Below are 113,619 nucleotides of genomic sequence, written 5' to 3' on the forward strand. Positions count from 1 at the left end.
GGGTTGGGGTCGGTCCGGATTGGCTCACTCACCCGGTGTCTGACCGCCACTCGAATACAGGCGGGTCCCAGTAAGCAACGATGGTGCAATTGCACTGAGGGGACCTGGGGAGTGACATTGTCCAACCTGCGGTATTTTTTTTTTTAAATATATTTTATTGATTTTTTTACAGAGAGGGATAGAGAGCTAGAAACATCGACCAGCTGCCTCTTACACACCCCCTACCGGGGATGTGCCGGTAACCAATGTACATGCCCTTGACCGGAATCAAACCCGGGACCTTTCAGTCCGCAGACCGATGCTCTATCCACTGAGCCAAACCAATTTTGGCCAACCTGCGGTATTTTGTTACTGCCTACACTCCCCCCCCCCCAACCCCCCACCCCCAGGTTTTGGTACCAATTCCTCCTCCTAGGGGGCGCTTGCCTTGGTTTCCCAAGACGTCTTTTGCTCCCCTAGTCCCCTGGGCGTATTTCTACCACCACAACCTTTCTTTGCCCATCTTTGCCAGCCTGTGAGTGCTTTGAGGGCAAGGATCAGGAATGATTCCGGTCTTTGGGTCCTTGCTGGTCCGTCTATGGTGGGGCACACAAAATAGTTGCTCATGAAATCTAGTTCTGACTGCTATCTGACCAGCATAAGCCAAATTCACAGATCTCACAAGATGGATCCTGAAACTTTGCCTCAGGGCAATGGGCCCTTGTGGTCAGTTGGAAAGATTTTATATCGGACTACGACTAAGATGACTACTACCTCTACCACTACACTAGCTTTTTTTTTTTTAATTTTTAAAAATATATTTTATTGATTTTTTACAGAGAGGAAGGGAGAGGGAGAGAGAGTCAGAAACGTTGATGAGAGAGAAACATCCATCAGCTGCCTCCTGCACACCCCCACTGGGGATGTGCCCGCAACCAAGATATATGCCCTTGACTGGAATTGAACCCAGGTGAGTCTGCAGGCTGACTCTCTATCCACTGAGCCAAACCGGTTATAGTTATACTAGCTTTACTGTGTGTGTGTGTGTGTGTGTGTGTGTGTGTTCTTACATAAATATAGTGTTTTTATTGAACTGGCATCATGATTAGGCTTTACACATGCAATATTTCTAATCCTCAGAACAATCTGTAAGCTTGAGGTAATGATCCTGTTTATGAAGAGAAAGCTGAGGCTTAAGTAGTTGCAGGGTACTTTGGTAGAATATATACCAGGAATGAATTTCAATGTACAAATTCAGGAGTGCAAGTGCATTAGACCCTCTTATGGCCCATTTCAGATTCCCGTGGCTTCACCGGCTGCTTATTTCACCACCACTAATCTTATTCTGGCGTCAGCAGGTATAACCTAAGTGAGTTTCACCACCAGCCCATACTTCATCTTCTCACCTCTGCATCAGGGCTTGTGTATTGATACTATGGGGTCGTAGGACTGCTGGAACCACTCAGGACCCAGACAGTTACAACCCAGAGGTGCAGGTGTGGGGAGTGGTTGACGCCTCAGAGGGCAAATCTTTGACCGATGGTGTCAACAAATGAATACATGCTTTATCCCTTTTCCTCTTGGACACATGCTCCTCAGACAGCTCCTAGAGCTTTCAAAATATTTCCCAGGGGCGAGCAACCAAATGCCTTTGGAAGTGGCCGGTTTAGTAATGGGTCCTTCTTCCCCAGCTTTACAACCATCTTTCACTCCTGATCCACACTTGCCAATACAGTATGAGGAGCTCACACTAAGGCATGTTGGTACCAAGAGTGGCCCCAGAAAGTAGCCCTCAGGGTGGAATTTTGGAGCTAGAGTGCTCACCAGTCAGATGCAACAACAACCCCATTGCTAGTGTACGTGTGTTGGGAGGAAATGATAACACCGAGACTATATATTTCTTCTCTTAGAAACACAGGTAAAAGTTATATTGACATATAGTTATAAGCACATGTAATATTTGGCTCAAAATGAGACAAGTATCAAAGTTAATTGCACTGGCTTTACTAAAACAATGCCTGTCAACTGGGAACTATTTTTCTTCCAGGGGATATTTATTTGGCAATGTCTAAAGACATTTTTGGTTGCCACCGGCTTGTTGGGTGCTAGGGCCATGGTGCTTTTAGACATCTTATAATGCACAGGATAGCTCCCTCCTAACAAAGAAGTATCTAGATCAAAATATTAATGGTGTCAAGGTTAAAAAACTCAGAGCTCAAATGTCCAGATTTCCTTGTCTGCCCAAGTATGGGAAAGCAGGTGAACCCAGCTGATGGTGCTAATCAGACCTCTACTGCCCCGAGGCAGGAAAGAACCACTGGGTGAATCTCCCCATCACCCTCACTTAGAATGGGGGAAGGGAAGATGGTGAGCCTGCTCTGATGGACAGGGATAGTGGTAGAGGAGACATTCTGAAAAGCAGGAGCCGTGGTTAGATGCTGCATGTGACCCTGCCTCAGTCCCCTGGCTTTGTGTGAAGAGGAAAGCTGGAGGCCACACAGCTGAGCCATACTCCAGAAGGTGTCTTCAACACCCCATGGGCAATACCCATTCCCATCAGGCTCCTGGTACTGTGGGAGCACCTCAGCCTGGCTCCAGGGGTTGCAAGTCAGGGATGGACAGTTGGCTCCACTTGAATCTTTTTCTTTTGAGGTCTCCACACACAGACCTCTTTTCCTTTTGTTGATGTGCCTGGTGTTAAGAGCTAAGACTGTTTGAAGCCATGTGTGGGTGAGGGAGAACCGAAATAGGTTGCACTTGACATCCCCGTGACTATTTTGTAACTGCTGATTTGTATTTCTTTTAAAAAAAAAAAAAACATTTTATTGATTTTTACAGAGAGGAAGGGAGAGGGATAGAGAACTAGAAACATCGATGAGAGAGAAACATCGATCAGCTGCCTCCTGCACACCCCCCACTGGGGATGTGCTCACAACTAAGGTACATGCCCTTGACCGGAACCCAGAACCCAGAACCCTTCAGTCTGCAGGCGGATACTCTATCCACTGAGCCAAACCAGTTTCAACCAATTACATAGATCTTTAAAAACAAAACGGTAGACTACAAAGACTTTGAAAACGGAGTGGTAATTTTCCGTTTGTTTCTTCCCCACTCTAAACCACCACACCACTGAGATGGAGAGTGCTGTGTTTATACTCTGCCCCAGCACTAAGGGAAGTCCAAGGCCCAGGGCTCCTTCCAGACCTCCAGGGATGCCCCTGCCTCCAGAAACACTCAGCCACCGCTAGAAGCTATGAGTGGGAAAAAAACACCTTTCATTAGTAAAAGAAGCTCTTACTTTATTAAAAGAATAATTAACATTAGAACATACTTGCTTGCAACAGAATCTTTCTAAAAGACCACAGAGTCCCTTTAAGTGTGATGTTTTAAAGTGTTCCTGAACATTTATCAGAGGGAGAATTTAAGATCTGAAGTCTTCCAGGCCCAAGAATCCCTCAAAGGTTAAGGCAAAGAATCAGGAATGATAATAATTAGATCTATGAAGCACCTGGTAGGGAATTTTCCATTCCATCGAACAGGAAGGCAAACACCTTGTCCCGGTCGCTTCCTCCTGGCGGGGGGGGGGGTGGGTGGGTGGGGGGGTGGGGGTGGTGGTGGTGGTGGTGGTGGTGGTGGTGTGGGGGGGGGGGGTGGCTACTTCCACCCTGCACCTTTGTTGGGCTCCGCCCACTGTGGCCCAGCTGCTGCGTCTCTGTCCATCAGCCTCAGAGCCAGCTCTGGCTGTGCCGAGATGGGGCTGCTTCAGCCAGGGCTGTGGCTGAAGAGGCTCTGGATACTCGTGCAGGTGGCCCTGCATGTGACCTTGGGCAAAATACAGCTGAAACTGTTTCCCGGGAGAGTCAAGCAGCACATCTTGGCCATGAACCGGAAGAACCCGCACTTCTCCTATGATAACTGGGCTCCAACCCTCTTCAGCACCCAGTATTTCTGGTTCGTCCTGAAGGTCCGTTGGCAACGATTGGAGGACAAGGCTGAGGAAGGGGGTCTAGCGCCAAACTGCCCTGTGGTCCGCTTGTCCGGACAGAGGTGTAACATTTGGGACTTCATGCAAGGTCAGGAGGCTGATATAGCTTGCTTGGAATGGGGCTGCGCAAGGCGGGTGGGAGGTCGGTTGGAAAGTCCTGGATTCTTCTACTACTCCAGCTGCTCATGCTTTTGCTTCGTGGCCACTTCCTATTTCCTGGATTCTGTTTTTCGGAGGGGCATCAGCACCTTTCCTTGTAGGAACTCAAACCACAAACCAACCACACTGGCCCTCAGCTCCCCCCGCACTGCTCTTATCATACCGTCATTCTGCCTGAGATGCACTTCACCTCCTCTATGCCCTGTCAGCTCCTCTGCATCCTTCCCACTTCTGCTCAGTGACACTTCCTGCGTTAGGTCAACCTCAACTTCCCCAGACAAGGTTACCCCTTCTTGTGTACTTAACATGCTAAGTTTTTTTCATAATTACAAACTAGGACAGGTGTAATAAAAGTGTAGGTATTTGATTAATGTCTGTCTCCCTCACTAGCCCAAAAGCTCTGTCCGGGTGGAGTTCATGGCTAAGGTGACCAGACGTCCCGCTTTTGGCAGGACAGTACCAATTTTTAACAATTTGTCCTGCGACGTTTTAAAAAAGTCCCGATTTTTTTAAAGATTCTTTCCAAGCAGGACCTTTTAAAAACGCCACGGGATGCGAGACAAATTGTTAAAAATCGGGACTGTCCCGCCAAAAGCGGGATGTCTGGTCACCTTAGCCATGGCTCTAAACCCACTATTGTGCCCCCAGGGCTGCTGCTGACTCATGGTTTTTGCTGAGTAAATATTTGTGCTCTCTGTCTCTTCCAGGAAAACCAGCTCAGCCTATTTGGGTTCTTAAAGCCCTCTCCAATCAGTTTTCTCCTTTTGTCCTCAGAGCTGCTCTCCCTGCCAGGACTTCTCCTCCCCCTCTTTCCAGATACCCTTCCACAGGCACATTCCTGACCCATGGACATCCCAGCTCACCAACCTTCAGCACCCTCCCCCAAGGCCCACGCATTCAGGATGCATGCTCAAGGTCCTCCCTAGGTTGTGCTTTGGGCCCAAGGTCCTCCCTGGACCGACTCCAGCTTTTCTTCCCAACTTTACCTGCAACCTCCCTTCATGCTCACCGCCTGCAGACAGCTGTTGGACCTTGTACGTTGTGGTGCTCTCCTCCTCTCTCTTTGCTGAAGTTGTTGGATCTCCCACTCCATCAGCAGCAGCTCAAATCCCCCTCATCCTCAGGGCCCTCCTCTCTTGCCACCCCATCTGCGAAGCCATCTCAGATGCTTTCTCCCTTCTGGATGCATGGCTCTCCGTCTGCACCCTCTCCTCTGTCACTGACTGTTCCAACCCAGACCTGGGTTGCCGAAGCATACGTGCTTTCTTCTTGCCCAATGGGAAGCCTTGCAACAAGGCTGTGCCTGATTCGTCTTTGAATTCCCAGGGCCTAGACACAGCAGATAGAGTAGAGAAAGTCCCGAGGCAGTTGGCTCATCTAGTGCCTTTAAAAGCGTTCTTTAGAACCCAAGTCCCACAAATATGTTGTATTACAGAGTCCCCTGGTGGAAGTAGCTTGGGAACCCTGCACACTACACCCTTCTCTTGGAAATTCATAGTGGGCGTGAACATATAACAGGCCCTGAGAAGATCCAAAGCCTAAGAGCAAACAAACAAAACTTGGAAAAACTTTGACAGCATTGACAAATTTTCCTAACACACACACACACACACACACCCTTCCCACACTCCACCAGAGGAAATGCCTCTCATCATCATGGTTCCAAAGGGAAATGTTGACTTCATCCATTCCTCTCCTTTTAGAAAGGAAATGGAGAAAACTGAGAGGCAAAGGCAGCAGAGCCAGTGACCGACTGACTCAGACCCAGAATCAGGGCTTCTACTTCCTGTTTTGTTTTTTTTCCCCATTGCACCCCCAAAAAACACTCATGAGCACGTCCTATGTGCCAGGCTCTCAGCTATATGCCAGGGACACAGTGTTAAGTAAGCACTTGCTCCTTCGCTCAAGGAGTTCACAGTTCTACAGAACAGGTGGACATAATATACAAATGCTTGCAGTTCTGTGAGATGGGGGAGGCTATAAAGCTAGGAACTTTACCTGCAGGGCTTGGAGGACTTCCTGGAGGAGGAGGCTTTGGAACTAGGCTTTGAAGAATAAGATTTTTGTACCTGAGAACGGAAAAGGGGAAAGTGTTGCAAGCAAGAGGAAAGCCGAGAGGTTTATTTTTGTTTTGTTTTTTTGTTTTGCCTCATGACTTTAAAACAGGGAGCACAAATGATCTCTATTTATTCAACTAATATTAATCAAGTGGCCACTGATAATACAAGTAATGATAGTAACAACTAACTTTTATTTTGCACCTACTATGTGCCAAGCACTGTGATAGAACCAGGCTGATGTGCTGAATATCAATCATCTAGCGATCAATTCCATGAAAGCCACCTTGCCTCATGGTCAATTCACAGAATTTACTTGCCTGTTTACTTTTAGTGGGTCAGTTCACATTTTGAAGGCTGTTTATTTATCTGAGACTGAAGAAAGAAGAAAGAAAGAGGTTAAAAGACAAAAGAAAACTCTATTTATGAAATAAAGTTAGCTTTCAACACATAAACCCAGAGTCCCCTGAAATAACAGGTCCTGGTAAAATTTATAGTGTGGTCTGTGCAGTGATCAGTGTTGAGGGTAACACGACTGCTCTCTGTCTGGTAGATCTCATAACCCAGAGAGGGAGACAGTGTAGTGGGGGAGGGAGCAGAGAGTTTTGGAGGAAGGGGGGTGGGGTATTCAGATGAAGGCTTCCTTGAAAGGATGATGGTGAGCTGACTGTCTAGGGACAATGAGGCCTTGAAGTGGGTGGGCACAGAGAAAGACAGAGGTCCGAGATGGGGAAGGGCATCAGGCAGTTGGGCAGAAGCAGAGTGTGGAAGGCATAAAGGCGTGAAGGATGAGGATGGAGATACATACCATCAAGGACTAGATCTTGGGGAGTGGGGAGGTCATGTGTCTTACCAAAGAGTAGACTTTATCCTGAGGGTGTTGGTGAGTTCTAGAAAGATTTTCAAGCAAGGAGTTAACACGATCAGGTCTGCTTATTAGAAAGACATCCTGTAACTGTTTTGGAAATTCATGGAGCCACAAAAAGCTCTGCTGTATACTTTGAACTCATTTTAGAGCCACAGAAGAGAAGCTCTGGCAGAGTCTTTATGGATAACCTAAAACAACTCTTTCATTTTTCATAGACAAAGGCCCAGAGAGGTAAATTACTCGCTCAGAGTCACACAGCTAGTTCTAATAGAGCCAGAACTAGAACGTGTGCCTTCTGACTTTCAGCCAGTGCACTTCCTCTCATTGAGTAAGACAACAGAGGCTCAGAAAAATTCTCAGCCACCACCTATCCTCTGCGTGCACATGCACAGATATGGTATACACATGCCTTTGGACACACACACACACACACACAGCAAAACATTAACTTGTGTATTGTGGTGGAAGGCAAGCCTGATGATTTACTTTCTAGGTACCGAGGAGTTCATCTGAAACTGATTTATTTCAGCCCTTGTTTACTATCATTTAAAATCTCTCTAAGCATATTTATGAGGTGTCATGTAGTAATTATAAATGGACTTTCTGTGCTGAGAGAGCCCAGTATGGGGGTTAATTTACTGGTCTGGGTGGGGGCGGGGAGTTTAGGACGGTAGGTTTGAGTCCAGCACTACTACAGAGCTGTTTTCCCATTTTTACGGATGAGTTGACAGTTTTTGCCCTACGTTCTTGACAGGTGTGTTCTGCACCATGGCCTGTGGGCATGGGCAGGATGTCAGCCCTCAGCACTGCCACCCCCTTGTACCTGTCCTTCCTCTCTCTATTCCCAGGACAGCGGGAAACTGAGCTTAAACTTTGCCCTCAATACTGATCACTGCACCCACCACACTATAAACAAACTAATGGCTCTGTTTCTTCTAAGGTACTAATCAGTGAGTGCTGAATCTTCTTTCTTTCCAACTAATAACAAATTCCAGTCAGCTAATATTTAACTCTGGTCCTGACCTTTAGTCTTTTGGATTAGAGGCCAATTGTCAGCCATTTGTCCATGACTGGCCCCTGAGCGTCTCCTGCTGAGGCCTGAGCAACCCTGTCACAGGGGCAAAGACTCATTGAGCAATCCACTAGCATCAACAGAGGCCCACACAACACCTTAGTGCCTCTTAAGAGAAAATCCGTGAGCCTTGCATCTCCAAAGAAACTGGTCTGCTTTCTCCTCATATACTGAAAAATGAGCACTATAACCAATGACTTTTCTTTACTTGGCCACCAGGAAACTCAGAGTCAAATATCAACTGTTACAATGCAGGGACCTGAAAGCCTATTTATGTTTTCCACATTTCCCTCCTCTTCTATGCCTCCTAAGCTACTTCAAATCCTTTGCAGAAATAGGTGAAGAAATAACTAACCAAGTAAACCACAGCAAGGAAAGATGTCCTCTGTTCCCCATCCATCAGCAAATCCTGTCAATTCCACTTTTTCCTTCTCCATTGCCCATATACTAGCCCATGCTCTCATTGCCTCTCATGTAAATTCCTTCCATGCTCCCAACTGCTCCTCTACAGCTTCCATTCTCAGCTCAGTCCCTTCCTTTTAGAACAGCCAGGGTGATCTTCTATATGAACCTGATCATTTTTTTATTATACAGCCCTCCTTAGCCTCAGGAGGCTGGCTTGCCAGCAACAGAAACTCACTTTGTATTTCACATATATCCTATATAATAAGAGTAATATGAAAATTAACCACCACTCTGCTACACCACCAGCCAATCAGAGCGAGCATGCAAATTAACCCAATCAAGATGGCTGTGGCCATAGAGAGCAGGAGGGAGGCTTGGGTTTCCCTAGCAATGGAGGAAGCCAAGCTTTCCACACACCCTGGCCAGCTGAGGCCTCCACTCAATAGTACAAAGTTTCAATTATAGAAGGTAAATAAATTCCAACAGAAATGGCGGCAGCCACTGAGCTGAAAGAGCAGGAGGCTAGGGTTGCCCCGGGGCAATGGAAGAAGTAAAACTTCTGCAGCCCTGACCAGCTTAGGCCTTCACTCCAGGCTACAAAGTTTCAATTATAGAAAATAGATAAATTCCAATAGAAATGGCTGCTGCCACAGAGCGAGCAGAAAGCTTGCCTCCACTCTAGGCTACAAAGTTTCAATTGTAGAAGATAAATTCCAGATACCAGGGCCTCCACTTGGATCACCAGGGGGTATGGCTGGCCTGCAAACCACCACAGGCCCCTCGCTCAGGCCACCTCACGCCCCAAGGGGACCCCCACCCTGATCTGGGACACCCTTCAGGGCAAACCAGCTGGCCCCCACCCATGCACCAGACTTCTATCCTATCTAATAAAAGAATAATATGCAGATTAACTATCACTCCAACACACAAGATGGCTGCCCCCATGTGGTCAAATATCCTGCCCCCATGTAGACACAAGATGGTCACCACAAGATGGCCAGCAAGGGAGGGAAGTTGGGAGGGACCAGGCCTGCAAGGGAGGGCAGTTGAAAGGGACCAGGCCTACAAGGGAGGACAGTTTGGGGCGATCAACCCTGCAGGGGAGGGCAATTAGGGGTGACCAGGCCTGCAGAGGAGGAAAGTTGGGGGCAAACAGGCTGGCAGGAGAGCAGTTATACATCAATCAGGCTGGCATGGGAGTGGTTAGGGGATAATCAGGCTGGCAGGCAGTAGCGGTTAGGGACAATCAGGAAGGCAGGCAGGTGAGCATTTGGGAGCTAGCAGTCCTGGATTGTGAGAGGGATGTCCAACTGCCCGTTTAGGCCTGATCCTGGTTGTGGGATCAGGCCTAAACAGGCAGTCGGACATCCCTTGAGGAGTCCCAGATTGGAGAGGATGTAGGCTGGGCTGAGGGACAACCTTTCCCCGTGCATGAATTTCATGCACCGGGCCTCTAGATATATTTCCTCTCTGAGATATATATATATCATATATATATATATCATATATATATATATATCATATATATATATATATATATATATATATATATATATATCTCAGAGAGGAAGGGAGGAGAAAGGGATAGAAACATCAATGATCAATGATGAGAGAGAGTCATCGATCACCTGCCTCCCACACCCCTTCCTCCTGGGGACTGAACCCACAACCCAGGCATATGCCCTGACCAGAAGTTGAACCGTTACCTCCTGGTTCATAGATAGATGCTCAACTACTGAGCCATACCAGCTGGGCCACTATGGTTTTCTTAGTCACACACATACACATATACAAAGGAATGTATTAGAAAATTGTAAGATCCCCAGAATCAATCACAGCTGGAGCACTAGGCCTGGACTATCTATTAGCATCAAAGGTCAGGCCTGGATGCTGCTTTCATTGTGGTTGTCATGGGAAACCATAAACACCTTGGGACTCCACCATCCCTCATGGGCACTGCCACTGGACCATGGATGAATTCTACCATCTCAATTATTCCAGAATCAAATATCTATGTGGGAGGGTCCAATCAGCCCTACCAGAGTCACTGACTGTGGCCTGGCCCCTCTGTCTTCCATAGAGCAAGGCTGAGCACACTTTCCCATCAATAAATAATATACAAAATAGGGAATTCCAAGTAGGAAGGACAATTAGGAGATGGGCAGCCAAAATCATAACAAATATCCACCATGCTTGCTTTGAATCTCCATGAAGTCCTACTGCACCATTCCTTATAGTGCAGGACAGCCTGCCTGCTCTGGCCCATACCTACCTCTCCATCCACAACTCTCATTCCTCCCTCAGCCTGGCTTCCGCCACATTGGCCTTACAGGTCCTTGAACACACCAACCTGTCTGTGCCTCCTCAGGGCCTTTCTACATGGAGTCCCTTTGTCTGCTGCTCCTCCCTTTAGCCCCCTGGCTCATTGCTAATCTTCCTTTCTCGTTAAATGACAGACATTTCACCAGAGACCTTCCTTGACCTGTCTGTCTAAAGCAGGTCACTCCTTTATAGCCTCTCTTGTAACATCACAACTTGAAATTACTTCATTTGTACCTTTACTCATATTTTGCCTGTCTCCCCATTAAGCAGGCAGAGACCTGCTGGTCTTGTTCTCTGCCGAGTCCCTGGCATATCACAGAGAGCCTTGTATATTTAAGTGCTGAATAAATGCTTGTAGATGAAAAAAAGTGTGCTCCATGTGGGGGATGTGAGGAGGAGTGAGGAACAGGCCCTGCCCTCAAGGGCAGTGAGTAGCCTCGGGGATATAGACATGCCTGGCCATGTCCCAGTGCAGGACCTGCATGTTCTAACAGGTGTACAGTAGGTCAACACTCAGCTCTGGCCGTAAGTAGCCACAGGGTGCTAGCAGCTCCCTAGACTTCACCCCAATCTAGGCTGGAGAGTTACAGAAGGCACCCACCCAGGGCAGGCTTCATGGGACCAGTGAACACACAGGGTCCCACATTCAGAAGGGCCCTGTGCTTGGGGTTTAATGCTTTGTTATAGTTGTCTTGAAATTCTTAATAGTTTCATCTTTGAATTTGCACTTTGTAACCTGGTGCAACAATGGAACATATCCTGGGCACTTGGCACCTGGCTTCTGTAGGATCCCACCTCCCATAGCCTCCCTGCTCTCCAAGGCCACGCTTCCACTCCCATCCCATGTAGCTTCCTTCCTGTTCCCACCCAGTTCCTGCTCCCACCTTCTGGCCCACACAGGGCCTGGGCATGGGCAGGATCAGGTGTGGGCAACCCACAGTGTCTCATTGCAGGGCGTGGAGGCAGCCGTCCCCATCCAGGGCCCACAGCATCAGAGTGCAATTTGGCAAGTGACTATGGTGCCTTGAAAGGAGTCTCTTGCCCACCTGCCCTGGCATCAAGGTATCTGGCATGTCGCTGCGTAGAGTTTGTAATCTCCTGTGCATTGGTGTGGGCAGGAGAAATGTCTGGCTAAGTTTTTGTGTTCCTGGCTGGGCTGTGGTACATTGGTCTGGTGGCTGGAGGGAAAGGAACACCAATAGCCAGTGGCCACGGACACACATTCACACGCACACTGAATTTGGGGGCTCCTGGGTGACTGTGAGAGTCTGCATTCACCCTGTGAGTATCCCTGTGCCCAGGGGAGTGCAACATTAAACAGCAACAGAAAGTACCAGGCCAGGCAGGGCGAAAGGGTCGGGGAGGGGGAGGGGGGTCGTCAGCGTCTCTCTCCCCCGCGCCAGCTCCAGTACACAGAGCTGCATTCCTTGGCCCTCCCACCCTCTCCCTTGCCCCGCCCCTAACCCCACCCCCGAACCCCGGGGGGGGGGGGGGCCGCGGGGATCCATCCCAAATCACTGGAACCCGAGGGAGGTTTCCTCACACCCTCAGGGAGACTAGCTTTCCACAATTCCCTCTTCTCCGTCTTCCACTCAATCTCCCTCTTCCACTCCCTTCTCCCAGAGTGCATGTCTCTTTAAGGCGAGGGCGCCTTCTCTGGATTAGACCACCCTCTTCTCCCGGCTACGAGTGCCTGATCCTTTAAGGCGAGGGCGCCTTCTCCAGGTCAGACCACCGTCCCCTCCCCTGCTCCCTTCCCTTTCTCCCGGCGGCGCCGAGTGCATGTCCATGTCTGTCCCTTTAAGGCGAGGGCGCCTTCTCCCGGTCAGACCACCGTCTGCTCCCCTGTTCCCATCCCTTTCTCGGCGCCACCGAGTGCATGCCCATGTCTGTCCCTTTAAGGCGAGGGCGCCTTCTCCCGGTCGGACCACCGTCCACTCTCCTGCTCCCACCCCCTTCTCCAGGCGGCAACGAGTGCTGGTCTCTTTAAGGCGACGGTGCCTTCTCCAGGTCAGACCACCATCCCCTCTCCTGCTCCCATCCTTTTCTCCCGGCGGCGCCGAGTGCATGTCCATGTCTGTCCCTTTAAGGCGAGGGCGCCTTCTCCCGGTCGGACCACCGTCCCCTCCTCTGCTTCCACCCTCTTCTCCCCGCACCGAATGCATGTTCCTTTAAGGCGAAGGCGTCTTCTCCCGGTCAGACCACCGTCCCCTCCCCTGCTCGCATCCCCTTCTCCCGGCGCCTCCGAGTGCAGGTTCCTTTAAGGCGATGGCGCCTTCTCTGGGTCAGACTACCGGCGGCGGGGATGGCGGCGACGACCCCGGGAGCATGGCGGACATCGACCTGTTTCTGGAATGCGAGGAGGAGGAGCTGGAGCCGAAGGACAAGTTTGTAGAATGCGAGGAGGAGGAGCTAGCGCCGTGGCAGAAAAGCGGTGATGTCAGTGAGGACTCCGTGGTCGAAGATGATCACTCGGTAGGTGAAACCACTGCGGCTTCCGAGAGCCAGCAGCCAGCCCCAGGGGCTCCGGTGCCCACCGCTGCCCATGCTGCTGCCGCCGGGCACCTCCCTGCACCCACCGCGGCCGGCCACCTCCCTGCACCCACCGCGGCCGGCCACCTCCCTGCACCCACCCCGGCCGGGCACCTCTCTGCACCCAACCCGGCCGGCCACCTCCCTGCACCCACCCCGGCCGGCCACCTCCCTGCACCCACCCCGGCCGGGCACCTCTCTGCACCCACCCCGGCCGGGCACCTCGCTGCACCCGCCCCGGCCGGGCACCTCGCTGCACCCACCCCGGCCGGCAGCAGTGGCTGCGCACCGGACAGCCACCGTGCAGAGCCGACTCTAGTCACACTCCCTGCCAGCGATGCCCAGAGAGGCCGGGGTCCCGGGCAGAGCCTGTCGGAGGAACAGCTATGGGCACAACGCGCCTCTGCGGCCGAAAGGAAGCAGCACCGTCGGCAGAACCTGTCCGAGGACCAGCTGCTGGCCCTGCGCACCGCCGAGGCCCAGCGGAGCCGGCGGCGTCGACAGGCCATCTCCGAGGAGCAGCGCCTGGCACAGCGCATCTCCGCGGCGGAGAGGAAGCAGCGCCGGCGACAGAACATGTCCGAGGAGCAGCTCCTGGCGGAACGCATCTCGGAGGCCAGGAGAAAGCAGCACCGTCGACGGACCATGTCGGAGGAACAGCTGCTGGCGCTGCGCACCGCCGAGGCTGAGAGGAGCCGGCGGCGGAGACAGAACATGTCGGAGGAGCAGCGCCTGGCGCAGCGCATCTCCGCGGCCGAGAGGAAGCTGCGGCGCCAGCAGAACATGACCGAGGAGCAGCGGCTGGCGGAGCGCATCTCGGACGCCGTGAGGAAGCAGCGCCGCCGGCAGAGCATGTCGGCGGAAGAGCTGCTGGCACAGCGCACATGCGAGGCCGAGAGGAGCCGGCGGCGCCGCCAGAACATGTCGGAGGAGCAGCGCCTGGCCCAGCGCATCGCTGCGGCCGAGAGGAAGCAGCGCCGTCAGCAGAGCATGTCCGAGGAGCAGCGGCTGGCACAGCGGGCCTTGGAGGCCGAGAGAAGCCGGCGGCGTCGACAGAGCATGTTTGAGGAACAGCGACTGGCGCAGTGTGCTGGAATGGGGATGCCTAGGGGTGAAAAGGACATGTTTAAGGACATCTTAGAGATCCTAGCCATGAAGGGGGCCGTGGAAGAAGCACAGGGCTGGAAAGCTGCCACAGGCACATGTCCATAGAATGAGGGAGCTGGAAACAGCAGAAGGTCTATATGTACAAAATAAAGGTAAGGAAACCCCTCCTTCCAAGGAAGAAGAAGAAGAAAGCCCAAAGGGAATAGGAAAACCTCACCTTTGAGCTCTGGAGTTACTATAGTAACTAGTCTGAGGACATCATGACCAATCAGAAGAGATATCAAGGCACTGGGACTTTCAGCCTTTATAAACGGTGGAAACAGGAAGTCGGCGGGCGGTGGAAACAGGAAGTCGGCGGGACTTTTTCCCCCTCCCCATGTTGGGAGTCGCTTCTGTGGGACATTTTTCCCCCTCCCCCCTACAGGTGGGAGTCTGTGCTGTGAGATTCTTTCCCCTTCCCTATGCGGGAATCTGTACTTGTTCTTCAATAAATTTCCACCTTTGCTATTAAAAAAAGAAAAGAAAAAGAAAAAAAAGTACCAGGCTAGGGCAAGACCGAGACCACAGAAGATAAGAAAAATCTTTAATCTTAACTAGAGGCCCGGTGCCTGCACTTTCTCCAATCTGGGAATCCTACAATCTGGGGCCCTCGGGGGATGTCCGACTGCCGGTTTAGGCCCGATCCCACAGGATCAAGCAGTCAGACATCCTTCTCACAATCTGGGACTGCTGGCTCCCAACCACTTGCCTATCTGCCAGCCTGATCACCCCTAACCACTTCCCAACCAGATTGATGCCTAACTGCTCCCCTGCCAGCCTGATTGCCCCCAACTACCCTCCCGTGCTGGCCCAGTAACCTCCAACTGCCCTCCTTTGCAGGCTTGGTTGCCCCCAACTGGCCCGGTCACACCTAACTGCCCTCCCCTGCCAACCTGGTCACCCCCAACTGTCCTCTCCTGAATGCCTGGGTTCCCCCCTATTTCCCTCCCCTGCTGGCCTGGTCATCCCTAACTGCCCTCCCCTGCTGGCCTGATTGCCCACAGCTGCCCTTCCCTGACAGCCATCTTGTGGCGGCCATCTTTGACCACATGGGGTGGCCATCTTGTGTGAGGGTCAATTTGCATATTACCTCTTTATTATATAGGATATATTAAATAGCATTTCCTCCCCCTCCCCCATTTTTTGAACTAGGGGCCCTGAGTTTTCATTTTGCACAGTACATTATGTAGCTGGCCCTGCTCCCACCCTTCACTGCCCTTCCTGGAGTCCCTTTCACTGCCTCCCCCACATCTTGGCTCAAGGAGAAGATAATATCTAATACCAGCTTACATTTATTGAGCACCTACTATGGGCCAGGCACCATTTGAAGCCCTTATCTGTATGAACTTCTTTAATTCTCATAACAATCCTATAAAGTATTATTACTATGTACATTTGTGGATGAGAAAACATTGAATTGTGGAAAGAACATTGAATTGAGAGTCTACGAGCCAGAGTTAATTTTAACTCCACTGCTGACCTACTGACATGAGACAGGACTATAAAACTCAATTTGTCTATAAGATGGGGGAGAAAATTATCGGCCTTGTAGTATGCCAATCACATCCCATGAGAGAATGGATGTATGCTTGCCTTGTAAACTGCACTCAAAGGGATTCTTCTTATCATTCTTTTCATCCTCACCCAGCAACTGTGGCGGCCCCCTAAGACCGCAGGATAAAACCCCTCACTTTATGGAGGAGTAAACTGGCTCCACCTTCTCCTAAGTTCTGCTTTCTAAGCTTCTGCTCCTCTTCACTGTGCCCTTGGTCCATCTTAGAGGGGGAAATAAAGAGAACAGGATTGAGGCGGAAGCAAATGCTTGTGAAATAAATGCTGTGTGTAAATGATTGGTCGGAGACGGTTCCATTTCTGTTTCAGGCAACAGGCCACTGGTGCTGAATTTTGGAAGTTGTACCTGACCTTCATTCCTTTTCAAATTTGACCAATTCAAGAGACTTACTGAAGACTTTAGCGCCATAGCAGATTTTCTCGTCATTTACATTGAAGAAGCACATGCATCAGGTACACAAAGATTCCCTGCCTCTACCTCCCCCTGCCCTCTCTTTATTGGCTCACCTTCCACCAAGGTTGGGGGTGAAGAGAGGTGTAGGAGGCGAGGGAAAGAGTTTACCCACCACCCCCCAGTCCCTGCTAGGTTTACCCACCACTGGCTAACTTCAGTCTGTGCTTTCGGCTAGGCGCAAAGAGCAGAATACCTGGAGTGACAGGGTCTAGCTGGGGGAGTGCCTAATATTCTGAATGGATAAGTAGGGAAATCAAGAGAGAGGAGCTAGCCCTAGCTGGTTTGGCTCAGTGGATAGAACATCGGGGTGTGACTGAGGGGTCCCAGGTTCGATTCTGGTCAAGGGCATGTGCCTTGGTTGTGGGCACACCCCAGACAGGTTGCAGGGGGCAGAAGGGTTGCAGGGGGCAGCTGATCAATGTTTCTCTCTCATCAATGTTTCAAACTCTTTCCCCTCTCCCTTCCTCTCTGTAAACAAATCAATAAAATACTTTAAAGAGAGAGAGAGAGAGAGAGAGAGAGAGAGAGAGAGAGAGGGAGGAGCTAATATGAGCACAATTACAAGGAATTTAGAGCTGAAATGTCACAAGTGAAATGACTGCCATTTAGCTACTAGTACGTGTGAAATCCATCCTAAGCCCTTCAGATTTCAAAGGGACATCGTGGTTCATCTCTGTCCTGGTTCCCAAGCTTTAGTGACCATCAGGAGCGCCCTGGAGGCTTGTTAAAACAGCCTACTGGACAGAGTCCGAGGCAGATCCCCGTGGGGCCTCAGAATGTGCATTTCTAACGAGCTCTGGGTGATGCTGAAGTTAGTAGTCAGATACACTTCTACCTTCCCTGCTTTTTGTGGGGATCAAATCCATGAACTTAGCCCAACTCTCAAACCCAGAGACTGAAGAAGGCAAGAGGCTTGGGTGGCCACGTGGAATGAGTGTCATTTATTCACCTTTCTCCCCACAATATTTGTTTTAGTCAGCCAGCACCAGGCAGACACCATGTCCCAGAGCTAGAACCCAGTAAAAAGTGGGTGAATGAGGGAAGTGAGGGTTTTAGGCTAGTATTGGCCTTGCTGGCTCCTCCACGTGTTGTAAGTGTAGAGATTGCTATTAGTTAATTTTCAGCAAAGTTGATCCAGCAGTGCTTTCTCCAGTGCAGTCCCAGGATCCGTAGTGTCAGTGCCATCTGTGTTGCTTATTGAAAATTCATGTTCCTGGGCCCTACCCCAGACCCATTGCATCTTGATTTATATGTACCTAAAGGTTTGAAAATTGCTTTCAACTTATTCATTTAACTGGCAGCTCCTGTCCTCATTAAGACTTTGCGGAAACTTAAAATATTAGCAAAGGGTTATAGGTACATAGAGGTTTTCCTATGTTCTTCTCTCTGCTTTTATGTATATTTAAAAATGTCCGTAATAAAATTGAAACAGTAAAAGAGAATGTGGGTGCCCACAGGTGTCTGTGGTCTTCACAACTGAATAGAGATGCTGCTTTGGTGTCATCACAGCTGACAGCTGAAGCTCGGCCCAGGCTGATTTAACTGTCTTGGGCCAGCACTTCTCAAACTTTAATGTTTACACTTAAGCCACCTGGGATCTCACTAAGATGCAGATTCCAGCTGAGCCACAAGGCATGGCCTCCCCATGTGATCATGAGACTGCTGGTTCTGGGACCACACTTGGAGTAGCAAGGTCCCAGAGCAGTGGTTGGCAAACCCATTAGTCAACAGAGACAAATATCAACAGTTCAATGACTGAAATTTCTTTTGAGAGCCAAAAAAGGACTTTTGCAGATGGGCCACGAAGTTTCAATCGCACTGTATGTACATGCCTGCACGTGGTATTTTGTGGAAGAGCCACACTCAAGGGGCCAAAGAGCCACATGTGGCTCGAGAGCCGCAGTTTGCTGACCACAGTCCAGCTTTTTTTTTTTTTTAAGTCTTTTTAAATTTTATTTTATTATTATTATTATTATTTTATTGATTTCAGAGAGGAAGGGAAAGGGATAGAGAGACAAAAACATCAGTGAGAGAGAATCATTGATCGGCTGCCTCTTGCATGCCCCCCATTGGGGGCTGGGGGGATCAAGCCTGCAACCGGGGCATGTGCCCTTGGCCGAAATCGAACTTGGGACCCTTCAGTCCAAAGGCTGACACTGAGCAGAGGACTTTGAAACACTAAGGAGGTGAAGCAAATTCTGCTGATGGACTCAAGCAACTGATATTACCCTGGGAGATAACTATTATTGTAAGCACCGGCCATGTGGCTTCCATAGGAACCCCTGACCACACTGTCTGGGTTCCAGGCTCCTCAGAAATGGGGCACTGTAGAGGGGGACATAGCAACTTTTCCATCTGTGGGCCCATTAGCTAATAAGCGCCACCTCCTGTGAGCAGGCAGAAGGGCACCCTGGCAAATGGGGTCAATTGAAAATCTTCCATTTAAACTTAAGTAGCTTTAAATGGTTTGGTTTGGAAGGGGCTGGGGGAAATGTCTTCAGAGCAAAGTAGCAGAAAATCTGCAGCATATAATAAAAACTGGGCTCTCTCCTGCCTGTCTGTTACTTGGGGCAGTCAGACAACATAAACCAACATGTTCTGAGCAGGTCCTAAGAAGCAGGCTGAGTACTGGGTATTCCATTCATAGTTATCTGAGTTAAGCCTCACAGTCAGCTACTTAGTAGGTTCTATTAATTAGTAGGTCCTATTAACTCATTTTACAGATAAGAAAACTGAGAACTTAGAGTTTTAGAAAACTTGCCCCAAAATCACACGACTTAGTATGTCAGGGAAACTTTCCTGGAGATGATGTTAGAGCAATGGTTCTCAGCCAAGGGGAATTTTGTCTTCCAGGGGTCATTTGGCAATATATGAAGACATTTTTGGTTGTCACAATTGAAGGTGGCGGGGGGCGGTTGCAGTTCAAAATCCTACAACACACAGGATGGTCCCGTTCCCTGCTACACACACACAACAAAGAATTATCTAACCTGAAATGTCATTAGTGCCAACGTTGAGCAGCCCTGTGGAGAGTTGAGCCTTAAAAGGACAGGTAGGATTTCAAACATGGAAGAGATGGTAAGGAGAAAGGGCAGGGGGTGTCAGCATCATTCGAGGAGTCCACTCTAGCTAGATGTGAAAGGACTAGCAGCCGTGACTGGAAATGTGGGTGGGAGAGATGACAGGGATCATTAAATGCCATGCTAAGGAGTTGGTCTCATAATTGGTGTTTAATCAGAAAGGAAAAAAAAGACCAAATTTTGTGTTAGGAATCATTCTTAGAGATTTCTGGACGATAAATTAGAAGGTAGTAAGACCAGGAGGTCATTGCCAGGCTAGTAGCTGTACTTGGCTCTAAGCTCTAACCTGAGTGGCTTGTTTTAAGGCTGTTAGAGAGCTAACACATCAGCTGCAGCAGCAGAAGCCACAGTTTTCTTATCTGTAAAATGAGTTAATAGGACCTACTAATTAATAGAACCTACTAAGTAGCTGACTGTGAGGCTTAACTCAGATAACTATGAATGGAATACCCAGTACTCAGCCTGCTTCTTAGGACCTGCTCAGAACATGTTGGTTTATGTTGTCTGACTGCCCCAAGTAACAGACAGGCAGGAGAGAGCCCAGTTTTTATTATTTATATCCAAACAAGGAGAGAAAGTCCAGCCGGAGGCAGGAGCTGCGAAGAAAAAGGCAGAAGTGAGAGACAGCTTGGGGGTGAGTGTGTCGAGATCCCCCAAAATTACACTGGTTGGAGCAAAAGGCTGGAAGAAGACCAGAGAGATGGGCCAGGTCACTCAGGACCTGGTAGACCATACTGAGGAGCTTGGGGCTTATCCTGAAGGTGATAGGGAGCCACTGAAAGCTCTAAGCAGGAGAGTGACATAGTCAGATTTGTTTTTTGCAAAGAACTCTGACGGAGAATAAATAGAAGAGGAAAATTGTCCAGACTCTAGAGCAGTAGTTCTCATATGGTGGCATGTGTTAGAATCATCTGGAAGACTGTTAAAACTGATGGTTGACGCATTCATTCTTGGTCAGTCTATGTTGGGGCCCAAGAATCTGCCCGGCTAACAAACTCCCAGGAGATGCTGATGCTACTGGTCTGGGCAGCTCACACTTAGACAAACACTGCTCTAGGTCCTGGCTGGTGTGGTCCAGGCACCAGCAGCCTTGGCATCCCGGGAGCTGGCTAGACTCAGGGCCACCCCAGACAGACTGAATCAGAATCCTCCTTTAATGAGATCCCTGATTCATTATCACATTCAAGTTTGAGAAGCACTGGTCTGTTGGATTGTCTTACATTGAAGAGCCCTGATCTGGATACCAGGAGCTGAGGACTTTAGTTCTGGATCAATGACTAACTCCCTATTTGATCTCATGTATTTACCCATAATAGGAAACTGGGCCAAATCATGGGTCCTCAATCAGGGATCCCCCAGTTAAAAGTGGGGGCTATTTAGTCTAAAGGAAGTGTGTACCACGCTGTGGGGTCCACTGCTTGGCCTTTCTCTTGCAGATGGCTGGGCTTTTAAGAACAACGTGGTCATCAGGAACCACCGGAACCTCCAGGACCGCCTCCAGGCAGCCCACCTGCTGCTGGACAGGAGCCCCCGGTGCGCGGTGGTGGCGGACTCAATGGAGAACCAGAGCAGCCAGCTCTACGCCGCGCTGCCCGACCGGCTCTACGTGCTCCGGGAGGGCAGGATCCTCTACAAGGTGGTGACCTCTCCCACCCCCACTCCAGGCAGGGGCCCAGGGAGGGCGAAGGGCAAAAAATGAAAGGGCTTCACATCAGAATCAGCAGACCTGGATTCAAACAGCTGCCCAGCCATTTACCAGTCATGTAACCATGGATAGGTCCTTTCTTTTCTGGGAGCTCCCGTTTCTTCTGCAAAATGGAGATGTTGGCTCCCATGTCTCAGGGGACGAAATGATGCACAGGGAAGTCCCTAGCATTTAGGCTGGAGCTGGGGCCTCCTGGCAGCCTTCTGGTTTAATTTGAAACTTAGAGATAGAGAATATTGTTTCCATTTTATAATCAATGCTCAGAGGGGATTTGACTTGCCCCAGGTCACTCTGTATCAGGCTGATTTTAATTCTAAGGCCTCTGGATGGGATGAGTCAAAGCGGGAGGTCTGCAGCAGCTAATCTCTGAGGCAGGCCGGAACCTGGAGGGCTGAAGGAAGTGGGAAGAACACAAACCCTGAAGTTCAGAGATAGAAATACTGAAGCAGAGGTTCAAGACAGAGGTTGAGTCCAGGCTTCTTTTCTGGAAGGACTGTGTTCCTCTCAAGGCTTCCAGCCTGGCCGGGGAGGGACATAAGCACAGCGTCTGGCCCCTGGGCCCTGCTGGCCTCCCCTGAGAGGTCAAAGACCTCGTTTGGTAGCTGCTGAAGGGCTTTGCAGCCTTGGAGAGCACAGAAAGCCCAGCCATGGGGATACGCCTCTGCCCACAGCGCGAGCTGGCCTATGAATGCAGTTGAAATAAGAAACGACTTAAGGATGAATCTCCAGGGTGCTGAGGGCCAGAGCCTGAGGATTCTGGTCCTCCCCTGAGACATGATTCTAAGATGGCAGGACTGAGGCAAACAGCACTGTGTCCCTACCCTGGGGTAGGCCCTGTGAAAACACTGAGAACACACACAAAAAGTGAATTTAAAATGGCCCAAACCTTCTTTGAAGTGTTCACAGTATAGGGCAGCGGTCGGCAAACTCATTAGTCCACAGAGCCAAATATCAACAGTACAATGATTGAAATTTCTTTTGAGAGCCACATTTTTTAAACTTAAACTTCTTCTAATATCACTTCTTCAAAATAGACTTGCTCAGACTGTAGTATTTTGTGGAAAGCCACACTCAAAGGGCCAAAGAGCCACATGTGGCTTGTGAGCCGCAGTTTGCCGACCACGGGTCTAGGGGATAAGGAAGACCCAACCCAACTAGAGTGTCATACGTATCCTAACTGCTGTGAGACTCCAGAGCCAGGGTCAGCAAACCGTTCCTGTAGGGCAGGGGACAATCCCTGTCTCCACAATTCAGTCCCCCTGGTGTCACAAAAATGGCCCAGACAAAACGTAAATGAAAGGGTATGAAGGCATCAGGACAGATTTAGCTCTCAGACAGTTTTCCAACCCTTGGGGAGGGGCAAGTTTTTCCAAGGAAGTTATAATTGCTTGGCTAAGGGATCAGGAGCCAGCCATGTGAGCATGCTGAGTGAAAATCATTGCAGATATTGAGAACAGGGTGGGCAAAGGCACTGAGGTGTGCTAGGGCAGGGTATGAATGGAGAGCTGAGGGCTCTTGGGTTACAGGGGTCCCATTCTGGACCAAGGAGTTTGGCCTTCATTTAAGGGCAAAGGAGAGCCATTGAGAAGTTTTGAGCAGGGGAGAGACATGATCAGATCCTTACTTTAGAAAGATCACTGGCTACTGGGTGAGAATGGAGTGGAGAGAGCAGGGCATCATCAGGAGGTGAGACAGCTGCCCGAATAGAAGAGGAAGGGGCTGAATTAGGCAGTGGGATTGGAGAGGCAGAGGCGGTTCTGATGTAGAGTGAACAGAACTTGATGTGAGGAATGGAGAAGAGGTATGATTATGGAAGAAAAGTGTATTTGTAGAGACCCATTTCTCCCTTTGAAACTATTCACTTTATCCCACTCCGGTTTTCCTCCTACTTCTGTCCTGTCCTAAATGGTGGGGCCACTCCACACACTCCCCTGCGTGATCTCGCACATCTTCTCATGGTGGCATCTGCCACTGACAACACCATCCTGATGCCTACCACATGGATATCATTAGCCCAGATCTCCTGCAGGTCAGAGATCTGGGAATGCTGATTTATTTCTCTTGCAGGGGGGGCCTGGCCCTTGGAACTATCACCCAGAGGAAGTTCGTGCTGTCCTGAAGAAACTCCACAGTTAATCTGGACAGATCCCCGAGTCCCGAGTGACCAAGAGGAAGGCGCCTCAAGGCTTGGCTCTTCCCTCAACCCAGCTGGCTTTTACCTCTTGACCTGTGTCCCCAGTTGAATTTCTAGCTCAGATTTTTCTGATCTAAGAAAACAATTTTTATAATCAGAAAATGAAGCAGACAGTGAGCTGAGTGTTAAAGAATGTACAGCCGAAGCCGGTTTGGCTCAGTGGTAGAGCGTCGGTCTGCGGACTGAAAAGTCCCAGGTTCGATTCCGGTCAAGGGCATGTACATTGGTTGCGGGCACATCCCCAGTAGGGGGTGTACAAGAGGCACCTGGTTGATGTTTCTTTCTCATAGATGTTTCTAGCTCTCTATCTCTTTCCCTTCCTCTCTGTAAAAAATCAATACAATATATTTTTAAAAAAAGAATGTACAGCTCCACGCCGTCTCCACTGAGGGTACTTCACAGCATGACGGCTCCGAGTGTGAGAGCAGCCGTCCTCTGTGGGTGTACTTTTCAAACGTGGTCTCTCTCCAGTTGCCCTTGTACCAAGTGATTGGATATGGCATCCCTTACGCTAGGTACATGCATTTTACCAAATTTGTCATTTATCAAATGGATTGATATTTAAGACACTAAACTGGCTTTTAGACCCAAGCAAGGGACAACTCCAGGTGTTTAGAGAGAGAGATGAGGAATTGAAAAAGGAGGGAGTAGGGATGAGAGGAGACAGTAAAGATGGTAATCTTTTCCCTGCCAAAAAACTGAAACCAGTCAATGGTGGTGGTGGTGAGGGGTGAGTTTCCATGGTAATGCATCTCCAATTCTATAGAAGAGCTGGGCACTTACTTTACAATCTTTGACTGTGTTTCATGGAAATCTGGCTCTCATATTCTGGAACCTTCTACCATCTTTACTTATCAATGGAGTCACTTGGGAGGGGGAGGACTAGCTTCCCCAAAACAATATAACCTTGACCAAACTAGACAACAGGCACCAGCAAAGCTGTCGTTCAGTTATGCAGAAGCTCATACTTGAAGTCCTATTTCTAACATTTTTTTTTGCAAGTCTCTTAATGGTCTTTTGTGTTCAATTATATCAGACTAATGGATAACCATTGATACTCATCTGTTTTAACTCTGCTTCTCTTCATATTTGTTTATGACGGCCACAGCCTAAAGTACACACAGCTGTGACTTGATTTGAAAATAAAATATTTGAAGATGCAGCAAGCTAATACAGAATGATTAAAATATATGAGCCCATTTGGGATGGCTTCAGTGTGATCTTTCTATTTTCTTTTCCAATTTGTGTCAGCCTGTTCTGTCTTTTATGATATCCCAATGTACAGTTAGCTGATTAGCAAAAATACCATATGCTGGAAGGGCCTCATTTGATGGGAAGAGCACTCAGTCTCTCTGTGTTACATGTCAAATATGGTTTTGTCTTGTGAACTCTCGCTAGAGAATTTTTCCACATTGGAATCAAATTACCTTCACAACATGACATAAAAGAATGAGCTTGGGAGACATTCTTTTAACATGAAAACACATTTTCCTTGGCTCTGCCTTCATTGCTATAATGTTAATATTATGTGCTATTTTATTTTTTTTAAAAAATAACTATTTTTAGTCACTAGACACTGGGGCTTTTAGATATGTTATCTCATTTAATCTCTATATATCTCAAAGAGGAAATTTATTATCTCCATTTCTGAGTGAGGAAATCAAGGCTCAGCATTAAGTAACTTGTGGAGGGTCTCAAATTAGTAAGTAACAAGCTGAGATTCAAACCCCATCCTCAACTTCAGGATCAGAGTCCTAGCTCTGCTCCCTGCTAGCTCTGTGACTTAGTATCCTGAGCTATAATGGGATATCAATAATGCCTACCCCATAGAGAGGATCCACGAGTTAAGCACTCAGAACTGTGCCTGGTTTGGCCATTATTACTATTATTTATTATCATCATCATTGTTGTTCCACAACTGCCTCCTTGGGTTCCCTTTTTTTTTTTTTTTTTTTTTAAGGTACACTTATTTATAGAAACATATTATATATATATAAAATTCATTTTTTACAGAGAGACAAAGAGAGGGACAGAGAGTCAGAAACATCGATGAGAGAGAGTCATCGATCAGCTGCCTCTTGCACACCCCCTACTGGGGATGGGCCCGCAACCAAGGTACATGCCTTTGACCAGGATTGAACCTGGGACTCTTCAGTCTGCAGGCTGACGCTCTATTCATTGAGCCAAACTGGTTTCAGCTCCTTGGGCTCCCTTTTAAGGGGTGAGGAATGGAAAGAAGATAGAACAATAGGGACACATAAAAATTCTTCAACCTGCCAAAGCAACTATTCAATACTGGCATGAGTTTGTGAAGGCAAACTGAAGGGTGAGTAGTTGTAAAAATGGTGGAACCAAAGCACATCTGAGCACTGTCCTTCCTAAGTCTTAAATTCACTTCTCAGATGGTCTTCCAGTTCATGTCTACAAATGCACAGAAACCTCCCAGTTTTCAACAAACAATAGTAGCTGGAACTGAGGAATTTACAGAATTATAAAAGAGACCCCAAGTGTTCCAGTTCAATTCTCTCCAATTTAATGCATCAGACATCAACCGAGCATCGATTCTTCTTTTCTGGATGCTGAGTGATGCAAAGGTGGACAAGGTCCAGCTGTTGCCTTTCAGAACCTTAACCACATGGGATACCAGATGTACACTGTGATGACCACAATTCAAGGTGTTGTGGAAGACTGAAGAAATCCAAGCGATGCTCAGAGAAATGGAGTTACACAGCTTTATTACCCTGGTGGTCTCAGAGGAATTGCCTCCAAAGTCTGAGCAAACCAATATGGTGGAAACCCTTCTTTAATCCCCTTTGGTTTCTTTGTCCCCAAATATGAATGGGACTTCTGTACCTTTCGTGGACTTTGCAAAAAGCCTGGTGGGTTGGGATGGGGGTCTTAAGATCATATCGAAGGGCCTGGCCTGGCCTGGCACCACTGCTGATAACCCCCTCCGGGGGTTGTGTACTGCTCATGGTTTATGGCCTCTGTAAAATGTGAGCATTTAGGTAACAGATCTTGCAAGACCAGTTTATGGAAAAAGGGGCAGTGACTGAATTATAGGTTATTAGTAATTACAATATATCATTAATTATAGGTTATCAAGAATGTACATTAGGCTGAAACAGGTTTGGCTCAGTGGATAGAGCGTCGGCCTGCAGACTGAAGGGTCCCAGGTTCGATTCCGGTCAAGGGCATGTACCATGGTTGCGGGCACATCCCCAGTAGGGGGTGTGCAGGAGGCGGCTGATCTATAATTCTCTCTCATCCATGTTTTTAACTCTCTATCCCTCTCTCTTCCTCTCTGTAAAAAATCAATAAAAAATATTTTTTAAAAAAAGAAAGAATGTACATTAGGTTGCTGGCACAGATTCAAATTGCTAGCCCCCCAAACATCAGGGGTACATTGGAATTATCCTTTTAGCCTTCTCAAAGGTAGAATATGATGGGTAGAGCTGAGGTAAAGACTAAATGCTCAGGGAATACAGAGGAGAGAAGTCCCTCTGAGCCGGCTGTACCTGGGAAAGCTTTATGGAGGCGGTGACCTGTGGGGTGCCCCGTGCTTCCGTAATTTGCTATGGGTACCTGGAGAACATGAGAAGAGAGATGGGCATTTAAGTGGAGAACACTACATGGGCAAAGGTGGAAAAAGAAATGTGTAGAGGACTGCAAGAGGTTTGGACTCAAATTTAATTCATAATGGAGAAGGGTTTTTCTCTTTGAAGGGGACCTCTCTGAATCTGTGTTGTAGTAATACCGGTATATAGACACTAGAGGCCCAATGCACGAAGATTCGTTCAAGAATAGGCCTTCCGCCGAAACCGGTTTGGCTCAGTGGTAGAGAGTCGGTCTGCGGACTGAAAGGTTCCAGGTTCGATTCCGGTCAAGGGCATGTACATTGGTTGCGGGCATATCCCCGGTAGGGGGTGTGCAAGAGGCAGCTGGAAGATGTTTCTCTCTCATCAACGTTTCTAGCTCTCTATCCCTCTCTCCTCCTCTCTGTAAAAAATCAATAAAAAATATATTAAAAAAAAAAAAAAAAAAGAGAGTAGGCCTTCCTTCCCTTGGCACTAGTTTCCCTCCAGCACCAGGAACAGCTGCTTTGCTCCAGCTGCTGCCAGGCATCTGGGACCAGGGCTGCTTTGCTCCTGCCGCTGCCGCCACCCACCAGGGGTGTGCTCTGAGCTGCACTGCACAGCCATTTGTAGCACACCCCCATCCCTGGTGTGTGTGTGTCAGCTGGGGTGGGGGCATGCTCTGTGCTGTGCTGCGCATGCCCCCAGCCCTGGTGTGTGTGTGTGTGTGTGTGTGTGTGTGTCCGCTCGGGTGGGGGCTGCACGCAGTCTCCTCCTGCCCATCTGCATGTGCAGCTCCTCCTGAGTGGTCATGATGCAGCCTCCTCCAGCCGGTTGTGATGCCTGCCTAATTTGCATATTACCTGTTTATTTATATAGAAGATGTTTAAAATGCTTTAAAAATGTTTAAAAAAAAAATTAAAAATATTTGAGTTAACTTTCCTGAAACCTAAAGTGTGATATTAAGGACACATTCCCCACTGCCCTAAAGCATGTGTACCCCATAAATAAGAATTTGAACTTCAGGTACGGACTCAAAGTGACTTGCTAAGATAACCATTTGTGTGAATGATGTACTCTCCCTAGATAATCACATGTATCCCCTCACCCTGTTTGAGATTAACATGTGTGCAGTTATGTAACTCTTTGATAGCCACCTGAACTGCTGCAGATACAAAACAGGCTTTAAAATAGGTCCTGGCCAGCCAATGGTGCTCACCACTCGAGACAGCCACGAAGGCATGTCCTTTTGTCAGTCCGGCAAGCGACGCTGCTCCACGCTCCTCTCTCTGCCAGATCACAGAAGAATGGCTAGCACCTCCAATAGAGACGTGACCGAGCTCTCCGGTGAGGAACGCCGGCCCCCTGCATGCCGGCCCGGACCAGCCCAGCTGCCTGACCCCAGAGGACAGCACCACCAGGATCCCATCAAGCCTGTACACGCAGCATCAGGAACTTTTGTGAATAACCAAGTGCTGTGTGATTTGCAACTGCGTATGTTTCATGTGGTGTAATTCCTCCGGCAGTTAGTTGAATCATTTTCCGTACATTTAAAATTGAAATTAAAGCTTCTGGTCTTTTCGGGCTTAGGCCTGCCCTTGGTTCTGCTTGCTTAGAGTAGCCTCTTCGCTAGCAACTACTTGAATGTCCCAACACCTTCACGGTTAAAGTTTATCAAAAGGGACGCCTTAGATAACCGCCCCAGATCCTTTCCCGGGATCTACTTGGGACAGTCTGGATAACAAGATTGAACCCATTCTGCTTGGCTAATATTGTAAACCACTGAGAGGTGAATGAAGCCTTTTTTTTTTTTTTTTTTTAAGATATTTTATTAATTTCTTACATAGAGGAAGAGGGGAATAGAGAATTAGAAACATCCATGGGAAACATCAATCAGCTGCTTCCTGCATTTTAAAAAAATATATATTTTATTGTTTTTTTACAGAGTGGCAGTGAGAGGGATGGAGAGCTAGAAACATTGATGAGAGAGAAACATCGATCAGCTGCCTCTTACACACCCTGCACTGGGGATGTGCCCGCAACCAAGGTACATGCCCTTGACCAGAATCGAACCTAGGACCCCTTCAGTCCACAGGCCGATGCTCTATCCATTGAGCCACACGGGTTAGGGCTGAATGAAACTTTTTATTATTTCCTGTCTAGCTCTGGGTACAATTTGCAGTCAGAACGTCAACTTTGTCTGCTTTTGACAGATTTTCCCTCTAGTTCACTTGTTCTCTGAAAGTGATGTCCTTTGGGGTACCTGGCTTTGGTGGAGGGGGGGCGGGCAATGAGCCCATACCCCATTCTGGCAGATGCAAGACATTGCCTTGTGTGCCTGACAGGAGGTTTTGGAAACCAGAGCTCCACCCATCAGAAATTATTATATGTCCCCATGTGGATGAAAGGGGCCATATGCTAACCTGACAAGCTTGGGGAAGGCCTACATGATGGTCTTGCAAACTCAGAGACCTAAAGTAACCACAAAGGATAGTCTGAAATGAAACTTTAACCAAAAGCAGTTATGATGGGTAGTTACATCCTAGCTGGTATCTTTACCGACAAGGTCAACCTTTACTTTAACTGAGCCTATCTGTCTTTTTGCATCTATGATAACATACCCTTGAAATGTCTGAGTAACTCGTAACTTCCCTTTTTCTGGACCCTTTGGGCCACAACCTAATGTGCCTGGGTGCCAGGACAAAACCACAAATTCCTTCATTGTTATCATGTTAATTATTCCTGCACCCACCTAAGTATATGTCTATCATTGTCCTTTTTATCCAACGCCAGGGATTCCCACTTTGCTTTCTCCTGCCTTGCTCGTCTATCACCAATGGATTTCATGTAACCCACCTTCATCCCTTCCTTTGATTGCAATGTATAAATATAGATGTAACCTGCCATTCTTCAGAGCGTTCTTTCAATTTGTTGAGGTTCTTGTTTCCCGGCATATGTTGACAGTTTGGCTCAAATAAACTCACAAAAATTCTTTGAGTGTTTTTATGTTAACACCCAGAACTGCCTACCGACTTTAATGCTTGTTCTCCTCGCTGGAGTTGGGCTTTCAATTCATTCCTGGCCACAGACTATGTTTCATTTCTGGTAAACACGGCCATTAATTTAAAAAGGCATGTCAAGCAGAAATCGGTTTGGCTCAGTGGATAGAGCGTCGGCCTGCAGACTGAAAGGTCCCGGGTTCGATTCCGGTCAAGGGCATGTACCTTGGTTGCGGGCACATCCTCGGTAGGGGGTGTGCAAGAGGCAGCTTATCGATGTCTCTCTCTCATCGATATTTCTAACTCTCTATCCCTCCCTCGCTTCCTCTCTGTGAAAAATCAATAAAATATATTAAAAATAAATAATTAATTAACTAATTAATAAAAAGGCACATTAAAGTATTTTATCTGGCCGAAACTAGTTTGGCTCAGTGGATAGAGCATCGGTCTGCTGACTGAAGGGTCCTAGGTTCGATTCCAGTCAAGGGCATGTATACTGGTTGCGGGCACATCCCCAGTAGAGGGTGAGCAGGAGGCAACTGATCCATGATTCTCTCATTGATGTTTCTAACTCTCTATCTCTCTCCCTTCCTCTCTGTAAAAAAATCAATAAAATATATATTTTTTAAAAATAAAGTATTTTATCCGGCACAGTTATGTGTTCCACTGAGGAAAGACTCCAGGATACCTAAAAAGTTTTGAGAAATTTGTTCAGGAATGGCACACAAATCCTGTATTCCCTGTAGTCTTACATGCTTTAAATGCCAGTCTGAAGGACATCTGGCTGGGTTTCGGATTCTTGTGTTCCAATCTCTTTACCTCAGAGATTTGTGGACATTGCTCCACTGTTGTGTAGCAGTAACGAGAGGAGGCAAGCCTAATTTATTTCTCCGGGCACTTTGAGTTGGTTTTATTCTGCCTGGAAACCTATTGAAACGGGATTTTTGGACCGGAACCCGGATTCTTTGTCCGACGGAATCGAGGAATGAATCCACAGACAGAGGACAGGATAGCAAAGGCGGAGATTTATTGAAGAACAAGCACAGCCTCCCACGTGGGGAGAGGGAAAGAGTCCCACAGAAGGGACTCCACGTCGGGAGGGGAAAAGGGTCCTACTGAGTTCTTTTTCCCTGTGGCTTTTAAAGGCTGCAGCTCCTGATGCCTTGATATCCCCTCTGATTGGTCACTATGCCCTCACACTGGTAACTATAGTAACTCCTGAACTCAAAGGTCAAACACCACATGGGATGTGTGACGCCCTCCTTCCTCATTATTCTTTTCTTTCTGGGCTTTCTTCCTTCTTCTTTATTTTGTAAATATAGACCTTTTTGGCTACTTCCAGCTCCCTTGTCTTATGTAAATACAACTGCTGCTGCTCCCTGCACCTGGCTTCCTTGTGTTATGGAGCTGTACCTTCTCCCAATCTGTAGCTCTGTGTTTTTCCAAGAACCCCAATTCTAAAAATTCCCTAAGTCTCCTAAAATTCCCGTTTCACTATCAAATTCTTTATATTTGTGGTTTATTAACTTCACCAAGACACATTCCAGTGTTCATTATTCTATATCAAAACTAGAGGCCTAGTGCATGAAATTCATGCATGGGAGAGGTGGTTCCCTCAGCCCAGCCTATACCCTCTCCAATCGGACATCCCCCTCGCAATCTGGGACCATTGGCTCCTAACAGCTCACCTGCCTGCCTGTCTGCCTGATTGCCCTAACCCCTCTGCCTGCCTGCTTGATCACCCCTAACCACTCTGCCTGCCTGCCTGATCGTCCTAATCTCTCGGCTTGCCTTCCTGATTGCCCCTAACTGCCTCTACCTGCCTGCCTGATTACCCATAACCACCTCTGCCTGCCTGATCACCCCTAACCACTCTGCCTGCCGGCCTGATAACCCCCAACTGCCTCTGCCCCGGCCCCCCACTACCATGGCTTTGTTCAGAAGAAGTCAGATGTCTGGAAGATGGCCGGTTGACCCAGTCTATTTAGCATATTACCCTTTTATTAGTATAGATAGATTATATAGGATAGGATTGCTTAAATGGGGGGAGAGGGACAGCCTTTTTCACCAGGAGATGCTCTTTGCAGACAAAAATACATAATCCATATATCTGGACTGGTAGCCAGCCATATGCACTATACTGCCAAACCAGTTATTAAAAAATTGAACCACTTTCTTACACCTTACACCAAACAGGTGTTGCACAGAGGAAATACGATGTGAAGACACAGAAAGAATGCCATATGATGACAGGGACAGCGACTGGAACTATGGTGCCATAAGCCCAGGAATGCCCAAGATTGCTAGCAATACCAGAAGCTAAGAGAAAGGTAAGAACAAACCCTGCCAATACCCTGATTTCCGATTTCTAGCCTTCAGAGCTGTGAGAGAATACATTTCTATTGTTTAAGCCATCAAGTTTGTGGAACTTTATTACAGCAACCCTAAGAAATTTTTAGTACAGACTACACAGACAAAATATGTTCTCATATAATTTCTTTCCTATGTGTTTGTCAAGTTATAATAAAGTTAGGTTCATTTCTATTTGTTGTCAACGTTTTATAATTGCTCTTTTATTTCAATTTTTGGCTATATTAGTTATTTATGTTTACGAAGTCAATCTATATAATAAAGTATAGCTTCCCCCGAATCTGTCGCATCCTGTTCCTTTACCACCCAAAATACTTTAAAAGTTAATATTAATAATGGTTGTCTCTGAAAAGTAAGATTATGTATTTCCTAACTCTTCTCTGAGGTTTTCAAATCAGGACCAAATAAAATGAAAAGAAAAAGAATAAAGTGATTTGTCCTGCAGGGCCCAGTTCAAGTTCCATGGCCTCAGTACTATCTTTTTCTGAACTTATACATTGTTTACTGACTATACTGCTCACTTAACTCTTTGCAACAATCAATCAATCAATAAATTTAAAATTTAATGCACTCAGATAGGAAGGGCACCTTATTAGATGCTGTGGGGAATACAATGTATTACCAATTAAGTTTTCATGTACAGCCACTTCCTTGATTAAGCTATATATTGAAGGAAAAGCTTTCTTACATCCTCCATAGAGGCCATTACTGCTGACCGATCATACCAAGTTCCTTTGTACAAAATGTTAAAGAGAAAATAAAAACTGAAGCAGATTGATACAAATCCCTTTAATAAAGTACATCAGTGGCAACTTTATTTTAAAATAAATACAGGGTTAAAAAACATACAAAAGCATTTTGTTATAATTATTAAGAAAGATTTGAGACTGCCATTCCCTCTGCAGAAATGCTATACACAGATGCAAAATGATCAAAGGCCGATGTAATAATGAATCTCAAGTAAGTGGCATGGCCATCATGTGCCTGTAGGGGAAAAATCAATAAGAATGCTCTTAGCAATTCTAATTAACTGTTAAGCAGTTAACAGAAAAAAGGGTTTGATGCAAGAGTATAGTCTAAATATATAACAATTTATAAGATAAGATTCAGAAGAGAAGCCAGTTACATATAAAAGTACAGTCATTCTAGTGTGCATTAGCTAAATAACAGCCTTGGTTTGATGTAAAATAGCTGATGGAGCTGAAAATTACAACTGTATATTTCTTCTCTTTTAAAAAAATATTTTTATTTATTTCAGAGAGAGAGGGAGAGGGAGAGAGAGAGATAGAAACATCAAAGATGAGAGAGAATCATTGATTGCTGCCTCCTACACGCCCTACATGGAAGATCAAGCCCACATGTGCCAGGAATCGAACTATGACCTCCTGGTTCATAGGTCAATGCTCAATTACTTAGCCACACTGGCTGGGCTACAACTGTACTTTCTGATCAGTTTTTTCAAAGTGTTTTTCTAAAGGATTTCTCATAACAAAAAATTTCTTTTGGTTAACGATGCCTCAGAATATAATACCCTGAAACATTACTTTTACATTTATGTAATTTTTCGGGAAAGCAATTTGGCAATATACTAAACAGGTATAAATATGTCTATATCTTTCAACCTAGTAATTCCATTCTCTGAAATCTAATCTTATAAAGTAATTAAAAAGGTGAAGATTGTGGTAGTGGGAACATGTATAAGATGTTCCTTGTAGTAGTACTTATAACGACAGAGGGAGAAAAAAGGAAATTAGCTAGCATTTTCATATTTGCATATGCTTAATCTTAAAATTATGAAGCTTGAATATAATAAGTTTTAAAAATGATAGAAAATTGTTTATACATTATTATTATAACTATATGTGAAGCATATGGTCGATATCTAGAAGAAAGTAGATATAGAAAAAGCTGTTATGACAGTGTGATAAAATGATGTGTGATTTTTAGCCTCCCATCCCCCTTATTATTTTCCAAATGTTCTATAATGATGTGAGCTTCTCTGATCCTTAGTGGGTCTTGAAACAAAATATTCAACAGAGACTTACTAATTATCACCCACTGGTAAAGATGGATAAAAATAGGAAGATAAAATTCAGTCTAATCATTTTTCAACACTCCCCTCCCCCTGAACTCACCTTCCCAGTCATTGGGCACATTTGGGTGGTAAAGAAAAAAATTAATACGATTCAAAAACATCCTATAGACTCTTTTGAAGTATAGATTTCATAGCAACTCCCAATAAGTTGTGAAAAAGAAAATTTAATGGACAACGTACCACTTTAACCCTTATTTTAAGACACCTTAATTAAAGAAACACTACCACATTTAAAAACACACTCACACACACACATTGTCTTTGGCCAGATGGCTCAGTTGTTTGGAGTGTTGTCAATACATCAAAGGTTGTGAGCTTGATTCTAGGACAGGGCACATTCCTAAGTTTGGAGGTTCGGTCCCTGGTTGGGATGCATATGGGAAGCAACCAATTAATGTTTCTCTCTCTTTTTCTTCCTTTATCTCTAAAAATCAATTAAAAAACCAAACACATATCCTTGGGAGAAGATAAAACACACAAACACATACTCACTTTTCCCAAGTTTTTGTGTTTGTCTAAATGTGTCAAACACAAGGCCCGCGGGCCAAATCCAGCCCGCCAGGCCTTGCAATGTGGCCCGCACCGCGCTGTCATCACTGCACTCCACTGTCAGTTTATGACATTGTCAGTTTATGACTGTTCAGTAAACCATTCGGCCTGCGATTTAGGCTGGATTTTAGATTTTGGCCCCTTTTCTGATTGAGTTCGACACCCCTAGTCTAAACCCATGGCCTGACAAACTGTCAGGAACAGAGAAATTCCTGATAACAGCAGCACTTCCTCATCAATGGGCATTCATTCCACTTGACAAGCAAAGCTCAATGGAATGCTGTCGAAAAATGCTTGTTCTCTTTCCACCCATCTCTCTTTGGTTTATTTGTTGCTGATCCTATGCTCCAGTTCCCCTTATCTGAATCTCCCTTGTCCTTTCATGCTTAAATTAACATCCAGCTTTGGCACTGCAACCTTTTATGATTCCTACTCTAAAAGGCCTACAGATTCAAATAAGACAAAGCAAAGCAAGTAAATACTTCCAATTTAAAAAATGAACACAATTAAAACAAAAACAAGTAAATGAATTCTGGCCCTAGCTATTTGGCTCAGTGAACAGAGCATCAGCCTGCGAACTGAAGGGTCCCAGGTTCGATTCTGGTCAAGGGCACATGCCTGGGTTGCCGGCTTGATCCCCAGTGGGGGATGTGCAGGAGGCAGCCAGTCAATGCTTTTCTCTCATCATTGATGTTTCTATCTCTCTTTCCCTCTCCCTTCCTCTCTGAAATAAAGATATATTAAAGAAAAAAGTAAGTGAATTCTGTTTTAACCTTACTGTAATCCTGTCTATGATAGATAAAAGCCTAATTTATAAAATGCTACCTTTAGACTATAATATTATTGAGAATAACCTCTGTTTATGGATTGAGTACAGAAACTATACTATCATGAAGAGTATTTATTAACTTTATTATTATAGAGATAGGTTTAAAATTTAAACATATTGTGCTGGCTAAAGATAATATTTATCTCTACAAAGTATATTTACTTACCATAATTTCTTCATTTTGAAGCTGCCCCTCTGTGTGTACTAGCTCTAAAACATAAATTTAACAGAAATGAGTTAGGGCTTACAAGACATGAGAATAGCTACTGAAATTTATGTTCAGCAAAACATTATATGTGGTAAACTATAGTTAAACCAGATTTACCAGTGTTTTGGGGTTAAAATTTAGTATACAGATAGAGATATTTGATATAAAAGGTATGAAAGATAAACTGTTTATGAGCTATAAAATAACTCTAGTGAATAAAAACATAAGGCAATCCAAATGTAAATTAAAATAAAGAAATATAAAGTGAGGAATTGATAAAATGTGGAGATCCCTTTTGAGGATCAATTGCAGGCCTGAAAGGAGCCATTTTATGGTTCCCATGGGCAATAACTAGAGCTCAGTTTCTCACAATAAATTTTTACTATAATGCAGAATTATGCTACCCTTGAATTAATCTTTTCTGGTATCCAACTTTAGAAAACCTTTACTCATATAATTTTAGGATAGATTAATTTATTTGATCATAAGATAATCATATCAAACATGATTATATTTGGAACCATGAAATATTTAATTGATATAATAAAAATATTAAGATTTAGAAATTAATTTTATTTGTATCAAAATAGTGTACATAATTTTAAAGGCATAGAGCATACAAAGGGAAGTCTCTGGGAAGTAAGATTATGTATGACTTTCTGTTTCCTAACCTTTCTCCGGGGCAATGAAAAATCGTAATCCCCTCTTCTCCTCTCCTTTATTCTCCAGTCCTGCTCCCTCCAGGTCAAAGGACAATGCTCCCCTCCCTCATGCTCAGAACAATGCTGGTGAAACAAGCACATACCTCTTTCAATCCACTGCTCAAAACTGTCTGGCTCATTAGATGTGCTCTTTTCAATTCGCAAGGTCCGTACTAACATTGTAAATAAACAAAACATATAAAGTATTAATTATTGATTCTTTGTTGGTGTTCCTATATTCCTTTTATCTTCTGAGACTGTAAGGCTTTGGTGGGAATGCACAAAGAACTGGGATCAGGAACACCATCTTCTGAAAATCATTTACTCTTTTTCTATATGTCCCTACGGGGAAATGCAATCTTATATCACTAAAATCCTACAAATGTTTGCAAACATTACAACATAGCTTTGGAGCCTTTTTGAATTTGGTATCATCCAGTTGTGGTTTTTTTTTTTTTTGTATATTGGTATTAATAATAGTAGTAGTAGTAGTCTTAGGCATAAGTCTTTATCTTTAAGGAGAACCTACCATGAGTCAAGCATACTTACCTCATTCACTCTTTACTATAATCTTATGAGAAAAGAAATATTAACCTACTTTACTGATAAGGAAACAAGCTTAGAGAAATTGGGCACTTAGAGAAGTCAGGCAAAGTGTTCAATGATAAAGAATTAGTAAGTGCCAGAACTAAAATTCAAATGTTAGGTCTGTCTGACTCCAGAGCCTCTACAATGAATGACAGGAGAAAGGCTTAACAGGAGTGCAGTCAGTCATCTTCCTTCTGCACTATTTTTTCTCCATCAACCCTACCCCAGTTTCAGCTACCCCAGATCCATTTTTCCCCTCTGTGCCCTGGGGGGATAACACCAGTGGACTGCATCTCCGGAACTCACTTGCTCACTGGTTACAGGTCAAATGTGGCCAATGGGTGGCACTGGGAAAAGCTGGAGGGCAGTAGGGAAGTGAGATCAGGCTGTTTTTCCTCCACTCCCTTCCTGCTTCAGTGCCATGTCTTTGACAGTGGTTGTGTTCCTTCATGATTACAACTCCTGCCAGGCAGGTCCTTATTTACAAGCTCCAATCTTTCCTGGGTCCATAACACTATTTCCTTCCCTTGGCTCAAGGGTAGTAATGGCATCCTGCTGTAGCCAGTTTCTGGGTGTCTCACTTCCCTGGTTTAGTCTCTGGTGCCAGAACATAATTTTATAAGTAGACCCATCAATAAAGTCTCTTCATTTGAACCATCTGGAGTGTATTCTGTTTCCTGCCATGATTCTGTCTGATATACTTTATCCTTACATAAACATAAAGACAGGATTAGAAGGATATTCTAATGGGAGATTCTCCCTCTAAATCCCTCAGAAAATGTCATTATTAATATAAGAATCAAAATTATCCAATGCAAATAATCAGGATAATCAGATTTCCAGAAAGAATTTAACAGAGAATCCCAAGCCAAACAATCAGTAATAAATATGTCAAGGAATCTAGTGTTCTGGCAAACTGGCTTCTTATGTTCATAATAGGCTCTTTTGCCAAAGACTTTCACATAGTAAATTGCATGGAAATTATTAGTTGCTTTGGAAGGGTTTCAAGTTTGCAGTTTCATAGAGTCTAACTGTATTCAAGGCAGTTAACCCATACACCCCACTCTCTTACCCAGCACTAAAGCTGGATTCCATGCTGCATAAAATTTTTGCCCTCTGCCTATGGAAAAATTAAAAGATGATGAAAATTAATGTATGATTTGCTTACCAAAGTAACTTTGGATTACAAGCTTTTCAATTCTTACATGTCTGTGAAAACAAACAATGAACTCTTGGGGAAACATTCCTGTGGTGGCCCAAAATGTTTCTGGATTCCTTTTGTTAATTAAAAAAAGAGAGAGAAAAAATAAAATAATTTTTAGTCAAATAAAAATTAAACACAACAGTCTAGTGAATAAGTATAAAAAAATGAACCACGAATTCTTGCAATCCTTTTCTAACTGTTCATTCTGCCTCTAATTTCTCCTTAATTTTAATAATTCTTTACTACTACCAGATATAATATATTCTTTAAAAACATAGAATTTATGTTACTCTTGTCTAAAGCCTCCAGTGGCCTCTTATTGCCTATAAATTTAAATCCCTTAGTATGGTATTTTATGACTTTAAATAGTAATCTGGTCTCCCATCATTAAATTATCCTCATCCTTCATGCTATCATCTCCCATTACTATAGTCACACTGGGCCAGTTAAAATTCAGCAAACACATCATGCAGGCTCATGCTTCTGTGCCTTAATACATATGTAATAAATGCAACAGTACAGCGTCGTTGTTTTTCCCCCATTAATTGATCAGTTGTCTTTCAAAGAACTTAAAATTTAAAAGGTTGCTTTTTCATATTGTCCAAATATTTACCATTTTCAATGAACTTAATTTCTTCCTATAGGTATGAATTTCTTTTTTTAAAGTTTATTTATTGATTGAGAGGGGGGGAGAAGAGAGACAGACACACAGAGAGATTTATTGTTCCACTTATTCACGCATTCATTGGTTCCTTCTTGTATGTGCCCTGAGGAGAGATCGAAGCTGCAACCTTGGCACTCTAACCAACTGAGCTATTTGGCCAGGGTTGGTTTGAATTTCCATCTGGTATTATATCACTTCAACCTATAAAACTTCCTTTGGCATTTCCTGTGATGCAGGTCTACTTGTCCTGAGTAAAATGTCTTTATTCTATGCTCATTTTTGAAGGATATTTTAGTTAGATATAGAATTCTGGATAGACAGGCTTTTGGGAAGGCTGGGAGGTGTTTCTGTTTTCAGCCTTAAAAAATACTGTTCCACTGTCACCTGGATTTCACTGTTTGTGATGCAAAGTCAGCTGTCACTGTTACTATTGTTTCCCTATATTTAATGTATTTTTTCCTCCAGCTATTTAAAAATTTTTTCTTTATTTTTTAGCATATTATTATATGGTCCCTATTTTTTAAAGTTGATTTTTAGAGAGATAGGAAGGGAGAGGGATAGAGAGATAGAAACACTGACAAGAGAGAAACATCCTGCACGTCCCAACTGGGGATTGAGCCCCCAACCTGGGCATGTACCTTGACCAGGAAGTGAACAGGTGACCTCTTGGTTCATGTGTCAAAGCTCAGCACTGAGCCAAACTGGCCAGGCTGGCTCCTGTGTTTTTATTCTGCTTGGGGTTTTCTGAGTTTCCTGGATCTGTAAGTTGGTATTTTTAAATAAGATTGGGGAAATGTGGCCAAAAAGTAGAAATAATCCAAATATCCATCAGCTGATAAATGAATACATAAAATGTGCTATATACATATAACAAAATATTATTTGGAAATAAAAATGAAACACTGATATGTTACTGCAACATGGATAAACCTTAAAAACAGCAACTGAAAAAAGCAAAAGACTCCATATGTGTAATTCCATTTATATGAAATATCTGAATAGACAAATCTATAGAAGCAAAGTAAGACTGGTGAGGATAAGGGAAATAAGGGGTGACTATAATGGATTGCAAGGTTTCTTTTTGGGGTGACAAAATGTTCAAAAATTGTGCAGATGGTTGCATAACTCTGTGAATATACTGGAAGCCACTGAATTGTACACTTTAAATGGGTGAATTGCATGGTATGTGAATAATATGTCGATAAAGCTGTTATAAAAAGAAGCAACAGAAGCAGCAGCAGCTGCAGCAATTGGGTTTCCTAACCCACAATTCTGGGTTTTAAATATTATGCTTAATATTTCACAATTTTAAAAAATTTACATTTATATGTGTATTTTTTAAAAATATGTATTTTATTGATTTTGTACAGAGAGGAAGGGAGAGAGATAGTTAGAAACATCAATGAGAGAGAGTCATCGATCAGCTGCCTCTTGCACACCCCCTACTGGGGATATGCCCGCAACCAAGGTACATGCCCTTGACCGGAATCGAACCCGGGGCCCTTCAGTCCCCAAGCCGGCGCTCTATCCATTGAGCCAAACCGGTCCCGGCCATTTATATGGTTTTAAATATTATTTATTTAAATACATTAAATGGCTTTTAATTGCCCTATGCTTTTTTCTTGGGTGCTTTTAATGAACACAACCAATATAATAACATCAAATAGTACGTGTAGACATGGATTTTAAAATGACATGTAACTGAATCCTTATATTTAATGAAGTCATCAAAATAGTTTTAAATAAAGCTTTATAGCTAATCACTGTTTAGTACCTATTTTCTCACATAATTTTTTCCCCCCACAACTCGGAGGTAGTCAGGAAAGGAGGTATTATCCACATTTTTCAGACCAGGAAATTGAGGCTCACAGAGTAACACATATACTCTTAGCCCGATGTAACACATATAGTTCACTTACCTAGGAATTTTAACTGTTAACTCTAGTATTCTTTTACAGTATTTAAAAAAACCAATTCTCTTTATCTTCTTTTTCTTTTTTTAACTATCTTTATTTAAAATTTAAATTCTTCATTGTTGAAAGTATTACACATGTCTCCTTTTTCTCCCATTGACCTCTCCCCAGCCACTCCCACCCCCTAGCACCTGTCCCTGCTCCACTATTCTTCTTTTTCTCTTAATTCACTTTTTCTAGGGCAGACATTTTCTCTCCTTTTTCATTAATATATTAAATGCCACAGAAAAAAAGCAGAGTTAAGGGTAAACAGAAATATAATCACTTTCTTTAATTCCTATTTCTGGGAAATAGAGAGTTGAAGTACTGTCCAGTTGGAGCAAATTTTCAGCACTGTTTTCTCCAAATAATTCCATGGTTACTTTCATTTAGATAAACCAATTTATGAGCAGAGAATAATTTTTAACATCTACTAATTAAGTCTAATTGCATTTGTTAGACATGAATATAGATTAAGTCTCCAATGTACTCTGTTCAGTTACCAGGTCAGTAACTACTTTTATGTAGTTTTTTTGTACTAAGGGTTTTGTCTAATAAAAAGAATATGATATCTGCAGTCATTCATTAATATGGACTGATATGAAAAGATCTCTATTTCTGGCAAACAACTTAAGTCAGATCTGTATATATCTATGTATTCTCACAACAGTTCCTACATTAATTTCTCTACTCCAAGGCAGAGTGGGATAAATTACTATGACCTGAATTTTAGGAAGTAAAAAACTAAGAAGGATAAAGAGACACAGGCAAAAAGCAGATATCAAACTTTTGATGCACACCTTTGAGTTATAGTATACTACAAAGAACCCCAAACTAGGAGTTAGAAGACATGAGTGTGAATCTTGATTCTTGGTTATCTGTGTGATGTTGAACAAGTCATTTTATCCCTGATCATTCTTTTCCTCATCTTTACAACGAGGTTGAAAATAATTTTTTTGCCTCTTATTACCCTATCTTACAGTGTGTGCCAAATAACACAGTCTATGAAACGACAAAGTCCTATGCAAATGTAAAGTAACATATGCACATACTAGAATGTGTGTGTGTGTATGTACATGTCTATATGTATGCATAAATACTCAGCTACTCTCCAATATTAGTTAAGTTTGACTAATAATTGATCGTCTAATTCAATAAGCTACTCAACAAATATTGTAAGACACTATGAGGTTAAAGATGAACAAGTCATAGTCTCTGACTTCTAAGAATTCACAATTAAGAAACAAAATTAAACATAAATTATTATAGCCGAAACCAGTTTGGCTCAGTGGTAGAGCGTCAGTCTGCGGACTGAAAGGTCCCAGGTTCGATTCCGGTCAAGGGCATGTACATTGGTTGCGGGCGCATCCCCAGTGGGGGGTGTGCAGGAGGCAGCTGGTCGATGATGTTTCTCTTTCATCGACGTTTCTAGCTCTCTATCTCTCTCCCTTCCTCTCTGTAAAAAATCAATAAAATATATTTAAAAAAAATAAATAATTATAAAGGAATAAATAAGGTAATAAGGGTAACTACCAAATTCTGCTAGAGTCAAACAAAAAAGGTAAACTCATCCTCCTTGAGGGAAAGGGAGAAATGTCAGAAAGAAGGTAACTACTAGGCTTAAAAGAAGAGGATGAGTGGCTTATATCTATTCAGATACATGGGCTTCACAACAGAACCCAAAGAACCACAAGATCTGTATTACAATGGGCTCTGCCTTCAATATTCAAACTAGTACTTGATCTCCTTAGGCCTGTCTAACCATGAGTCTAAAATGAAAGTTTAAATAAGAAACTCATTAGTTCTTCTAGCTCTAAAATTACATTATTCTATTAGTGAAACTCTGGTCTTTGTACAAATACCAAGAAAGAGAACTCAAGAGGGTGATAAAACAGCCAGAGTTCTCCCATTATCTACTTTTTCTTGGAATTTAAAAGTCTGAGAATGATATTCATCTCTACCTAGAAGAAGCTCTAGCATGGTGAAGAGTGGAAACTGGGATAACATTAAAAGGCCAAGAGCCAAACAATGCAGGTAGATAGCAGATAGTGAGTGAAGCATTCAGTTTATTTATTTTATTTTATTTTTCATTTTTTATTAAGGTATTATATGTGTACATATCTTACCATTGGAAGCATTCAGTTTAGCAAAGATGTTGCTTTGACTAATAAGGAAATAGGCAGTGGGTAGAAAGTTACAATGTTTATGTTCCTATTTACTAAGAAAAACTTTAAATAAAACCATAACCAGATATTAAAATGTACAATTCCATAAAATTAGGTTGTTGTTGTTTGAAGTTTTGCCTTATTAAACTACTTAAAAAAAATATATATATATATATATATATTTTATTGAATTTTTTTACAGAGAGTAAGGGAGAGGGATAGAGAGCTAGAAACATCGATGAGAGAGAAACATCGATGAGCTGCCTCCTGTACACCCCCCACAGGGGATATGCCTGCAACCAAGGTACATGGCCCTGACTGGAATCGAACCTGGGACGCTTGAGTCTGTAGGCCAATGCTCTATCCACTGAGCCAAACCGATTTTGGCTATTAAACTAGTTCTTCAAAAAAAACGGTTGTAAAGGTCAGTTTAGGAATTTTCAAGAAAAGGATCAAAACCTAAACATATACAACTGAATTAATTTAAAAAATGGGACCAAAGGTGGAAATTTTCAGATAATCTACTTAACCAAACGTTTATTAAACTATGTTTAATAGTGTTAGTTGTTATAAAACACATAGTCCCAGTTCTCAAGGGGTTCACTGACCTGATATCAAGACCTTAAGGAAGAGAGAATAGTAACTCTTACCCATCAATTATATTTTCAGGGGGATGTTTTTCATCACTTGATGTAGCTAAAATCACTTCAGTCCCTTCAGAGCTCGAACAGAGATCAACTTTTCTCATCTTAAACTGTTTAACCTGCAAATAAATAACAACAAAAGCTACTTCTTGATTCTCTGCACTTAATCGGAGAAAAGGAAGCGAGAAAGCCTGTTGCCTAGCACACAGCTTAACAACCAAGCTATTCAACAAGTGGGAAGGACTCTAACATGTTTATTTACATAAGTAAACTTCGGACCTCTCCCAGGAATAATCTGTAAAATATGAGTATTTCCACTACACTATCGCACAAAACAAGTCCCTGACTACACTGACATAATTATTCTGGTTCAAAAATTAAAAGCCCTCAATAATTATAGAGAAATAGTTAAAAAGCTAAAGTGACATAAGTGAATTAATTTATTTATAATTACTTAAATTATAATTCTGAAATTATTTTTAAAAACTTGGAGCATAAAAACAGATTTTTTTGTGACTATCAATACATTTATCAACTGAAATAGCAAGCAATATTATTTATATCTTAAACAACATCATCCTTTTTTTTTTTTTGAGCAGAAATATAAGAGAGAAGACATTCTTTTACTTATTTTCAAATTCTAAATCACTCACGTGGGTCATGGACTTAAAAACATTTTAAGTTTAATAGAAGCATCTTGAAAAACAGTATTGAGATCTACTATGAACCCTGGTGGGTAAAACAGAGAAGGAAGAGAGATGGTTCTGTCAGATCTCACTTACCCTCCTCCTTGATCTGGTGGTGATAGGGCAAAGTAACTGGAAAAGCTGTATCTACAAAGAATTAAAAGAGTTAGAAAACTGCCGAAACCAGTTTGGCTCAATGGATAGAGCGTTGGCTTGGGGACTGAAAGGTCCCGGGTTCGATTCCGGTCAAGGGCATGTACCTTGGTTGCGGGCATATCCCCAGTAGGGGGTGTGCAAGAGGCAGCTGATCGATGATGACTCTCATCGATGTTTCTCACTCTCTATCTCTCTCCCTTCCTCTCTGTACAAAATCAATAAAATATATTTAAAAAAAAAAGAGTTAGAAAACTGAGGAAGATGTCTAATACCCTTCACACACTGATCCCAGTCTTTTTTTTTTTTTTTAAAGAAGACAATTACAAATATACAAAGTACAGAGATTGTTATATATATTAAACAACTATGCATTAGTGCCCTGAGGTAATAAATGTTAACATTTTTGCCATATCTACTTAAAAAAACTCTTTTTGAGATATTTGTAGCCCCTCCCTGGCCCAATCCCTTCCTGGCCCAGAAGCAATAGCTATCCTAAAATTGATGAATATGCCTCATGACTATATATATTTATTTTAATATATTTTAATTGATTTTTTACAGAGAGGAAGAGAGAGGGATAGAGAGCTAGAAACATCGATGAGAGAAACATTGACCAGCTGCCTCCTGCACACCCCCTACTGGGGATGTGCAACCAATGTACATGCCCTTGACCAGAATCGAACCTGGGACCTTTCAGTTCACAGACCGATGCTCTATCCACTGAGCCAAACCGGTTTCAGCTTGACTATATTTTATACTATTATCATAGATATATCTCCATAAATAATACGTACTATTCTTTGAAAACTTGGATGGTTCATTTTGCTACTTTTTAAAAAATCCTCACCTGAGGAGTGAATATATTTTTTCCCATTGATTCCTAGAGAGAGTGGGAGGGGAAAGAGGAGGAAGAGAGAAACATTGATGTGTTAGAGACACATCAATAGGTTGCATCTCTCCGTGCGCCTGGGCCAGCATTGGGGATCCTGCCTTCAATCAAGGTACCTACATGCTCTTGACCGGAATCAAACTCACAACTTTTCAGTCTGTGGGCCAACGCTGTAACCACTGAGAAAATCTGGCCAGGGCAAAAAGACTCTCTTTATAGGAGTAAAATTGCAGAAACTTAGAATCAGCATATTTTTAAGTTAATAATTGATCAATTTGATCTCTAAATTATAACAAGTTTCATTGCCATAAGCATTGTGTGAAAGTTCCTGCTTCCTCCAAGTCTAACCACAATCTATGTGCTGGTGTTACACTTTTGGCTATAGTCAATCTCATTGGTGTGAATGGTATCTCCATAAAGTTTCAATTTGTATTTCCATGATTATTAGTGAAGCTGAATACCATTATCATGTTTATGGGCCATTCAGGCCGATTCCTCTGTTATTTGCTTTTTCTTATCCTTGGCTCATTTTTTTTTATTGGGTTGCTCTAAAAAAAACTTTTTGTCCATTTCTTTTTTATTTGTAGGTATTTTTAAAATAAAATATTCAGGGTAGAATTCCATTATTATATGCTGTAAACATCTAGTACTCTCGTGGTTTGATTTTTTTTGTAACTTTGTTTTTTTTGTGTAGGAGTCTCCCCACCTCACACACACACTTTCTTTGTTATTGGACTATAACATATATGTAAAAAAGCACACAAATCATAAATTAGCACAACAAATTTTACAGGGTAAACTCACCCCAGTAACCACTACCTACGTAACTGCCACCCAGAAAAAGAACTAGAACATTATCCGCATTTAAGAAGCCCTTTCTATGGCCTCTTTCAATCACTCAACCTCCTTCCTTCCCAAAGGTAAGCATGGCCCTCATTTCTAACTATAGATTAATTTTGCCTGAACTTTATATTCATGGAATCATACAGATTATACTCCTTTGTATCTGGCTTCTTTCACTCATTATTAGGTTTTTGAGATTTATCCATGTGGTTGAATGTAAGCTGAGTTAAAGGGTAACTAAGTAAAGTGCATCTTAACCCTCACCCTGTTTAACTCCTAATAAGATTTTTTTTTAAAAAAACCAGCCCCTAAATAGAGTTTCAGAGGAAATTGGTGTGAACTGAAAAGCAAAAAATTTCTGTGATATCAGGTACTTACATCCCCAAACCCTGATGAAGGAGAGACCTAATCTCACTCCCAAATATCTGAAATCAGAGGTAAACTGAACTATTGGATTTTTAAAAATAGATTTTTATTGATTTCAGGGAGGAAGGGAGAGGGAGAGATAGAAAGCTCAATGATAGCAGAGAATCATTGACTGGCTGCCTCCTGCATGTCCCCAGACTGGAGATTAAGCCCACAACCCTGGCATGTGCCCCTGACTAGAATCGAGCCAGGGACCCTTCAGTCTGCAGGCCAACACTCTATCTGCTGAGCCAAAGCCAGCCAAGGCTAAACTGAACAAAGACTAGAGACCCGGAGCATGACATTCGTGCATGGGTGGGGGTGTCCCCTCAGCCCAGCCTGCATTTTCTCTCCAATCTGGGATACCTCAGGGATGTCTGACGGCCGGTTTAGGCTGGGTTCGGGCCTCAACTGGCCGTCGGACATCCCTCTCACAATCCAGGACTGCTGGCTCCTAATCGCTCACCTGCCTGCCTGCTTGCCTGGTCGCCCCTAACTGCCTCACTCCCGCTGGCCTGGTCACCTCTTACTGCCCCCGTCCCCCCGCCAGCCTGGTTGTCCCTAACTGCCCCCCTCTGCCAGCCTGGTCACCCCTAACTGCCCCTCGCCCCCTGCCGGCCTGGTAACTCCCAACTGCCCCCCTCTGCCGGCCTGGTTGCCCACGCAGCCTGCTGTTCAGTCGTTTGGTCGTCCCTCGCTAAACCTCCCTGCCAACCTGGTTGCCCCTCGCAGCCTGCTTGTTCAGTCATTTGGTCATCCCTCATTAACCCCCCTGCCGGCCTGGTTGTAGGCAGTCATCTTGTGAAGGCATGATGGTCAATTTGCATATTACCTCTTTATTACCTAGGATTAACCAAAGAATTTATATGCATATATGCATAACCCATGGATACAGACAATAGTACAGTGAAGACCTGGGGAGGGGGCATAATCGAGGTGGATTGGCTCAATGGGGGGATAAAGGGGGATATCTATAATACTTTTCAGCAATAAAATTGTTTTAAAATTATATGCTGTGTCTATACATTTAAACACAATGTCCAATATACAAAGTCATTTGAAGCAGATCTGTAGATGACCCAGGTGCTGGAATCAGCAGACAAAGATAAAAATGACTGCTATATATTTGTTAGAGAATTTAGTGAAAATATGGACAAATGGGTGAACAAAAGGGAATTTTAGCAGAGAAACCGAAACTCTAAAAAAGAGCAAAATAGGAATTCTAGAACTGAAAAGTACATTACCTGAAATAAAAATTTTATCAGATGAGCTCAACAGCATAAAAAAGGATCAGTGAACTTAAAGATGGGCCAATTAAAATGATCCAAAATGAAACAGAGATATACAGTACATGAAAATAATAGAAAAGTATCAGAAACCTGAGAAACATTATCAAACTATTCTGGAATACATGTGATTGGAGTCTCAGAAGGATAGAGAACAGTGTAGATGAAAAATTTGAAGAGATATGGCAGAAATTTTCCCAAAACCTGTGAAAGATATAAGCCCAAGATCAAGAAGTTCATGAACCCTAAATTGGATAAATACAAAGAACATTCCACCTAGACATCTTAGTCAATTGATGAAAATTAAAGAGGGGAAAAACAAAGCAAAAAACACATTACACTTAGGTGAACACCAGGAATCAAAATTGACTTCTTACAACCGACTGGTGTGGTTCAGTGGGTGTTGACCTGTGAATGTTTGATTCCAGGTCAGGACATATACCCAGGTTGTGGGCTTGATACCCAGTGTGGGGCATGCAGGAGGCAGCCAATTAATTATTTTTCTCATCACTGATGTTTCTATCTCTTTCTACCTCCCCCATTATCTCTGAAATCAGTAAAAAAATATTTTAAAAGATAGGGGTTATTTGATCCTGTAAGCCTAATAAAGTGTTTATAGATATATATTTTTACTATTTCAAGTTCAAGAGTTCTTTCAAGTTTTCTACACCTTTTTAGAAAAATTACTTTGAGAGAGACAGGAAGGGAGAAACACTGATTTGTTATTCCATCCATTCATGCATTCATTGGTTGAATCTTATATGTGCCCTGACAAGGGATCGAACTTGTGTATTTGGACGATGATCTAACCAACTGAGCTATCCAGCCTGGGCAAGCTTTCTACACTTTTTTGAAACAACTTTGAAATTTATATTTTATAGAAAATTATCCATTTCTTCTTAGTTTTTATATTTATTGGCATAAAATTCATTTTAATTGTGATTTTTGAAATTTAGTATGACAATATTAAATTGTGGTAAGACTGGTCAAGAAGAAGGCATATATTCTAATATTTTTTTATTTGTGCATTTTTCTTGCTTTTATTACTACTGGTATCAAAGGACTGGTATTAGATAAACATTAACCCTTAGTTTGAGGAGATTGTGAATTCCTAAAAATAACAGATTAAGTTGGATGCTAATTCTCAACAAAATTATTAAATTTCATTATTAAAATTATGGCTTTGAAAAGGTAAACAAGAATGTAGTAAAATAGGAAGTAGCAGTAACTTTAGGTCACAAAAGTTACACCATATCTATACATTTGTTTGTTTAATGGAGTCACTACCAATTAGGGATATTTTCTGAACATTTCAACAAAACTTCAGATAAAGCTTCTCAAGATATCCTGTGGACCAGATGGAGAAATGTGGGTTGGCTGACAGGTGGTACTTTAGGTAGATATTTATAACTTTCTGAATGGCTATCCTAAAAGAATGATGATTAATAGAACAAAACAATACTTCTGTGGAAGACCTCTATCCTTATTCCCATTCAACATTTTTATTAACTAAGGATGCTGATAAATTTGCAGATGACACAAAATGGCTAATATGCCAGATGACAGAATCAGCACACAAAAAGATCTGAGCAAGCTAGAAAAATGGGTTGAAATCAATAAGATATCATAAGGATAAAAGTATAAGCCTATTTATTCAGACTTAAAAAATTAATCACACAAGGATTAGTCTAGATTGGGGTTGGCAAATGACTGCTTGCAAGCCCAATTCTAGCCTGCCACCTGTTTTTGTATGGCCCATGAGCTAAAAATGCTTTTTTAAAAAATAATATACTAGAGGCCCGGTGCATGAATTTGTGCATCAGTGGGTTCCTCAGGCTGGCCTGTGGGATAGGGCCGAAACTGGCTCTCCAACATCCCCCAAGGGATCCCGGATTGTGAGAGGGCACAGGCCAGGCCAAGGGCCCCCACTGGTGCACAATTGGGGCATGGTAGGAAAGTAGGTTGGCTAGCAGGGGAGGGACAGTGAGAGGGCTCCAGGGTGTGTATCTGGCTCATCTAGCTCAGTCCTATCGGTTGGAGTATTTGCTCCCTGGTGGTCAGTGCATGTCATAGTGAGTGCTTGAGTGGCCTTAGCATATCATTAACATATTATGCTTTGATTGGTTGAACGGACAACAGAACAACTGGACACTTAGCATATTATGCTTTTATTATATAGGACTAGAGTCCCAAAACATGAAATTCATGCATGGGTAGGGTCCCTAGCGGCTCCTAGCTGCTAGCTGGGGGCCTCCCAGCCCTGTCCCCTGGTCAAACTCAGTTGAGGGGACAATTTGCTTACTAGGTTTTTACTGTATAGGATAGGTTTGGTTCATTACAAAGTCACTCTAAGGCAAGAGTGTACTATATCTGCTCCCAAAGGTAGTTGCACGCCATTACATTTTTAGGCACTGTGCTAGTAATGCAAAGATGACTATAACCTAAGACAATGATAGTGAATAAAACTTGGTTCTTGCCTTCAAGCTCAGAGTCAAGGAAGATGGACAAGCATGCATATAATATGTTATATGCTAATAGTGTGATCTACATCCAGAATGCTGTGTTCAGTTTTGAATATTACATTTTAAAATATGTTTTTATTGATTTGAGAGAAATGGAAAAGGATAGAGAGATAGAAACATCAATGAGAGAGAAACATCATTGATCAGCTGCCTCCTATATGCTCCCACTGGGGATCAAGCCCAAAACCTGGGCATTTGCTCTGACCAGGAATTGAATCATGACCTCTTGGTTCCTAGGTCGATGCTCAACCACTGAGCAACACCAGCTGAGCTAGGTAGTACATTTTAAGTAGGACATTATCAGGCTTGATATTGTCAGAGGAGAGCAAGAAGTTCTGATAATCTATAAACTATGTTACATGGATAAAAAGCTAAAAGAATAGGGGCTGAAACATTTTAAGAAATGAAAGAAATATGACTGCAATTTTTAATATCACAAGTGTTCACAAATGAAAAAAAAGATTAGAATTTTTCTTTTACAAACAGACTTAACAAATGTGAATTTTAAGCAGGAAGACATCATAGATAGAACTTTCTGGAAAAGTAAATATTTTAAATCTTTTCCATCTCTGAAAGTGTCCAAGAAGACTAGGTAATAATCTATGAAGGAAACTAAAGAAAGAATTCTCCATTTGATGGTTCTTTCAGATCCAATCAAATTCTAGGAAAGGTAGATTGCGAACACATAATGAAGGATCTTAAAAGTCAGGTTAAAGGCAATGGATTTACATAAATAAATAAATAAATACATACATACAACAAGTTTTATCCTGTAATCCCAATTTTTCTTAATGACATTTAACAATGTCTAGAGACATTTGGACAGTCACAACTTGGGATGGGGTGTGATGCTACTGGCATATAGTGGGAATTTTGTGATGCTGCTAAATATCCCATTATGCACAGGACAGTCCACCACAATAAATAATTATCTGGCCTAAAATATAAATAGTGCAGAGGTGGAATGACGGTGTGGTAATCTATCTGGGAGTGGAAATGTGGGGGTTGGAGACTTAGGGAGAAAACTTGCTTTTAAAAAGTTATATTTTAGGGCAGCAATGTTCATCTCATGGCACACATAAACTAATTACTAAAATTCTGCAGCACACCAAAAAGTATATATTTTTTGCTGATCTGATTAAAAAAAAATAGGCATAACTTTGACTCATTTACACCCAAGGGCTATTGTTGTGCTGGCTGTCATTTTTTCACTTGGCACTCTAAGGCAGGTTGGGGAACATCCGAACCATGGGCCACCTGAGGCCTGAGAAATCATTTGGCCTGGCCTCAGGGGGGAGTTAATCCAATGTGTGACCAAATATAGCAGGCTAGTTTTTAAGTTGATAATTTTGTGCGGCCCTCGAATGATATTATAAATATCCAAATGGCTCTTGGGAGAAAAAGGCTCCCAACTCCTGCAAGGGAAAAGCAGTCAGTGACCCTGACTAGACAGCAAGGTATTCTTGAAGCACACCGGCTGTAAATCAGTTTTAGGGAAAAGTATCTAGATGTGTACCATATGAATAAGGAAGAGAGTACACTCCTTCCCAAATGTTCAGTTCTTTTCTTAGCTCACAATCTTATCACCTCAGCCGTCTGCGGGAAGCAAACATGTCCTTACCTACAAAACTCATGTTCATACCCCCTGTGTCCATGAATATCCTTCCTATAGCCTGTGTTGGGTAGAATTATTTAAATAACGAGTAATAAATGGCAGAAGTTGGATTCTCTATAAGATCCTTTGTTGTGGTTAGTAAGAAAGAGGCAAACCAAACCCAAAAGAAACCTATGGAACAACTCAGCTGGTATGTTGCTTCCACAACTCAGGTTTGGGGGTGCAGTCCAATCTCATCCTGGGGTGCCTTACTCTAAATACACTTATTGCACACAGGGGTGCTATCCTTTGCATTTTTAAAGATCCCTGGCCTGGACCTCTCTGATGTCTTGAACTCTAAATCCAGAGCCACTTCACCATCCATTCATCTCCAGGTCACATGCCCTTCTGGTCTTTCTTTCCAAAAACCTCTCCTGGTTCGTCCTCAGTTCACTTTCTCCCTAACCAGCCCCTTTCTCCCTAACCACACCCTTTCCACAGCATCCGCTGGGAACTTCGGAGGAAACAGCTCTCCTGTCCCCAGGGCCAGTCTCTTTGCTCTCCCTTGCGGGGCAAACCTGCCCTGACACCGCCTCTCGCCTCCATCCCCAAACAAACGCTCCTCCCAAGTCCCAGGCCATTTCAAGACCTCCAGGAGTCCTAAACATTCCTACTGTTTTGGACGACATGCCCCAAATTATATAAACTGCAATCATGAACCCACAGCCTACATTAAATCTGGTAGATGTACTCATTGCAATACCTTTTCCCTTTCGGGGGTCAAAACATTATTTCAAAGCTCAAAAAATGTCGTGGGCTGGCATTCATGTCTCTAGGGTGAAAAGACCTTCGTCAGACTTTTCCCATCGCAGTCCCCTCACCCGCCGCCCCATAGCGCCCTCCCGCCTCCCCGCCCCCGCGCCGCGCGGCCCCCCACGATCCCCTCCGCCCTCGCCCGCTTCCCTCTCCACCGGCGCCGCCCTCAGCCGGCCTAGGCCAGCCCGGTTCCCACCTCCCCCGGTGCCTGTCCGGCCCGCTCGCCTGGACCTCGGGTGAGCTCCGCGACGGTAGCCCGTAGGGTTAGGGGCGCTCCCTTCTGCCCAGCCCCAGCCCCGCCCGCCCTCGTCCCCGCCCACTCTTCCCGCCTCCGCGGAGTTCGCGGTACAAGCACTTCACCCGCACTCCCCGCCCCGCCCGCGTGGCCCCGCCCCGCCCCGCCCGCGTGCCCCCGCCCCGCCCCGCCCGCGTGCCCCCGCCCCGCCCCGCCCGCGTGCCCCCGCCCCGCCCGCGTGGCCCCGCCCCGCCCGCGTGGCCCCGCCCCGCCCGCGTGGCCCCGCCCCGCCCGCGTGGCCCCGCCCCGCCCGCGTGGCCCCGCCCCGCCCCTGGCCTCCTCTCCTCGGCTCCGCACCCGCCTGGGCCTCCACGGAATTCCCGAGCTCCCGCACCATTCCGCTCGCTCGGGGTTCGCACTCCGCCCCGCCCGGACCACGCCCCCAGGCTCGTTTCCACTGCGCCCCGCTGAGCTGCGCTGAACCGCCCACGGGCCTTGGCCGAGGCGGGGCCTCCGGCTCCCCAGCTCGGCTCCATCCCCAGGGGCCTGTGAGACCCAAGGGACCCGCCCCCGGGCCAGCGCGCACGCGCCGTCCCCACCTCCCCGCGCTCTGAGCCCTCGGCCCTCAGGTCGCCGGCCCAGGGCCCGGCCCCGCCCCCAGGCCCGGCCCGGCCCCGCCCCTCATGCCGGGTCCGCGCACGCGCGTCTCCCCTGCCCAGCCTACCCCTAGCCCCTGTCAGCCCCGCGGCCCCGCGGCGCTAGGTCGCCCCCAGCCCCTTCCCTCCTCCCATCCTTTCTCTGTCCCACCCTCCGGAGCTTTGTGCCCGGGGAGCCGAGCCTCTTCCTCTCTCTGCCACGCCGCGGGAGGAGGGAGCTGCCACCGACGAGCTGCAGCTCGCTGCCCCGGGCAGGGGCACAGGTAGGTGGCGGCCGCGGGCCGGGCCGCTGACGGAGCCCTGGGCCGCGAGTGGGGGCGGGGGCGCGGGGTGAGGGAGGGGCGGTGGGGGAGGGGAAGGCCGGGAGGGATGCGGTTGGGGTGTGGTTGGGGAAAAGGTGTGAAGAGGATGATATGGGGGGGGTTTTAAGGGTGAGATAGTGGTGCTGGAGTTGGGTATGGGGGCGTGTGAAAATTGGGGTTCGGGGCGGGGTGGGAGAAGGGAACCGGATTTTTTTTGGGGGGGCGGATTCGGGGAGGGGCATGCTTGGGAATGTAGAGAAATGGAGAATGGCAATGCTGGGAGAGGGGCTTTGAGGAGTGCAAGGAGGGAAGGATCTAGGGTGGAAACAGGAGAAAGGGTGGGGTCTGGAGGGCAGAGAAGAAAGAAGTTGGGGCTGTGGGTTGTGAAGTTGAGCACAGGGAAGCCTGAAGGAAGGGGATTTTGAAGGTTGAAGGCAGGAGGAGGAGAGAGATGGAGAGACTTGGAATTCAGGAGAGGGAATCCCAGAGGGGGGAGGAAGGGAAGAATAGGTGGGCATGGACAGAGTAGATGGGGTGCCTGGGATGAGAGTGGGTGGGGTGGGATGATGTGGGAATAAGAGGGAGGCTGGTGGTGGTGGTGGGATTGGGTCTGGGGACCGGGAGCCCAGTTTCAGAAGGGCCAGGGAAGGATTAGAAGGGCACAAGGTTTGAGAGTTGTGGGCAGAGGAGCCGAGAGTGGGCGAAGGAAAGAGGGTTTGGGATTTTTTTCCTGTAGAAATTGGATTTTTGGGTGAGAAGCTCTAAAGTTAGCAGGTAGGAAAACGAAACTTTAAGTCTCAAGATGTGGGCGAGATTGGTGTGTTCCTGGAGAAAACGAGGGAGCAGGGGGGTATGGTCCAGTCCTTTGGAGCTTGAGAGAGAGAAAGGGATGGGTGAGAAGGCAGGTAGGAAAATGCACGCTACAGGGGAAGAGGATAGAGAGAGGAACTGAAAACTGGAAAATGGTGGCTGACACAGAACAATGGAGGTAAGATTGTTAGTTGCTTATTCATGGGTTGGAACTAGTTTCTGTTCAGGTTTTTAGGTTGGAAATGTTCTCAGGAATTCTGCATTTTCAAGTGAACCAAGGGTGTCTGCAGCCTTAAGCTGAAGGCCATGAGTAGACATGTTTTTCTGGTGTGTGGATGTGGGTAATTTCTGCCTTGGCAGAAGGAAGAAGGGAGGCCTCAATGTAGCTCTCTGTCCTGGCTCTGTTCCCACCAACTCTTTCCTCAAATGTCCACTGTTGTTTTTGTGTGTGTGTTTTTAAGTCTCCCAGTCCTTCCATCCTCCCAGCTTGAGCCAGTGAATACCAGAGGAATCAAACAGGTGGGTGAGATTAATTTTTTACATATTTTTTAATCCTTCAGGCTTATGTCATACTTTTATTTTTTTTAAAATATATTTTATTGATTTATTACAGAGAGGAAGGGAGAGGGATAGAGAGCTAGAAACATCGATGAGAGAGAAACATCGACCTATGGGGGATGTGCCCGCAACCAAGATACATGCCCCTGACTGGAATCGAACCTGGGACCTTTCAGTCCGCAGGCCAGGGCTCTATCCACTGAGCCAAACCGGTTTCGGCATGCTTTTATTCTTGAAAGACAGCATCATGCAGTGGAAAGAGCTTGAATTTTGGAGTATCACAGCCTTGAGGTTTAATGCTGGCTTGTCACTTACTAGATACGTACTTTAAGTTACGTTACTTCTCTGAGCCTCTTCATCTGTTAAATGGCAATCTTGACCTAATAAGATTGTTGAAGATTCCATGTGATCATTTAATATAGTACCTAGCACAGTGCTTGACAACTGGTAGATCCTTAATAAATGGTAGCTATCAACTGGTAGATCCTTAATAAATGGTAGCTTAATAAATGGTAGCTACTGTCATTAAGATGGGGATTATTAACTTACTTTACCCACTGAAGTTAGGTGTTTTCTTCTCTTTCTCTTCAAATTAGATATCCATAGATTCAGATCACAATTTTAATCCTGTTGCTTTCCTTTCCCCCCTCCAAACTCCAACTTGTCATGAGAATAAGGCATTTCCTTATTCTCATGCTTTCTGCTTGGTAAACTGGCATCAAGTTCTAAAAAGCTATCATGTTTAGTTATCGTTTCTTTTATTTTGCCTCTTATTCAAAGAGGCTGCAGAGAACTGAGTTATTAATGTAGTAAGATTATATTTTACTCATTGGATGAAATTATATGCTGCATGGTATTGGTTCATTTATGGTGGCCAAATGCTACAACATGCATTATTGTGATATCCTTCTACAATGTTGTATGGGTTACCAAACTGCCTCTCTGTAGGAAGCTGGGAAACTATTAGAATGCCCGTTACTCTGTTGATCTAATATAAAAGATAGCTAATGCAGATCTACAGTGGACATGGTTCTCCTTAGAGATAATGATTATTTTAATTTTCCAGTTTCTATGGGTTTTTGCCATGGTTTGTCCCCTGAGGAGACCCATTCATAATAGACCACGCTGAACAATAGCCAGGTGGAAGAAAAAACCAAGTACAGAAGCTTTGTGTGGAGTTCTCTTGCCTTTATTATCTTGAAAGATTTGAATACAAAGGTTGTAATTTTTAGATCATTTTGTAGTACCTCACAGATTCTCAGGAAGCTCCTTATTGGGAGAATGCAAGGGGCACAGATTCAATAGTAGAAATCAAAGCTCAGCAGGATGCCCTGCACCAAGATGAGTTCCTCAAGTAGCATTGTGGAAGAGTAGAGAGGACTTGGGGTTTCTGGACAGATGATAATGGGTTTACTCTTTAGGAAATTTTGGATCTCTTTTCATTATTTAGGAAGACAACTAGCACTCGATGAGTCTTTTAAGGCTAAAATATAGCCATAACTATGCCCTTTTTTTGAAAATGATCTCTGGAAGCAGAAGTTGCCAGGATTTGGGGCAGCCTGGGTTATCATCCTTACTCCTGTCCCAAGCTGCTGTGCCCCCTGCTGGATAGAATCAGACTTTTTGATTTTCACCCAAAGTACTCCTCCATTTGTCCATTTTACTCCAAAGTTTGTGGAAAGCAGACTTTTGGGGGTGAAGATTATGGGTAATACAGATGGGCAGATTCTGTTTCTTTGTCAAGGAGCTGATAGTGTGCTGAGTCATTGTAATATATTATCTTCCATTGAATTTGCCTTTCTATGAAAATAAAATCATTTCTTTTTAGCACTGTACCTGCTGTCTACTTCTGGATCTACAGGTAGGGTAGGACTCTGAGTGTCTAATCATAGAGATAAAGACCAGCAGGGGGCACAGCAGCTTGGGACAGGAGTAAGGATGTTAACCCAGGCTGCCCCAAGTCCTGGCAACTTCTGCTTCCAGAGATCAAGTTTGCTTTACCTCCTCAAGATTGAAGTCTGTGAGGTTGAAGGGGCCAGATTCATTGACTTCTACTGGAAGAACTTAGAATAAGTGAGGCATCTCAGTAGCAGGCTGAACACCAGCAAGACTGAGTTATAAGAGCCTGCACTGTTATAGGAGGTTTTTTCTTTTCTGGTTTGTAGATCCCCCTTCTTCCCCTGCCTCCCCCCCCATTACCAGTAGCAATATACTCCCATCATTTGCTTTGCTTCTACCACCTGCAGGAGGGTCTGGCAAGTGGGGAAGGAGCTGCAGCTGTTGCCTGGAAGAGGGGATGGCTCCTAGCAACAGTATCAGCAGGCCCTGCAGTCAGAACACTAAGCTTGTCTCTTTGAGGTCTCACTCTTCATCTCAGCAGATATCTGTTGAGAGCTTACTCAGTACTAGACGCTATGTTAGGCCTGGGAACGAGAAACAAATCAAATAAGTGCCTTGCCTTCAGAGAGCTCACAACTCTTGGAACATTAATAAGAGAAGAGACCGAGTACATGGTGCTAAGTGTTATGTAGAAGGAGCCAATGGTGCTTTGGGAAAAACCAGACAGGCGTGCACTGGTACAGGGGTGAGGGAAGGTTTCCCAGGAGAGGGATGGCGGTGGAAATGACGAGTAGGAATTAGCTAAGTCAGAGAAGCAGAGAAGGTGTTCCAGCCAAAGGGAGCCAAATGGGCCAAGGCCAGTGGAAAAAGAGCCCAGCCATTTACCTGGCGGTGGTACTGCTTGGTCAGAGCAGAGCATAAGGAAAAGGGCGAGGCTCTTAGCCTAAGCAAGGCCCTCTTTTCTGATGTGTTTTACACACATAATTATCCTTGGGAGAAACATGGATTGTACTGATGCCCACAAACAGGATCAACTGTTTGATCTTCAGAGAGTCAGCATTTTTGATCACTGACTTGTTTGCTGACACTTTTAAGTGTCATCATAGCTACATCCGAGACCCACATTGATGCAGAAAAGGCTGGGTCGGTTCACTTTAAGACTCACTGAAAGTCTTTCAGAGATAATAGCAGCTTTTTTAATTTCATGTACCGGGCCTCTAGTTGTTGTAGAAATGATAATCAAATACTTTCCTTTAACATAGCAATTTCTTGTGTATTTAGAAATCTCACAGTTCATCAGGAAAACATTTATTCCAGTTAGTACTTCCATACAAAATGTAATCATATGATCACATAAATACCCAGCTGTTTTTAATATTTCACCTTACCTCAAAAGTGCCCTAAAAGTGTCTTAATATAAGTGATGCTTCCAAGGGCTAGAATAGCTTTTATTTAGCTCTTGAGATGGAGGTCTTTATTTGTAAATCCAATACAAACCCTATTGCTTGTGGTCTGTGTAAGGTTTAGCAAATGAATAAACTGCAGTTCTGCAAATATCTGCTCAGAGCCTGTGATATGCCAGAGCACTTTGTTAGGCAGGCTGGCCGAATTAAACATGGTCCCTCCTCTCAGCAGAACACAGACCCAGAAACAAATCACTGAGCCAAGTACAACAAAGAAGTGTGAGGAAGGTACCATGGTAGCAAGGCAATTTTCATTTCTAGTTTTTGTTATAAACCATATATATATATATACATGGTTTAAAAAAATAGAAATAATAAATTCCAAATGTACTATTTGTAACTTGCAAATCAATAAAAATTTTATAATTGTAATGACTGCATAGCATTTCATGATATGGATGTATCATAATTCATTTAATAACACTCCTGTTTTGGGACATTTAGGTTGTTTACTATTGTTTTGTTAATATTAACTTTGTAGATGATCCTTTGCCCACTTCTGCATTAAACTGCCTTAGGGTAAATTTTTAAAATGACATACTGGTATGAACTGGATTCTGAAGGATGAATGGGAGATCACCCACAAGAAAAGGGGGAGGGTAGGAAAGGGCATTCCGGGTAGAGGCAATAGACACAGTATCCAGTGCCAAAGTTCATAGGCAACTGCTGAGCTTCATTTTCCCAAACCAGCCACAGGGCCTGCCTGGTAGGCTCATAAAACTCTGGGCACAGCAAGATGAAGTTACATATTACAGATGTCATTTTAATTAGATTGCTTCCCTTGTGCCTTGTTTTTACAGTTGCAAACAAGGCAATGTCTTACTACCTCAACTCAGAAAACCACCTGGACCCAGGGCCCATCTATGTGCGAGAGAATGGGCAGCTGCACATGGTCAATCTGGCGTTGGACGGCGTCAGGAGCAGCCTGCAGAAGCCAAGGCCTTTCAGACTGTTCCCCAAAGGCTTTTCTGTGGAGCTGTGCATGAACAGGGAAGATGATACTGCACAGAAAGAGAAGACTGACCATTTCATCTTCACATACACTCGGGAGGGGAACCTTCGGTACTCTGCCAAGTCCCTCTTCAGCCTGGTCCTGGGCTTCATCTCTGACAATGTTGATCACATTGATTCCCTTATTGGCTTTCCTGAGCAGATTGCTGAAAAGTTGTTCTCTGCTGCTGAAGCCAGACAGAAATTCACAGAGCCGGGTGCAGGGCTGAGAGCTTTACAGAAATTCACAGAGGCTTATGGAAGTCTGGTGCTTTGCTCCCTGTGTTTGCGAAACAGGTGGGTATTCTGATTAGGATATTGAATGTTTTGTTGGGTGTGTTAATTGTGTCAAGCTCCGGGGCTTTAGTCGGCTTGGAGGCTTCCCCCATCAAATAAAACTTTAGTTTAGAACTTCCAGACAAAGAGGTGCACCATTTTGAGAAAAATCACTTGTCTGTCTTCCAACCTCACTCTCACAGGCGATGCTCAGCTTTATTCTGAAAATACTTTACCAGGATGAGTTGGTTGCCACAGCTCCATTAGGTAGAAAATACTCTTCTACCAACTTTTCTCCTAAGAGAAAATAGCAAAGACAAGAGGTGATCTGTCCCTTGGTGTGCTTTAGGGATGTGAGAATTAGTAAGCAGAGTTCTCAGCCCTTTTCCAGTTTTCAGATTAGTAGGTTTTGAGCATTAGATAAAAAGAAACTTTAAAAGAACAGTGATTAAAATTTCAAGTATCGCCCTAGTTGGTTTGGCTCAGTGGATAGAGCATCGGCCTTCAGAATGAAAGGTCCCAGGTTTGATTCTGGCCAAGGGCATATGCCCGGGTTTGGGGTTCGATCCCCAGGTGGGGGCGTGCAGGAGGCAGCCAATAAATGATTCTCTCCATCATTGATGTTGCTATCTCTCTCTCCCTTCCTCTCTGAAATCAGTAAAAGGAATATATATTTTTTTTAAATTTCAAGTATCCTAAAATTTGAATATTTTCAAATAAGGTCCAAACACTAATACAAAGGGCTGTCTTTCCTAACAAAGCAGATATATTTTCTTTTAACTTGCCTTTGCTCATATACTACTTGTTGTTTAAAGTTTTTATTCTACCGTCATATAAAATGACTTTCAAAGCATTTACAAATTTTTTAAAAAATGTACACATAAAACAATTTAAAACAAACACAAAAAGTAGAAAGGCAAACATAAGTCTTCCTCTCATTTCCAATTTCCTTTTTCCAGAGGCAACTACTATTATCCATTTCTTTTATATCGTTCTAGAGACATTTTATACATATACATACATATACAGTTCCCTTTGTCATACAAATGGCAACACGCTGCTTACAGTGTGCACCTTGCTTCACATATTTTGAAAATCATTTACCATCAAGATTTTAAAAATAGCTATATAGTATACCACGATATGAATTTTTTGTGATAATGTGAAAGGCAGCTTACTGTTAAGATGCATAGTCAATATGATCATAAGACCCTGGCTGGGTAGCTCAGTTGGCTAGAGTATTATCTCAATACACCAAGTTGTGGGTTTGATCCCTAGTCAGGGGCACATACAAGAATCAACCAATGCAGGACCGGTTTGGCTCAGTGGATAGAGTGTCGGCCTGCGGACTGAAAGGTCCCGGGTTCGATTCCGGTCAAGGGCATGTACCTTGGTTGCAGGTACCTCCCCAGTAGGGGGTGTGCAAGAGGCAGCTGATCGATGACTCTTTCGCATCGATGTTTCTAACTCTCTATCCCTCTCTCTTCCTCTCTGTGAAAAATCAATAAAAATATATTTTAAAAAAAGAAAAAAGAAAGAGAAAAAAGAATCAACCAATGAATACATAAATAAGTGCAAAAATGCAGCAACAAATTGATCTCTCTATCCCCCCTCTCCCCTCTCCCCTCCCTCTCCCCCCTTTCCTTTCCTTCTCCATCTCCCTCTCCCTCTCTCTCTCTCCCCCCTCTTTCCTCCTCTCTCTCCCTCCCTACCTCTCTCTCTCTCAAGTCAATTAAAAATATATATGATCATTAAAATAAGGCTAAACAGAAAGTGTGTAATAAAAGAGAAAGTCATTCCAGAAAGCATAAGTTAAGCTCATATTGCTTGGGAAAATAAAAAAGCAATCTTTATTTAATCAGCTCATAGAATTAATATTTTTACCCCAGACCAAATATTGTATTTTAAAAAGATATAAACAGATGCAGAAAAAAAAACACACAGAACTGTGGACTCATGAGGTACAGACACCTTATGAAAGCTCTGTCTTTGTGCTGTGGTCTCAGACATGGCTGAGCCTGGGGCTGCTGCCAGTGGAAAGGAAAAAATTACCTTCTCTAAATAAAAAAGTCAGGCAGTATTTCATTGCAGCTCATACATTTACTTATTTTTTTATTCCAAGTTATTTATTGTAGAAAATTTTGAACAATGAAAAATAGAATTGTGATGTATATCTCATTTAAAAATTATTTTATAAAGGCAATACATACTATTTGTGAAATACATAAAACTATAATATTAAAAAATTAATAGTCTCACCATTCATGGTAAACACTTTCAAATATATATCTTTATACATTTTGGAATATACCCTAATCTACAACTCGTATTCTGTTTTTTTTCCCTCTACCATTATGGCTTAAGTATTTTTCATGATAGTGAAAATGCTTTTTATCCATTTGTGATGTCTGCATGCTGTTCCAGTGGTCAGATTGGATGAGAATAGTACTTTTATTCATGTTTAATGAGAGCATAAATTAGTGTAACATTCTGAAAAGCAGCTTAGCAACATGTATCAAGAGCCTTAAAAAACAACCATAACATTTGCTAGCCCATTAATTCCATCACTAAGAATCTATTCTAATTTCTAATATAATAATTGCATATAGAAACAAATGTTTTTACATAAGAGTATTCATTATAGTATTAGTAGTAATAGTGAAACCTGAAAGTTGACTATTCAACAATAGGAAATTAGTTAAGCAAATTATGGTACATTCATATGATTTGTAACTATTAAGATAATATTCAAAGAGCATTTAAAATTACGTGGTGAAATGCTCATTATATATTAAATGAAAAAATAAGAGTTAAAGTTATATTTATGATTTCAGTTTTGTTTTTTAAAATAAGGATTTTTATATGTAATGCATATATAGAAAGATAAATCCACTGAAATATAGTGGGATTGAAACTGGGTTTTAATTTTCTTTATTTCTTTCTTTATTGATTAAGGTATTACATATGTGTCCTTATTTCCCCATTGCCCCCCACCTCCCCACTCATGCCCTCAGCCCCCCTAATGTTTCATTTTCTTTATAATTTTTACATATTTTCTTAATTTTTTCTCTGAGGATGTGCTATTTTTATAACCAGAAAAATATAAGAAACATTTTTAACAATCTTTTGGCTCAGATTTTAATGTAACAATTCCAAACTTTGCTGTCCTATTCAGATATAAGAGTAAGTTTTCCAACTGTGATAAAAAAAAAACTTCCCTTCTCCTTTTGAATTTACTCCCCCCACCCCCCAAAGGTCTTACCAGCACAAAGGGTTCAGGTTAAGGAAAAGAGCTTGGAAAATAATTGAAAATAAGATAATTGTGTAGGTGTAGGGGCTTGCTGTCTTGGGATTGAGTGACAAAGCTGCTTGCCAGAAGGAGAAGCCAGTGTCTGCAACTGGGTTCCAACTCTACAGAACTGTCCTCCCTGTGTTGAAACCCCAGTGATTTTTATTCCCACTGGTGGTCACATGGAGGCAAGCATGTTTTCCTTAAAATACCACACTGTGTAACTGAAGTGAGTATTAGCAGCTACCATTTAATAATGGCCTTAAAAGTCCTGAAAAGAAGTCATCATCAGCCCCATTTTCTAGCTGGAGAAACTGAGTTTTAGAGAGGTTAGTAACTTTCTCACAATCACACAAGCAATTAGGGTTGTTAGAATCCAAACTCAGGTCTGTCTGACTCTGAAATATGTCTCTGCTTGTTCTATTGCTTCTCCACTCACTGTTCTGAACGCTTTTTTTTTTTTCTATAAAAACACTTTCACTGATTATTTTATTCAGAAAAACAAACAAAAGACAGAGACAAAAGCCCTGGTCATTTGCAGTATCTATCAGCTTTCAATTTGGCTCTCCTGCCCAGAAGTGTTTCATGCAAAAATCCATCTTCCCAGGCCTTTTTAAGAATTTTACTGTCTTCTTGTTTATTTTAAGTTTCTGGTCTTGGAAGCTCTGAAATTTCTTTTTCCCCCTTATTTATTTATTTACTTATTTATTTGTATTTTTTGGAATTTCTTTACATAATTGATTTTACACTGTTTAATATTTCCTTTGTCTTCCTCAGGGATGTCATCTTTTTCTTAGTTTCTCTTTCAGCACAGGATCTAATCATCATCATTTCTTCTCCTGCTGTTTTACTTTTTGCTTCTGTATCACCTGCTTCATTGCATCTGATAAAGTAGCTCTTTGAGGCCAATAAAGCCATTTTCCCATCTTAAAGACTGGTTCCCATTGTTCTTTTGGTCCAATTGCATCTGAACGCCCAACGACAACTCCATCTGAATTTATACCAAGGTATTTCCATAGCCAGATTTTAGGGCAATTCTGGAATCAGATCATTTGACAGCTGTAAACTGCTCTGGAGGACTAGGGCCTTCATCCACTTCTTTATTTGGAGCTCCCATTTTCAAGGGCATGTATGTAGATTCCTTTATCCATTTCAATAGCTATGGTGCCTGAAATTTCACCAGTTTGTTACTGTCCACCAGATTCCAACAATATCAAGTTGGGTTTCTTCATCATCTTCTCTTTTTCTCTCATATTCTCTTGGCTTTTTTTCTTCTTACTCTCAGCCGTGGTTCCCTTGAGCACGACTTTGGTGGACTTGACATGGGAGTATTTGGCCATGGTTCTGGTGATGCTTCTCTTTTTCACCATTCTCAGTCTTAACCATACTCAGTCTATCCATGAGCATGGTGTAGTTCTCCATTTATTCAAGCCCTCATTTACGTCTTTCAAAAACTTTATATATTTTTTCTTCATAAAATCTTGCATTCCTAGACACTAACCTTTTTTTGTTGTTCTTGTCAAGTGTTCCTAATCCTACCCCTCTTGTTCAATTTCACTCCAGTGGCTAAGGGATTGAAAAAGCTGATAGAACTATGCCCAGTAACTTGCTAACTCTTCGTGTTCCAAACTCCTCTGACTACTTTCTTTCTTTCTTTTTTCAAGTTTCTTTTCATTTTTTTTTTAAATTTCAATGAAAACTATTTTAAATATAACAATATTACTTGCAATAAACATTAATATCTCAATAAAAACTATTTTAAATATGATCTTACCTGCAATAAATGCCAATTATTCAAAGAAATGATCTTACATATAATATGTATGCAATAAATATTAATATTTCAAGGAAAAAAGGATTTTAAGTATAATATTACCAAAAGTTCACTAACAGTATGGTATCATAAAAGTTGTAGGAAATATTAAAAATTTGCAAATAAAGGATTATTTCTATTCTAGACTATCTCTCCCCCTCTCCCCCCCACTGGCTTTATTTCTGTTCATCAGCTTATGTTGTTCATTATATTCCACAAATGAGTGCGATCATATGATATTTATCTTTCTCCAACTGGCTTATTTCACTTAGCATGATGCTTTTAAAGTCTATTTTGTCAGATATGAGTATTGCTACTCCATCTTTTTTTTTTTTTGCATGGAAAATTTTATTTCATCCCTTCACTTTCATCGTGTGTCTTTGTTTTGAGGTGGGTCTCTTGTAGACAGCATATAGTTGGGTCATGGTTTTGTATCCATTCAGCTACCCTGCACCTTTTGATTGGAGCATTTAATCCATTTACGTTTAGGGTTATTATTGAGAGAGACTTATTTATACCCATTTTAATTCTGTATGGCTAGGTTTCTCTCTGTTTTTTCTTCTCAGCAATCCTTTCAGCATTTCTTATAATGCTGGCTTGGTGGTGATGAACTCCTGTAGCCTTTTTTTTGTCTGAGAAGCTCTTTATTTGACCATCTAGTTTGAATGATAGCCTTGCTGGATTTAGTAATCTTGGTCTCAGATCTTTGCTTTCCATTACCTTGAGTACTTCATGTCACTATTCTCTTGCCTGTAGAGTTTCTGATGAGAATCAGATGTCAGCCTTATGGGAACTCCTTTGTAGGTAACAGTTTTCTTTTCTCTTGCTGCCTTTAAGATTCTTTGTCTTTAATTTTGGACATTTTAATTATGATGTGTCTGGTTATGGGTCTATTGGGTTCTTCTTGTTTGGGATACTCTGTGCATCCTGAATTTGTGTGACTTTTCCCTTTACCAGGTTAGGGAAGTTTTCTACTATTATTTCTTCAAATACCTTCTCTATTCCTTTCACCCTTTCTGCCTTTTATAGCACATCTACTATTCTTATATTGTTACATTTCATATTGTCCCACTGCTCCCTTAAGCTGTCTTCTTGTTTTTTATTTTATTTATTTTTAACATATATATTTTTTTAAATTTATTTCAGAGAGGAAGGAAGAGGGAGAGAGAGGATAGAAACATCCATGATGAGAGAGAATCATTGCTGCTTCCTGCAAGTCTCCCACTGGGGATCAAGCCCACAACTCAGGCATGTGCTTTTGACCGGAATTGAACCTGGGACCTTTCAGTTCGCAGGTTGATGCTCTATCTACCGAGCCAAACTGGGTAGGGCTAATTGTTTTTTTCTTTTTGTTTCTCTAATTGAGTGATATTTTCAACTCTGTCTTCTAATTGACCGATTGGATCCTTAGCTTCCCCTAATCTGCTGTGTATTCCTTCCAATGTGTTCTTTATTTGTGTTGTCATTCTTTATTTCAGACTGTTCTTTTTTTATAGTTACTATATCTTTTTTATGCTGTTGAGCATTTTTAACATCATTATTCTGAACTCTATTTCAGATAAATTTCTGACCTTTGCTTCATTTATATATTCTTCTGGAGAATTCTCTAGTCCTTTCATTTGGGGGTTGTTTCTTTGTCTCCTCATTTTGGTTGTTTGGGTTAGTGACTATGTATTAGGTAGATCCTCTACACTTCTCAGTCTCTGGTGCAGGACAGTGTTAAAAGCTGTTTCTGACTAATTGGATTAGGCAAAGACTCAAAGCCTCCAAAGGCTGCCTCTGGGTACAGCAGTGGTTCTCAACCTTTCTAATGCCACGACCCTTTAATACAGTTTCTCATGTGGTGATGACCCACCCCCAACCATAAAATTATTTTCATTGCTACTTTATAATTAAATTTTGCTAGTGTTAATGAATTGTAATGTAAATATCTGTGTTTTCCAATGATCTTAGGCTCTACGGCAGTGGTTCTCAACCTGTGGGTTGCAACAGATTACAATTACCATTCATTCACAGAAGCAAAATTACACAACATGAGGAACTGTATTAAAGGGTTGCGGCATTAGAAAGGTTGAGAACCACTGGTCTACAGACTAATAAGACGAATTGCCGCCGAAACCGGTTTGGCTCAGTGGTAGAGCGTCTGTCTGCGGACTAAAAGGTCCCGGGTTCAATTCCGGTCAAGAGCATGTACGTTGTTTTCGGGCACATCCCCGGTGGGGGGTGTGCAGGAGGCGGCTGGTCGATGTTTCTCTCTCATGATGTTTCTGGCTCTCTATCTCTCTCCCTTCCTCTCTGTAAAAAATCAATAAAATATATATTTTTTTTAAAAAGAAAAAGACTTGAACTGCCTCCAAGCAATCGTCCTCAGGTGTGATGAGAGTTTTTTCAACAGGGTGGGCAGTTGCTTCTGCCTAGAGGTTAATTGTTAGTTTTAACCTCTTAAGTGGGCTCAGGGCTGGGTGTTTCCCAATAGTATGTATTGACTGTCTTCCCACTAGGCAAGGCAGATGTCTATGTGGGAAAGACGTTCTCTGCTGTGTGAGGGAATGACTCAGCCCAGGAAACTTGGGGTGTCTGCCTTCTGAGTTCTGTCCCCTGAGTCCCCAGTCCTGGGTTCTGCTCTCACAGCTCAAGTCCACTTCACCCTCTCTCTGCCAGAGCATAAGGTGGGTGGCTCCACAGGGAATTTTTATGCGTTAGCCCTTTAAGAATATGCCCAAACTTTTAGCTGCCACTCCCTGGCAGACAGCACCGCACTGCTTTTCACAGCTAGATGTTTTGTGGGTACCCTCCTCAGTTTGGTGCTCTCTGCTGGGGAACCCACCCTCAGAATTAGATCTCAGAGTTTTCAGTGGCTCTCCTCCACAGCTGAGATATCTCTCTGGGACTTCAGTTGCCATCTGTGGGTTCCCTTGTCATCCCCTTCTTGTCTCTGCCCCTCCTACCACTCTCTATTCGGTCTCCACCTCTGTCCTTTGGGTAACAGGGTTCTCTCCTGTGAGTTTTCCATTGATTATTCAGGAAGCATTTCCGTATTTCAGTTGTAATTCCAGCTTGCTCCTGGGAGCATGTCCGTGCTGCATCCTTCTACTCTGCTGCCATTTTTAATCTCTCCCAACTAATTTCTGACCATCGCCGCACCCATAGGTGCCATAGCACCGCATCCTTCTCGCGGGGCTGAAGGAGGCCTGACTCGCTGTTCTGAACTCTTTAAGAGGCAATCTGGAAGAGTAGTTTTGAGCAGAACCCTAGAACTTACTAGTTGAACTGGTTAACAATGGCGGATTTTATAATCAAAGAAAGCACGATAATTTCAAGAGAAACATCAAAAGTGCTTTATTCAAAGTAATGTCCATCGCTAGCTACACATTTCCCCCATCTTTCAGGTAATTTGTGGATAGTGTCCCAATAGAACTTGTCTTGTTTTGAGGCATACCATTCAGAGAGCCAATTTCCTACTTCTTCGTATGTTTTGAAGTGCTGCTCAGAAAGTGCGTGTGCCATCTGTCTGAACAAGTGGTAATCTGAAGGAGCAAGGTCTGGTGAATACGGCGGGTGGGTTAATACTTCCCAGGCAAGATCTTTTAACGTGTCTTTAACTGGGGTGTGTGATGGTGCATCATCATGAAGCAAAATTACTTTGCCGTGTCTTCTGGCACATTCTGGTTGTTTCACGATCTAAGAGTGGTTCACATTGATTATTTCTTGTCGGTAGCAATCAGCATTAACAGTTTCACCTGGTTTTAGAAGCTTATAATACACCACATCTTCCTGATCCCACCAATCGCAGAGCATTGTCTTCTTTTCGAAGCGATTTGGCCTTGCAGTCGATGTTGATGGTTGACCTGGATCAACCCATGATTTTGTGCATTTGGGATTCTCAAAATAAATCCACTTTTAATCGCCAGTCACAATTTGATGACAAAAAGACTTTCTTTCGTGCCATTGAAGCAACATTTTGCTGATGACTTTACGGTTTTCATTTGTCTTTCATTCACTTGATGGTGGCACCTATTTTCCTTCCTTTAAAATCTTTTCCATTGCTTATAAACGATTGGAAATTGTTTGCTGAGTAACGTTTAATCTTTCTGCAAGTTGTTTTTGAGTTTGACACGTATCTTCATCCAATAATGCTTGTAATTGTTGGTCTTCAAACTTTTTTGGTTGACCTGGATGTTCTTTGTCTTTCACACCAAAATCATCACTTTTAAAGGGTTTAAATCAGCGTTCACAAGTATCTTAAGATGGAGCATGTTCACCATAAGCTTCACGAAGTATACGATAATTTTTTCTTCAAAATAATGAATTAAAACTTCCCATAAATGCTCTTTTATGGCACGAAATTCAACATTTTTAAGTGTAAAAATATCTATGATGTTAATACCTTCAGCAGATTTGACATATGAAGTTTTGAAGTTTGCTGTCAATACAACAAAATAGCATACATATCAAATCGCATATATATCAACATATGTGTAACTCTATTGAAAAAATTTGCATTATTAACTGGTACATCTGGTATGTTCTAGATCAGTGATTTTTCAACCAGTGTGCCACAAGAATTTTTAAAACATGCACTATTTGACTATTTAGTCAAAGGCACTGGCTTTTTTTTTTTGTTAGATTGTCAAATAAAAAAAATGACAATAGCCAACACAACAATGGCCTTCTGGTGTAAATACCCTGTCTTGAACCATAATTATGTAGGTCATATATAATAAAGTTGCATTTTTTGGTCACATTATGTAATAAGGTTGCTTCTGATTGGTTAATTCTTGGTACCAGAAATCCTTATATACAAGTATAGGCACCTGATTTTTTAAAGTCACTTTGGAACAAAAAGGGTAGGTAATAACTATTATTATATTTTTGTAAATCAGTCTAAATTATACCTATTTTCTTGTTAGATGGGCAAAAAAATACAGTATATTTTTTAGTGTGCCACAGAATGTTAGTAATTAGTTTATGTGTGCCAAGATATGAATACAGTTGAAAATTGCTGTTCTAAATAAACTTCTAGTAAGGTCTGTGGTTTTGTATGTTGGTTTCTCAGCTTTGGTTTTTGTAATGTTTGTTATCAGATTATACATTGTTAGTCCTTCTCAGATAATGTGTTTCAGAATTACTAAAAATCTTTTGATTAATTGATCAAAGGATGTGTATTTTTTTTTCTCTGATTGCCAGTAAACCCCCAAATTCCTATTAACCCACTAGAACTCTGGGATTGTAGAATGAGAAACAGCAGCTTTACTTATAGTGCAGTTAAAATACATGTGAGGAAATAAGGCTCATTTGTGTACCCAGCTGAGCTCGGTCATCAGGCATCTTGGAGGGCGTATCGGTGCCCCAGGTCATCGGTACGTAGCAGTCATGCCAGTGACAGCATCAGTACATCTTTTGTAGGAAGTAAGAGGAAAAGAGATCTAACTTCCTTCTTACTGTCATTATTACATCCTGTTTGTGGTAATTATGATCCTGCTGACAGAATAGAGATGTGAGCACTTCTGAGTATAACCCCACTGGAGCATGCCATCCAGCTCTGTGGAAACATCTAGACATCATGAGGAAATGGATCAGAAAGGCATGCTTTTGCCACAAGTCAGTTTCTCTGTTCTTTTAGGATCCTCTCCGTCTGTCACACTTAATCCCCTTTCATGAAGAACTAGAAGTGGGGTGGAGGCCAGAGCCTGGGATGTGGAATGCCTTTTTGATCTCCTTTCCTCTTCTGAGGAGGCACCTCCCTGATGCTTCCTGGTAACAGTCTGGCACGGCGCTCCAGTGTTAGTAACGTGGCTGTAGTGCTCACAGGTTTTTCATAACCATCTAGATTAGAGTGAGTTCTCTCAGTAGCCGTGCTGCACATACTTCTTATGGTAAAGTTAGCTGGATAGTTTACTCACACTTGTGGAAAAGATAAAATATAATCTGTCAAATATATCTTTGGATGTGAAGACTAGAACCCTGTGTTCTTGGCCCTGCTCCAGTTTTTACACTACTAAATATTGAGCATTAGATAAAAAGCAACCTTAAAGAAATAATTAATTTAAAAGTTTTGGAAATTCTCCGATAAGGTCCCCAAACTACCAGTCTGTCTGTCGTCTAATAAAGCAGATGTTTTCTCCTGTGACTGTTTTGCTCATATACTTTCATTTACTTATTTAAAGTTTTTATTCCACTGTCATGTAAAAAGACTTATAATGTATTTACTAATGAAAAAAATTTCAAGCAGTGTCCACGTAGTAATCAGTGAAGTCTGCTTATTACATAGTACTTTGTCCTGATGGAATGCTGGTTGTGCGGCACAAAGCCACAAATGGTAATGTCTTTATCTTTGTCCTTTTGTTTCCTTTTTGGTAATTCTTTTTTCTTCTTATTCATCTTTTTGGTAATGTTTTTAAAGAAGGAAGAAAAACTGTTAATTCTTCTCCGTACCCTACAGATATCTAGTGATTTCAGAAAAACTTGAAGAGATTAAGTCTTTCCGGGAGTTGACCTGCCTGGATCTTTCCTGTTGCAAGCTTGGAGATGAACATGAACTCCTAGAACATCTCACCAATGAGGCCCTATCTAGGTATTACCACCATTTGCAGATTAATTGTTTTTATTATTTTTTTTTAAAGGATGATCCAATAGGATCATCTTTAAGAATACCGATTACCTCCCAAGTCTATGTTTATTTGCTAAGTTTTTTCATAAACTTTTTCAATTTCTGTTTTCTTGATAGGAGCAATATATATAACTCTTATGAAAGTAAGTCAGTTATTTCATTTTTTTAAATAACGTTTACTTCAACATGTAGCACTTGAAGCTACCTGGGCTGAAAAATTATTTTCCCCTTTATTTATCTACTCCTAGTTTAATCTAGCCAGAGATGAGAAGTCATACGATTTTCCAAAGTCATCATTTTCTATTTTAACTATCAATGAACTATAAATTATTTAAAAAGTCAACTATTAAAGACAGCTTAATACATCTTTGTCAAGAACCATAATTTAAAGAAATCACCCAGTTTATACCATTCACAAATAATTAGATTGATCTCAGTCTGGCCGGCAGAGAGGAGGCCTAATGAATTTCTTTGTGGTTTCATAAACACCCAAAGGGATAGCAGCTTTCAAACCTGAATCTGACCCACTTCCTGGGGCCTTCCTAGGACAGACACCTACACACTGCTCTGTGCAAAGGTATTTTTGTGTGAGGTTAGGAAAAGTTCAGGTTCCCTGTTGTGTGTGGGACACTGAAGCACATTAATACGCCAGTGTCAGGTTAGCTGGATGGACTGGGTTATAGGTATGCCTTAAAACTCAATCTGAAAATCTGGATTTATAAAGCTAGTTAAACTTAGACAATTGTTTGTTTTGCCAAAAGAATTCTCGAAGGAGTTCTTCAGCAGACTTTCCTGACACACTTAGAGTGTTTTTGGTGTCCCACAGCATTTGTCAGGAATGCAGCTTTCGTGTTTAATAAGTATATATTTATCTCCCTAATGAAGTCCATTTATCTCATTCCACCATATACCTCTAGTGCCTTCTGCCATCTGAGATTAATGCTACATGACACTGATCCCTAAGTTAACCCTCACTTAGTAACTAAAATAGCACCAAAAGACCTTTAGCTTCGTTGAATGCACTGATTGTGAAATAGCAAGGGTTAGAGGATATTTAATATTTTTAAATGAACTTTTATGAAAGTGTGTTACATACCTAGACTTTCTCAAACTCTCTTTAAATAATTTATTTGTGGGCTTTGTTTTCCTAGTGTAACTCAACTCCACTTGAAGGATAATTGTTTATCTGATGCCGGGGTACGGAAAATGACAGCACCAGTTCGAGTGATGAAAAGAGGCCTTGAAAATCTAACATTATTAGACTTATCTTGTAAGTTTTATTAGAAATTATAGATGATTAATATTGGAAGAATGGCCTTAGAAATCATCATTTTAGACGTGACAAATTGAGGGGACTTTGCTAGGTGCCACATCAAGTTATTGGCAGAGCAGGACTAAAGCCAGGGGCTCTTGACTTCTGGCTACGTACCTCTCCTGGCCTGTTGGCACCTCTTTACAGTAGGAAAAGCTCTTATAAATTCATCTGTGCTACTTACTGTGTGCAGACAGGGCAGCCTTTCATCATATTTCTAGCATCTATTTGGTTTATCTTTTTTTTTTGAGTTGCTGACTCATAGTGTTTGTCATCTAGGTCCTTTTTTGTTTTGTTTTGTTTTTTGTTAATCCCCATTTGAGGACATTTTTTCCACTTATTTTTAGAGAGAATGAAAGGAAGGGAGGGAGGGAGAGAGAGAAAAAAAAAACATTGACATGAGAGAGACACATTGATTGGCTGCCTCCCACCCCACATGTGCCACTACCTGGGCTGGGGAGTCTGCATTCAAGGTGTATCCCCTGGACCTTTCAGTCTGTAGGCTGACGCTCTAACTACTGAGCAAAACCAGCCAGGGTAAGGATTTTTTTTTTGAAAAATCTGTATTTGCTTGATGAAAATCTGAATGAATCCACTGTTGTGATAACTTACTCAGGGTTATCCAGATACTGACGCCAATGGTAGAAACTTGATAGAAATCATCTACAATTTAACTGAGCATCCTTTGAATGTATGGCAGGATGGCATGGTATCAGAAAAATAGAAGGAGCAGGGTTTGAAGTCAGAGGACACTCCTTGCTCTGCTACTCTTATTAGCAGCTGTGTGCCCTTGGGCAAGTTATTTAACCTCTCTGAGTCTTGGTTTTGACTTCTGTAAAATGAAGATAATAATGAATGTACTGCCTTCCTCCCAGGAAAGTGTGTTCATTCAACAAATATTTTTTGAGCATCTTCAATGTGCCAGGAATTGTGCTTATGGCCTAGAGGGTTCAGTGCTAAATGTAGGACTCTCTGATGTGAGAAGTAATATGTAAGAAAGACTTCAGAAAAAAAAGCAAATTAGTAAGAGTAATAATAGTCTCTGTGTCAGGGTGCTTTTGAAAGCCTTTTTTAAACAAATCTTTTTACTTTGGAAGTGAAATAGCTATGAACAAAGTATATGAACCATTTTAATGCATGCTTATATATGTTGTTTTCATATTGTTGTAAATTAAACCCTTTGGGATAATTACCTGGTTCATTTTTTTCCCCTGCTAAACCCCTAGCTTCTAAAAAGTTAGTGCTATAAAGGATCTTAAGATCATCTTGTGTGTGACTCCTTCATATTACAGATAGAATAAAGATAAGATCCCTATATTTTATTTACTCTGAAAGTTTGTTCACTAGATATTTTATATTGACCTTACTGTTGGCATTTTGGCAATAAACTATAACTGAATCTTCCTGTTTTTGACCTGTAGGTAACCCTGAGATCACAGATGCAGGAATTGGATATCTCTTTTCTTTTAGAAAACTGAACTGTTTAGATATCTCTGGGACAGGGCTCAAGGTAGGACTTTTACTCCCGTCTCTTATTTTTTCACACTCACAATTTGATATTTTGTTTCTGTTAATTGTAGTTTAGAAAAAGCTGGTATTTATGATGGTGCTTCTTTCCTACTGAAAACTAGTACTAATTGACCAGATGTGTGGGCTTCCTGTTCTGTCTTTCCCTCACTAGGACGTCAAAGCTGTCAAACACAAGCTCCAGACCCACATAGGCCTTGTCCACTCCAAAGTGCCTCTGAAGGAATTTGATCACAGTAACTGCAAGACCGAGGGCTGGGCTGACCAGGTACTGTATATCCACCACCACCAACCCCCCTCCTCCCCGCCGACACACACAGTTAATAATGACTTTTTAATTTTAATTCTAAGTATCTTATTCAGCACTTTGAACAAACATTAATCCTTTGGTATTTCTTGGCTGAATTGTCATCTTTATGTCAAATCGGAGATACTGATGGCCTGTAACTGACCGAGCTACTTAAGGAAAGGTGTTAGATGCTAGTCCTTAAATCTCATGATCTGGTCACTAGATTGTGCCTTAGCCTTATTGGACCCAGGAGAAAATGTCATCTTCTAAAGATTCTGAAAATAAGTGAATTCTGCCATGCTGATGAAAAAAACAGTATGACCCCGCTTCAGAAGGACATACTCTCTTAGCAGTCTAGAGAGTAAGTCACACTAAGAACGATTCGAACCTGGCTCTTCCTCTTTCGGGCACTTTTCTTACATCTCAGAGCCTTAGTGAGGAACAGACATTTTGTCCACCTCTCACTGAGGGTTCCCATTTTTATCTTCTTGGGTGAACTTTACTTTGACTCAGTCTTGTCTTCTTGATGGTCTCCCTCAACTTGGTCAAGTACAGGCTTACGTAGGAAGTCGGAAAGTAACCAAGTATACAGCACCAGTAGATGCCAGCCTACCTGTGGCTGGTGCCTTTCTCCTTCACACACTTTATTTATTTATTTATTTATTTATTTATTTATTTATTTTTAATATATTTTATTGATTTTTTACCGAGAGGAAGAGAGAGGAATAGAGAGTTAGAAATATCGAGAGAGAATAGTCGATCAGCTGCTTCTTGCACACCCCCTACTGGGGATGGGCCCGCAACCAAGGTACATGCCCTTGGCTGGAATCGAACCCGAGACCTTTCAGTCCGCAGGCTGACGCTCTATCCACTGAGCCAAATCGGTTTCGGCATCTCCTTCAAACACTTTAAACCAATGTTTCTTGATGGAGGCCTGGAGGGCTCCACAAACTGTTTTGTTCTGTATTCCTCCTTGGCTCAAACTGTAACACATGATGGTGGACTTCTCCCAACTGTCTGATCGTAGTATCACCTCCCGATAGGTGAACAGGGAGGGGGTGCTGGTGGGTCAGTGTTTCAGAAGCATTTTGAAGTTGGTCCGGAAAATGCATGAACTAATTATCATAGTGCAGTGTCAAGCACAGTTTGTAGCACTGGATTAATCCTAGACATAGCCAGTAGTGGACTTGGGGCAGGTAGGTGTGGGATGGTCATATAAAGGCTTGATGTAGTTTGGTAGCAGGTTGTCATGGTAAAAAGAGCATAGGCTATGGAATCAAAGATACCTGGATTTGGGGTCCTGGCTTGACAAGTCAGTAGCTATATGATTTAAGGCAACTTTGAGTCTCTGTTACTTCATCTGTAAAATGCAAAAATCTGGACCTCTCTTGCAGAGGTCGGTAAGAGTGAAGTAAAATACCTACCGTACCAGTCTGGCCTGGAAGTAAGCAAATGGGACTCTGCAGCTTCATGCCATACAACCTCAGCCTGGCCCCTACGGTGTGGCTGCAAAGATTTATCTGTCTCTTGCTGATCCCTTATTAAAACTGTTTCAGGCTGACTCTGAGCTGCTCCTGCTTCATTCTCAGCAGGTGACACGGAAAAAATAAGGCTACCTAACAGGAGTCCCCTTACATTTCTGTCTTAAATTTTCTCCATTTCTTCAACCATATTCTACTTTCCTCCTCTGTAAGGGGAGTAAGGATGTCACTTTATTCCACTGATAAGCCTTGAGTTTTTCCTTTTTATCTTTCAGTTCTGTTCTCTACGATCACCAGCTTCCTCTGTGACATTTTACTGGTAATTATTTCCCTCTACTGCTCACCACTGCATCTTCAGTCTCATCCTGAGCTGGCCGTTTTCTTTGTGTATAAACGCACTTGTGCTACTCTTACTCTAATGTGTTCCTCATCCTCCAACAGAACTGTGAATTGTTTTCTGTTATCCATCCCACTTCCTCACCGTCTCCTCAGTTCTTCATCCTTCGTGGTCTGGGTCTGGCCTCCATCCTCTACGGCAGGTGTTCTCTTAAAGGTAGCATGTGGTCTCATTTTCACCTGCCTTAGCTTTTCTGCAGCATTGACACAAACATGCCTCCCTTATGCTTTTTCCTCTTGGCCTTTCTCCTGGCTCTCCCCTCACTTTTTAATTTCTGCCTCTAGCTCTTGCCGATTCCTCTTCTCTTCTCCGATACCTCCACTTACTTCCTGGTGATCATAACTGTCCCTTCTTTTCACTTGACCTATTCCTAAATATCATCCATAAATCTCTACCTAGCACCTCAAATTCAGCTTGTCCAGAACCTGACTCATTTTCTTCTTCCCTGTCCTCAAGCTCTTTTTATTGACATGCTTCTTTCTTAGTAGAAGTGCTGTTTTCCCAGTTGCCTATGTACATGCCCTAGACTGAAAGGTCCCAGGTTTGATTCCAGTCTAGGGCATGTACATTGGTTGCGGGCACATCCCTGGTAGGGGGTGTACAAGAGGCAGCTGGTCAATGTTTCTCTCTCATCGACGTTTCTAGCTCTCTATCTCTCTCCCTTCCTCTCTGTAAAAAATCAATAAAATATATTTTTAAAAAGTCAGTTTAAAAAAAAAAAAAAAGAATTCCAGCCAAAACCAGTTTGGCTCAGTGGCTAGAGCGTCGGCCTGCAGACTGAAAGGTCCCTGGTTCGATTCCGGTCAAGGGCATGTACCTTGGTTGCGGGCACATTCCCAGCAGTGGGTGTGCAAGAGGCAGCTGATTGATGTTTCTCTTTCATCGATGTTTCTAACTTTCTATCCCTCTTTCTTCCTCTCTAAAAAATCAAGTTTTGGCTCAACTGCCATTTTTAAAACCGCTATTACAAATGTATTTTTATTATAAGCTACTACAAATTCTTCTGTAAATCTGGCCAAGTATAAACTATATATATATAAAAAAAGATTATTTCACATATACCATGAGTAAGTAACAAGAACTAAATTTAATACTTTTCATGGAATGCAATGAAATGACCAAAAAGAAAAACATTTTCAGATCACAGAGGCAGTATGACGCAGTTTAAGAATACATTTACAGCCGAAACCAGTTTGGCTCAGTGGTAGAGTTTTGAGTTATATTGATGTATTTTAAGGCACTAGGGTGAGACTAGGGATGTGTGAATGAATAGTAATGACTAAGGTTTCAAATTTTAGTATTTAGTTTAAGGGTATGCAGTTTGTTTCTAGCTTGGAATAGAGATGAAAAGAGGGAGTGAACATTGTGGATTTTTCCTGAGTCATGCAAATACACATATCTAACAGGTTTGTAGTCTGACTGGCTCTTGCATTAAAACAGAAAATCCAGCCGAAACCGGTTTGGCTCAGTGGTAGAGCGTCGGTCTGCGGACTGAGAGATCCCGGGTTCAATTCCGGTCAAGGGCATGTACATTGGTTGCGGGCACATCCCCGGTAGGGGGTGTGCAAGAGGCAGCTGGTCGATGTTTCTCTCATCGACGTTTCTAGCTCTCTGTCTCTCTCCCTTCCTCTCTGTAAAAAAAAACAAAACAAAAAAACCCCCCCGAAAATCCAGGCTTGACTTGATTTTTATTCTTTTTAAAAATATATATTTTATTGATTTTTTACAGAGAGGAAGGGAGAGGGAGAGAGAGAGTTAGAAACGTCAATGAGAGAGAAACATCGACCAGCTGCCTCCTGCACAACCCCTACCGGGGATGTGCCCGCAACCAATGTACATGCCCCTGACCGGAATCGAACCTGGGACCTTTCAGTCTGCAGACCGATGCTCTACCACTGAGCCAAACCGGTTTCGGCTGATTTTTATTCTTATCACCAATCATCTGAAGTAAGATTTCTGCAGGAGTTTGTGTTTATGGAAAGGGAACAGAGGGGAACAAGGAAGGTTTGATATTAAAGGCTTTAGATTTTGTTCAGATTCAAACCTTTCCAAATACATTTTAGATTGTTCTGCAGTGGGACCGTGTGACTTCGGAAGCTGTGAAGCCCCGAGATGCTTTGGAACCTCGAAAGGCAGCTCAGCACTTCTGTGAGAGATTCTTTTTTCTTTGGGATTCCCTTTTAGCCCTTAGGATTTTTGCACCCTTAAAGCAGTTAACTTGTTTTCGCACGTGGGAAAATTAACTGTGTTAGCACCAGCTGAATCAGATCACCAAGACTTGTGTTCTCAGATAGTTTAGAGCAGCCGTCACCAACCACCGGGGTGGTTTCTGAGATCTGAAAGGCTGGCCACCGCTGGTTTAGAGTAGTACACTTTGAATGCAGTACAAGAAAAATAGCTTATTAAATGTACATATTTATATCCCATCTTGTTTCAAAAATGATTTGTAGTAGATAGATTACAGAGATTCATAAGGAATTAAGTGTAGCCAAATGGAAGAAGCAACTCAGGTGTTCATCAGTAGATTAATGGATAAACAAAATGTATTATTTACATACAGTGGAATATTATAATAAGCCTTAAAAGAGAAGGAAATTTTAACACATGCTATAATATGGATGAAGCTTGAAGACATTATGGTAAGTGAAATAAACCAATCAGAAAAAGACAAATATTGTGTGATTCTTCCTATTAGAGGCTTTTAGAATAGTCAAGTTCATAGAGCCAGAGTGGAAGAGTGGTTGTCAGGGACTAGGGAGGGGTCCTGGTTTTTAATAGTAATAGCTAATATTTTTTAGCTTTTACTGTGTGCCAAGCATTGTGCTGAGCACTCTGTGTACATTATTTCATTTATCTTTAATCACCCTTATGAAATAGGTTTTCTATCCCTATAAAGATGAGAAAATTGAATCTCAAGTCACTTGCCCAACGTCTCTTATCCAGGAAGTGGCAGTGTACATGCCTTCACCCTGTGCTAGTGCATATGCCACTGTCACTTTATAGGGCACTCAAAAGGGAATAACATTAATCCAAACATCTCCCTGTTTGGACCTATGTTGTTTTCTTTGGATCATCTTTCTAGACCTAGGCATGCTTAGCAAGCCAGCCCTGTAAACTCATCACCCTTCCTTTTGTCGCTCTTACAGATGGGAAGCGGGCTCGAACAGAAGCTCCGGTGAAGTGTCCCCTGGCAGACATCCACATGGACTCTTCTGAGAAACTCCAGTTCTATAGAGAGAAAGCCCCAGACTGCCATGGGCCATTGTTGAAACTTGAAGCTGTCTCAAGCCAGGAGTCAAAGAAGAGCAAGAAGAGAGGTTTTGAGGAGCCAGAAAAGGAGCAGAGTAACTCTTCACAGTCTTCAAAGCAGAAATACGTGTGTCTTGCTGTGGAAGACTGGGACTTGTTAAATTCCTATTGATTGGCAGATAAAAGTTGACCTTCCCCACCCCTCCCCCATCTCTAATGTATGAGGAAAGGGGCTGATGTTTTCCTCTTTGTTTGAATTTACCTATGACATTAGCATAGCAAGCAGATATTTCTACTTTTGTGGTGGGGGAGGGGAATGCTATGGAAGTATGTAATAATTTCTAATGTATATTTTCAATACATAGTAATTTTTTCAAATAAACGTTTTTGCTGTCCTTAAGTTCTGCTTATGAAATATGGACTGGAGCCACAGGAAATCATACTGGTTTGGGATGAAAGGCCATCTGAAACAACAAGGCAGCTTAGCTTGATTTGTTGCCACCCCGGTTTGGACCAGCCAATAATATATATATGTGTATGGCCACCATACTGAATGCCTCCTATGTGTCATGCCCTGTCCCCCATGGAAGAAAGGTATTAGCTCTGATTTAGAGTTAAGAAAACTCGGCCTCAAGTTAAATGAGTTGTTCACGGTCACAGGGCTTATAAGTGACAGAACCAGAATCTATACTCCTTTCTGTCCAACTCTGTAACAGTGCCTCTGAAACAATAGTTACTATTTATTAAAATCCCAGCTATTATGTCTATGAAATAAAGCACCAGAAATCTTCTCAGCAGTTTTACAAAGTACTATCACCTCTGTGTGACAGATGAGGAACCTGAGACCAATGGCTTGCCTTGGACCAGTGCTTCTCAAGCTTTATTGTGCATGCGGTCACCTAAATGCAGATTCTGATGCAGTAGGTCCAGAGTGGGATGTGAGGCTCAGTGTTTGTAAAACGTTTCCAGATGATGCCACTGCTTCTAATTTGTGGACTGCACTTTAACCCTTTGCACTCCGCTGTCCCCTCTCAGGGGACATCGGAATTCTAGCATATCACTCGGATGTCCCCTCTCAGGGGACATTGCAGTTTATTAGTGATTACGGGGAATTGAGTTATTTCAACGCACTCCGCCGCAAAGTAGCGTCGAGTAGCTGGTAGCCAATGTCCAGAATGGTTCGGAGTGCAAAGGGTTAAGTAGCAAGTCTCTAAACCTTCTCTGTCTATATGGTAGCCCCTAGTCACATGGCCACTGAACACTTGGAATGTGGCTATAGCCCAAATTGAAATGTGCAGTAAAATACACACAGGATATCAGGCATTGAAGTACAAAAGAATGAATGATATCTGCATGTTTAAGTATTGATTCCATGTTAAAATGGTAATTTGGGGATTACAGATGTTCACCTGTTTTTTTCTAATGTGGCTACTACAAAACGCAACATGTCTTGCATTCGTGATTTGCATTGGACAGTGCTGCTCTAGATCCTATTCCATTCCTAAAAGCCAGCTTAAAGTAAGGCCTGGCACGTAAAAGGAAGGGAAAGAGAATACCATAAGGATTTAAGGAAATTGACCCAGCCAATTTTGTGACAGGTTTGACATTTGGAAATGCTCTAGAGTTTAGCAGGAATTTTAATAAAGGCAGGTCTTGGATATCTGGTATGTATTTTCTATTTAGAGTTAGGTGAGGTGCTAGCTTGTTGCCCAGGTTCACATCAAAAGCTCTGATTTGTGAAAGTTGTAAAGTGAAAAGCAGTGTAGCTTATTTCCTTTGTGGACTTGAAGTTGGGCTTTAAAGTGTCATTTGGCAGACAGCAGCACACCTTGCCTAATCCCTAGTGCAAATAAACAGCCTTGCCAACTTTAGCATATGTTGTTACGAAAACTTGAGTCTAATTTGATTACCCTCACTCCCATCCCCCCGCTGTGGTGTTGCAGTGCTATCCCAGCAAGTGGCATCTGGAATTACTTCTCAAACATTCTCCCTGTTCGGATCATTTTGGAAGGCAAATTTTCCTGCAAAGCAATTTCTGATCACTTCTTTTATAAACAGTTTACTTTTAGAGCTAATGTTTCATTTTCTTTAAAGGATCTCATTTTCTTTGCTGGTGATTCCCTTAAATATTTCTTATTTGATCAGAACAGTTTATTGTAGTTATTCGGATGGAGTTAATGAAAGTCTAGGCTTTTTTTAAAAATGAATGAGATGAAGGTCAAGAATTTATGACTGGCATAAAATAGATGGAAAAAAGTGTGTGTGTGTGTGTTTAATTTACCTGTGAGGATTAAACTATTTCTAAGTTATAATTTCTTATTAGAATTGACTTGCTGACTTATGGACTTTGGGCAAGTGACTCAATTCTGTTAATTCTTTGAAACTTTGCCACCTACCTGCATAATGCTTACAAGAATAAATCAATGTTTCGCAGTAAAAAGATAGTCTTTGCCTTCAAAAAGCTGATATTGGGAGGTGGTGGTGAGTTAGACAATAGGGCAGTAAATCAACAAGCAAAGTTCACATAGTGCGAAGTACTTTAAAAAAAGTAAAATGGGATATTGGCAGATGGGTAATTAATTTAGGTTTTTAAGTTGGTGGGTTACAGAGGCATCTCGGAGGAAATGATGTTTGAGTTGAGAGAGAGAGTAATAAGGAGCGAATCATACAAACATCTGGGTGAAGAGAGTCTCAGGGAAGAAAACAACCTGAGTTGGGAAACGATGGCACATTCTAGGGACAGAAAAAAGAAAGACTTAACATCAGGTGGCTGGTACGTAGTGAATAAATGGCAAAAGATGTGTTTAGGAGACAAGTGGCAGATCCAGCCCTTGTGAGTCGTGGAATTTGCATTTTTACTTTGATGGAATAGAAGGTCACTGATCATGCATAAATCACGTGTGATCTGATTTATACATTGAAAGGTGAGCCCTTGCTGCTTGCTGGGCCCAATGTATGGAACATGGGTCATAGTGGAGGCAAGAGGGGAGGAGGAAGCCCAATCAGGACCGTTAAAGTGCAGGTGAGAGATGATGGCAGTAGGACTGGAGTGAGAGTAATGACAATGAGAAGAGGTTGATTAGGGACTATTTTGGAGGCTGAACTGAAAAGTCATGTTGATACATTTGGTGTCAGGGTGTTAAGGAACAGAAGGCGTCAAATCAAAACAATTGCTTCCTAGGGTTTCGCCTGAGCAACTGAATGGATAATAGTGTCATTTACTAAGATGGGAAAATACAGGTAAAGAATGGGGGTGTGGCTGAGACCGGTTTGGCTCAATGGATAGAGCGTTGGCTTGAGGACTGAAGGGTCCCAGGTTCAATTCCGGTCAAGGGCATGTACCTTGGTTTCGGGCATTATCCCCAGTGGGGGTGTGCAAGAGGCAGCTGATCGATGACTCTCTCTCATCGATGTTTCTAACTCTCTATCTCTCTCCCTCTCTGTACAAAATCAATAAAAAATATATTAAAGTACTATGTATTAAAAATTAAAAAAAAAAAAAAAGAATGGGGGTGTGTGGGGAAATCAAAGTTTCTGTTTTAGACAAGTTTTAGATGCTGATAGGCAATTGGTATATGAGTCTGGAGCTCAGGGGAGTGGTCAGAACTGAAGATATAAATGAAGTTGGGGTTCAATAGTATAGAGCTGATATTTCGTGCCCATGACTGCATGAAATCACCTAGGGAGAGTGTAGATAGACAAGAGAAGGCCTGAGACTGGGCTTGGAGCCTTCCCACACTTAGGATGAAGCAAAAGGGGAGTGGATGTTGAAGTCGAAGATAAAACCAGGAGAGTATAATATAACCCAGAAGTGAAAATGTTTTGACAAGAAGGGAGCAGTGTTAATGTTTCAGAGAAGTTCAAGTTCTGTACAGAATCCTAGGACATCATCATAGCTCTTTGTTTTACAGAAGGGGAAGCTGAGGCCCAGAGAGAGGAATCTGATTCATTGTAATGGTTAATTTTATTTGTCCAGTTGGCTAGGTCATGGTGCCCATTTATTTGGTCAAACACCAGTCTGGGTGTTGCTGTGAAAGTATTTTATAGATGTGATTTACATTTAAACCAGTAGGTTTTGCATAAAACAAGTTGCTCTTCATTGGGTGAGCCTCATCCAATCAGTTGGACAAAGGCGTAAGAGAAAAGACTGAGTTAAAAAAAAATTTTTTGAGTTGAGAAGGTAGCCAGAGGAACACCTGATACAGAAAAATCTGTTTTGCCTTAGCTGGTTTGGCTCAGTGGATAGAGCATCGACCTGCGGAATGAAGGGTCCCAGGTTGGATTCCGGTCAAGGGCACATGCCCAGGCTGCAGGCTCGATCCCCAGTGGGGAGGATACAGGAGGCAGCTAATCAATGATTCTCTCTCATCATTGATGTTTCTATCTCTCTTTCCCTTTCCCTTCCTCTCTGAAATTAGTAAAAAAATATATTTTTTTAAAGTCTGTTTCAACATCAGAAAGTTGGTGACATGACACATGTTTATACGCTGAAAGGAACAAACTTGTAGAGAAGGGAGTAGCCTGGCCACCAGGTCTCCAGGCTCATCAGTCCTTACCCTTCCAGAAAGTGGCCGTGCCAGGCAACAGTGGCTCACAGGAGCAAGAGGAAGCCGAGGCTCAAGGGAGTGAAGGCAGCCCTGGGCAGCTCTCAGGGAGGCTGGTTCAGGAGGCTGAACAGCCTGACCCCGGAGGAACAGTCAGTGACCTGGGGAGTGTGCAGCTTGAGAGGCCTCGGCGGGAGACCGTTAACTGTTTTCAGAGGAAGGGCTTTCCTGGGGGCAGAGGGAACAGATGTGTTTTCTGGATTCAGAACTAGTTAAAGACAGTTTTGGTTCTGTAGCAGAAGGAAATTTCTAAACTCACAGCTGCTGGGAGAGGTGGTAAGTTCCTTGTCTTCAGAAGTGTGCACACAGAAGCTGGTGATTGATGAGGTTGCTATATAGACAATCCAAACTTCAGGCGGGGGATTGGATGCCCTTTATAAGCCCATCCAGACGTGGGAATCGCTAAGGTTATCAGGCTTCCCTGGTAATCCCAAAGTGTTTCGTGAAATGGTCAAAAAGACTATTTTGATGCATTTTATTAAAAATAATTGTACCAGCCCAGCCCACGGCGGCTCAGTGGTTGAGTGTCGACCTGTGAACTGAGAGGTCCCGGCTGGATTCCTGGTCAGGGCACATGCCTGGGTTGCTGGGGGCTCGATCCCCAGTGTGGGGTGTGCAGGAGGCAGCGATCCATGATGCTCTCTCATTATTAATGTTTCTATCTCTCCCTTTCCCTTCTCTGAAATCAATAAAAATATTAAAAATAATAATTTGCCACATTTTATGAGGCTTGGAATAGAAAGTGACAGCATAGCTTGACAAGATAGCACATCCAGCAAGCGTTGTAGCTCCTGGAAGGAAATCACTGGCTTAGGATTTGGGTCAATGATTCCCAGATGTTCCTAAGGGTCGCTTGGGGAGCCTGTAATCAAAGTGCAGATAACCCTCATCCCTTCATTCTGATTCTGGAGAGTTGGTTGGCCCGAGGAACCTGCATTTTCATCAAGCAACACCCCTGCGTGACCTCCCACCCCTACCCCCAGGAGTCTGATGTGGCAGATCCCAGGACTCCTCTTTGGGAAACTGGGTGCAGATGATGGAGTGAGGATGGCAAGGGTTCCCCAAGGAAAGTACTCTGAAATCTCTGTGTATCGCAGAGGAGAAGCTATGCATGGCTGTGTGGGGGACTTGCGGGGAAAGTCGGGGTGAAAATTTCAGACTTGCTCTCAGGTCCAATGTTTCCCTGTGGCATTGAGCAGGCTAAACGGAGGATTTTGCAGGCCTTAACCTCATTTACTTCCGCCACTCCCATCTGGGGAAAATAGGAGACTCAAGTCACTGCTTCAGACTCCCAGCCTATAAAATAAAAGAATGAATGCCTTCTCAATGAATGGGGTAGAACAAATCTCCAAATACAGACACCCCCCTGCCCCAGGCCTGACTGGGCCTGGAAGGCTTCTGGGAGAGCATCTCCTGCCTTGCTCAAAGATTCAGCAAGCAGACAAGAAGGAGTAATGGGATCAGCTTTACCCTCCTGCCTGAATCAACCAAAAAGTACACAAAGACTATTGGAAGCAACAGTTTTATAATACTGGACACCAGGCAATGAAGGACAGTGAACCCTGAGAGACAGGAAACAAGGTGAGCCCCACAATGGCTCCAGCTTACTGCCTGGACAGAGTTTCCAGGCTGCAGCACGGAGCAGGGAATCCAGGCAGATAAAGCCCAACAGAATCCATGAACTAACAAATGAAGTGAAGAGTTCAGGAAAAGCAAGGCAGTTAGTGGTCATAGGAAAGAGAGGTGGAGAGGAGAAAGCTGCAGACACAGAGAGCGCCAGAGAGATGTAGAGAATGCCCCTTGAGGATTCAACACGTGCAAGTGAGGAACCTGCCCGAGGCCAGGGAAAGACCACCCTCCAGGATTGGAGGGAGCAGTACCTGAGGGCCACAGAAGACTGGGAAAACTGGCGTGGCTAAATTAATATCAGACAAGTAGATTTCAGAGCAAAGACTATTATGAGATAAAGAACATTAATTAGTAATAAGTGGGTCAGTTCATCAAGAAGATGTAACAATCCTAAACATGTGTGCACCTAATAACAGAGCTTCAAAATGTATGAGTCAAAAACTGAGAAACCTGCAAGGAAAAACAGACAAATACACAATCCTAGCTGGAGATTTTAATACTCTCTTTTTGACAAGTAATAGAACAAGTAAACAGAAAATGGGCAGGATATAGTAAACTATCAACCAATTAGGGTGATTTATAGAATCCACAGCAGCAGAATACACATTATTCTCAAGTGCACACGGAATGGTATATTTCTAGCAAGACCAACAAAGAAAAAAAGGGAAGGCATCAGTGAAAACGATAATCTTCTAGCGAAACCGATCAGGATAAAAAGAGTGGAGATGCAAATTATAAATACCAGAAACAAGAGAGGTGGCATTGCCGAAACCGGTTTGGGTCAGTGGATAGAGCGTCGGCCTGCGGACTGAAAGGTCCCAGGTTCGATTCTGGTTAAGGGCATGTACCTTGGTTGCGGGCACATCCCAGTAGGGGTTGTGCAAGAGGCAGCTGATCGATGATTCTCCCTCATCGATGTTTCTAGCTCTCTATCCCTCTCCCTTCCTCTCTGTAAGAAATCAATAAAATATATTTTAAAAAAAGAGAGAGAGGTGGCATTAATACAGTTTCTACAGATATTAAAAGGACACTAAGGGACTATTACAAATAACTTTGTCAGTAAATTCAACAACTTTGGCCCTAACTGGTTTTGCTCAGTGGATAGAGTGTCAGCCTGCGGACTGAAGGGTCCCAGGTTAAATTCTGATCAAGGGCATGTGCCATAGTTGTGTGCACCTCCCCAGTACTGTGTGTTGCAGAAGGCAGCTGATCGATGTTTCTCTCTCATCGATGTTTTTAGCTCTCTATCCCTCTCTCTTCCTCTCAGTGGAAAATCAATAAAAATATATTTTAAAAAAAAAAGAATATCTGAGGTATTAAGGCACAGGTCTGCTCTCACCACTTCTATTCAACATTGTAAATAGCTGCAGATAAGACAAGACACCCAGATTGGAAACAAAGAAATAAAACTTTTTATTCAGAGGCTTTATAATTAGCTATATAGAAAATCTGATGGACTCTACAAAAAAAAAAAAAAAAATCTACTAGAATTAAGATGTGAGTTTACCAAGTTTGTATTATGGGGATCAATCTACAAAAAATAACTGTTTTTATATACTAGAAATAAAACTTAAAAGTACCACTTACTATAAAAAATGTGAAATACTTAGAGATAAATCAGACAAAAGCATTATAAACATGTACACTGAAAACCACAAAACATTACTGCGAAAAATTAGAAAACAAAATAAAGGGAGAGATATAATGTAATGATGGGTGAGATGACTCAACAATGGTACAATGGCAGTTCCCCCCAAATTTAATCTGTAGTTTCAATGCAATCCCAGTCAAAATCCCCACAGAACTTTTCTACAGAATTTAGTAAACTGATTCTAAAATCCAGATGGAAATGCAAAGGACCTAGACTAGCCAAAACAGCTTTGAAAAAGAACCAAGGAGGAAGACTAACACTACACGATTTCAAGACTTACTATAAAGTGACAGTAATTGATGTCCAGATAGACAAATAGATTAATGGAGCAAATAGATTTCAAATAAATAAATAACTGATATTTGACAAAGTTGTAAAGGCAATTCAATAGAAAAAGGAACAACTGGATTTCATGTGCAAAAACAATAACAAAATAGAATTTTGATTCATTCTTTGCACTATCTACAAAAATTAACTCAAAATGAATCATAAACTTAATTATAAAACCTAAAACTATAAGTCTTATAGGATAAAATCTTTGTGAACTTGGGTTAGGCAATGAATTTTTAAATGCAAAAAATACAGAAGTGTGATTCATAAAAGAAAAAAAATCATAAATTATACTTCATCAAAATAAAAAATTTCTGAAAGACACTGTTAAAAGAATAAAAAGAGCCCTGGCCGGTTTGGCTCAGTGGATGGAGCATTGGCCTGCGGACTCAAGAGTCCCAGGTTCGATTCTGGTCAAGGGCATGTACCTTGGTTGTGGGCACATTCCCATTGAAGGATATGCAGGGGGCAGCTGATTGATGTTTCTAATCGGTGTATCTAACTCTCTCTCCCTCTCCTTTCCTCTCTGTGAAAAATCAAATATATATATATATATATATATATATATATATATATATATATATATATATATATAAAAATTTATTTTATTTATTTATTTATTTATTTTTTTAAAGAATGAAAAGACAACCCACAGACTGGGAGAAATATTTGCTAATTGCGTATCTGATAAAGAATGTGCATTCATAATATATAAAGAACTATCAAAACGTAACAATAAAAGACAAACAATCTAATAAAATGGGTAAAATATCTGAATGAACCTTTTACCAAGAACAGATAAATGGATGGTGAAAGAGCACACCAAAAGATGCTCAGCATCGTTAGTCATTAGGAAAATGCAAAGTAAAATCACAATAAGAAGCTAGCACACACCTATTATAATAGCTAAAATTAAAAAGGCTGACCAGACCAAGCATATAGAGCAACTGGAACTCTCATAGTCTAATGGCAGGAATGTAAAATGATGCAATCATTTTGGAAAATAGGCAGTTTCATAAAAAGTTAAACCACATCCAGCCATTCCATGCCCCCAAGATAAATAAAAGCATACATCAATATATAGAGAGACTTGTATATAAATGTTTAGAGCAGTTTTATGTGTAATGGCCAACACTGGGGATAACCCCAAATCCATTAATGGATGGGTAAGTGAAGACTACATTTCTTCAGCCTGGAATACACAAATACTATCCACATAACAAAATGCTACTCAAAAATAAAAAGAATGACTACTGGGCATGTAACAACATGATCAATCCCTTAATAGTTATCCTGAGTGCAAGAAGCCAGACAGACAAAAAGAGTATATACTGCATCATTCCATTTACATAACATTCTGTAAGAGTGCACACTAACCTATACCGACAGAAAATAAGTTGGTGGTTGCCTGTGTATGGTAGTGGGGATGGGGAAGGGTGAGACAAAGGATTACGAAGAGTATAAGGACATTTGAGAAGGATGGATATAGTCGTTATCTTAATTGTAATAGGTTCGTGGGTATATAGTTGTGTTAAAACTTAGGAGAATGTACATTTTCAATACCTGTAGCTTACTGCACATCAATAATACTTCAATAAAGCTGATTTAAACTGTATATTTGATTGAACTGTATATTTGATTGAACTATATATTTAATTGAACTCATTGAACTGTATATTTAAGATCTGTGCATTTCATTGCGTGTAAATTATACCTCTCAGACCAGTTTTCAAAGGACTCAGAGAAATCATTTCTCCCTTGACTCAGGTGGCCCTGAGATCCCAGCAGCAGCCAGCAGGCAGCGTCACTGTGGGTCGGCCCCTTCCCTCTCTGGGAAGCTCTCGGTGCCTCTCCAGCTTTGATGTCTGTAGTTCAATGAATCTGAGGATGAACAGAAAGTCCCAGGCAAACAGCAGTGGCAGAGGGTTAAGTCGCACCAGATTTCCAATCCAAACCCTGGGGTGAAGGCTAAGCCACTTTAAATTCCACCCATCTCTCCCAGCGTGTTTGCACAGCGAAGAGCCTGTTGTACTTAAAGTACTGATCTTGGAGCCGGGGCCGGGGATGCTGGGAGATGGCAAATATTGATGCTGGCTGGCTGGGTTCTTAAATCCCCTACTCTGCGTCTTTCCGAACCTGGCTTATGGAGTGTCGTTCGCAAGGTTGCTGGAGCATCTGCTTCTTTCCGAAAGGAAGAACCAATAACTAAGAAAAGAACAAACGCAGTCCTGCTAGTGCCAGCCGCCCTCGGTCTCCAGGCTGCCACCCCCTGGCCTGGGTTTCAGCTCTTTCTTCTAGGGAAGCCTGGATTAGAAAGGGTGAGGCATTAAGGAAGGATGTGGTGGGCTCTGGATTTGGGTCTATCAAGGTTTGATCCTGGTCAAGTCCTTTAAAAGCTGTGTGATTTTGTCCTGGCTGTTGTTGCTAAGTGGTTAGAGCAGTGGCCCAGACACCAAAGGGTCATGGTTTCAATTCCCATTCAGGGGCACCTACCTGGGTTGCAGGTTCGACCTGCGCATGCAGGAGGCAACTAATGGATGGTGTATCCTCGGTGAGGATTAACGAAGAACAAAGAAATAAAAGCTATGTGATCTTAAGCAAGCAACTTCATGCCTCTGTGACGTGCTCACAACCAAACCAGGTTCCTGGAAATGAGATACAAGAGACAAAACAACCAAAAGCTTGCCATGGTGCTTGGCAGGTGCTCGGCTCGCTAAACATTGGCTGCTAACATTCGTTAATCCCCTGACACAGCCCTTGGCACGCCCTTTCTTTTGCCGGGAGCTCTGCTGTTCCTAAGCGGGGTTCCCAGGCCAGCTCTCACCTCTTCCTCTCCTGCTGGCCCGATGTCCTTATTCCTAACGTCCAGAGCGGGGAGCCTTCTTTGCAGCCCCTCCTCGGAAGGAGGAATCCAGTGTGTTCTTCCTGCTGAACTCCTCGGCCAGGTCCCTGCAGCCCTGAGCCAAGTTCACTCCCTGCAGCCCAGAATCAGAGGCTCTTCCTCCAGCTCCAGCCACGGGGGACTGCTTCCCACCTCAGCCGGGACTGCCCTGTCCCCACCTCCCACCAGCTCCATCACGGCCCTGCTCAGGCATCGCCGCCACTGGAAGCTGCCAGACCTCGAGACATAACCTAAAACAGTGAACCACCACAGCTAAGTGCCCAAATACCTGGCTCTGAGACCCACATGCCTAGGCCCTGAAACCAGCTGCCTGGCCTGTCTAAGCTTTGCATTAAAACAATAGCTCCTGCCTGGCCGGTGAGCGTCAACCTATGAACCAGGAGGTCATGGTTCAATTCCCGGTCAGGGCACAGTTCTGGGTTGCCGGTTCAATCCCCATCAAGGGGCATGCAGGAGGCAGCCAGTTGATTATTCTCTCTCATCATGGATGTTTCCATCTCTCCCTCCCTCTCCTTTGCTCTCTGAAATAAATAAATAAAAATATGTTTTAAAAAAAACCAGCACCTCCCTCAGAGTGCTGTAGGGAGGAGGAGAGGCACAGCGCCTGGTTCACAGTAAGCGCTCGGCCAGTGCTAATGTGCGCCCCTAGAAACCTGGCTTTTGTGTTTGTGACAGCTTGGATCTCGAGAGTATCATGCTAAGCAAAATACATGAGATAGAAAAGGACAAGAACCATACGATTTCACTTGTGGGATATAAAACAGAAAGCAATAAACAAACACAGTAAACACACAAACGTGTAGACACAGATACAGTGTGGGGGTTACCGGAGGGGAAGAAGGTGGGGGGAGGAGAAGGGAAAGGGGGTCAAATAGACGACGATGAAATAAGCCAGACTGTGGGTGCTAAGCACACAATGCAGTGTTTAGATGTTGTGTGATAGAATTGTACACCTGAAGCTTACATAATGTTATTAACCAATGTCACCTGATAAGTTTAATTAAATTTAAAAAAAGAAAAGAAACCTGGCTTTTAGTCCTCACCCTGCTGCTGACACGCCGAGTGGACTCGGACAAGTTGGTGTCAGCCTTGGTTTCTCTGTCCTGAGAAATGAAACTCCCCGGTGTGCCGCGCCAGCACGGCCCAGGGTGAACCTGAGTGGGGGCGGTGAAGGATTGAGAAACGACAGACACGAGAAGAAAGCTGGGTCTGGGTGGGACGCTGCTTCTCTGATGGAGAGACAGCGCCTGGGGCGGCAAGCCGTGTCTTTGTTTTACAGCCAGATGCCACGAGGCACAGTAAGGGCGTGGTCAAGATGTTTACCACATTCTCGTGGGTTTCAATCCTACTCAACTACATGCACCTGAACTCTATCAAGCCCACATCACTCAGGCACGTGGGGCCACGTGTTCGGACCACAGGTTCAAGCTTACAAATACAGCTGTTGGCTATCATTGTGCTGGGCCAAGCTGGGACTTGCACGTGGCCATGAGAGGACTGTGCCCTCCCATTAGTCCGAGGCTTGAACCTGTCCAAACACTAGTCGCTCTCCACACCCCAGGGACTGTGCAGGGCCTTGGTGGGGAGGGGTGGGTAAAATGATGTGCAACCGTGGTGCTGATGCCTCTGGGAAGAGCCACAGGCCACTGAAGAGGCCTAGGACCAGGTGACCACCAAGGCCCACCTGTCTCTTTCCACGGGCCCAGCTGATGCACCACCAGCCCCTGCCGGGACCTGGATGCTCTCCTGCTGTGTAAGCCACCAAGGCTGACTGATACGAACAACACAGGCCCGTGGTCCTGTGGTCTGTGCCCAGTGACCCTCTTTTCAACAACCGATGCTCAGGGTGCCAGCGACGTGCTGGCATTTGAATGCCGAACCAGCTTCTTGCTCCTCAGGGACCGGCTCAGCCCTCTCTTCCCCTGGAGACGGGCGCCCTGTTGGAGAAGGCATGGCCCAGGGAGGGAGGCCAGGGGCTCCTTCTCAGGCCTCTGGACTCCCCCTCTCCCTCCGCACCCCCTGACTCCGTAAGTGCTCCACGCTCCACCAGTAAGCAGCCCTCGACATCCCCTCTTCTCTGCCTCCGTGGTCCCAGTCCTGGCGCGTCTTTCCTGAACTGTTGTGATTGAAGGTCATTGTAGCGCTGGTAGATGTAGCTGCTGCTGTTTATCATGCCTGATGGCCACTGTCCTGAAGGATGAAGTGTGACCTGCGGTGCCCTCCAGAATCACGTCCCTGCTCACCTCCTCAGCTCCTGCGGCCCCACCAACCCCACTGATGTTTTGGCCGCCCGCGCCTGCTGGCATTCCCTGGCGGAGCCACGCCCTGGCGCACAGTCACGCCTTCGTTCACACGGCCCGCCAGCTGGGAACGCCCTTCGCTTGCACCTGTACCACCGGAAGTTCTCCTTCCCTCCAGAACCAGCCTGAGTGGCCCTCCTCTGGGGAAGAAGCACCTCTGGATCGGTGGTCAGAACCCAGGATGCCCCGAGTGTACCCGCAGCGCCTCACTTGTGCTGCAGTTGGAGAGAGACTCAGCGTAAGGTGCCCGGCGCAGGGCTGAGCATCCCTCAGGCAGGACCCCCGAGGTGCCCTGCTCCAGGAGCGGGTCCTCCGTGCATCAGGGTCAGGAACATGACCGTGTTCCCGAGGCTGCCCAGCATTTCCTGCACCCCCACCTCCCATGGGTGAGCTGCCCCCTCCGTGAGACCCTGTGCTCCTCATGTGCTGGGACCCGGGTGTCCTCACTCCGGGCGCCTGGCTCTCCGCGGGGCCGAGGGCAGGTGCGTAGGGACTCTTCGGTGAGTGATGGATGGAGCAGAGCTCACCTGTCTCTCAGTTCAAAACTCACATGAGACTGATGCATGAAACTGATTTTATTAATTTCCATGGGGATATGCCTGTCTCCCTCAACAGGAACACTCTTGTTGACCAGATTTCAAGTCTTTCTTTCAGAATAAGGATGGGACACTTTCTGACCCTGAAGCTAATTTTAAAAACACCCCACAGGGACTCTGCACATCTCTATCCCTTTGGCCCACAAACCAAGAGATAATTATGACCCTGCTAGCAGTTCTCAACCTGTGGGTCGCTGGTCCCACTGACTCTTAGCTGGTCAGTGGGACCATCGGAAAACACAGATATTTACATTACGATTCATAACAGTAGCAAAATTACAGAGTCCCACTGACTCTTAGCTGGTCACCTAAGACCATCAGAAAACACAGATATTTACATTATGATTCAAAACAGTTGCAAAATTACAGTTATGAAGTAGCAACGAAAATAATTTTATGGTTGGGGGTCACCACAACATGAGGAACTGTATTAAAGGGTCGCAGCATTAAAAAGGTTGAGAACCGCTGCCATAAACTATGTTAAAGTTCCACTGACTTTACTGTATGATCCTAGGCAAGTGATTTCTCCCACTGGGCCTCAGTTTCCTCATCTGTTTAATGGGAGCATCCACCCTTGTCTGTCTGGGTGAAGCTGAAAAGCTCTGCAGAGAAAGAGCTCCTTCACTCAGGCTCTGGGGTCAAAATACAATCCTTACAACAAGAAAGGACTGGGCTGTTTGCCTGGGCACTGGGCACGGGGTGGAGGGAGGGGCGTGGTGGGGTGAAGAATGGAATGGACAGAAGGGCTTCTCTTTCTCCATTCCTTCTACTCTACAACTTAGAGCCTCCTGGATGGCTCCCTCTGGCAGGATGACAAAGCCCCATCTCAGGTGCAATTTCATGGGACCAGCCGGCAGGCCTGCAGGATCACTGCCACGAGGAAGATGCTAAGGCTGTAGACCAGCCCAGCATGCCTGCCGCGGGTACCACAGACAGGAAATGGCGTACTCGCCACATTAGGGCGAAGGTCCTCAGCGTGGGGTTCGAGCCCAGCCTGTCTTCTCTCTCAGGGGCCGTAGGTCAGGCTCTGCACGCCTGCCCTGGAACAGGCGGATTTCCTCTGGGTGGCCCACAGGCCGCCCAGAGCCATGAGGCAGAGCCCCCGCGCTTTCGTTAGGAGCTAACATGCTGGTGAGCTCTCTGTCCCTGGAGGCATTCAAGGAGATGGTGAACATCTTGAAAGCAGGACAAGTCTTATTCAGAGACAATAGTGTGTCGATCCCACTAGGACTCAGTGGTCGGCAGACTCATTAGTCAACAGAGCCAAATATCAGCAGTACAACGATTGAAATTTCTTTTGAGAGCCAAATTTTTTATACTTAAACTTCTTCTAACGCCACTTCTTCAAAATAGACTCGCCCAGGCCGTGGTATTTTGTGGAAGAGCCACACTCGAGGGGCCAAAGAGCTTCTTGTGGCTCGCAAGCCACAGTTTGCTGACCACGGCACTAGGTGATCTCGATGGCTCCTGCCCGCCCTCACGTTCTTCGATGGGAAGCTCCTGGGAAGGATCACCGGTGCCATTCAGCCAGCGTCCTGCTCTGCCCGGTGCCGCTCAGGGCCCCGGACAGAGGTACTCGTCAGACCAGTCGGAGCAGTGCTGCACGCGGTCCCGGCAGAGGCTCCTCGGGATGCAGTCACAGTACCTGAAGACCACGGCGGAGCAGCGCCACCACCCAGGGCCGCAGGGTGGGCATGTGGTCACTGGAGGGACAAGAGCCGACAAAAGAGCTGCTGTAGGGTCCTGGAATGCCTAGGACTGACAGCTGCCATAGCTCCCCAGAGCCCCCCATCCCATCTGACACGGGCTGGCTGTGTGCCTTATCGCCCATCTTTCTAGAATGCAGGGCGAACCTCAGCGATTCCCTGGTCAACCTCTGCTCTCTGGCCTCTGCCTGGCCACCTGCCCCGGCCCAGCCTGTGCCCAGACCCCCACCTGGGCTCAGTTCATCCGAGCAGTCGCCACAGTTGTTGGTCCCGTCACACTTTTGGTCTGAGTAGATCCAGGAAGCTGGGTTTCCGCAGCGGGCCACAAGGAAGCCGGGGAGGCGCTGGGGCACATCTCCTACAGAAGACAGATGAGGCGGGAGGAAGTCCACATCTGGCCACAGCTGTCTCAGGTCAAGATGTGGTACGGGGGAGGGTGCTATTGTCCCAGCCACCTTGGCAGTTGCCTCTATCCCAGGAAAGGCATGAGGAAAAGGTCTTCCTGGAGAGGAAGGGGGTCGGATCAAAAGGAGAGACAAGCTCGTTCCCTGTATATCCAACAAGAGGCCCAGAGAGTTGCCTCTCTCTTCCTCATTCCTTACGCAGCTCATATATATGCATCCCCACCCTATGCCATTGCCCGCCCTTTCCTTCCTCTAGCGAGGTCCTCCTTGACACCCACCCAAAACCAGTCTCCTTCAAGTCCATTCCACTTCCTTTACCTCCGGGGAGCCTTCTCCAGCCAGAACACAACAATCGTAAACGTGAAGTCCTGCCCGTGGGTCCCAGACCTCAGAGAGGAAGTGAGTTCACATGCCTGGCGAGAGGGACTCAGAGCGCCTTTCTCGAAAGTGGATTCTGTGTTAGGCAGCAGGGATGGCACAGCTGCCAGAACTTAACACAAACTCAGGCCACGTCCCTAGAGGGACAGCCCGGACTCCGGAGGGGGAAAGCCTGTGCTCCTCGGACTGACCTGAGCCCGGCCCGTCAGAAGTGCCAGGAGCGCAGTGGAGCTGCCCTTGGAGAGGGAGGCGCCAGCTGGTATGTGCTCTGGGGGGTGCGGGGAGAGTGGGGAAGACCATTTGCAAGGGGGGTGACTGGGAGTTCAGAGTGTGGCCCAGGGAAGGGAACACTTATAATGGGGGTGGGGATGCACTCGCCAAATTCATGCAGTGCCACCACCGTGGATACAGATTACGATGTGGTTCGTGGGGGACGGGGGTTGATGAGAGGTCAGAGTTGGAACCCATTGAGGATGCGGGAGGAGACATTCCCATGAAAACACACGCAGTGGCGGGAGCAGCTGCCTCAAGCTGCAGGGAGCTCCCATCCCGGGAGTCTGAAGCAGAGGCGGGGTGGCCTCTGTGGGGGTTGTTGTGGAGGGGATTTAGGCACGGGCTGGGACATAACTAGATGACTTTTAAGATCTCTTCTAGGTTTATGATGTAATGACCCTCCCCTCATTAGGGCCCCTACTCCACCCACATCAGCTGACCAAGTTCTCTCCCTCCGACGGAAAGTGCCCTGGCTCCTCTCTCCTGAGAACCCATTGTCAGGTCTTGAAGGTCTGGGCCAAGATCTTCCCATTCATTCATTCATCCTCCCATTCTATCATTCAGCAAATCATTCAGCAAATCATTCAGCAAACCATTCCGAATACCCCTCTGTGTCCTGCCCTGCATCAGGCATTGGGACCCCAGAGTCAAGCAGACCAGGCCTGCCCTGGAGGAGTTCACAGTCTGATGGTCATGGAGACGATGCCAACGGGAAGTGTCAACCAAGGCGACCAGGGCTGGGACCAGGGCCGCACAGAGGCCGTGGGAGCCCAGAGCAGGGGCCTTAGCCTAGTCTGAGAGTCAGGGAAGGCTTCCTGGGGGAGGCAGCCCTTGCGCTCTGCCATGAAGTCTGAACGCAGGTTCTCAGGGCACGGAGACGCACAGAGTGAAGGCATTCCCTAAGGTGGGCACGTACTTCTGTGTGTGGGCGGGGCAGGTGTTCCTGGCTGAGGGACTGAGGACACAAAGGTGCCTGGTAATTTCAGGGACAATTGAGCCTCGTTTTGGCTGCAGGGATAGCTGGAAGTGGGGGGCAGCCCCCAAAGGGCCTGGGAGGCCCATCCAGGGCAGGGGCAGGGCTGGGCGGGTACTCACGGCACAAGGCCTCATCCTCGTCCTCGCCGTGGGGACAGGTGCGGACGCCGTCGCAGACCCCGCTGGCCGGGATGCAGCTCCTCCGGTCCCGGCACAGGAAGCCGGTCCTGTTCGCCAGCGTCACACAGGCCTGGGCCCCTGAGCGGGCGGGGAGGCCCCGGAGGGTCAAGGGTGTGCTCACCAGGGCATCACCAGGTTCCCGCACCCGAGACCCACCGGAGCTGGACTGGGGCTGGGGCATGAGCCCAAAATCCCAGCTCTACCACGTGCCAGCTGAGTGATCTTGGGCAAACGGCCCGACCTCTCTGAGCCTCTTGTTCCTTGTCTGCAAAATGGGGACCATAGTACACACCACAGGACTGTTGGGGAGACTTACACACCCCAGAACGTAGGCTGTGCCGAGTAAGTCATGGTTCCCTCCTCTACCGAAAGCTTATCGACATCTCACAGGCGGCTCCGGAGGCCTGGGCTCAGTCCACGAAGTGGTTTTAACGGTGGGGCTCCGGGCACCAGGCTCGGTTCTCAGAAACAATGTATTGGGCCTGGCCTGGCGACCATTCATTCTGCCGTCATTCCTTACACCCGGACCTGGCCTTATGGTCTGCAAAGCACTTTCACATTTTTATCCTGTTGCTTCCCCGAACCCCTTTGAAGTGTCCACATTATCCCCATTTTACAGATGAGAGAGGGAAGGCTCAGAGAATCGAGACAGGCCAGCGACAGTTAATAACCAGGCCGGTGACTCGGCTCTTTCCCGAGGCTGGGGCTGCCTCGCCAGCGTCCAGGAATGGCGGGCACCATCTGAACATGCCTGTCCTTCTGAGAGTCTTCCCTCCCATCCCACCAGGGGGCACCCACCCCCAGAGCTGCTCCAAAGGATTAAAGGAGAGAGACTGTCAGATGAGCTGGGAGGCCACCCTGGCTCCGAGGCCATGCGTGTGTACACACATGTGTGCGGGCGGGAGATGAGAGCGGTTTGTGCTTGCATGTCTGGGGCACGTGTGAACCATGTCTTAGCTCCCAGAACTGCCTCAGCTTATATGAGGGGATCTCACTCTCAGGAATTCTCACATTGTCACACACACATACGCGATTCAAACATGTGTACACACAAGCACAGAGATATATACAAGCACATGGGCACATGCATGCATACATAGACTCATAACACAGAGACACACGTGTACACAGGCACATGAATGCAGCTCCTCTTGTGTGCATATTTGCCCTAAATGCTCATGTAGAGAGCACAGGCATGTAGAGAACTGGTTTTACCCCCTCCCCCCTTATCCCCTTACAGCCCCCAGCCTGGCTACAGAGTCATGTGTCAGAAAGGTCCATGTGGTGACACCCTCCCCCCGCTCAGTCCCTTCCCATGGCTCTCTCCCTCCCCAGGGCAGCCTCTGAGGCCCTGGCCCTGCTCCAGCTCTGTGAGTCCCCTGGCCTCCTTGCAGTCTCTCTCCTCACGGTTCCTCCCGCCCCAGGGACTCCGCACAGGGTGCTCCCTGGGCTCTGGGTGCTCCTCCTGCCACCCCTTCGTGCCTCAGCTGCCTTCCCCTTTTCAAGGTGCCCGTCAGAGGACTGGCCAGAGGCCCTGTTCCAGACCCCATGAACCCTGCCTTAAAGTGCCTATTTGATTCATGTTTATGTCGCTCTCAAATGGTCAGCTCCGTGAGGGCAGGGCCCATGGGGGGCCTCACCACTTTTTCCGGGGCCACATTCCCATCCTGTGTCATGGAGGCACCACTGGGACAGCCAGGCCAGGGGAAGAGGAAGCCAGGGGGCCGTGGGGCCCGCAACAAGGCTTCGAACCCAGCCTGGGAGTCAGGGCAGGCTTCCTGGAGGAAGTGGGTCATCAGAGCTGGGTCCTCTCAATAGCGCACATTACAGATGTGTACATGGAGGCTCAGAGACATACACACCCTGAGGAATGGTCTAAAAGTTACTTCATTGGAGAAGCCAGTCAGGGTCAGGGTGCCCCTCGCCCTCTCGCAGCAGGTCTGACCCGCCCACACGTGACCACCCTGACCTGGTGTATGTGGTGGGGATCCGAGGATGACGACCAAGGCGATGAGGCCCGCGACAGCCGCCAGCAGGAGCAGCACGAAGGCTGAGAGGCAGGCCCCTCGGCGGGAGCAGCAGAGGGCCACGCAGCCTGCTGAGAGGAGCAGGAAACCAGTGATGGAGCAGCCAGCCCTGGGACCCAGGGCGCCCCCTCCTCCGGCTCTTCCTGGAATTGGCCCGTCTCCACCTCAGTTCCCTGGAGGAGGGGGTTCCTAAGCCTGCTATGATGCTCTCATTTCTGCCTGTGGCCCCAGTCCTGTAGCCAGCGGGTGGCAGTTGGGATGAGGGTCCCCGGTTTCTGCTCCGCTACCCTCCCACAGGGATGTCTCCTCAGGAGGCAGGGGAAGATGGACCTGCTCTTTGAGCCCCTATCACGGGGCAGAAACTATAGCAGGCCCTCCAGAGCCGTTCTTTTTACTTTTCAAAACAATATTTTGTAGACGAGGAAGCCGAGGCTCAGAGAGGACAGGGTTCGGGATCACCGTATGCGGAGCTGGGATGTGAGTTCACACTTGTTAGCCATCACAGCCAGAGCCCGTCCCACGATGCCAGTGACGGTCCTTCCTGCAGCTGCCAGGAGGCCGGTGGGAAGCCCGGCTCCCCCGCGTCCCAGCCGGGACCCACGGAGACGCCACTTCGCTTCTCCGTGCTGTTCCCTCGTGTGGAAAATGGGGGTCATCCTACCTTCCGTAGCATTGTTGAGAGGACGAGCTAGTTAATATGTTAAAACAGGGCTGGGCACTGAGCAAGTGCTATAAAAGTGTTAGCTTTTTTTAAAAAAATTTTATTTTATTTTTTTATTGATTTTTCACAGAGAGGAAGGGAGAGGGACAGAGAGTTAGAAACATCCCACCGGGGATGTGCCCGCAACCAATGTACATGCCCTTGACTGGAATCGAACCTGGGACCCTTCAGTCCTCAGACCGAGGCTCTATCCGCTGAGCCAAAGCGGTTTTGGCAAAGTTTTAGCTTTGTTAGTATTTATTAAGCACCTATCATGTGCCAAGCTGTATCCTAGGGAAATAACAGTAATATAATAGGAGACATCCTGCTCCCTTAACTTACTTGGCTCCTTTAATTTTTGCTTGCTTGTGATATAACGAAAGAAAGCTTTACCGGGAACCTACTACCCGGTTTCCCCGAAAATAAGACAGTGTCTTATATTAATTTTTTCTCCCAAAGTTGCACTAGGTCTTATTTTCAGGGGATGTCTTATCTTTCCATGCGCTAGGTCTTATTTTCGGAGGATGTCTTATTTTCGGGGAAACACGGGTAGGTGTCCCGCTCTGTGGAAGACACAGAGGCAGCCATGGCTCAGGCTGTTGCCCTCTGAGAGTTTGTAGCTGCACGTCGCAGGCAGTGCATGCAGGTTAAAAGAGGAGCGTGGCTACATCTGCTGTCCTCTGGGCCCCAGTTATTTCAGAGAAAGGAGAACAGCTCGGATGCACCTTTCTCCCCAGGGTCGTCCAGCCCAGAGGCAGGCACACAGTAGGTGCTTTGTGAATACTTTGACATGGGGTAAGGGCCCCACTTTGACGTCAGTTCGGGGCGTTTCCATCCAATCCACTCATGTTGGTGGAGCTGCCTGTCCTGCTCGCCCACTAGTCAGACCTGCCCCTGCGCAGCTCCCAGGGCCGGGGAGTGAGTGAGGGTGGTGAAGGAAGGGTGAGCACGGTACCTCCGCGCTCAGAGGAGGGTGGGGTTTCCACGAGCAGGTGAGGGGAGCGTGCAGAGAGAGGAGATTCCAGGCAGAGAGCAGAGGAGGAGTACGGTGTGGGGGGTGTGGGGGGCAGCAAGCGGCCTGGTGCGGCTGGACCCTGGGATGGGTGTGTATTGGGAAGGAAGACAAACAGCAGGATCGACAGCATAAATCTAAAACCAATAACCCTTAGGAGCCCTGGTCGGTAGCTTCCTTGTTGTCAGCAAACACGGGGTAAGTAAGCTCAGGTAACCAGGGAGTCAGGACGGTGCAAGGCTGGGCAGGAGGAGTGTCCCGGTCAGCCAAGCAGACACGCCCCAACCGTGTGTGCAGCCCAGGCCGCGGGCGGGAGGGGCCGCAGGAGGCTCCGGCGGGACGGAGGCCTGTGCCCAGAGGAAGATGCTGCGCTCCAACGCGGGCAGGCCCTGGGGGCCACCCCCTCGGGGCAGGTGGGGAAAGAAGCCATTTGTCCCACAGCCACGCCCACCGTGAGCCAGGGCTGGAAATGAGCACAGATGGTGGCACCACCCAGGACAGACACACAGGAAGCAGGTGGCTGTCAGCAGGCCGACCAGGAAGCGGGGAGGGAAGGACATGGACGTAGGGGGCGGAGGTCTGAGGGGCAGTGGGAGCCTGAGGGTGCTCTCTCTGTGCCTCCGTAGCAACGGCTCAACCTCAGGGGACCCCAGGCCTCCGTGCGTTACCTTCTCCCGGGAGGACTTTGGTCCCAGCAGCAGCAGCAGCGCCATGGGTGTCCCCCTGCTCGGGAGAACAGTGAGGGGGGGGGGGGGGGAGGTGAGCGAGGTCCCGCCTCATGGAGCCGCACCAAGGAGCTTTTCAGAGAAGCCGCCTTGGTCCCTTGGTCCCTCACAGAAAACTCTTCATGCCTGCTTCCCATCCCCACAGCCTGGCCTGCACCGTGCCCTCTGCCCAGGAGGACTTTGCCCCCACTGTCCACTTGGTAAACACTCATCCCTCACACCAGCTCAGGCGGCTCCTCCTGGGGGAGGCTTTCCCTGACGCCCCCTCCCATCGTGTGGATGGGCCCCTCCCCACAAGCCCCCTCCGGAGCAGAGGGCGCTGAGCTAACTCAGCACCCGTCCTTCCCTGGGCTGGCTTCCCCAGGTCAGGAGCCAGCCCAGGCCCATCTCACCTGGGGGAAGATCTTGTTCATGCCTCCGGACACGGGAGCTGATGTTAGACTTCAGCTCCGGTTCCCTGCCTTGTCACCAGGGGCAGCCTGGGGGAGGGAGGACGGAAGGCCCTACCTGGCCGCACCCTCCCTGTGGGCAGTGCCTTTCCAGGCTGCCTCCCAGGCCGAGGAAAGGGCAGGAGGGCCCTGCTTCTGCCCCGCCTTTCCCCACCCTGCATCTGACGGCAAGGTCAGGAGAACGGGCCCTCTGAGGGCCCTGCCCCTCACTCCCCTTCTCTGAGCCTCAGTTCCCTGGTCCAGAAAATAGAATAATTAGATTAGATGTAAGGGGTGTCTTCATTTGGGGATCCCCATAATCAGTTCCTGAGGGTGAGGGAACTAGGGTATTTATTTGCCAGCTCCTGCCAGTCCTGGGTTGAGAACTGCCCAGGGTGGTAGTTCCCGGCACCCCTGGCTTGCGTAGGCAAAGGGATGGCAGTGCTGGCAGTTGCCAGCCAGGCCATAGTCTGAAATGAAAAGGGCTGGGGATGGACAGGGCAGAGCACCCGCTGAGGATGTTAACTGCCGGTAGATCTCATCTTGCGTGCGGCGGCAGCTGGGTGTAGAAGAGGGCTCTGAAACTCGGGGTTCAGGTGGATTCTGAGGTCAGGACTCAGGGCTGAGGGTTGACCAGCGATGTCTTGCGGAGGGTGTAGGAGTGAGTGAACGTGGTGTCCGGCATGATGGCCATTTGCCATTTCTGGGCCAGCTCTGCCCTTCGATCTCTGGCCCTCCTGATTCCGTGATTCCTGTGTTTCTTGATGAGACGATCCTTTAGGAGTGTGACGATGTCCTTCCTCTGGGATCCTGGGCTCAGGCCCTCCTGAGAACCCCATTGTGAAGGGCAGCAGGGGGGCCCGGCAAGATGGAGGAGAAGCCTTGCTGCTTCAACCCCCCAGCTCCCTGGAGGGACAGCCAGGCTTCACTGGGGAGAAGGGAGGACTTGGGCCGCATGGTACGACCTCCTCCCCACCTGCCGGGCTCCCGCGGCCGCGGCTGGGAGCGTGGAGGACCTGACTCGCATCCGGATAAACCTCTAAAAGGAAGTTCCCAAAACTCCAGAAAAATACAAAAAATGATGTAACAAATGATCATGTATCCACCACTCAGAGTTAATAAATGTTAAAATTTAGTCACTTTTACTTCAGACATTGTTTCCCGTTAAGCAGAGCAAAATTGAAGGACTCTCTTCTTCCCCCAATCGTAGTCCCTTTCCCAAGCACCTCCCGTGACCGCACCAGTTTGTGAGTGTTTGAGTGTTTCTACCTCCCCAACCTTGAAACTATCAGACTTTCTGACACCTCCAGCCTAAGAGGAGTGAAGTGGCATCTCAGGGTGGCTCCTTGGCCTCTCTCTTTCTCTTCCTGCTGCTGCTACCAATCCGTAGCATTTATTGAGCACTTACTTTGCCACGTGCGGTACTGCATGCTTTACATTAAGTCATTTAGTCCTCCCAGCCACAGAGGTGGGGACTATTATTGTCCCCATTTTACAGATGAGGAAACTGAGGCACAGAGCCATTAAATTATTTCCCAAGGTTTACAGTTGAAAAGTGGCATATGGGGATCATCTATAATATTGTCAATAATAGGAAGGAAGGAAGGAAGGAAGGAAGGAAGGAAGGAAGGAAGGGAGGGAGGGAGGGAGGGAGGGAAAAAGGCGGGGAGAAAGGAAGGGAAATGGCAGAGCCAGGATACAGGCCTGGCTAAAAGGTTCACATCTTTATCTCTACCCACACACCCTTATCACTCAAAAGTATCCTTGGACCAGTAGCATCCACATCATCTGGGAGCTGGTTAGAGGTGGGCCTCACCCCAGACGTATCAAACCAGAACCTGCATCTTAACAAGACCCCCAGGAGATTTGAAAGCACAATTTGAAAAGCCCTGTCCCTACCCCATGCTGCCCTTTGCTATGGGTTTCCTACCTGGTGAATTTCTTTTACACATCTCTTTCCCACTTTTAAAAAATATATATTTTATTGATTTTTTTTTTTACAGAGAGGAAGGAAGAGGGATAGAATTAGAAACATTGATCAGCTGCCTCCTGCATACCCCCTACTGCAACCAAGATACATGCCCTTGACCAGAATCAAACCTGGGACCTTTCAGTCCACAGGCCGACTGAGCCAAACCAGTTTCAGCTCCCACTTTTTTTTAATGGGTGGTTTGTCTTGTTCTTATTGATTTATAGGTTTCTTGATGCTGAATTCAAATAATTTGTTACATGGATTCTACCTCCCTCTCCCAGTCGATAGCTTGTCACTTGCTTAGAGTGACCCTCGGCTGGCTCCCTCTCTTTCTTGCCCAGAACCAGGTAAAAGTCTCACTTCGTGAGCGTTCTTCCACTCTCCCTGCTCCCCTGAGTTTACTTTTCCCTGTATTTCTTATGGTCAGCGCTCCATCTTGGTCTGGCTGTGGCTAGGTGACCTTCTGGACATGAGATCAGCAAACCCCAGCTTGTGTCAGACAGGCCCCGGTTTTCATCCAGACTCTGCCAAATTAATACCTAACTTAAGGTGGCCAATCACAGCCTCTCTAAGTCTGTGTCCTCATCTGAAGAGTGGGGATAGGAATACTTACCTCACAGTTGTGAGGATAAAGGGAGTGCACATATGGGAACGTTTTTTTTTTTTTGGGTATTATTTCTGGATGCCTGAGTCTGTCTACAACTTCAAAGAGATCTGCTTGAGGCCTGGGACTGCCTCTAACTCCAAGGCTCAACTCTGAGTTGGAGAACGCTAAGTGGGCACCACAATTAGATTGCCCCAGGGACCTGGAGATCTGCTTCCAGAGCTGGATGGAGATGAGGCACTGTCCCCACCTCAGCGCTCCTCACTCCTATGCATTCCTCAAGTCTCAGAGCCCCGGCTGGCCACCTCTCCTCTCGAGACTGTTTCCGAACTCCAAATGGAGATGTGAAACCCCATCCTGCTCTTCCAGGGGGATGTTGCAAGGACCCATTTAAGATGAAAGCGGGAGTACTAGAAAGAGTTTTGCAAAAGTCACAGGAGTCAATAGACAAATTCCCTCGTGAAATATATAAGTAGACACTTGTACAAGACAGAACTATAATATTGTTTAATGTAGGTCATCTAAATTTTACTGACGTTTACAGACTTCAGCATTACTAAATTAACAGAGGTGAAGGTCCAATGAATGCATGATGGTCTATCTTGAGGTAACATTATCAAGAGCTTCTGTTGAGCTGAAACCAGTTTGGCTCAGTGGTAGAGCGTCAGTCTGCAGACTGAAAAGTCCCAGGTTCAATTCCGGCCAAGGGCATGTACATTGGTTGCGGGCACATCCCCGGTAGGGGGTGTGCAAGAGGCAGCTGGTCGATGTTTTTCTCTCATCAACGTTTCTAGCTCTCTGTCCCTCTTTCCTCCTCTCTGTAAAAAATCAATAAAATATATTTTTTTAAAAAGAGCTTCTGTTGAAATCTCTCATTTCTAATCAGTTGCTAATTTCTTTTCACCCAAGCCTTCAATTATTGTTGTTCCAACGTTGTAAAACAATTAAAGTATAAAAAGCACAGAAGTAGTAAAAGAAGCCCAAATAATTTAGAATTGAACCAACAAATATCTTACTCTTAGAAATAACAAAGCAAGCCTGCTGGTATGGCTCAGTGGTTGAGCATCGACCTATGAACCAGGAAGTCATGGTTCAATTCCCGGTCAGGGCATATGCCCAGATTCTAGGCTCAATCCCCCATGGAAGGCATTCAGGAGGCAGCCAATTGATTCTCTCTCATCATTGTTGTGTGTTGTTTTTTTCTTCTCTCTCTCTCCTTTCCTCTCTGAAATCCATAACAATATATTTTTAAAATGACAAAGTAATGCCGAAACCGGTTTGGCTCATCGGATAGAGCGTCAGGCCTGCGGATTGAAAGGTCCCAGGTTCGATTCCGGTCAAGGCCATGTACCTTGGTTGCGGGCACATCCCCACTTGGGTGTGTGCAGGAGGCAGCTGATCCATGTTTATGGTAACTACTGTCTACACAATTGCATGAATTAGTATGTCTCACCCTAAGGGCCTGAACCAAAGACCGTAGGAGTCTGGGAGGTTTGGACCAGAGACTCAAGGGCCGTGAGATTTTGACTAAACCAAGATAAATTTCTCAAGAAGATGCTTTTGAGAGGGCAGGGCGGGGCGAGGATGAGCTCCCAACTCCGCCCCACAGGGCGGAGTTATCCCTAGCCCTCAAAACCCCTGGACTGAGAGAAATTCGCTCTCTTCCGCCATGCTGCCAGCGTTGGTAGGAAGGGCCCATGCTAGCATGGTGAAGGCTCTTTTGTTTATTGCATCGGACTTGGCTCCCTGGTGGTCCTTGGGGGATCACGAAGTCTGGGCATAACATATGGGGGAACTCGTCCGGGATCCCCACCCAGGACCATGAGGGACCCCAATCCGGAGAGTCTGACTGGCCGCGGTAGGTGTGTGAGCGCTCTGGAGGGACGTAAAACCCCTCATGGAATTGGTGCCCGAAAACGCCTGGTGGACGCACCATGAAGGCCACGGGCAGGAGGATCAGAAGACGTTCTGACCTCCCGGGAGGGCCCGAGAGGGACCCTCATGGGGAGAGGAATGAATCCTCTCCAGGACGAGGTGAGCGGCGTGAGCCGTTGCCTCACCTGCGGAAAGTGAGCCTTTCCCAGGTCTGAGTTTGGTATCTGTGGGCGACATGGTGCCCCAGGATGGAGCCGGCGAAGTGTGGCCGGCGTGGCGGTGCGGGGCCTCCTGGCGGCGTTGGGTCGGAGGGGGTGCTCCCGTGGGGCTCAGTCTGCGCATTGGAGCGTGGCTGGGCAGTGGTGGCCTGGCTCGGGGAGCAGGCACCTGGTTAATTTGCTGGCTGCCCGGAGAAGGGGAAGTGGAGCCGGGAAGCCGCTGGGGCGACCCGCGCTTTCTCTCTGGGGGCCGCCTGAGTAGCGTGGCTGGGGCTGCAGTGGCAGCAGCCTCGCTCCGGGGGCCTGGGCTCTGGTGGCCTGGGCCCGCATGGAGGCATCTGGTCCCTGGCCACATCGGGTACTGGAGAAGAGCTCAAGGGCGAATCTCTGTGCTCAGTAAAGTGAAAAGGCCAGTTCAAAACGAGTGCGCATAGTTTTGGGCTGTGCTTAAAACTTTTCTGTGTACAGAATGAGCTTTAAAAATGGTGAAGATAACCGGGAGATAATTAAAACTAGTTTCCCAAGTCATTATAAGCAGCTTTGGAAATTCCCAGCCTTGAGGCAGAAACTAGATTATGGCTGAGAGGCTTCAGGTAAAGAATGTGTTCATTTGCATTTGAATGCTGCTCCAGCAGCAGGTGATTGGTGGTGAAGCAACCCCAACAATGGTTCCTCTTCCTTGTCATTGGTATCAACTAAGCAGAGTCATATAGCTACTTAAGTATGAATTGTGATTGACCTATGATTTCCTGACATTGTCTTAAATCCTAGTAAACTGCCTCTGGTGTGGAGAGGTCTAGGGGAGGCAGGAGAGCGCAAGACTATTAGCTCTCCTACAAAGAGATTATTCAGTGCTTTGTTTGAACTTCAGAAAAAAAAATTTGAGATCTGAAAAAACTGTATAATTAGATCTGTTGCTGAAACTTTACCCTAAATAAGCAGGATGTATTAGAAATGTAATGTTATTAATCTAAAAAAATGCCAAATATATTTAACTTGCCAGCTTTAAAATCTCAAAGTATAAACTGAATTAGGAAAAGTTAATTGCAGTAACTAGATGCCTAGAATATGGCAGGCTAAACTGTATTATATGTGTTAAGAATAAGCAATAATGATCAAAGATCTCAAGGGTTGATTTATTCTCATTTGTCAGATGAAAAAGTATGTAATGCTTACATTTAAAAAAATTATTTTAAGTCAGTTTTTCTGAAGTAATGTTTAATGTAACATAAAACTTTTATATTTGATTTGTTTTGTTTTGCTTTTCTCATATGCCATTGTTGTTGAATTTGGGCTTATACCTACATCTTATATTTTGTTTAAACTTTGGGAATCATTTTTACTTTCAGTCATGTGTATCTACTTTATAGATTTAAGTAGACTTCATCACAAAGGTTTATAATTTATTTAGAATTGTGTTAAAACAATGTGAAAACAATTATTTGTATGATTTAACCCCCTGCGACTGCTTGGACAATTTTCACCGATGTTCTGCGGGGGGGAAGTAGAGGGGGCTTAGAAATGCAGATAGATCTGTATCTGTAGGGAAAATGTGGCATTTTGAGTTTCAAGAGGCTGGGGGCCTGGGAACAGATACTGGACCTGCTCCCTCCTCCCTTGCCTATTCTTTAAAATTTGAAGCATGGTTATGTATTTTCGGAAGATAAGATTTTTATAAAAATTATAAAGATTATGTCCTGGCAGGTTAGCTAGGCGAGGCAAGCCTGTTAGTTTCCTGATGGGCATTGGGACACCCTATTTAGTCTTGAGAGAGCCAATAAGACCCGTACATCAGCCCAGGAAGCCACCGGACAAACTGCCTGTTTTCCTTGAACATCAAGAAGGACTGTGGTCCTCAGAAGGAACACGTACTGGGGGAATGCAGCTGTTGAACTGGTCCAAAGTGGAACAACGAGTCTTTGAGGAGCTACAGAAGGCTCTCATCTCAGCAGCTGCCCTAGCCTTGCTGGACGACGCGGAGCCCTTCCACCTCTACGTGAGTGAGGTAAGAGGCATTGCCAAAGGGGTTCTCATTCAGACTCTAGGCCCCTGGAAGAGACCTGTTGCCTATCTGTCTAAGAGATTAGACCCTGTGGCAGCAGGGTGGCCAGCGTGCTCCCAGGCAGTGGCCACCACAGCATTGCTGGTGAAGGAAGGAGGCAGATAAGCGGACTCTGGACCAAGAGCTAACCTGGATGGGTCAGGCTTTTCTCCTGGACCAGCCCTGTGTCTGGATTCATAAGACTCTGACCATCAACCCTGCCGGCCTGCTTCCAGATGATGATGAAGGAACCCATTCATGACTGCACAGAGGTAACAGACAACAAGGTACTGTTCACGGATGGGAGCAGTTACGTTCAGGATGGGACCTGATATGCAGGGGCAGTGGTAGTCACCTTGGACCACACCATTTGGGCACAGTTCCAGAACTTTTGGGCTTAATCCAGGCCCTTTGATGGAGACACTGTGCCATCCACAGAGGAAAGAGGGTTACCAACTGCAGCCAGAAGGAATTGGCTGAACAAAAGCAAGCCACTGAAGGACCAGATGGTTGATGGACCCTTCAGATGACAAGACTATTGATCCCAGAGGCTCTAGGTCAGAGTTGCCCGGTGACACCAGGTTAAGTGTCACCAACTTCTGAACTTCTGTGAGGCAGAGTTGCTAGAAGTACTGTCTGTGCACAGGTAAATGCTAAGCAAGGTAAGGGGATCCCCCCTGGGAATTCAGGTCCCAGGGAACCTCCCCAGGAGAGCATTGGTAGGTGGATTTCAGAGATTAAACCACCAGCATTAAGGTCTAATTTTTATAGACACTTCAGATTAGGTTGAGGTATACCCGACTGTCAGATAACAGCCCCACCTTGGTAGCTAAGGTATCTCAGAGTATGGCTCTAGCCTTAGAACAGGTAAGTGCGACTTGGGAGGAAGGGGGTTTAACTAAATGTATCTTAGAATCGATAAAAATTGGACCAACCCCCTGTCCTTTGCCCTCTTGAGGGCCAGGTGTACCCCTTACTAGGACAAGTTTCCCCTTTTTAGGAGGGGATCGTGTATGGTAACCATTTTCTTGCTCAAGTCCTTACAGGCTCTGCAGTTTGCTTGTTCCAGATGCACTGCCAGTGCCCACCGCAGACCCTGTAGCCCCGGAACTTAATGTGGATAAAGAAATTTGCTGCCCAAGGACTCAAAGGGATGCTGCACTGTTATCCTAAGCACGCCCACTGCTGTTGAAGTAGATGGCACCCAGACCTGACTACATGACTCCCAGCTCCTGCATGGCCTGGATCCTGGCAACTACAGGCCAGGAGGAGAACTGATGCCTGCAGGAGGGGAACTGGACTTCAATGAAGACAATACTGATGGGAACTGTGGTACTAAGGGTCTTGATAACTGTATTTGTTGTTTATGCTGAAAGGAAGTAGGCTGAGTCAATGATTTGACTAGGCACATTAGACAAGGGGGGAATGAGAGGGCAGGGCGGGGCGAGGATGAGCTCCCAACTCTGCCCCACAGGGCGGAGTTATCCCTAGCCCTCAAAACCCCTGGACTGAGAGAAATTCGCTCTCTTCCGCCATGCTGCCAGCGTTGGTAGGAAGGGCCCATGCTAGCATGGTGAAGGCTCTTTTGTTTATTGCATCAGACTTGGCTCCCTGGTGGTCCGGGAGTCAGACCAGCAGCCTTTTGGAGCCCAGGAGGTCGCTCAGCCAGCTGAGCCGCACCGGCTGGGGCTGCCTGGGACAATGGGCCCGGTACCAGTTCCATCCAGCACTTGGACTTCCAGGTTTCCCCTGCTAGCATTGGGCTCAGGTGTCTGACCTTCCTGCCAGGGAGGATGGACAGAGGGACACGGATGTGCTGCCCTCTGCCCTCCGGGGGCCTGAGCGGGCAGAGGTGCAGGGCTCCGAGGCTGAGGAAGTGGAGGCACGCAGGCACTCAGGCGGGGGTCTTTATTGTCAGGCTGTCCTCGGCTACTGCGCAGGCGAGCCCTGGGACAGCCCACGAAGTCTGGGCATAACACTTTTACATGATATCTATCTCATAGAAACAAGTGAAATTGGGCCCATTCAAGAAAGGCTAAACTGTTACTTTAGGACAGCGATTTTTAACCTTCTTTCACCTCATGGCACACATAAACTAATTGCTAAAATTCTGCGGCATCAAAAATGATTTTTGCCAATCTGACAAAAAACAGGTATAATTACTGTGAAAGAAAAGAGCCACAGGCTAACCTGACAAGCTCAGGGAAGGCCTGTGTGGCAGTTTGCAAACCCAGAGACCTAAGATAACCACAAAAGATGGTTTGAAAATTAAATATCTAACAGGTTATAGTAGGTAGTCATGTCCCAGATATTTTCCCAAAGATCAACTTTGATCTTTTTACTGAGCCCATTTGCCTTTTTACCTCTAAGATAACATATCTGTGAGATGTCTTGGTAACTTGTAACTTCCCTTTTTCCGGAGCCCCTGAGGAACAACCAAATGTGGTGGGCGCCAGGACAGATGCCTCAAATTCCTTCTTTATCATGTTCCTTGTTCCTGCACTCACCTGAGTACATGTCCATCATTTTACTTTTTATCCAATCCCAGGAGTTTCCCACCACTTTGCTTTCTCCTGCCTCCTTACTCCATCACCAATGAATTTCATGTAACCCACCTATGTCCCTCCTTTGATTTCAGTGTATAAATAGAGAAATGTAATCCACCATTCTTTGAAGCATTATCTCAATTCGTTGAGGTTCTGCTTCCCGGCAACTGTCGACAGTAAGGCTCAAATAAACTCTTTAAAAAATTCTTTACAGGTTTCAATGTTTTTTTTCGTTAACATTACGAATCATTTACACTGGACAGCTACTGTTGTTGGATATTGTACTCTTTTTAATATGACAACCGCAGGAAAGAGAGGTCAGTGTCCCTGACTAAATAGTCAGGTGTTGCATATTTTAAAAAACTCCTACAGCACACAGGTTGAGAAGTGCTGTTTAGGAGAGGCCCAAAGGCTCAGCTCTATTGGTTTTGTTAGAATTTTCAAGTCAAACGTGTTTTACAATTGTAGGAAACAGGTTTCTGTGATCTATCTCCAGCAGAGCCAACTTTTAATGCAACTGGTTGCTGAATTTCCCCAGGGCAAACAGAAGAGGACATAAGAACAAAGAAGTGTGTATGGGAGCCACCATCACGGTGGAATCCCCAAGGCATCTATCTGCCGCCAAAAGACAGTAGGAGGTGGAGACAACCACAAAAGAAAGGGCTTAGCCCAATTTTTTAAATGGCCCAATGGGAGACAATAAGACCATAGTACTCAGCCAATGAGGAACCAGAGGAGGGACTGTCACACCCTAGGGGGATAAGTAGGCTGTGATGGCTACTCCATGTGTGCCTGTACAACAGAATAGACACCGCTCTTGAGAACTTAAGTATGGTCTTGTTTTCACCATACTTCTCAGAGTCCATTATTTTAACTCAGACAGGCGAGCATTTCTCACAACAATGTAATTTTTTTTTTTTTTTTTGTGGGGAGAATTTCTTTTTTAATTTTTGAAAATTAAAATAAAAAAGAGGGCAGAGGAATTATAAAGGGGAAAATTTGTCTGCATTTGGATCAATACTTTCAAGACAATTGAGGATATCTCAGGGATAACCATATTCAGGAAGCAAAGAAAAACAAAACCAAGGGTAGAGAGAAGACAATCATCCAGTTATCCTTCTGATCTAGATATTACTTTTATTGTTTTGTTTTCTTAAGGGAGGGCTTTCCTAACAGT

General features: G+C 44.8%; 4 protein-coding genes, 1 long non-coding RNA gene and 1 pseudogene across 20 annotated transcripts; 2 read left to right on the plus strand and 4 right to left on the minus strand.

The window, feature by feature from the left end:
- Nucleotides 1–3,628: 3,628 nt before the first annotated feature.
- Nucleotides 3,629–24,729, plus strand: DIO1 (iodothyronine deiodinase 1). 5 transcript variants are annotated; one of them, XR_014794154.1, is made up of 5 exons: nt 3,629–4,052; nt 11,801–11,909; nt 16,407–16,550; nt 21,068–21,267; nt 23,404–24,729. XR_014794154.1 is itself a non-coding variant. In XM_084874292.1 (4 exons), the coding sequence occupies exons 1-4, from the start codon at nt 3,731–3,733 to the stop codon at nt 23,470–23,472; spliced, it is 735 nt and encodes a 244-aa protein (XP_084730418.1). In that variant the 5' UTR covers nt 3,631–3,730; the 3' UTR covers nt 23,473–24,729. The 5 variants fall into 5 exon arrangements, 4 of the variants coding, with proteins under 4 accessions (XP_084730419.1, XP_084730418.1, XP_084730417.1 ...); XM_084874292.1 differs by lacking the exon at nt 11,801–11,909 and having other exon boundaries at nt 3,631–4,052; XM_084874293.1 differs by lacking the exons at nt 11,801–11,909; nt 16,407–16,550.
- Nucleotides 17,404–21,059, minus strand: LOC311617685. Its single transcript, XR_014794155.1, has 2 exons — nt 20,198–21,059; nt 17,404–19,990 (listed from the first exon to the last, which is right to left on the minus strand). It is a non-coding gene; the product is annotated as an uncharacterized lncRNA (long non-coding RNA).
- An 8,519-nt stretch (nt 24,730–33,248) lies between the features above and the next one.
- On the minus strand, nt 33,249–54,054 carry IFT25 (intraflagellar transport 25). Of its 8 annotated transcripts, none has more exons than XM_084874302.1 (8): nt 53,467–53,593; nt 53,218–53,286; nt 44,856–44,906; nt 44,080–44,192; nt 38,613–38,719; nt 36,961–37,029; nt 36,114–36,157; nt 33,249–33,458 (listed from the first exon to the last, which is right to left on the minus strand). In XM_084874302.1, the coding sequence occupies exons 4-8, from the start codon at nt 44,175–44,177 to the stop codon at nt 33,345–33,347; spliced, it is 432 nt and encodes a 143-aa protein (XP_084730428.1). In that variant the 5' UTR covers nt 44,178–44,192; nt 44,856–44,906; nt 53,218–53,286; nt 53,467–53,593; the 3' UTR covers nt 33,249–33,344. The 8 variants fall into 8 exon arrangements, with proteins under 8 accessions (XP_084730428.1, XP_084730431.1, XP_084730425.1 ...); XM_084874305.1 differs by having other exon boundaries at nt 53,502–53,584; XM_084874299.1 differs by lacking the exon at nt 53,218–53,286 and adding an exon at nt 45,763–45,795 and having other exon boundaries at nt 53,496–53,568.
- A 134-nt stretch (nt 54,055–54,188) lies between these two features.
- On the plus strand, nt 54,189–80,766 carry LRRC42 (leucine rich repeat containing 42). Of its 4 annotated transcripts, XM_084874297.1 has the most exons (9): nt 55,725–55,792; nt 57,660–57,692; nt 59,934–60,420; nt 71,944–72,075; nt 73,263–73,381; nt 74,845–74,933; nt 75,105–75,218; nt 79,181–79,265; nt 80,264–80,766. In XM_084874297.1, the coding sequence occupies exons 3-9, from the start codon at nt 59,948–59,950 to the stop codon at nt 80,536–80,538; spliced, it is 1,287 nt and encodes a 428-aa protein (XP_084730423.1). In that variant the 5' UTR covers nt 55,725–55,792; nt 57,660–57,692; nt 59,934–59,947; the 3' UTR covers nt 80,539–80,766. The 4 variants fall into 4 exon arrangements, with proteins under 4 accessions (XP_084730420.1, XP_084730422.1, XP_084730421.1 ...); XM_084874294.1 differs by lacking the exons at nt 55,725–55,792; nt 57,660–57,692 and adding an exon at nt 54,189–54,424; XM_084874296.1 differs by lacking the exons at nt 55,725–55,792; nt 57,660–57,692 and adding an exon at nt 55,337–55,451.
- LOC311618045 (protein FRG1-like) lies at nt 63,656–65,315 on the minus strand (annotated as a pseudogene). Its single transcript has 2 exons — nt 64,390–65,315; nt 63,656–64,351 (listed from the first exon to the last, which is right to left on the minus strand). The product of its transcript is annotated as a protein FRG1-like (transcript).
- Nucleotides 80,767–94,349: 13,583 nt separating the features above from the next.
- LDLRAD1 (low density lipoprotein receptor class A domain containing 1) lies at nt 94,350–103,228 on the minus strand. The gene is made up of 6 exons (XM_084872843.1): nt 103,151–103,228; nt 102,702–102,756; nt 100,264–100,392; nt 98,235–98,372; nt 96,314–96,442; nt 94,350–96,081 (listed from the first exon to the last, which is right to left on the minus strand). Exons 1-6 carry the CDS (start codon nt 103,169–103,171, stop codon nt 95,933–95,935), a joined length of 621 nt encoding a protein of 206 aa, XP_084728969.1. The 5' UTR covers nt 103,172–103,228; the 3' UTR covers nt 94,350–95,932.
- Between the last annotated feature and the right edge of the window lie 10,391 nt (nt 103,229–113,619).

The sequence above is a fragment of the Pipistrellus hanaki genome (assembly GCF_964339955.1).
Source record: "Pipistrellus hanaki genome assembly, chromosome: 2".
Lineage (NCBI taxonomy): Eukaryota > Metazoa > Chordata > Mammalia > Chiroptera > Vespertilionidae > Pipistrellus > Pipistrellus hanaki.

Bases quoted from the DNA above. Each gene is read 5' to 3' on its own strand.
- IFT25 (XM_084874299.1), bottom strand. From the start codon at position 45,789: ATGGGAAAAAATATATTCACTCCTCAG. The intron at 44,907-45,762 runs GTGAGGATTTTT...AATTCTTTGTAG, and splicing joins AAAATATATTCACTCCTCAG to ATACAGCTTTTCCAGTTACT. The intron at 37,030-38,612 runs GTAAGCAAATCA...TTACAATGTTAG, and splicing joins TGTAATCCAAAGTTACTTTG to TACGGACCTTGCGAATTGAA.
- DIO1 (XM_084874291.1), top strand. From the start codon at position 13,116: ATGGCGCCTTCTCTGGGTCAGACTACCGGCGGCGGGGATGGCGGCGAC.
- LDLRAD1 (XM_084872843.1), bottom strand. From the start codon at position 103,171: ATGAACAAGATCTTCCCCCAG. The intron at 98,373-100,263 runs GTCAGGGTGGTC...CCGCCCGCTCAG, and splicing joins ATCCCCACCACATACACCAG to GGGCCCAGGCCTGTGTGACG. The intron at 96,082-96,313 runs GTGGGGGTCTGG...TTGTCCCTCCAG, and splicing joins CTCGGATGAACTGAGCCCAG to TGACCACATGCCCACCCTGC.
- LRRC42 (XM_084874294.1), top strand. From the start codon at position 59,948: ATGTCTTACTACCTCAACTCAGAAAACCACCTGGACCCAGGGCCCATC. The intron at 60,421-71,943 runs GTGGGTATTCTG...CGTACCCTACAG, and splicing joins TCCCTGTGTTTGCGAAACAG to ATATCTAGTGATTTCAGAAA. The intron at 72,076-73,262 runs GTATTACCACCA...TTGTTTTCCTAG, and splicing joins ACCAATGAGGCCCTATCTAG to TGTAACTCAACTCCACTTGA.